Source organism: Dreissena polymorpha, chromosome 1, assembly GCF_020536995.1.
Source record: "Dreissena polymorpha isolate Duluth1 chromosome 1, UMN_Dpol_1.0, whole genome shotgun sequence".
In the NCBI taxonomy this organism is placed as follows: Eukaryota; Metazoa; Mollusca; class Bivalvia; order Myida; family Dreissenidae; genus Dreissena; species Dreissena polymorpha.
In genome coordinates this window covers 64,394,213-64,538,391 of record NC_068355.1, presented here as the reverse complement: position 1 = coordinate 64,538,391, position 144,179 = coordinate 64,394,213, and the positions used below count along the sequence as shown (strand labels likewise).

The 144,179-nt window shown below is 37.6% G+C and overlaps 4 protein-coding genes across 13 annotated transcripts in view; 3 read left to right on the top strand and 1 right to left on the bottom strand.

Annotated features, from left to right (window-relative positions):
* Positions 1-9,675, top strand: part of LOC127832509 (mucin-2-like) — a 12,626-nt gene extending 2,951 nt beyond the window's left edge. The window contains exons 2-9 of the mRNA XM_052358014.1: positions 2,363-2,476; positions 2,999-3,153; positions 4,118-4,221; positions 6,205-6,440; positions 6,972-7,205; positions 7,359-7,489; positions 7,762-7,974; positions 8,956-9,675. Coding sequence (XP_052213974.1) covers positions 2,363-2,476; positions 2,999-3,153; positions 4,118-4,221; positions 6,205-6,440; positions 6,972-7,205; positions 7,359-7,489; positions 7,762-7,974; positions 8,956-9,226 — 1,458 coding nt within the window. The 3' untranslated portion in view covers positions 9,227-9,675. The remainder of the gene's footprint in view (positions 1-2,362; positions 2,477-2,998; positions 3,154-4,117; positions 4,222-6,204; positions 6,441-6,971; positions 7,206-7,358; positions 7,490-7,761; positions 7,975-8,955) is intronic.
* A 7,952-nt stretch (positions 9,676-17,627) lies between these two features.
* On the top strand, positions 17,628-31,672 carry LOC127878063 (uncharacterized). The gene is made up of 6 exons (XM_052424505.1): positions 17,628-17,792; positions 24,475-24,601; positions 25,732-25,980; positions 26,271-26,421; positions 27,111-29,876; positions 30,071-31,672. The coding sequence occupies exons 1-6, from the start codon at positions 17,628-17,630 to the stop codon at positions 31,356-31,358; spliced, it is 4,746 nt and encodes a 1,581-aa protein (XP_052280465.1). The 3' UTR covers positions 31,359-31,672.
* Positions 31,673-48,006: 16,334 nt separating this feature from the next.
* Positions 48,007-138,681, bottom strand: LOC127832461 (WD repeat-containing protein 49-like). 10 transcript variants are annotated; one of them, XM_052357968.1, is made up of 32 exons: positions 138,663-138,681; positions 130,344-130,514; positions 128,481-128,546; positions 123,989-124,067; positions 121,702-121,719; positions 116,391-116,486; positions 115,080-115,234; positions 114,137-114,206; positions 113,133-113,289; positions 111,436-111,523; positions 110,271-110,404; positions 103,896-103,997; positions 101,757-101,868; positions 101,040-101,060; positions 95,264-95,358; positions 94,741-94,805; positions 94,301-94,460; positions 92,087-92,265; positions 90,018-90,182; positions 88,658-88,773; positions 87,348-87,600; positions 85,822-85,905; positions 84,193-84,231; positions 61,544-61,709; positions 58,026-58,160; positions 57,600-57,751; positions 55,266-55,331; positions 54,981-55,104; positions 54,254-54,372; positions 53,188-53,305; positions 52,929-53,032; positions 48,007-50,502 (listed from the first exon to the last, which is right to left on the bottom strand). In XM_052357968.1, the coding sequence occupies exons 2-32, from the start codon at positions 130,469-130,471 to the stop codon at positions 50,311-50,313; spliced, it is 3,558 nt and encodes a 1,185-aa protein (XP_052213928.1). In that variant the 5' UTR covers positions 130,472-130,514; positions 138,663-138,681; the 3' UTR covers positions 48,007-50,310. The 10 variants fall into 10 exon arrangements, with proteins under 10 accessions (XP_052213928.1, XP_052213908.1, XP_052213918.1 ...); XM_052357948.1 differs by lacking the exon at positions 138,663-138,681 and adding an exon at positions 138,520-138,611; XM_052357958.1 differs by lacking the exon at positions 138,663-138,681 and adding an exon at positions 138,530-138,570.
* LOC127877998 (uncharacterized protein K02A2.6-like) lies at positions 133,700-136,411 on the top strand. Its single transcript, XM_052424391.1, has one exon. The coding sequence runs from the start codon at positions 133,700-133,702 to the stop codon at positions 136,409-136,411; it is 2,712 nt and encodes a 903-aa protein (XP_052280351.1).
* Positions 138,682-144,179: the final 5,498 nt, after the last annotated feature.

The following is a 144,179-nucleotide window of genomic DNA, read 5'->3' as shown; positions in this document are numbered from 1 at the left end:
TCACCTAGTCTAATTGTTTGCAGCAGTATTTTGTGGTAATGTATTTTTTTATTTCAAAAGATAACATTAAAGGGTCACGAGCGTCAAACATCAGCCAGTCTCGAGCCAGTGTTTTTCATTCCTGAAATCTTTATACCGACTAGGATCTCCGTGATAGTACATTCTTATGCATATCATGTCTATTTGAAAATCCGTGTTCGATAAAAACTCTAAACAAGATAAAGCATCAATCATACCGAGCTCTCAATCTCAATGGATACGAACGTGTGGTCGTGGAACGTCTCATATTCTCCAGGTTAGAGAGACGCAGCTCAGCGCGCCGTGTGGGTGTTCGACAAGCTTTATCAATTAATTTGCAATCAAGAATCCCCTTCAACAAAACTAATAGTCTAAGTATACTCCAAATGATAAATAGGCTAGGCGGACATGTCTCGATATCAGGAAATTTAACAAATGAATCATTATTTAGTTTATCCTTGTTGAACTTCAACTGGTAATACCCAAACGATGATCAAATAACGTAACTATGCTATTGAAGGACCCAAACAGCCACTTTGTCAATCAAATACATGATACAATTGTCGATAGTATGGTATATGAAATACATGTGCGATTATTCGACGATCTTAAGCAAATATATGGAGCTCCTCATTATTTTTTGAAAACGCTAGTCATGCAAGTGTTCATTTCGTTCAACACGCGTTTAGAGTTTGTTGCCTTTAAAGACACTGGTTAATCTTTAAATTATTTAACACTTGATAAACCCACGCGTAGTTCGAATTTTACATATCACTTTTAACGTGTCAAACTTTTTTTATAGAAAAACAAGAGCCTTCACCATAGTATGACATATGCCCCCGAAACACGCTTTTTCGAAACCGAAACGCAGATTTCGAAACCTAAACGCAGACCCTAAGTTCAAGGTCAAGGTCAAACAAGTCAAAATTTGTGTGCGTATGGAAAGGCCTTGTCCATATACACATTCATACCAAATATGAAGGTTACATCTGAAGCGACATAGTAGTTATGAGCATTTTTCGAAACCTAATCGCATAGTGTGACGGACTTTCAGACAGACAGCCAGACGGACAGACAGACGGACGGACGGACAGACAGACATACGGACGGACGAAAATGCGATCAATATATGCCCATCTTCGGGGGCATAATAAAGATTTGGCGAACATGCAAGTCTATAAACACAATTCACCTTTTTCAGGGGCGACCACCGCGAGTACTTATGCAATACAGTTTGATAAACAGTTACTGGCCTCTATATTTGATTAAAGATAAATTGACAGAACAGAACAGAACAAATATTGTTATCACTAAAGCATATTACAGCTCATCGTGATTCATGTTATTAGACAATTCATCAACACGAGAATTAAAATGAATCGCTTTCATCTTAATTTGAAAATTACCTGTGTATAATATATATTTAAGTTAAAACTACATTTTTGTTAAAACTACTTTATCGTTTTGTCATTAAGTTTAGAACTTTAGGGAGATAAACTTGAAACAAGATGATAATTTTATGTATTAAAATATTTGGTTTAAACACTATTTAATTAGTTCAGTAGACAGTACATATAAGCAATACAATACAAACATACATATTATTTTCGAACAATACACAAGGCAGGAAGAAATTGCAGTATTGCTTAATATAAAGGCTGTAGGATACAATTTGACAGAATTGAGAAAAAAGCTCGAGGCTTATGCTATGTCTCTCTTCTGTCTGTTAGAAGCGCTGCTGATATGGTGTAAACAACCAAACGTGTAACAACAACTTATAAAAATGACAAAATTTTGAAACATATAGTTCAGTGATTGGTATTTGAATACCGTTTAGAAATGAACAAAATATATATGTTGTAATACAAATCATATATCAGGGTAGTATTGATATCAAAAAATGTAATAAGTTGAGAAGGAAATTGAAGAAAGTGTAAGAGTAGAGTTCGAGTAAGAGAAGTTGCGATAAGAAAAGAAGTTGTTGCGGGACGGGGCATCGTTAGCAGAAATAGTTTGTTCCTCAGATGGAGTAGGATTAGAATCTATGACTATCTCGGATAAAAAAAATAATATTTACCACTTTCATACTGGAACTCTTTTTAACCGAATTGTAAGTCGGGCTTTAAAATGTGTTCATTCTATCACAGTGTCGATTTTTGTATATATCGAGACAAAAAATATTGGTTTTGATCCTATAACACACTAGACATGTTTATGGCATAGTACAATGTAAAACATGGTCTTTAGGACAGCAACTCCGAATTAATGTAACTCCAGTTAAAATCATCGTTCTATGATCAATACAGAAAATCACGTGCGCTTAACTAACCGAAGTGTGTTGCAGATACCGGCGGACGGTCACGGGCGCTGCGGTGTGTGCGGGGACCCGTTGGGAATGCCGCAAGACAACGAGGCGGGGGGAAGGTTTGCCACGGGATTAATCGTCCGCCATTACAAGGTAAAGTGAAGGGTTTGCATTCACAATGCTTTTTAGGGAAACCCTAAATGATGTTGTAGGTTCGATACAATTTCAGATAATGTTGTTAAAAAACTCTTAGGTATAAAACATCCACTTTTACCTTCTTAAATGATAAAATTGTACTCATTTGTATTAATTTCCTTTTGTTTAAAAAATTTGTCTGTTAGAGGATATCAGAGCGAAAAAACAACAACAAACACAAAGACACAATGCAATTTTATGAATTTAAGGATTTTCCTTACAAAATCACTAAATAATAGGCGCCGTGTTGTTCAGTGTTGCTTCTTTTTACCGAGATATGTACAATTACTGCACTTTGCTGAGCACATAGAATAAGTCAATAATGAATGAGGAACACACTACAGTACCTATCCATTCGACGTAGAGCTTAAACGAAATCCTAATTTGCTTTCACGCAATGTGGGTCAGCCTAATCAGCGGATTGCCAATGCTGAACCGGTTTTAATATTACATTCAAATAAGAGTGATTGCTATTTACAGATGGGTCAAACAGTTACGATGAAGGCGATACTAACTGCCAACCATTGGGGTTGGTTCGAGTTCAGGATCTGTCCCAACAATGACGTCAGAAAGCCTGCCACCATCGAGTGCCTCGACAAACACGTTCTTCAACGCGCAGACGGTCTAGGCTCAAGGTAGAATGATGCAGACTCTTTAAAATTTGATTTTCCACGTTTCAATGTTTTGTTTTAAGTTTAATTTGCTTCTACCTGCTGGCTGTTTCGAATTGCTTAAAAGGGTTAGGGTAAGGGTAAGGGTTAGGGCTAGGGGTCGGGTTTGGGTTAGGGTTAGCCTTATTCCATACCTTAACCCTAATCCTAACCCTAACCTAACCATAACCCAGGGTTATCTCCCCTAAACCATGCGTCGCTCGTTGTAATTGTCCTCTTCCCGCTTAAAATAGTAATATTGCCGAGAAAATGAAAATAAATATAGTGATCTCGAGTGTGTTCTTCCTTTATTGTTTTTAGGGACTGATATTATTCTAGACTCACGCAAGAAACATGGCAATTCATGAAATATTTCAAGAGACCTTGAGAAATATAAGGTCGACAAATCACTTTTTCATCTAACGCTGTCGGTAGCATACGCTCAGACAGTTCCGATTTCGTGTTTAACAAGATTTATAGACAAGCGCGTTCTGCAAATAGCAAAGTTGGCACAACAAAACGTACTTTAAAATAACATTTGATAGAACCGGAATAATCAAATTATTGCAACTCCATCAGGAGAGAAATTGTTGTTGCCATCAGGTTTTTTAATGAACGTATAACACTATTTTATATTCAAATCCTGCGATTAAATAAATAACGGTTAAATAATAAGCAAATTATTTTTGCAGAATTGTTAACTGTTCTTCATACCATAGTATGTACTTATTACAGTCAATATTTTTGTTCATTCCTTTTCTTTTGTTCAAACACGTATTTTAACTTATTGGACTATTGCAAAAGTCGTAATTTGTATACAGCACTGTCATTTCAATAAGATACCCTTGGTTTCATTACTGAACATAAAAGTTGGCTAAAGTTCATTTATGTGTTAACGGTATCGGCTAATTATATATAAAAATAAGCATACTTATATTATTTTACGTAGGATTAATATCACCACCATGCAAACGGGGCAGTACACAGCCGACTACAAGCTTCCATTCGGAATGGTCTGTTCTCAGTGTGTCGTGCAGTGGCGCTACCACACAGGTAAGTCCACAACCCTGATGTATCAGTTTGTCATACAGTGAGTTTACCACACATGTTAGTCCACAACTCTGGTGTCTCAGTTTGTCATACAGTGAGTTTACCACACATGTTAGTCCACAACCCTGATGTCTCAGTTTGTCATACAGTGAGTTAACCACACATGTTAGTCCTCAACCCTGATGTCACAGTTAGTCATACAGTGAGTTAACTACACATGTTAGTCCTCAACCCTGATGTCACAGTGTGTCATACAGTGAGTTAACCACACATGTTAGTCCTCAACCCTGATGTCACAGTTAGTCATACAGTGAGTTTACCACACATGTTAGTCCTCAACCCTGCTATATCTGTGAGCCATGCAGTGAGTCTACCATATAGGCAATGCTTCATATAGTATTTATGTCACACATGTAAGGTATTTCTGTCACACATGTAAGATATTTCTGTCACACATGTGAGTCCTTCAACCTGCTATATTAGTACATGTACGTGATATAGTGGGTCTTACGCACAGGTAAGTCTTAAACGCTGGTGCATCAGTACGTCATACAGTGGGGCTACAACAAAGTTGGTCTTCCAACCTGATTTATTAGTAGTGCTGCACCGAATCCAAAATTTCACTCGGATCCGAATTCGAATCCAAAGGCTCGGATATCGAATATCGGTTCAAATACTACTTTGAAAGTAAAAATACGCAAAATAAATTATAATTTATATTGTTATAACCAAAATTATGTTTTGAAACATCAGAACGTATATATGTCTTATGAGAAAAGTAATTAACTTGTATTATTATTATTATTATAAACTGTACAGCTACTAATATTTATACTACTTTAGCAGCATTGGTAGATGCAGCTGCAGCCGCAACAGCAGTAGTGGAAGCAGAAATAACGACATCAAAAACAAAAACAAATACTAAGTAGATGACAAAAATGACTTACGTTGTTCGAAAATTATACCCGGGTCCAGATTCCGCAAATTTCTCAAAATCGCACATGCACGAAATAGTGTAAGCACTTTACGACAAACATAAATAATAATGTCGCATATTAAACACATCTTTGTCAGTCAGATATAATATGAATAACGCTGTATTTTAACAAGCAAAAAACGCATCACACGCAATCTGCAATAAGTATCAATAAAATACTTCGTAACGACCACTTATAGGCCAGAATAAGTATGCTGATAAACCCAAAATGCTTCCACACCGAGGATTGTAATTGTTTATGTGCATCGCGATTTTTCTTCTGCGCCATTTTGCACCATCGAAAACGAAAGTGGACTGTGTAAGTTCCATGTTTTTGTCGAAAAAGTAGCGATAATTGTGACAAACTACAAACCAGTCAGCCTTTTAAACAGAATGAAACAATTTAACGAAACGTATAAGGGCGAAAGAAACAATTAACGCAAACGAAAGGTTAAACTCAAATAAGATCCGGATTCGAAACCGATTTTACCAATCACGGTTAGATCCGCGAATCCTCGTTTGGATCCGCGAATCTCGGATATTTAAGATATTCGGTGCAGCCCTAGTTATTAGTGCCTGATACAGTTTGGTCTACCACTCATGTAAGTTCTTAACCCTTCTATATTAGAGAGTCGTTCAGATGCGCTACCACACATGTTAGCCCTATACACTGTTATGGGTGTGTCGTACAAATGCGCTACTGGGTTAGTTAAAATATCACGTAGTAGTAGAGTCTTATATTGACTTTGTCACGCAGATTATGAACCCAGTTAAACATAAAGGATAATTTAACCGAACGAACATGCTCTGTGGTTCGGATTTAACTTAAAAGTTCATTAACTTGTCTCCGACCTTGAAACTATTATGCATGCCTACAAAAAAGATCTCTAACGATAAGAGTTCAACGAATATTATTATGTAAGAGTAGCTCGATGAAAAAATATACAGTTGCTTTATCCGTAGTGGATAATAAGTACAACGATCGTAGTTGTGAGGTGTTTCTGCTTAAGGCAACAGCTGGGGTGTCGACCCGAACGGCAAAGCGTGTGTAGGATGCGGACAACAGGAGGAGTTTCGCGGCTGTGCAGACGTCAGCATCGATGGCGCTGGGCTTCCGGTGGTACCGACAGAGCCCTCCGTACCGACTCTTCCGCCACAGACCTACAAGCCCGTGCCACAAACCCTGCCGCCTGTGACGACGAGGACGACCCTAACCTCAAAGCCACCTGTCATCACACCAGGCCCAGTATGAAGCCATCCGGTTATTAACTCTTTGAGTGCTGGAACCGAATTTTGAAGGCCTTTGCAAACAGTTTGGATCCAGATGAGACCCCAAAGAGCGTGGCGTCTCATCGGGATCCAAACTGTTTGCTATTTTGAAAGTATTCTTTGAAATATCGAAGAAAATGCTAATTTTAGAAATTCTGCAGACAATATTTTAGCAGACGAAAAATTTCCCAGCATGCAAAGGGTTAAGTACACGCGAGCCGTAAGGCCTAAATAAAACTAGTCCTCCCTATTTTGTTTTTAGGCTTGAAACTCTAGTATGAGAATGGGGAATAATAATACCTTCTGTCTTAATCATAATGGAGGAAACTCCTAATTTATGTTATGATTGATCAAGTGTTTGATGTATATCAAAATTATTTTGATATAATTTATTATTAATATTATTACCAGTATTATACGTTTCATTTTCGATAGAATGCAAGCGAACGAGATTCATTTCTTGTTGTGTATAGGCTTGTAAACAAAACAAATTGATTTCGCCCATCAGACGTTGCCGCGCACGGGATGCCATGCAATAAACCTCTGGTCCGGTGATTCGGAAATGGACAAATGGTGTGTAGACAACTGTGCCATCGGCAAATGCCCTGCTTTCGGCTGTTCCTGTGGAAACTCCGTTTCCGCCGAAACACCACAGCCGACGACGACAAGTTCAACCACACCGACAACAACAACGACAACTACGATGACACCACGACCAACAACAACTTCTACAACGACTTTGGTAAAACTTTGTTTCTTCTACTTAGTGGTATTTTTATTAGTTTATGTCCTCATTTCCATTTCTTATAGTAACTGTCAATAGAAATATTTTAAGTATAACACGAATTTGTGAATAACGGTGATTTGGGTGAAATCTGAATACGTACGCTTTAAGCCCACCACTCAATCGACCACGCCCAGCACAATAGCGACTACGCCCCAGCCCAACCCTCCTCAGACCACGTATATCACCAAGGTCGTATGCAAGGCCATCAACTTGTGGGCTGGCAACGAATACCTGGACAGGTAAAAAAAACACATACGTTAATATTGTTTCATGCTATCAGAATGACAATGTTCTATTATGACAGCGGAAATATGTCGCTCACATGTTTTTGAATAACACATGTTCTCGAGGGGAAAAACACAAGACGATTATGGTACTAATAATTCCCTCGAACTAAAATACAATCTTGAAGTATATGTGTGAGCATACGTTTATAAAATTTGCGGTAGGTGATTTCCTTTTCAAATGACAATGAAACCACATTTAGATCTATTTGTACCATGATTGCCAGATGGTGCGCTGACTCATGCGCGCGTGGAAACTGTGCGCCAGATTCATGCAAGTGCTCTGAGGTGCAGCAGGTTATAACGCTCACCACGACCCAGATCTACACGCCCATGGCTACCGAGCCGCCAAGCGCCGGAACTTCCTCCCCGTCGGTGCAGTACACCAGAGTGTGCAAAGCTATTAGTTTGTGGAAGGATATTGTTGTTTTCGACATATGGTGCGTTCTACTTGTAAAAATCTCAAAGCAAAGCTGATTCGTATATTGACAATTTTATTTCAAAAATATTGTTATTTTAAAGACAGAATACCGGTAATTATAAAAGCTGTCGTAATTCGCCGTTATAACAAATCATTAAGAACTATTAGTTCAGTTGGATAGCCGTTTGTCTGTCGTGCGACGTGCGTCATCAATTTACTTTTTATTCAAATGGTATCTCCTCCGAAACCGATGGTAGATTATAACGAATTTTCACAGGGATTATACCTTGGTTACCCTCTTTCAAAGTTGCATATGAATGAAACCAGAGCTAAAAAAGTAAGTTTACCATTTAAAATCTCTGTCTTTGAAATCGGAAAGGTTTGGAGTTTAATATTTTCTAAATTACATTGTACGAGAAGGCCAATAAGTTCATATCATGCCTCTTGCCAAAACAAACAAATCACATGATTCGCCATGTAAATAACATCTACAATCTTTTCTGAAACCATAAGAGTCAAAGGTTTTAAATTGATGTTAAACATTGTATGAGGGTCCTCTTTGAATCATACCTCCGGCTAAAATCTTGCCATGCCTAAACCTAAGACATATAGACAACTTTACCCAATAGCTTCAGCAATCTTCTGTGGAACCGCAAGTGTCAGCGGTTCAATATTTGATGCCTAACATCGTATAGTCGCTCTGTTCCACGGATTGTTCAACCATACCGCTGGCTCGAAACTTTCCATGTCGCATTACACAAGCGAGCGATCTAAGACCGTCGTGCCATCTTACGATATGTATGAAGTTCAAGTATTTATTCGCATATGCATACGGAATAATGCTATGTTACTAAAAGCATATACAATATAAAATGAAAAGTTTATATCAAGTCGAGTTTTGATTTTCAGCTTTAAGGCATCGTCTGACCCTGTATTAGAGTTGCACTTACATTATTTTAATAACTGCCATTAAAGCATGCGTATATTTGTCATAACATAGGTGTAATGAAAATTGTAACAACAAGACAGCAATCTGCCCGACTGAAACATGCGACTGTTCGGACACACCGCTGTTCCCGATGACACGGTCGGCATCCACGCAGATGCCAACTACAAAGGCGACAACAACACCAATGCCGACGACACCGGCGACCGGATGTTGGGCTAACAGTGTGATGAGTGGCGAAGGTTCCTATTGGAACACGTGGTGCCAAGACACGTGCGACAGGGGCCACTGTTCCGTCGATGTCTGCATCTGCCACTTCAAGTGAAAAGTGACCTTCCGGCAGATGCTGGGAGATGGATTTGTCTACAACAACGAACTATCTATCTTTGTCTTAAGACTGTTTGAGTATGTAAATTTTTGTTGAATTATGATAATGATGTTCATTCGGTTATGTTGTCTTTTGCGTACTTGTTGTAGTTCTTGTATTTTAAGTAACATACACTTCTTTATACAACAGATGTGTACTGTGTTTATTATACCATGTGCCTTTAAAACTACAAAAAGATGTTTTATATACCTTGAACAATATTGTGTAGGGACATGATATACTATTTTATTTTTATCTTATGTTGCTATATATCCTTTTAAACATACAAATGTTCATCTGTTCAAACACAGCATCGATACCAACTAACCGCGTTTGTTAAAAAAATGACTATGACATGTATACATTTTATTTTGATTGCAATATTAAAATGTAAGAAGCAAAACTCATCCACATTGTTATATCTGATTTATATGCTTATATTGTCGCATTTATAATAATTGTAAATAAAAAATATCACAATCTTCTAAATGCACCTTTAATTTCCAGCTATTTTACTTTTCAAAATTTCACTTTATAGTTTTATTCAGGCAATACTTACCCAAGGATCTCTATGGGGATTGATTTTTGGGCCATCATTCTGACGTAAAACGCAACGAAATGCAGTCCGTAAATGCGAACCGGGAGCACACTTTATACTTTTATTAAGAACAAGTGTGTAAATTCAGTTACCTCTAAACGAACATCCAAAGTGGGATGATAAGTGTCGTCCCAGATTAGCCAGTGCGTACTGCACATGCTCTGAGACGATACTTGACACACCGTGTGCATGACGCTCGCTTTTTAAGACACCGACTCACAAACATGTCGCTTACTAACGTAACATTCTTAAAACTTGGAAACAGAAAATAACGTCATATTTAATGACGTCTCTTACTGTAAAATATATTTCGTGATTGTGATATTACAGAGTCCTAGATTTATTAAGATTTCGTTTATTTACTAAATGTGGATATATGTATATAACTTAAATGACGTTTGATTTATTGAAATAGAAAACAATGGTTTCATGCAAGCCCAGGTGTGAACAAATTCATCAACAGGGCGTGTGACACGTTTCATCAAATGAACATATGTATATATACAAACGAATTTAATTTGAAGAACCTTATATCACAGTGAGAGCATTTATTTTTTTCAACTTTAAGTAAGCGATTGTTTACGGAAGATTTAAAGGGGCATTTTCACGTTTTGGTAAATTGACAAAATTAAAAAAATGTTTCAAATTCGCAAATTTTCGTTTTAGTTATGATATTTGTGAGGAAACAGTAATACTGAACATTTGCCATGCTCTACAATACATTATATGCATTATTTGACGATTTAAAAACCTGAAAATTATAAAGCGCTGCAACGCGAAATGATTGAATAATTGGGAGAGTTCTGTTGTTGTCGATATATTTTGTGAAACTACGAGGATTGCTTATATAAAGTAATCATACATTCTAACATAGCATGAGAATGGATGTGGTGTAAGCGGAAGACTTTTACATCTAGAACCCCTGGGGTCAGTGGTTCGAGCCCACTTAAGTTTTACTTTTTTTCTTCTTTTTTTTTAAATTGCATTCTTGTATTTTACTGGAGATTTTGAGGTCTAATGTTTAAATTTATCAAAATAAAGCATTAAATGACAAACTTCAATACATGCCAAAATCTGTGAAAAGGCCCCTTCAATCACTATTGTTGACAAGATTTTGTCCGCCTCCAAATAGTGACGAATTACGTGTCGCGTTATATTGTCGTTCGCGCGTGAGTTAAAACATGGGTCAATTATTTTAACAATCCGTATTTCAAAGAATGTAAGATTTTTCACAAAACGGGTTAATTACACAAGATCGATACTTAAGTAAGGACTAATAAAACTGATAATGATTGATTAAGGTCTCGATTAAAACAGGTTTTTATTATATAACTATCAACACGTTAAACAGGATGTTCCATAATTGTGGAGTTCATAACAACATCAAACTTAAGCGTTTTTGATCCAATTTAGATTAGTATATCAGTTTTCATTTTTAGTTGGTCGCGTCAGCGGCCAGCTAAATTTACAGAGCATCGTTTGCAAATCAGTATGTGCTTAGAAGCCTTAAGTACGGTAAGAACCACAACTCACTCTGCAAGGGACGATTATTGCTGCCTGTCTGCAGCAGACGATAAATGATTCTGCTCTAGCAGTGAGTGTATATACCCTCTAGCAGTGAGTTTATATAACCAGCTTGTAAGTCGACATTGGCCAGTCTAGAGTTTATCATTGAAATCTGTACATGCTCTCATTGAAAACGGGGCTTAATGCACGTCAAATAAGATAAGCCTGTGCAATGCGCACAAGTTAATCAAGGACGACAACAGCGAACAACTGCAGTGCCTTCAGAGCTTTGATTATTTAAGGGTGTGGTATTCCTTATAATAATTAATAATTCCACTTGGTATTGGTATACCTCTTGGTTATTTATACATCATATTAAAGTTTAGATATGCCCTGGGCAAATTTAATTATGAACATTCACAATGCAATAACTGTGAAAACAATGAAGGCAGCTGTAACCGTTCTTATGCGCTGAATTTGTCCTAATTGAGATCTTTATATAAACAACGTTCAGAGTAGACACACGCATATAATTTTCAAGTTATGCTTCGTTCAACAATTAAGTATAAACGTATATAAAGGGAAATTACTCTTAACCCATTTATGCCTAGCGTCCAGAAAAAAGGCCTTTGTAAACAGCGTAGATCCAGATTAGACGCCGCATGATGCGGTGTCTCATCTGGGTCTGCGCTGTTTGCTTAAAGGAATTTCTGTAAAGGAATTTCTGTCTAAATATAGAAATAAATATAATAGACAACCCTAATTTTGAAAATAAATAGATCCAATTTAGAAGGATGGGAAAGTCCACTATGCATAAATGGGTTAAAATGCGGAAGCAAGAGCTATGCGCGTAATGAACTGAACATTAATGAGATCTACGTAACTAATACGTTTAACGGTTCCTGTGCACTGTACCTCCTGCCCTTAAGATTTATCTACCTATTAAGTTTCCAGTTGAGATCTCTTCAGTATCCGAGGTATACCCCATACAGAAACATAATGTTTGCTGCATTTTTGCGGCAAACTTTTTTGTTTGCGGGAAGGTTTGCTAGAACTTTGCAGGACTTTGCGGCTAACCGCAAAGTTACTGCAAAGTTTGCAAGAAGTTAGCAAAAAACTTTTTCAAAATATTGGTGTTGCAGGAACTTTGCAAGGAACTTTTATGAAAAATATTGACATTGCAGGAACTTTGCAAGAAACTTTGATATAATATTGATGTTCGAGGACCTTTGCCAGAAACAGGATTTTATGACAAAATGTTAATGCCCTACATGTCAATATTAAAATATGAACTGAGTTTGATCCTATCAATATTACTGTTGTAAAAGCTCTTAACATTGGCTTACTTTAGTAATAGTAGTTTTCTTAGTAAAAAATGTGCATACTTTCAACAAAATGCATCAGAGAGTTGCCTACTCTTGCCTGATTTAAATGTGAGGTCATGATTATAAACGACTGCGCAACATTACAAACAATAAAATATGTCAATGGACTAAATAATATTTCAAAGTAGCATTAACACAAGAATGCAGAAGCTCTGGTGATTAGTATGATAGCTCTCCTCATTCTTTGAATAGTACGTAAAGTTAAATAGGGAAATAATATAAAAACATTAATTGTATGGTCAAGTATGTTTATTTAAAAGTGCAATCATTTTAATTTCCATTGGTATGAAAATGTATTTACAAAAATTAATTCAGTAGAATGTCTTCCTTATTTTGGAGTTATTCTTCAGACGACAAAAGCGCTGACAAAGGATGCTGGACGTTAGACTTCAGGTGCTTGACGAATACTATTTTTTAAGTAAAAAACGGGAATAACTCTTACACATTCTTGACAGAGTTGTCGCCTCAAGTCAATAGAAGTACATAGGTTATCGAATTATAATGTGCATAAAGTTTCTAGTTGAAAGATTTGATAGTTTTTGAGAATCCATCTACGTTGAAAATGGCCATTATAGTTATGTACTAAGTCAAAACAAGGGTAGATAACTTTATGAATACAGGTCACAGGGTTACCAGCATTGCCACTATGGAGTGGACAGATATCCTGGGTCCACGTTTGAAGTGGATATCTAGAATAGTTTTTAATACAAAATTGACTTAAAGAAAAACTAAATTTATCTACATTTTGACCTCACACGTGCCACTGTATTTGTCAACTTGCAACAGTAAATAATATACTGGTATATAATACTACAATATTGTCTATCGTTATCCCAGATTAACATGTTTCCTCTTTAGCCAAGAATCTTAACAATTCACACTGACTCAGATGGTTGACATGATGACAAGAGCTGCACTTGTTTTTCTTGCAAACCTTCCCGTAAACAAAAAAAGTTTGCCGCAATGTTGCAGCAAAGTTGCCGCAAAGTTGCAGCAAACATTCTGTTTTTGTAAGGGATCTCTTCTGATTGGTTCATTGCAGATTGTGAGCCAAATTTGAATTTGTAAACATGCATAGATCCACGCAGGACCTGTTACCGGTTGAAATGTAGTTTAAAAGCAATGTTTGGACTTTTTAAAGTTAAAGTTTTAACAATATCCTGAAATACTGACTTTGGTGAACATTTTTAAACAATTAAGTATAATGTGGAAATCGACATGTGTGTCAACAAGTCTAAAGGAGGAATTCAGTGAGTTATGAAGTGGCCCTTTTGGAAATGCTTTGAACTATTAAACAGGTTTGTATTGTTTTTCTCATAATGTTGAGTTTAATTTAATGGTATTCTTTAACATTTTAAAATACATGTTTTGGTGGGCGATTTACATCTAAAATAAATGATGAAACAAATTATCTTTGCAATAGGTCAATTAAAGACATATTAAGTCAGTCAAAGGTATCTCTATCTTACAAAACCAACATAGTTGTAACAATCGATTGCTTAATCAGTGACCAAATGAAATGGCAATGTAACCAATACTTAGATTTATTTATGAATAACTACTCTGCCACGAAATGTTAAGCCTTTTTTCACTTACATTTATAAGAAAGCTATTGCTATCGCTTAAAAGGTTTAAAGCAAAAACTTAATATAATGTAGTTTGTTACTTAATCAAAATATACAATAGTCAATCAAGCATAAAACTTTTCTGTTGTAGTTTTATGTTTGGTGAAGCATTCATATGACATTTCTGACATTTACAAAAGAAAGCTATATATTTGTATGCTTCCAATTACATTTACAGAACATTCACCATGTGACAACTTTGCAAGAACTTTGCGTTAACTTTGCGGCAAAGTTACCGCAAAGTCCCGTATGCAAATGAAGTTTGCGATAACTTTGCAAGAACTTTGCAGCAACTCTGCAGCAACTCTGCAGCAACTTTGCAAGAACTTTGCAGCAAAGTTACCGCAAACTCCCATATGCAAATGAAGTTTGCAGGAACATGGCAAGAACTTTGCGGCAAATTTGCAGCAAACTTTTACCGTGTAAATTAAGTTTGCGGAAAAGTTGCTGCAAACCCATATGCAAATGAAGTTTGCAGCTAAGATGCCGCAAAGCTCATTTGCATTGTTAAAGTTTGCAAGAAAGCATGGTTGCGGCAGCTTTGCTGCAAATTAGTAAGAACAGTTTGTAGGAGGCCTGTTTTTTTCGGTAAGGGACTCCATAAAAAATAATAAATCAATTGTGTGGTGGAATACAATGTCTGATTTGCCAATAAAGGCGTAAATGTTCAAACTGCATACACGTTTTACGGAGTAGGAAAACATCTATGGACATGTTATTGTATAAGGCAAGACAGACGGAGAGTGATATATGCATACATACAGACGGACGGATGCCCATTTCGATTCCACTTCTTACAGGGAGATATAAAACAAACGTTTGCATGGTAAATACAAGTGTCTAATTTTCATAAGAATTATGTATTGAAATAGGTCGACGTGGTTACTAGTATTATTCCTTACTATAATAAGAGTAGCGCGTTATCCTGGTGAGATCATGTAGTGTCTACAGCTTTTGGACAGGTTTAGGAGTATCGAAGTTAACGTCCCAGTTAGTAGGGTCAAATCATTTATCACTAGCCTGTAGATCCTGATTATTCTTCTATGTTCAAGTCTGATGTATTATCTAGCTAGACATTTAGTACTTTCCTTCAACAAAAGTCTGTCCATTTCAGTACGCGCTATGCGCATGTATACTCAACAACGTTTTAAGATCGATTTTTCCGTCAAGAAATGAGTGTTAACATGGCAGACTTGAAGATGAATCATTTTTAGCAACAATGATGCTTCAAATGTATGATAATACTTCGGGACAGTGGAGCTCGATTGGCCATTGTCGGCTCGGTTACTACTTAAATGTAGCCCAGGTGCTCTTCAGTATACTTAAATGTACCCCGGGTACGGAAAATATACTAGCACATAACCCGACTAATTAAGACTGTACCCGAGTTTTATTCCAGCCCATAAACCGATGTCGTAAACGCGCTACGGAATACGAAACACAATTCTCTTTGACGAAAACCTGCCTGAACACGCTTTTTAGTAGGAGTTTCGATAATATACAAGCCATTTCACAGAATATTGACATAAATACGAACATAATTAATTTGATATAAAAAATAGCCGACAACGACTAATTTAGCGCTATAATTGCCTGGTACATTTAAGTTTATTTTCCGTACCCGGTGTACATTAAAGTATACATAGGAGTACCCGGAGTATATTTAAGTAGTTCACAAGCCGACAATGATCAATTGGGCGACAATGGAGTATGTCACATGCACCTTTGAAATTTGAAACGCCCCATCTCGATACATATGAAGTAATGATACACTGTATGCTTCTATGTAAAGACTAATATTACGTGCATAACCATTTACTGAATATAAGGCGAACCATATTAATCCAAGTATCTGCAGTGTACAATCGTTTGATATACCTTTTTCGATATGTCTATCTGTATATTTGCCTATCCCTTGTTTATTTACCGATGATTATTGAATGATAATTCGAACTTTACGCATACGGACGGGCACGACAAAGCAAATCATAATGAAATCACTTTGTCGACATCTCAACCGAGTAAATCCTATTAGCAGGCTCAACACAGACGCTAATTACGTTATAATCATCTAGCGTCGATAACGTTAACGTAACGTAGACAACGCTTATGAAGATTGATATGTGTCTTATAGCCGATCAAGCGTTCATTAACAGATGAAGTCATATACAAATACGCCTTTGTAATGTAATTGTGTTCAAATAAGATCGAATTGACTTTTAAGGTGTCACCCGTGGAATTTAGTGAACATTCTATACCGCTTGATATGTATGAACTCTCAATTGTTTATTTTGGAATAAGAATTAGAATAATTTCAAAAGAAGTTTTCGTAATCATGATGATGTTTATAAAGTTAATCATAATAATAATGATGATAATAATAAAACTAATAATACAAATACTACTAAAACAACAACAACAACTACTACTACTATTACTACTACTACTAGTAGTAGTAGTAGTAGTAGTAGTAGTAGTAGTAGTAGTAGTAGTAGTAGTAGTAGTAGTAGCAGCAGCAGTAGTAGCAGTAGTAGTAGTAGTAGTAGTAGTAGTAGTAGTAGTAGTAGTTGAAGCAGTAGTAGTAGCAGTAGTAGTAGGAGTAGTAGTAGGAGTAGTAGTAGTAGTAGTAGTAGTAGTAGTAGTAGTAGTAGTAGTAGTAGTAGTAGTACTAGTAGTAGTAGTAGTAGTAGTAGTAGTAGTAGTAGTAGTAGTAGTAGTAGTAGTAGTAGTAGTAGTAGTAGTAGTAGAAGTAGTAGTAATAGTTGTTGTAATAGTAGTAGTATCAATATAATTTTTATTATTATTAATTCTATTTTTAATATTAGTATTATATAAATTTTTTGTAATGGAATAACAATTATTATTATTATTATTATTATTATTATTATTATTATTATTATTATTATAATAATTATTATTATAACTACTACTACTATAATAATTATTATTATTATCATTTAAAATGTAATATTATTAATTCAACTAATTATTATTTTGATAATAGCTCATGAACACATGACGGTAAATACATTTTTAAAACAAAGCTTTATATACAATGTATCTCAATTTTTTTAATTATATTATTGGCATGCATGATTTGAATTATAAAATAACCATATGTAAAAAAAACTACTCCGTTATGTTAGTTATTTGAAATTGAAAAAGTTTGCGTTTTTTGCAGATTTAACAACGATAACACCACAACCCAATATGAATAGGATTTAAGTGAGATCACGCTGAAAAACATGGATTTAATGCGGAGCCTATTGATGCTATGCACGTGCTGTATCGGTCACGTGTTAAGCTCGGGATCATTGTATGATCCGCCAAACCGCGCCGTCATGTGGAAGTACGGATTCCCGACGAGTAAGAATTACAACTACATGCAACTGAATTGTGGTGGCGAAAAGGTAGATATGCTTTCTTTTATGATAGCTGGATTCTCGAGTATTATTGTCCCATTGATTGTAAAATGATGATACATTTTGGCCTTGCGCTGTGAAAGAGGGGTTTAATTCATGTGCGTAAAGTGTGGTCCAAAATAAGAATGTGCAGTCCGCACATGCTAACCAGAGACGACTCTTTTCGCTTTTATGGTATTTTTTGTTTAAAGATAATCTCTTCTTATCAAGTTTATGCGAAAAATGTCGTCCCTGATTAGCTTGTGCGGACTCCACAGGCCTATCTGGGACGACACTTTACGCACATGCATTAACCCCCCCCCCCCCCCCCCCTTCATAGAGCGCGGCTCATATATATAAACGATGACACAAACACAACTATGCTGATTAAGATGGTTTTAATAATGATCATTGTATTGGCGATGATGCTGTTTGTTGATAATGTTTTCGTTATTAATGATCATGAGAAAACTTAACAATTACCTCTTCCAGTATTGTTACATGCTAACAATATACATGTTACGTGACAAAAATCGACAAGCGAAAAGTCGTCAAAATGCGGTTAATGAAATGGTAACTTACAGATCCGTCATTGTTATTGTTATACGCCTAGCCCATGTGACTTCAAATAAACCAAATAGTTGACAATGATAATGACAGGCGGTGATTAGGTTGATCACAAATGTCAAGTGTATATGCATACCAACTTGTGGTCACTGCACGGTTAACTGGCTAAAATGCGTCATAATATATTGATTAGTTATTAAGGTAATCACCGTTTAACGTTGTGCATATAATAAACAACGGAGCTTACAGAAGTCAAACTGTCGAGCATTTATTATTTACATTTTTCTTCTTTCCCATAAACTGCATGATTGTCTTGCTATCTGACTGTTCTTCTGCTTAAAAAAAAACACATGAACCAAGCAATGAGGTCAGTTTACTTTCTTGCAGATTCACTGGTCCTTTAAACAGAGCATAACAAATTATTGTAATGTGTCAGGCACGGCTTAGAATTAAATAACGGCGTGGCTTGCATTTTTACATTTGAAATGTAAATAATGGCGCAATGAGCACATGCGCTTTATATTTGTAAAAAAATATTTGTTTCCTCTTTTTGTTGCTTTTTGCGTCGAAAATATATTACATCTTGGTATCAAATTCGTTGTCTTCTTGAATCTGATTTTATTTTATTTAAATTGCTGAGTTTATTCCGTGTAATATAATCTACCTCCAAACATGCAATGATATAAACGCTTCCTGTTTAACCGACACAAAAAATATATCACACAACGTTATATCAACAGATACATGTATCAATACAGCGGTAGGATACTTCCCTGATATCACCAAAATCATGCAAATAGCGAAATGGCATTGACTCACTCTATTTGTTAATTCCGCTTATAGTGTTTTTCACGAAGTTTACTACAAATGTATATATGTAAAGAGTCACCGTAGTCCCTATGACATGTTTGGAGCCAGTTAAGGGGTATTGCTGCAGTTTTGCTGATTTTTTCCATGTAATAGATTTTGTCCAAAATTTATATTTAAGATATATGTACTAATACTATATGAGAAATGAAATAAAAACATAGGGTCACCGACTCACCGGCCTTGTTTTGATTTTATTCCCCATTATATAACATGTACTTTTTCAATAAAACTGAAAAATCTTTAAATGCGTAAAAATAATTAATAACCTATAAAATTGGCAACATGTAGATATTATATAAGCTAAGATAAATCATAAGTAAACCGCACACTACCAAAAAAATGGAGTACACAAGTTAAATTTTAAGAAATTTATTTCTTATAATTTTTATGTCACCCAAAAAAACGTCATTTTTGACGATGCTGGAACAGCATCGTCTAAGGTTTGATAACCAGTAAAAAAAATTCACAATGGCGACCTATGTAAAAGACCGAGCCAGTCCGATTGAGATAACTCGATTTTTCAGTTACTTCCCTTGGCATTCGCCACTGCGTAGGAGATTGCTCGTTGATTTTCATTGATAACATTCTCCTAGCAGAGTTGTTGTTCGTGTTGATAAAGGTAAATATTAATAGAACAGCATATCCTGGGGAAACAGATTCAATAAGTGTATCAGAACGTTAATTTTAAATTAGTAATTTTACACCCATTTTATTTGTATGGACCAATGAAACAACTATATATTTTCTCTATTTTGTTTGATATTTGTTCTCGATTTAGTAAATAAATTGCGAATAAAAACATGTAAAATTAACTTTTTACGTGATCACAAAACTAAAGAATACGAACAATTTCGAACCTGCAAATGGTAAACGCTGCACTGCTATGATATATATAGATAAAATAACATCTCATTTAGAAATTGTCCGTTCCGCTAGCGCAGTGGTAAGGAAGTTCGCTTTATCACCTTTACGACACCGGTTCGATTCCCGCTCCCGGCGCAATGTTATATTTTGTCTGTTTTGTGGTCACCATTCCGGACAGGTGTTTTTTCCGGATAGTCTCATCCCCCCGCAGCATTTGACCATATAAAAAATTAAAAAGTATTTCAGTACAAAACAAATAGCTGGAAAATGCAGCTATCATTCAAAATTCGTCCCAACTGTCGTCAATCTAATCTTATTAGGTAGGAGTGCTGGACACACTCCGGGTCCCAACATAATGCAGCCCCAGCGCGGAGGTAACTCATTACCTTGGAAAAACACAAATACACACACTGGGTGCAGCCTAGGCGCGTATAGACTCAAACAAGGCAACAAACTCAAGTGCGGGCACAATCATTTAAAATTTACATATTGAATACGATATTCTAACAAAATTACACAACCACCTTAGTGTACATACCATGTTTGATATTTCGTTCGATTGTTAGATTTCAGCATATACATGTATAAGGTCATTTCGCTATTAGTTAACTTATCCATATGTTCGTGGGCGAACTCGGATAGTCCAGTGCTCATACGATTGAGCTCACAGTGGTCCGGCTATTTGCTCATACCTACTTTCGAGAATCATCATGAAGGTATTGCCATACTTAATGAACAAGAACGTGACCCGCCTCCCAGTTTCGCTCAATGGGTCAAGTTACCCACGGGTACTACTTCCTCGTACCCCTAAACTTTTTTTCGTACCAAAAATGTTTCGTACGCAATTTTTTTTCGTACCAAATTTTTTTTCGTACCCCAAATTTTCGTACCCAAATTTTTTATCGTACCCAAATGTTCGTATCAACATACACAATTGTGGTGATATAGATAAACTTAAATTGATGTTTTATATCCATCCTCTTCAAAAGCATCGTCACACCAGTACTGCCAGTACTTTGATTTTACTATTGTAACCACATAAATGGATTTTTTTCTGTCTAATAAAATTCTGCGAAACTGCTCAAGTATGTTCAGCTACGTATTGTCATCATAAAAAAAAACAAAAAAAAAGGGGTCACCGCACTTTTAACCGATATTTTTTTGTTTTACCTATCCCTACCGTCAACGTCAAATTTCATAAATACAACAATTAGGCAAAACCCAAGTAAACATATATTGTTAGAAATATGCATAAACATTAGAAATTGTTTACGATCTTAACTGGGATCAAAACAGCTAACCAAAAGACATTCATAAAAGTCAATATTAAATCACAAACATTATACCAAACAGTATCAAACTCGACCTTAATCATTAAAAACTTACATGTACCGATACTTGTTCACAGATTTCGGCATGTTTTGAAGTTTGTGATTAAATGCTTTCAATTGATAAATGTAAACAACAGGACTAAAGAGCTCCAGTATAACACATGAATGGAATTAAAGAAAGTAAAAAAAAAGTAATAAAAAAAGTTGACCCCGCCTGGGATCGAAAAACTGACCATTATATTATGTACCAAATCGGTCATTTCTGATGATTTTTATAACAAAAATATTGAGTTGTGATAATAGAATCATCGGTGTTGCTATAAATATATCATCGGATAAATAACCTGCCACAACACCCCTTAACTCTATTATAATATCTACAGTGGACAAAAAGTATAGAGGGTCATTATTCGGCTAAAAATCGTCAAATTCTAAGCAAGAATTACACAGTAGTTGAAAAGCAATGGTAAACACTACGTTTCGGGAGTATATACAAAATGTATATTCTGTAGTGGAAAAACAGGAAACAACAAAAAAAATGACAAAAATCGACGCTTATCTTTCATCTTATCTGTATGATCATCTACGCATTAAAGTCATTCAACAGTGACAGATTTAGATCTACCCAGTACTAAAATGGAAGTTGAAAACACAGGCGTCGGGACGGACGTATTTTCGGGAGTATGGAGTGATAGACGAATCGACAAGTGCTAAATGTCTCCCGGTCTGTGGGGCGTTAACGATAGTTTGTATAAAGGCATCAATGCCCCGTCCATAAATAATGATGACCCGAACGTTGAGTTTAAGAACATTTTAATTATAGTGAATGTATCAACCGATCAGTCATTTAAATATCACATAGTATTGCTCATGCGGCATGCTTACAGATATAATTAATATCACACTGGAATCACAAATTATGGGGAAAACCCTGTAAATGTAAATCTTAGTTTGTTTCAGGCCTGATTCTTTCAGGACACCACATTTTTTCAGCTTGAATTTTGCGAACTCATCATTTAATGTTTTCGACTGCAATCATTGCAAATAAAAAGTTGTAAACGCTCTGTCATGCGTATGTTTACACTTTTCATTTTTATTTTAACGTAATGTAAAAACTCAAGTACTTCAAAAAACAATAAAAGGTTTATAACAGCTTCAAACTGTAAAGTAATAAAATATTTCGATAATTGATTTTACTTGTTTTTTGTTTCTGTTTCTAGATCAGTAGAAAATGTTTCGATTTTAAATCTATTTAGTATGCATTCTTAGTTAAAATCTATTTAGATCTATTACGAAAATTTACACGTCCATTTGTCAACCTGTGAACAGGTATCTTTAACAACAGTTTTAAGCAATATACATCAATAATGTGCGTCACGTAGAATAGCACCTTTTTATAACACATTTTTATAGCGCCCTTTTCATACCGTATGTGCGTTCAAAGGCGCTTTACATTTTTCTTTGCGATGAAAGAAAACTGTCATGAACAAAATAAAAAAATGTTACGACCAGATAAACGAAAGAAAGATTACAAACACAATATTTACATTCATTACATACAATAAAATGACCACGAGAAAACGGTTAACATGGTTGTAAATACAGTAGGACTTAAACATTGTAAAAGCTAGTGGATATAATTCAACAGTGCATATATAATTCGTTAATTGATTTAAAAGAAATAATTATGTTTTGCTGAGTGTTGATTGTAGCTGCTGTTATATTTACTTCTTCTGCGTCAATAAACAGTAAATGCATCGGTTTAATTGAAAATAAAACCACAAGGTTGGCGGATTTAAATCAAATATTCAGACCGAAATGCAAGTTCATCATGTTGAATACGAATCCTAGAGGCGTGTTTGAACAATTCATCAAATCAATGTATCACTCTTGGTTGTGTGTTAAATATATTACAAAACGAGACTTCTTTGATAGGCAATTTATATTTGAAGCATTCCATTGAACGCTTGAAAGGTATTCATTACAATGCAGTAAATTTCACTTATATGTTCGTTGCCCCGGATTTTTCTTAACGTAAATGTTGGATTAGATAAACGATGTTGACCCTTAAGTTAGCCATACGAAATTAATATGACATGCTTCTTTAACCACTGACCAGCTATGTTTTGGGTGTAAATTAAGTTGCCATGCTCAACAGAAGGTCAGTGAAGACCAAACATTGGCTACGATAAGAACTATTTAGCGTGCAATGCCCATGTCATCACATCTTTAAAACAGCAGATAGTTCATTCACACTTGACATTAAAGCCAGCATTTTCAAAATTAAAACAAACACATAAAAAATGTCTTCTGTATGCACCGTGACCGGCGGAGCGTACTAGCACCACCACTTTCGTAAATTAAACATTACCACATCAAATATCGTCACCAACACCACCCACAACAAGCATTCACTGTCGGCTGTAGAAGCAGCTGTATCTACAGCACACACACCACCAACGGGGACTGCCATCCGTCATGCGATCATAAAGTTGACTCGTATTGCTCCCTTACCACAACCAAACAATACCGTCACCATCTACTTAAACAAAAGCTATCTCTCCTTCTATTTTGCAACCCGAAGGCCGACTCTCGCACACCTCATTTGAAAAGATAAGGGGACCACTACAGATCTCCACAAATACTTTCATAAACACAAACAACACCAATACAACGCACCACTACACATTATTCTACCACACTCCGATTGGTCCAGGTAAGCCCAGAACGGACCCTTTTATTTTATCGCTCCCTCCCTAACCATCATCATTAACAACATCATCATCACCACCACCAAAACTACCTACTAATACTACATAGCTCCATCTCCCGGGTAAGTCCCTGTTAAGGTTTACTATAGCGCTCTGTCCACAACGAACACCACTAACACCTCCAACACTACGTGCTACAACTAAATTACATCTCCCACTCCCATGCCAGCAATCAGACGTCACCCCCTCCCCTCGGGTTATGTTAACCATAGAGCTATTTCCACAACTAACCCCACCACGACCCACACTATATACTACAACTAATGCCAGCTCCCTCTCGAATTTCAGCAACCCCTGGACGGACCACCGGTGTGCGGCGTGTGCGGGGACCCTTACAACGCCCCTAAGGAGCACGAGAAAGGCGGTCAGTACGGCACAGGCATGATCGGCAGATACTATCCTGCGGGGATTAAAGGTAATGATACATGTTTAATATAATAACATCAGTATGTCTCTGACAAAAACAAACACAGACAAACATAAGCGTAATTAGTCGTCTCAAATTAGCCTATGCAGTTCGAACAGGAAATTACATGTGCAACTTTCCGTTTTTATGGATGTTTCTTGTAAAGGAAGTCACTTTTGAACGACGGTCTATGCGAACATCCCGCCGGACTGCGTTCTAGGCGAACATCCGCCGGACATCAAACGCTAGTCTGAGACGACACTTTGAGCACATGCGTTCAGTCTGAGACGACACTTTGAGCACAACGTTCAGTCTGCGACGACACTGTGAGCACAACGTTCAGTCTGCGACGACACTGTGAGAACATGCGTTCAGTCTGAGACGACCTTTTGAGCACACGCGTTCAGTCTGAGACGACACATTGAGCACATGCGTTCAGTCTGAGACGACACTTTGAACACATGCGTTCAGTCTGAGACGACACTTTGAACACATGCGTTCAGTCTGAGACGACACTTTGAACACATGCGTTCAGTCTGAGACGACACTTTGAACACATGCGTTCAGTCTGAGACGACCTTTTGAGCACACGCGTTCAGTCTGAGACGACACATTGAGCACATGCGTTCAGTCTGAGACGACACTATGAACACATGCGTTCAGTCTGAGACGACACTTTGAACACATGCGTTCAGTCTGAGACGACACTTTGAACACATGCGTTCAGTCTGAGACGACACTTTGAACACATGCGTTCAGTCTGAGACGACACTTTAATCACATGCGTTCAGTCTGAGACGACACTTTGAGCACAAACGTTATTCCAGAGCGCGGAGTGTATGTTTTTCATGAACTTTGTTTGGATTATATTAAAAATGATTGACCCTATGTTTCTATACATGTAGATTGTTGCTATAGATATATCAGAAATGCATATTTGAATTCTTTGTTTGGATGCAATTAAAACATGTCGCTGATATTCAAAGATTGACTTATGCAAACACAAACCGTATTATATGTTATGTAATCAACAGCAAAATCGAACATCTATTTTAAACAAATAAATCTTTTTCTGACAGTCTCACAAATGACTTTGATATGACGATTTAACTACGTGTTACTGTTGAATCTATTTTTAGAAATCAATGTTAAGGTAGAGCTTCTAGCCTTCGAAAAGGGCTTTTTTGAATTCCGGTTATGTCCGGTAAACAACGGAACCTTGACGCAGCAGTGCCTCGACGAGCATCTGCTTCCCATCAAGGAGGGCTACATGGCGGGAACGCCCATGAGGTTCTATCCGGACGCTGCAGGCGACTTCCGGTTGACCGTGGCGGTACCACCAGACATGACGTGCGACTTATGTGTGATCCAGTGGCGTTACCGCACAGGTATGGTCGCTTACGATAAATAGCAACTATTTAGGAGCTGGCTACAAAACAACGAACATTCATACGCACATTGTTCATCGTATCCATAATATTCGACCGTAATGCTAGAAGTCAAACTACAATACTCCAAGTGGTAACAATGAAACAAAGAATATGTGAAGCTAATTGACCAAACGATTGCATTAAATACAATCATACAAGTTAAAAATAGGACCGCCGATTTAGTTATTCGTCAAAAGCTGAACTCGTTCGGCGATTAATTAAATATATCGCGTCTACACAAATTGCAGCCAACAGCTGGGGCGAGGACCCTGAAAGCAAAAAGGAAGGTCTCGGGTTCGGTCCCCAGGAAGAGTTTTACAACTGTGCTGACATCCGAATAGGCGGCGAGATCCCTTCTAGTGTTCGGGCCAATCCCTTCTTTTCACCACAGGACGTCAGGTAGAATCGCATTTTATTATTTTACATACAGTGTCTTAATCTTTTGCACACAACGTATTTATTTTCACGTTGCCGATTGTTAAGACTGTGGTGAATATGATAACAACGATTATGTTGATGAAACAATTAATATTATTGTGGTCCTGTTAATGATGGCGGTAATGATTTTGATGATGATTGATGATGATGATACTGATGTTGGTACTGATAATACTAATAATACTGCTGCTGATGAAAATAATTATGATGATGATTGAATTGTTGGTGTTGTTGCTGTTTTTGTTGTTGCTGTTGTTGTTGTTGATGATGGTGATGATGATGATGATGATGATGGTGTTGGTGGTGGTGGTGGTGATGATGATGATGATGATGATGATGATGATTATGATGATGATGATGATGATGATGATGATGATGATGATGATGATGATGATGATGATGATGATGATGATGATGATGATGATGATGGTGATGATGATGGCCACGACGACAACGGTGATGATGATGATAAGGAGGAGGAGGATTCTGATGATTATAATGTTGAGGATACTAATGAGGATACTGATGATGATGATGAAAGAAGGAGGCAATTTATTTACAAAAGTAATATAAACATTAATTTAAACCGTTTACAATATTTGTTATGTATATAAATCGATCTATAATTGTCATTATGGTGACCTTTTTAGCATCGTCAAGGACGTGCAAGACGCAGTGGCCAACACGGTGGCGGTAGGTCCGCAGACGGTGGATCATCTGAGGCCAGGTGCGCGCGCCGTTTTGTTCGACGCATCCACTTACACAAACACAAGCGTAAGACAAGACGCAGATGCCAATATGCTCGTCTCTTCTTGGAGTGTAAACTCTGATTCATCAAGTGGCACAGGCGGAACTGGTCTTGTCGTTGGCTCCTCAACCGGTGCAGATACTACTATTTTGAATACCATGGATCAATTAGGAGGAAACTCCCATGCGAAAGTAGACACAAAAATGCAGCAACCAACAATCGGCATGGTTTTGACACAGACACAATCTGCCGGTAGTCAACTGAGTGGCCAGACAAGTAAAGTTGGAACTGAAGATGTCCTGTTGAAAGTATCACAGCAAGTGAGTGATACAGGTTCTCAAAAAACGATAACTGACCTAATTGGTGGTACCCAGACCGGTTCCGTGGTAGACCTCTCAATCGGAACTGTCGGTACTACTGTGGGAGATTTAAAACGCACAAGTTTGATAATAGACAGAGCAAATGTTCAAACACCGACAGTTGGACTCGTCGTAGGCACCAGTGGTCCAAAACGAGTTGGAATGGTGTTTGATAAAACAAGTCAAACACAGATATCGGGTGTTGCAATTAGTTCTGGAACACAAGAAGGTACATCACCAATAAGTGAATCAAACATAAAGCATAATGTTGGGGAGAAAACGGTTAGCATGGTCGTTAATACAGTTGGACTAAATGTTCCAAACGGCAATGCAGTTATAAGCAGTATGCAAAAACAAGGTGACGGTAAAACTGTCGGACTTGTTGTCAATTCTGGTGCGAAAAGAGTTGGATTGATAGTGGATGGTAACAAGAAAGAAAGCACAGTTAGCCCAGCCGGTGGCGTGATGATCGATATGGGAAGTTCACGGACTATTGATGTAGTACACAGTGGATCATCATCTGGTCGTGATGGTGGTAAGAGAGTCGGGTTTGCAGCTGGTTCTGGATTCATTCAGGACACACCTTTTAGTAAAACTACAGATATCAATGACGTTAAATCGAATATTTTTAAAACTGGGATTAATACTGACATTAATACGCGCTTTTCTGCAATGTCTGGTATTGGCCAAACAGGAACTGGCATTGTCATAACAACACAAAAAGACGCTGTTGTCGACGCGTCCAGCGGAACAATTATGAAGCAGGAAAATAAAATGCTCAAAGATGCAAGTCCGGAAAAGAAAACCATCAAAATAGGTATTATAAATGGTGAAAAAGCGCTAGAATTAAGAGAAAAGACCCCAGAAATTAGTGCTGCCGAAATAAGTGCTATGGTAGCTGCTAGAATTGCTGAAAACCTATCAAAAACACCAAATGTAGACTTAAGCAGAGAAAAGACAATAACAGAAACTGCCGCTGATGATATGAATCCAAAAGAAATTAGTAAAACTACTGTAAGGAATTCCGATGCAAAACATAAACAAGTATTAGAAGAGAAAACCCTTCTCACTGACAAATCAAAGACTAGAGATATTTCTGTCAAAACTTCCGTGAAAGAGGCCCCTAGTACCATACGTACTGATCAAAGTAACACAGAATTTAAAATTGTTGAAACGACTGCTGTTAATAACGGACAAGCACAAAAAGTATATTTATTGGAGAAACCTAAACCAAAGGAGACGATTATAACATCAGAAATTGTAATACAAGACACGAAAGCTGAGGATACCATAAAGGAACACACACAACAAGCTGTTGAGGCAACTATAAACATCAACGGGACTCAAGAAGTCAATGATAAAATAATAGCAAATACAGGAGAGGTTATATCAGTGGAAGGTATTGGCAAAAGTCATCAAGATGTTGCAACAGTGAATGATGGTACGGATTCCAAAGTAATCGGTTCTTCTTCAGGGTCAGTTATAAGGGAATCTGGAACAACACAACGTGAATTGAATGCTAACATTGGATTTATCAAGACACCGGGTATTACTGATAACAACTTGGTCGAGGTCCATTCTAGTGAAAACGTGGATAAAGCAAGCCACATTAAACAAATAGTGAATGATAAATTGGTCAAACCAGATATTGCAGCAGAAAATGTTGCATACGTCGTAAAAGCAGATCAAACTGTTGGTTTTTCAATTTCTGGTAAAAGTGTTATCAGTGACACAGACATTAAAACAACAACTGGCACTAAACCTATTTCACTTACTTTTCCAGCAGCAGCAGCAACGGCGGCAACAGATTCTTTAGCAAGGTCAGATTCGGTAGTGTATGAACCCGATACATCTAGAGCAACGGCAGGGGCACATACCCTAGCAGGATCTACTGTGGACTTTTCTACCGAAGCTAGGCCACGTTTAACGATTGAACGGGAATCACTAGGATCATCGGGCGTTAATGGGAACGTCCCATCATCAAATGGCCCATCGACAGCGTTTACACTTGATCTCCGCAATATACCTGAGCGGCGGGTTGAAGGTTCTAGACGACTTTTCAATCAAGTGATTGCAACCAACGCCGACTCACAACCGAGAACACGCACTGACTCAAGACAGGTAGACCAAGGTGTTGTGAATATCGAGCAACAATTAAACACTTTCGATATTGGTAGAGTACCAAATGGGCACACCGTCGAGGCTGGCGTACAAATGACAGCTGAAGGTACCATGACAACCGGATTCGGGCCTCGAATAGAAGTCGCAAGAACTCGAGGAAGAAGGTTGCCAGATGATTCGTTCACTGTGTACGTATTATTATATTAATTTATTAATGATACGTGTACATATTAATAAATTTATTTTTAATTAATACAAGTAAAAAATATACTAACCTATAGCAAATATACATTAGAACGACTGAACAAGCTTGCTCTTATTCAGATATGTTAGTCATCATTAATGTACAAACACTGCTTTCAACTGGAAATTATTTTTTTAGGGCAGGACCTGGAGGTGACTTGCCCTTGCCTGAAGGACTTATTCCCGGTGATCAATATAGAATAGTAACAGATCCAAGAACTGGTCGCCAAGAACGGATTCCAATCAGAAGCGATGTTGGGATTCGGCTGCGGGAAGCGGGATCCGAGCGCATGTTTGGAACAGGCAGCGATGCTTTTGTTGATTTCGGAGTTCGAGATGGTGGCCGTGTGGCAACAACTGGTTTCCAGCGCATTGGGGAGGCAGGAGTGGGCACAACTGGTTTTAGACGTAGCGGAGATTCGGGAGTGGACACGTCTAGTTTCAGGCGAAGCGGAGAGTCAGGAGTGGATACATCTGGTTTAAGGCGAAGCGGAGATTCGAGAGTTGACACGTCTGGTTTCAGTCGTAGCGGAGATTCGGGAGTGGAAACAGCTAGTTTCAGGCGTAGTGGGGAGTCTGGAGTTGACACATCTGGTTTAAGGCGTAGCGGAGATTCAGAAGTGGACACATCTGGGTTTAGGCGCATCGGAGATTCGGGAGTGGACAGAGCTGGTTTCAGAAGTAGTGGGGAGTCAGGAGTGGACACAACTATTTTTAGGCGTAGCGGAGATTCTGGAGTGGACACAGCTGGTTTCAGGCGTAGCGGGGAGTCAGGAGTTGACACATCTAGTTTTAGGCGCAATCAAGAATCGGGAGGCGACACAACTAGTTTTAGGCGTATTGACGTTGCTGGAAGGGATACGGGACAAACAAGAACGGAATCAGTTAGAGGCGGCACGATGGACGCAAGGTCAATAGACGGCGGTGCCAGAAATAGTGTTGGCAGTGGCGGAGCATCAATTGCAGGAAGTGGAAGCAGAGAGAGCGTTTCGTCTAGCTTTATTCGAACAACACATGGAGGAGACGCGAGTACATCCGGTGGTGGATCCGGTGGTGGTCGATTCGACGTCACGCGGGATATTCGAATGAGTAGCGACGGTTCATTCAGTGGCGACACCAGACGAAGTGAAAGAGGTAGAGGCGAGTTCGATTCCCGACCGGGAGCACTTCCTGGAACGCCACTATTCGGCGGAGGCGGTTTTGTACGAGGGCCGTCAGAGGGATTCATGCCAATGCCCCCTAGTATGATGCCTCCTTTTGGAATGCCGGGAGTGTCTCCGGGAATGCCCCCAATGGGTTTACATCCTTCAATGGGACCTGGGATGCCACCTATGGGTGGGCCTGTACCGTTCGGTGGCCCGATAGGCATGCCGCCGTCAATGTTTGGAGGCGGACCAGGAGGAATGGGCTTCCCTTTTAGACGATAACTTTTAAGTAAACAGAAAGCATTAATTCATGGAGCTGTTTAAAAAAATATATTGTGTTGGCATTTAACATATTTGAATAATTGGATGCATGTGTAGCGGTCTTGTATTCATATATTAGTAATAGACACTTATACGTCGTATGTTTTAATGTTCGTCGATCAGTTTTGAAGTATTTGTTGATTGGGTGACTTTTCTGTATACTGTAAAACGTTTAACCAGGTATTTTACTAAAATAATAGATGCTGCGCTTGTAAGTCTGTATGTGAAACATAAGTGACGTGTTTTTTGATTATATAAAGTATACATACATATTACACAGTGTCCTGGTTTTCAAAGATAGTGTTTATGGGTTATAATTAGGGTAGGCGTCACGTACAGCCTATTTAGTGTAATATACTTGATTGTCTTATAGAGTGGGAATGTACCTTTAAGGGCCCATTTCGGACAAACAATAGTTATCCCCCGGAAAGGAGATAGTGCACGCTGAACTCCCGTCGGCTGCCTGTCGGGCTGATCTAGTTTCGGCCCGGGGTATTAATTTGGGTCGGCGTCACGAACAGCCTATTTAGCGTATTATGCTCTATTGTCATATAGAGTGAGTATGCACCTTTAAGGGCCCATTTCGGACAAACAAGAGTAATCGACCGGAAGCGACCTAGTGCATGCTGAACTCACGTCGGCTACCTGTCGGGCTGATCTAGTTTCGGCCAGGGGCGCTCTATTGTCATATAGAGTGGGTATGCACCTTTGAGGGCCAATTTCGGACAAACAAGAGTTGTCCCCCGAAAGCGACCTAGTGCACGCTGAACTCCCGTCGGCTGCATGTCGGGCTGATCTAGTTTCGGCCCGGGGTTTTAATTTGGGTCGGCGTCACGTACAGCCTATTTAGCGTATTATGCTCTATTGTCAAATAGAGTGGGTATGCGCCTTTAAGGGCCCATTTCGGACAAACAAGAGTTATCCTTCGGAAACGATCTAGTGCGCGCTGAACTCCCGTCGGCTGCCTGTCGGGCTGAACTAGTTTCGGCCCGGGGTTTTAATAAGGGTAGGCGTCACGTACAGCCTATTTAACTTATTATGCTCTATTTTCATATAGAGTGGGTATGCACCTTTAAGGGCCCACTTCGGACAAACAATAGCTATCCCCCGGAAGCGACCTAGTGCACGCTGAACTCCCGTTGGCTGCCTGTCGTGCTGATCTAGTTTCGGCACGGGGTTTTTATTTTGGTCGGCGTCACGTACAGCCTATTTAGCGTATTATGCTCTATTGTCATATAGAGTGGGTATGCACAGTTAAGGGTCCATTTCGGACGAACAAGAGTTATCCCACGGAAACGACCTAGTGCACGCTGAACTCCCGTCGGCTGCCTGTCGGGCTGATCTAGTTTCGGCCCGGGGTTTTAATTTGGGTCGGCGTCACGTACAGACTTTTTAGCGTAGTATGCTCTATTGTCATATAAAATGGGTATGCACCTTTAAGGGCCCATTTCGGACAAACAAGAGTTATCCTCCGGAAGCGACCTAGTGCACGCTGAACTCCGGTCGGTTGCCTGTCGGGCTGATCTAGTTTCGGCCCGGGGTTTTTATTTGGGTCGGCGTTACGTACAGCCTATTTAGCGTATTATGCTCTATTGTCATAAAGAGTGGGTATGCACCTTTAAGGGCCTATTTTGGACAAACAAGAGTTGTCCTCCGGAAACGACCTAATGCATGCTGAATTCCCGTCGGCTGCTTGTCGGGCTGATCTAGTTTCGGCCGGGGGTTTTAATTTGGATCGGCGTCACGTACAGCTTATTTTAGCGTATGAATTATGCTCTATTTAGCGAATAAGGCTCTCTTTACATGGCGAGTGGGTATGCACCTTTAAGGGCCCCTATTGGACAATTTAGAGTTATCCCCGGGACCGACCTAGTGCACACTGAAATCCCGACGTCTTACTGTCGGGCTGATCTGGATTCGGCCCGGGTTTTTTATTAGGGTCGGCGTCACCTACAGCCTATTTAACGTATGTATTATTCTCTATTAAATGGCGAGTGGGAATGCATCTTTAAGGGCCCACTTCGGACAAACAATAGCTATCCCCCGGAAGCGACCTAGTGCACGCTGAACTCCCGTCGGCTGCATGTCGGGCTGATCTAGTTTCGGCCCGGGGTTTTAATTTGGGTCGGCGTCACGTACAGCCTATTTAGCGTATTATGCTCTATTGTCAAATAGAGTGGGTATGCGCCTTTAAGGGCCCATTTCGGACAAACAAGAGTTATCCTTCGGAAACGATCTAGTGCGCGCTGAACTCCCGTCGGCTGCCTGTCGGGCTGAACTAGTTTCGGCCCGGGGTTTTAATAAGGGTAGGCGTCACGTACAGCCTATTTAACTTATTATGCTCTATTTTCATATAGAGTGGGTATGCACCTTTAAGGGCCCACTTCGGACAAACAATAGCTATCCCCCGGAAGCGACCTAGTGCACGCTGAACTCCCGTTGGCTGCCTGTCGTGCTGATCTAGTTTCGGCACGGGGTTTTTATTTTGGTCGGCGTCACGTACAGCCTATTTAGCGTATTATGCTCTATTGTCATATAGAGTGGGTATGCACAGTTAAGGGTCCATTTCGGACGAACAAGAGTTATCCCACGGAAACGACCTAGTGCACGCTGAACTCCCGTCGGCTGCCTGTCGGGCTGATCTAGTTTCGGCCCGGGGTTTTAATTTGGGTCGGCGTCACGTACAGACTTTTTAGCGTAGTATGCTCTATTGTCATATAAAATGGGTATGCACCTTTAAGGGCCCATTTCGGACAAACAAGAGTTATCCTCCGGAAGCGACCTAGTGCACGCTGAACTCCGGTCGGTTGCCTGTCGGGCTGATCTAGTTTCGGCCCGGGGTTTTTATTTGGGTCGGCGTTACGTACAGCCTATTTAGCGTATTATGCTCTATTGTCATAAAGAGTGGGTATGCACCTTTAAGGGCCTATTTTGGACAAACAAGAGTTGTCCTCCGGAAACGACCTAATGCATGCTGAATTCCCGTCGGCTGCTTGTCGGGCTGATCTAGTTTCGGCCGGGGGTTTTAATTTGGATCGGCGTCACGTACAGCTTATTTTAGCGTATGAATTATGCTCTATTTAGCGAATAAGGCTCTCTTTACATGGCGAGTGGGTATGCACCTTTAAGGGCCCCTATTGGACAATTTAGAGTTATCCCCGGGACCGACCTAGTGCACACTGAAATCCCGACGTCTTACTGTCGGGCTGATCTGGATTCGGCCCGGGTTTTTTATTAGGGTCGGCGTCACCTACAGCCTATTTAACGTATGTATTATTCTCTATTAAATGGCGAGTGGGAATGCATCTTTAAGGGCCCACTTCGGACAAACAATAGCTATCCCCCGGAAGCGACCTAGTGCACGCTGAACTCCCGTTGGCTGCCTGTCGGGCTCATCTAGTTTCGGCCCGGGGTTTTAATAAGGGTCTGCGTAACCTACAGCCTATTTCGCGAATTAGGCTCTGTGTACATGGCGAGTGGGTATGCACTTTAAAGGGCCCTTTCGGACAAACAATAGTTATCCCCTGTAGCGGCCTAGTGCACGCTGAACTCCAGTCGGCTGCCTGTCGGGCTGATTTAGTTTCGGCCCGGGGTTTTCATTAGGGTCGGCGTCACATACAGCCTATTTACCGTATGTATTATGCTCTATTTACATGACGAGTGTGTATGCATCTTTAAGGGCCCCTTTCGTACAAAAAAGAGTAATCCCCGGAGGCGACCTAGTGCAAGCTAAACTCCAGTTGGCTGCCTGTCGGGCTCATCTAGTGTCGGCCCGGGATTTAAATTAGGGTCGTCGTCACCTACAGCCTTTTTAGCGAATAAGGCTCTATTTACATGGCGAGCGGGTATGCGCCTTTAAGGACCCTTTCGGACAACGAGTTTTCCCCCGAGAGTGAGCTAGTGCACGATGAACTCCCCTGGGCTGCCTTTCGGGCTGATCTAGTTTCGGCCCTGGGTTTTAATTAGGGTCGGCGTCACCTACAGCCTTTCAAGCGTATATATTCTTGTCAAAATGTTAATATGTTAACTAGTCCCGCACTCTGGATCAGCAGACGATTTATTGCTTAAATCTCACGGTGGATTCCGGAGATAGTTGATGCATCATGATTGCTAGTCCCTTTAGATAAAATTAAATCTTGTTAGTCCTAAAGCGGCCCTTAAAGGTGCATACCAACTCGCAATGTAAATAGCGCATTATACGCTAAATAGGCTGTAGGTGACGCGGACGATAATTAAAACCCCGCGCCGAAACTAGATCAGCCCGGAAGGCAGCCGTAGGGATTTCAGTGTGCACTAGGTCGCTTCCTCGGGATAACTCTTGTTTGTCCGAAAGCGCCCATTAAAAGCGCATACCCATCCGAGATGTAAATAGAGCATACTACGCGAAGTAGACTTATGTGAAGAAGAGACAACTTCAAACCCCGGACCGAAACCAGATCAACCCGACAGGCAGCCGACGGGAGTTCAGCGTGCACTATGTCGCTTCCGGATGATAACTCTTTTAAGTCCGAAAGCGGCCCTAAACCTCGTAATGTAAATAGCGACTATTACGCTAAATAGGCTGTATGTGACGCACACCATAATTAAAACCTCAGATCGAAACTAGGTCATCCCGACAGGCAGCCTACATTAGTTCAGCGTGCACTATGTCGCTTCCGGGGGATAACTTGTTTGTCCGAACACTGACCTTAAAGCTGTATACCCACTCGCAATGTAAATAGCGCTAAGTATGCTAAATAGGCTGTAGGTGACGCCGGACCTAATTAAACCCCCGGCCGCAACTACATTGGCCCAACATGCAGCCGCCGAGAGTTCAGCGTGCAATAGGTCGTTTCCGATGAATTACTCTTTTTTGTCCGAAAGCGGCCCTTAAAGGTTCATATTCGCTCGCCATCTCAATAGCTCCTTAAACGCTAAATAGGTTGTATGTGTCGCCGACCCTATTTAACCCCCCGGGTCAAAACTAGGTTAGCCCGACAGGCAGCCGACGCCAGTTCAGCGTGCACTATGTCGCTTTCCAGGGATAACTCTTGTTTGTCCGAAAGCGGCTCTTATACACACTCGCCATGTACATAGCGGCAAAATAGGCTGTTTGTATCGCCGATCTTAATTAAAACCCGGGCCGAAAATAGATCAGCCCGACAGGCAGCCGAAGTGAGTTCAGTGTGCACTAGGTAGCTTCCGGTGGGATAACTCTTGTTTGTCCGAAAGCACCCCTTAAAGGTGCATACCAACTCGCCTTGTAAATAGCGCCACATGCGCTAAATACGACGTTGTATACGTTGTAGGTTTTATACGACGGCAACCCTTATTAAAACCCCGGGCCGAAACTGGATCAGCCCGACAGGAAGCCGACGGGAGTTTAGCGGGCACTAGGTCCATGAGATTACTCTTGTTTGTCCGAAATGGGCCATTAAAGATGCATACCCACTCGCCATGTTAATTACGTCTTATAGGCTACAAAGCCTGTATTTGACGCCGACCCTTATAAAACCTAGGTTAAAAACTGGATCAGCCCGACAGGCAGACGGCGTGAGTTCAGCAGGCACTAGGTCACTTCCGGGGTATAACTCATATTTGTCAAAAAAAGGCCCTTAAAGGTTCATAACAACTCGTCATGAAAGTAGCGCATAATACGCTAAATATGCCGTTTGTGACGCCTACCCTATTAAGACCACGGGCCAAAACAAGGTGAGCTAAACAGGCAGCCGACCGAAGTTTAGCTTACATTAGGTTGCTTCAGGGGAATAAGTCTTTTTTGTTCGAAAGGGACCCTTAAAGGTGCATACCCACTCGCCATGTAAAAAAAGCATAACAAATACGCTAAAAGGCTGCAGATGAGACCGTCCCTAATTAAAATCCCGGGCCGAAACTAGATCAGCCCGACAGGCAGCCGACGGGAGTTTAGCGAGCACTAGGTCGCTTTCGGGGAATAACTCTTGTTTGTCCGAACGGGGCTATTATAGGTGCATACCCACTCACCATGTTAATAGCGCCTAATTCACTAAATAGGCTGAAGGTGACGCAAACCCTAACTAAAATTTCGGGCCGCACCTAGATCAGCCCCATAGACAGCCGACGGGAGTTCATCGTGCACAAGGTCGCTTCCGGGGGATAACTCTTGTTTGTCCAACAGGAACCATTACAGGTATATACCCACTTGCCAAGTAACTAGAGAATAATACATACGCTAAACTGGCCGCAGGTGACGCCTAATTTAAACCCCGGGCCGAAATTAGATCAGCCCGACAGAAAGCCAACGGGACTTCAGCGTGCACTAGGTCGCTTCCGGTTAATAAATCTTATTTGAACGAAAGGGGCCCTTAAAGTTGCATACACGCTAACCATGTAAATAGAGCATAATACATACGCTTAATAGGCTGGAGATGGCGCCGACCCTAATTAAAACCCCGGGCCAAAACAAGATCAGCCCGACAGAAAACCGGCAGGAGTTCATCGTGCAATAGGTCGCTTCCGGGGAATAACTTATTTTTCCGAAAGGGGCCCTTAAAAATGCACACACACTCGCCATGTAAATAGTGCATAATACGCTAAATAGGCTGTAGGTGGCGCCGACCGTAATTAAAACCCCGGGCCGAAGCTAGATCAGTCCGACAGGTAGTCGTCGGGAGTTCAATGTGCACTATGTCGCTTCCGGGGGAAAACTCTTGTTGTCCGAAAGGGGCCCTTAAAGGTGCATACCCACTCGCCATGTAAATAATGCATAATACGCAATATAGGCTGTATTTGACGCCGACCCTAATTAAAATCAAGGGCCGAAACTAGAGACAGCCCGACATGCAGCCGACGGGAGTTCAGCTTGCACTAGGTCGCTTGCGGGTGATAACTCTTATTTGTTCGATTGCGACCCTTAAAGGTCCATACCCACTCGCCATGTAAATAGTTCATAATGCGCTATTTTGGCTTAAGGTGACTTCAACCCTAATTAAAACACAGGGCCGAAACTAGATCAGCCCGACAGGCAGCTAACGGGAGTTCAGTGTGTACAAGGTAGCTTCCGGGGGATAAATCCTGTTTGTCCGAAAGGGGCCCTTAAATGTGCATACCCACTCGCCATGTAAATAGAGAATAACACGATATATAGGCTGAAAAGGGTACTAAATATGCTAAATAGGATGCCTGTGTCAAACTATGTACTAGTTTTGTTTTAAAGGCTAAATAGGCAGAAAATGGTGCTAAATATGCTAAACAGTCTAAATAGGATGCATGTTTTAAACCCATGTAATAGACTTGTAAAAGGGCTAAATAGGAAGAAAAGGCTGCTAAATATGCTAAAAAGCATAAATAGGATGCATTTGTAAATCTATGTACTAAACTTTTTAAATAGGCTTTATAGGGTGCTAAATACGCTAGATAGGCTTAATAGGATGCATGTGTCAACCTATGTACTAAACTTGCTAAATATGCTAAATAGGCAGAAAAGGGTGCTAAATAGGCTAAATAGTATGCATGTGTCATCCTATGTACTTAACTTGTTAAATAGGCTAAATATGCTGAAAAGGGTGTTAAATAGGCTATGTAGGCTAAATAGAATGCATGGTTCAATGTTCTATGTTCAATGTTCTAAGCTTGCTACCGTAAATAGGCTAAATAGGCTGGAGAGGGTGTTAAATGGGACAAATAGGCTAAATATGATGCATGTGTCAACCCATTTACTTAACCTGTTAAATAGGCTATATATGCTGAAAAAGGTGTTTACTAAACTAAATAGGCTAAATAGAATGTATGTTTTAACCTTTGTACTAAACTTGCTAAATAGGCTTAATTGGCTAAAGAGGGTGCTAAATAGGCTAAATATGCTAAATACCGTAATTACTCTATGTTTTCGGACACTCTAAGTTTTCGGACACCCCCTTTTTTTGGCAAAAATAAATATTGTTCGTGACTCTTAATTTTCGGACACACGAGTTTCGTCCATAATTAATGTCTCTAAGTTTTTGGACAGTATATTTTACAGCGCTATTTTACAAAATTTCGGTCCTGTTTTTTGATATCTAATGACACTTTGATCATAGGGTTTTACAACAAAATTTACATCATAAAACATGGCAGGTGTATGCCTGAGGGCAACGCACCATTACATTTGCGTTATTGGGTAAATAACCTTGTAAACCAGTATTGAACAATGGTTTCACCTGATAGCATAAGCGTTTTGACAATTATCAGGGGTAGTGCCAATTAACAGTTCAATTTTCTACCGCAATGGAACTACCCATCATCAATAAAATAACTGTAATAAATACTAAACGCTTCAAAGTGTGAAGCACCCTATTGCAAGTTTTACGAACAATTGAAGGTGTTAAACAACAGCTATCGGAAATTAAATGATCGGTACATCAAATGCTCATCTTTGAACTCGTTGTTCAAAGTACAACCATGTAGTAACTTTCTGTCAAATGAATTAAGCATTTTATATTATTTAAAATAAGCGCGTGCTATTACCGGTAGTCGTTGATACAATTGACGCTATTTTCGGACACTTCAATTTTCGACTCTAAGTTTTCGGACACCTGTATTTTGTGAATATTTTTCGTATCTAATTTTTCGGACACGAACAAAAATAATTATTTTTAAGTGTCCGAAAACATAGAGCAATTACGGTAGGATGCATGTGTCAACCTATGTACTTTACTTGTTAAATAAGCTAAAAAGGCTGTATAGGGTACTAATTGGGCTAAATAGGCTTAATATGATGTATGTTATAACATATGTACTAACCTTGCTCAATAGGGTGCATGTGACAACGTATGTACTTAACTTGTAAATTAGTCCAAATAGGCTGAAAAGGGTGTTAAATAGGTTAAATAGGCTAAAAAGGATAAAAGTTTTAACCTATGAACTAAACTTGATAAATAGGCTAAATAGGCTTACTTCACACACGTTTCAGCCCGATAGGCAGTCGACGGCTGGTCAGCGTGCACTAGGTCGCTTCCGGGGGATAACTCTTGTTCGTCCGAAGGGAGCCCTTAAAGAGGCATGCCAACTCACAGGCAAAATGTCGCGTAATACGCTAAATAGGCTGCACCTGACTCCGATCCTAATTAAAAGTCCCGGTCGAAACTAGTTCAGCCCGATAAGCAGTCGGCGGCTGGTCAGCGTGCACTAGGTCGCTTCCGGGGGATAACTCTTGTTCGTCCGAAGGGGGCCCTTAAAGGGGCATGCCAACTCACAGGCAAAATGTCGCGTAATACGCTAAATAGGCTGAACCTGACTCCGATCCTAATTAAAAGTCCCGGCCGAAACTAGTTCAGCCCGATAGGCAGTCGACGGCTGGTCAGCGGGCACTAGGTCGCTTCCGGGTGATAACTCTTGTTCGTCCGAAATGGGCCCTTAAGGGGGCATGCCCATTCACTGGGAAATGACGCATACGAGAAACAACTATTTTTTTAGTTAATCGTAAGGAAGAAAAATATGTGTCGTGTTCTGAGAAAACTGGGCATAATGCATGTGCGTAAAGTGTCGTCCCAGGTAAACCTGTGCAGTCCGCACAGGCTAATCATGGACGACACTTTCCGCCTTAATTGGATTTTTGCTAAGAAGAGACTTCATTTAAACAACAAATGTCATAAAAGCGGAAAGTGTCGTCCCTGATTAGCCTGTGCGGCTAATCTGGGACGACACTTTACGCACAAGTTATGACCAGTTTTCTCAGAACACGACTCATATTTAAAGACTTCATTTCCATCGCCAGTCAAGCTTGTAAAATTCGTGACAATTGACAATTGCAAGGAAATGCTTTAAACGCATTTATATCATAATTATGATCAATAGTTTTAAGTATTTGTACGATGGGGTATCACCTTCTCCCCCAACAACAGTTTACATCACTCAACGATGAACACCAAGCAGTAGTAGTCTCCCCACCCAAAAGTTGATAAAACATTATCAACAACGTATAACGAATGTGCATCTGAACTCTGGTATCACGGCAAGAGATTTATCACCGCGGACGAAGGCTGTTTGTTCGGATCTTTATAATGAAATACGTCTTTGATCTTTCAGACGACAAATGGTAGCTTGAGATTAATTACCAAATGTTGTCGTCTGCGCGACGTTTGACTTTGTTTTTTACTCAGAGGCTCGTCATTAAAAAGAGATTAACACGCCAAACCACAAACACATCGAATGTCGTTAATGTTTATGCATTAAAGTTGGTTAATTATTTGAAATTTACGTTTAAATATGGTTATCAAACTAATAGAAATAATGTTGAGTATAAGTATTTAATAGATATGAATTGCGCGAACGGTAAAACGTCGCTATACTCCTATTGGTTGCACACTGGACATATCAGCATGTATTGCTATAATATTTCCATATTTTTTTTAATTGCAATAAATAAGCCCGCTCCCAATCAGGTTAATAAAATTTCGCTGTTTATGAGACCATGCATACATATCAAGGGATGCATACTTTTGGCTTAATTATAGTTATACTGCTTATAACCAGTCCGGACCAATTCCGCCATTGGGTGGAGACAGTTGGGATTAATGTGAAATAATTGGTATGAGGATGGAAACATTTGGAATAAAGCTGAAATTATTGGTATTAGGGTGTAAACAGTCGTGAACGATGTTGACATATGCATATGTTTAATTGACGCCTATGCAACATAGCACACGCTTCCATAACCTACACAAATAACCTTCTAATGTATGGGGACACACATCAAGACAAACTGAAAGAAGAAGAGGTATACATATCCATGTGTAATTACTAATTGAACGCGAGATTGCCTTCTAACGACTTTAAATAGCGATTACGAATATAATTGGCGGTCAATTAGATGATCATTAACGTGTCATTGTACAGTCATTGTTTGGAGATCAAAGAACGTGACAGAAATTATTGTATTTCATGCGAAATGTATTTTTTGCGAAATGACCATTAAAACATATAAGTGATAAACGGAAGTGAGCCAGCTGAAGTGTCGGAACGGAAGCTGAGGGATCATATGAAGTCAGCCCTGAATCTCTCCAAGGATATGGTGGACGGAATACGGTTTGAGCGAGTACATAGATCACCTAGCCATCCTATTCCCGGTAAAACGAGGAACATTGTGGCAAAGTTCACATATTTTCAGGACCGCGAACGTGTGAGAAAGGAGTGGAAGCAACTGAAGGGCACAAACTACTCCATGTTTGAGCAATTCCCGAAGGCGGTCTCTGACAAGCGCCGGAAACTGGTCAAAAATATAAAGGAAGCCAGGGATCAGGGCAAACGTGCTTGGTTGGTGTATGACACCCTGTACGTGGACGGTCAACCGGTCAGAAACTAGGGGGACGATGTGGGTGAGCTTTCCATTCTTTCGTGGAACGTGCATGGACTCTCGAAGGAGAAACCGCAATCTGCTCATTTTGTTAATATTATTGCTAATTCTGATATTTGCTTTTTATATGAATCGTGGACTAATTATAATAGTAATATTTCTTTAAATGGGTACACATCACATAACTTTTATAGGAAATTTAAAAACCGTAAAGCTAAGAGAAATAGTGGAGGTGTTATCTTGTTATATAAAGATCATTTGAAGGATGGCATTAAAATAGTTAAAAACCATCATGACACCATTATTTGGATTAAATTGGATAACATATTTTTCAATATTGTAGAAGACGTATATCTGTGTGGTGCGTATATTTGGGGTGAAGAATCCCCTGCCAATAATTTTGTTAATATTGATTTGTTTGATACTATTGAACAAGATATTTCTGATTTTAATTCTGTTGAATGTGTAGTTCTATGTGGTGATTTTAGCAGTAGAGTTGGTAATAAATGCGATTTTATCCCTTATGATTGTATAAATAACGCATTTGATGACCCTGACTATGACCCTGATTGTACCCACGTACGGGCCTCTGTCGATAATGTTCAGAATAGCCACGGTACTAAATTAATAGATCTTTGTAAATCTACCTCTCTACGTATTGCGAATGGGCGTATATTTAATACTAGTAACTACACGTTTTGTTCGAATAAGGGTTGTTCTGTTATTGATTATCGTTTAATGAATGAACGTCATTTTTCACTAGTCAATGATTTTACTATTGAACCATTTAATGAATGGAGTGACCACGCACCATTAGAGGCACTTACATCTTTTGTTTTCATACTGTTGTTCATGGGGTTGAACTGTAAATACTACAAAAACACAAATAATGTTTTTTTCGAAAACGCGGGCACTATTAGCAAATGAAAAATGGACCTATAATAGCCAACCAATCGAAACAGTTGATGATTTTAACTATTTATGTACTGTTTTTAACTACACTGGGAACTTTTGTAAAAACATTGAACATCATAATGGAAAGGCCTTGAAATCCTTAAATGTTCTATTTTCTAAATGCAACGACTTTGGTCTTTCGCCAAAAACATTGTGTCAACTATTAGATTCATTCGTATCGCAAATTCTTAATTATTCATGTGAAGTTTGGGGTTGTACCAAATCCAAAGAATTAGAAAGAATACACCTTAAATTTTGTAAAAGATTTTTAAGCGTAAGAAGTAATGCGTTTTCTGCTGCAGTGTACGGCGAACAGGGCAGATACCCACTGTATATTCACAGATACATAAGAATAATCAAATATTGGTAAAAAAATCAAAGACAGTGATAACATTATATTGAGAGTTGTGTATAACGAGGCCCTTGAAGATTGTATTAGTGGAAAGAAAAATTGGGTCACGAGTGTAAAAACTCTCCTAAACGAATATGGATTTGCGTACATTTTTGAAAATTACCAGTACCTTAATAATAATGCTTTTCTCTCTGAGTTTAAATGCATAGACTGTTTTTAATAACATTGGTTTCACACACTTGAAAGTCCAGTAATATTTTTGTACAAAGAATTTAAAATATCATTTGAATATGAAAAATATTTAGATATCTTACCCAAAAGGCTCAGATTTTACTTCTGTAGATTAAGAATGTCATGTCATACATTAAGAATTCAAACGGGTAGGTTTAGTAATAACCGCATAGCTAGGAAAAAAAGATATTGTATTTGTTGTAAGTCACGTGATATTGAAGATGAATATCATTTTATTTTAATCCGCCTATGTTATACATACATAAAATCTTATTATCTCAAACGGCCATCAGTATTTAAATTCTTAAGCCTTATGAGCACATGTGATAAAGATGTTCTCATTAAGTTGTCTTTTTTGTGAAAGAAGCTCTGATAATTAGGAAAGCCATATTGAATGTTGTTTAAATATCAGCTGAAATGTTATGTTCCGCGGGTTCGGTTGTGTGTTTGTTTATCTGATTTCTTGTTTGTTGTATGTATATAATCCTCATAATGCAGTACCAGTACCTGCAACAACATGAGGCGAAATAGACATGCGTGCTTGTGTTTCCGCATTTAATGCTTATATATTATGTGTTTTTTATAATTATAATGATCCGTATCGTCTCTACTTTATTATTTATCTTTCACATTTCTCTAGACGAGTAAAGAAATAATAAATATCTACTCGTATACAGATGTGAAATATACGTGCCTTATTGTTTAATTTGTTGCCATAGTTTAATTTGTGTAATTTTGGAATTGTTGTTGAAGACATTAACAAAAATGTGCACTGTCTATCAATATTATTAGCATATTCATCCACATGATATGCGTAAGATAATCCACTTTCAATTTGGTTTATTTTACATAAATATAAACAGCATGATAATCGATTGCCACCTGTCACAATATGTTTTAACATTGCGTTTGCTTCCAACCACTGTCATGTATTATGTAATACGTTATTTACACTCATTATTATTGTACACCCACTTTCTTTTCCACGTGACCTTTTGAAATGTATAATATAACATGGCTAAGACAGACGATGTACTATGTACAAGTCGAAATAAAGTTCTGTTCTGTTCTGTTCTGATAAAAATAACGAGTGTATAATGTTCAAGCAAGAACAAGTACACTCCTGCGTGAGGAAAATGATATCTATACGTATACCGCTATTATCAATTGAAACTGGTAAAATTCTACAGCGCATTTATCAATTTTTATCATCGATAATTTTGAAAATATGTGTATAACGTACATAGCGTTTAAAATAAGCTGTTCTATATCACTGTATGGGTGGTTTATTGAAAGCGCGTTAGCTTTTTGTCCTTTGATTCCCAGCATTGAATCCCGGCAAAGGCAACCGTTGTTTCGTCCCATTATGATTATTTGATTTAAATATAAGTTAGTGAGACATTAAATAATATTTGTTTATAATGGATGAAAATCATTAAGAAGCGTCAAAAAATTGTGCAAAAAAAGCCAGTGCGTTGTTTATGTTTTTGAACTAATAGTTTTTAAAGCGTCTTTTGCGTAAAACAACACCACAAAACAGCTACACTATTTTGTTTAATAGAATATAACAAAGAACTAGGACTTGTTCTATGTTTTCAATATTCCTTAGCTATAAAGCGAAAACAGATTTGTATATAAAAAATTTCTGAAGAAACAAGCATGCTACGTTTAAATATCTCATAAAACATTTTATTTACCACAATTCGAACTAAAATTGAATCACAAATACAGATAGTGACAGTTTTACAAACGAATCGTTTATTAAAAAAATTCTCGGTTGATCGAATGTAGTTTTCATTCATAAAATCGGATATATCATAACATATATTCTACATTCAGGAAATGTAGGCGACTGTATTTTCAAGTAAGTATTATTAATTTTTAGTTGGTTTCACTACAATGTTTAACAACTTGTATCGTACGTATCAACTTTCAAGTCATGAAAAAAATGCACCAAATGAAGAGACCCACGGGGAGTTTACCATTTCTTAGTTGAAAATGTGTTTACTTGACAATCCATTATTTAACAAATAAACAAGAATTTCGATAACATCTTCGGAAACCATTTCTATAACAGCAAACTTGTCCTGCTTAAAACATGCTCAGCTTATAAAGTTTCAATAGCTAATTTAATTCGATGTATGTGCGACACTTATTTGCCACAAGGCAGTGCTTTTCAATCAATCATGAAATGTTTGAACTAATTAAAACAGACACAAACATATCCCATGCAGTTCCTACATGTTGTCACTATGTAAACGAGGTTTGATAGGGCCCATAAGCCGAATACATAGTAAATAAAAAGGTTCTCGATGTAAGCGCGGATACGCAGCAGATAAATTCATGTCACAAACATTGTGAACTTAACTTTCGACCTGTTGCACAAAGTTGACCTTAAATTTTTATATCTGAGGTAACTCCGTTGGTCAAATCGTTTTCAGGCCCGTACGCAGGGAGGGGCCCATAGGGCTCTACTGCAATTTTTCTCTCATGAAAGGGCCAACAGTACACTTTTCCTCAATAAAAAAATAGATTTATTGTCCCTGATAAACAAGGGGATTCGCACTATTCTCGCCAGTTGAGATAAGCCCCTAGGCAATGTCCTAGATATCGTGTAAAAATAAATTTCACAATAATCTCGAAATCGTCGTACTTGACCGCAATGACAGCATTATGTGATCGTTGGTACACGCGTTCTCTGGATATCGTGCAGAGATTAATTGAGTCGCGTTCTGAGAAAACTGGGCATAATGCTTGTGCGTAAAGTGTCATCCCAGATCAACGTTGTCTTACGTACCGCCCTATATTTTCGACTTATATTAAAAGCTGAACGTGTATCATTGTATTTATATTATGAAAACGTTTCTCCACAAACATGAAGACACAGTCTCATTTGCACATATACCTATGGGTGATGACACCCGGGTTTTTATGTCCCCCACTATAGTAGTGGGGGACATATTGTTTTTGCCCTGTCTGTTGGTTGGTTGGTTTGCGCCAACTTTAACATTTGCAATATTGAAGATAGGAACTTGATATTTGGCATGCATATGTATCTCATGGAGCTGCACATTTTGAGTGGTGAAAGGTCAAGGTCATCCTTCAAGGTCAAAAATATGGGTCAAAATCGCTCATTTAATGTACACTTTTGCAGTATTTCAATATTCAAGATAGCAACTTGATATTTGGGATGCATGTGTATCTCATGGAGCTGCACAATTTGAGTGGTGAAAGGTTACGGTCATCCTTCAAGGTCAGATGTCAAATATATGTGGCCAAAATCGCTCATTTTATGAGTACTTTTGTAATATTGAAGATAGCAACTTGATATTTGGCATGCATGTGTATCTCATGGAGCTGTACATTTTGAGTGGTGAAAGGTCAAGGTCATCCTTCAAGGTCAGAGGTCAAATATATGTGGCCCAAATCACTAATTTTATGAATACTTTTGCAATATTGAAGATAGCAACTTGATATTTGGCATACATGTGTATCTCATGGAGCTGCACAATTTTAGTGGTGAAAGGTCAAGGTCATCCTTCAAGGTCAACTATATGGGTCAAAATTGCTCATGTAATGTCACTTCTGCAATATTGAAGCTAGCAATTTTATATTTGAAATGCATGTGTATCTCATGGAGCTGCACATTTTGAGTGGTAAAGGGTCAAGGTCATCCTACAAGGTCAAACATCATATAGGGGGACATTGTGTTTCACAAACACATCTTAATAATTATAATACGATATATATGTGTTGAACACAAAAATACTAAAGCTCCAAAATAAGCTGGTTTCTTTTATTTATTTATTTTTGCATCACAATTTAAATTAAACTTATGAAAAACATTTACGACATATAAACACATGTACCAGAAACTCCTTTACCAAAACATTCTTAAATCAAAACAATGGAAAACAGGTAAAAAAAATGACTTCAATTAAAACAAGAAACCGTCGGAGATGGGCGCTGCTCCCCAAAGGTTTTTTTTGTCACAATATTGCACTTTATATTCAGATAAAAGAAAACGTCTAGTAGTTGGGGGGACAAGAATTGCACTATATATTCAGATAAAAGGAAATGTCTTGAGGGCACAGTAGTTGGGGGGACAAGAATTTTTTTTATAGAAAATTTCAAAGGGCCATAACTCTGTGAAAAATCATCCGACCAGAACCCGCTGATAATATGCACATCTTTTCTTGGTAGTGAAGCTTCCCATAAAGTTTCATTGAATTCCGGTCATTAGTTGCTGAGAAATAGCCCTGACAAGAATTGCACTATATGTACAGTTAATGGAAAATTTCAAAGGGCCATAACTCTGTGGAAAAACATCCGACCATAACCCACTGATATTATGCAAATCTCCTTTTGGTAGTGAAGCTTCCCATAAAGTTTCATTGAATTCCGGTCATTAGTTGCTGAGAAATAGCCCGGACAAGAATTGCACTATATGTACAGTTAATGGAATATTTTAAAGGGCCATAACTCTGTAAAAAATCATCCGACCAGAACCTGCTGATAATATGCACATCTCCTCTTGGTAGTGAAGCTTCCCATAAAGTTTCATTGAATTCCGGTAATTAGTTGCTGAGAAATAGCCCGGACAAAAATTGTGCACGGATGGACACACGGAAGGACACACGGACGGACGGAAGGACAGACAGACGAAGCGGCGACTACATGCTCCCCCCAAATTTTTTTGGAGGAGCATAATAAAAGTACAAACTGTAAAACATGATGCACACTAATCTCCAGGGGGCAGTTTTTTTTATTCAAGTTTTGTTTTAAAGACATTATGTAAAGCAAATTATCACAGTATAAGCATTTACAAGAAATATATAATTAACTTAAAAGACATTTGAAAAGTAACGGACAGTTTATAAATACCAGCGAACAAAGGCATTTGACACACACAAATAATTACATATAATGCCTGCAAGTCATATCATACCCCAAAAATAAATAAGTATCAGAGAGTTGTTCCTCTCAAATGAATAAAAAAAGTACAACGATATCCCTAGCTATGGTAAAGCGAACAAATATTAGTAAACACAATTATTCACAGATCTTTAGTTAAAGGGGATTATCAAAAGAAAATTGCATATTACAGATACTTCGTTTCAAAACAAGGTTTCCTTCCATATGATTTTTTCAAAACATGTTTAAGAGTTTCTCATTTTCCCCCAATCATTACACATGATATAAATTAAATTTTTAATGTTGCTCAAAAATTCAAATTGATTTTACAAATATGAAAATAAATCATATAAAAATCAATGCTAAAAAGACATATCATCAATATGTTTTAAAATTGAGTAACAAACAACATTTTTTTTCAAGCTAGCTTTGTACAATATTTTCAAACCAACAAAAGTCCTTAAAATACTGGTGCAGTCATGATTGAAAATGTGTGTAGGTATTAAGACTACAGTTATGTTTTGCCTGAAATTACAGCCTCTCACAGGCTGTTTCCCAATGGTAAAAAGTAACATTTTTCTCCCCCCAATCTGACCGATTCCCCACCCCCTCTCAAATGCAGAACTTGTTCAATAACCTTAATGATTAGTTTATTGAGTTTATTACACAGGGATATAATTCTGTAACACTTTATAACATCAACTTTAAAATGCAGTTAAACATTCACTTATAAATAATTGGATTATTGTTACATATAATCATAATCAGCTAGTTTTACCAATCCAAAAGGCACAGGCTGTAAGATATAGGAAACACAAATCACTGGACTATACATACGAAGTCACTTACAATGCCAATCAATCAAGCTGAAAATGTACTGCCTATTCATCAGTGACAGAGACCAACATTTTATCATTATCAGTTAATGTTGTGTGGTTACGTTAACTCAAAAACATTATAGTTGTTACTTAAGAGTCTTTCTAGTAACTTAAAAATACAGCAACTGGCACACCAAAAAAATATTTAATGATATTGAATAAGAATTGCAAGTAAACAGACAGGCAAGTCCAGAAAAAGTCATTATAATGACAGAAAGTTAAAAATCTATATTTTTGGACTGTTTTGTTTATTTATGTACCAAATCAATCCATCCAAACATGCCAGGACACCAACTATGACTCTGTGGTAACAGAGCTTCTCCTAGAAGCCACACTCCCTCCGATGGGTTTGAGCCTCAGTCCAGGCAGACCTTTTTGTTTGAGGGTCAGTGCCTTGGTCCCCTTGTTCATCTGAGTGCCGAGCTGGGTGCCAATACTCTGCAGACTCGGCCTTGTCATCTTGCCCAGGCTGATACTCTGCTTTGGCTGCAACAATATGTGGATTGGTATATATGAAGGGGAAATAACTGTGGTACAGGGGGTATTCACATGGGGAGATCAAAGTGACACAGGGCATGTATGCATGCAGAGATAACTGTGGTACAGGGGGTATTCACATGGGGAGATCAAAGAGACACAGGGCATGTATGCATGCTGAGATAACTGTGGTACAGGGGGTATTCACATGGGGAGATCAAAGTGACACAGGGCATGTATGCATGCAGAGATAACTGTGGTACAGGGGGTATTCACATGGGGAGATCAAAGAGACACAGGGCATGTATGCATGCTGAGATAACTGTGGTACAGGGGGTATTCACATGGGCAGATCAAAGTGACACAGGGCATGCATGCAAGTGGAGATAACTGTGGTACAGGGGGTATTCACATGGGCAGATCAAAGTGACACAGGGCATGTATGCATGCTGAGATAACTGTGGTACAGGGGGTATTCACATGGGGAGATCAAAGTGACACAGGGCATGTATGCATGCTGAGATAACTGTGGTACAGGGGATATTCACATGGACAGATCAAAGTGACACAGGGCATGTATGCATGCTGAGATAACTGTGGTACAGGGGGTATTCACATGGGCAGATCAAAGTGACACAGGGCATGAATGCATGCTGAGATAACTGTGGTACAGGGGGTATTCACATGGGCAGATCAAAGTGACACAGGGCATGTATGCATGCTGAGATAACTGTGGTACAGGGGATATTCACATGGGCAGATCAAAGTGACACAGGGCGTGTATGCAAGTGGAGATAACTGTGGTACAGGGGATATTCACATGGGCAGATCAAAGTGACACAGGGCATGTATGCATGCTGAGATAACTGTGGTACAGGGGGTATTCACATGGGGAGATCAAAGTGACACAGGGCATGTATGCATGCTGAGATAACTGTGGTACAGGGGGTATTCACATGGGCAGATCAAAGTGACACAGGGCATGTATGCAAGTGGAGATAACTGTGGTACAGGGGTATTCACATGGGGAGATCAAAGTGACACAGGGCATGTATGCATGCTGAGATAACTGTGGTACAGGGGGTATTCACATGGGGAGATCAAAGTGACACAGGGCATGTATGCATGCTGAGATAACTGTGGTACAGGGGATATTCACATGGGCAGATCAAAGTGACACAGGGCATGTATGCATGCAGAGATAACTGTGGTACAGGGGGTATTCACATGGGGAGATCAAAGTGACACAGGGCATGTATGCATGCTGAGATAACTGTGGTACAGGGGATATTCACATGGGCAGATCAAAGTGACACAGGGCATGTATGCATGCTGAGATAACTGTGGTACAGGGGGTATTCACATGGGGAGATCAAAGTGACACAGGGCATGTATGCATGCAGAGATAACTGTGGTACAGGGGATATTCACATGGGGAGATCAAAGTGACACAGGGCATGTATGCATGCTGAGATAACTGTGGTACAAGGGATATTCACATGGGCAGATCAAAGTGACACATGGCATGTATGCATGCTGAGATAACTGTGGTACAGGGGATATTCACATGGGCAGATCAAAGTGACACAGGGCATGTATGCAAGTGGAGATAACTGTGGTACAGGGGATATTCACATGGGGAGATCAAAGTGACACAGGGCATGTATGCATGCTGAGATAACTGTGGTACAGGGGATATTCACATGGGCAGATCAAAATGACACAGGGCATGTATGCATGCTGAGATAACTGTGGTACAGGGGATATTCACATGGGCAGATCAAAGTGACACAGGGCATGTATGCAAGTGGAGATAACTGTGGTACAGGGGATATTCACATGGGAATATCAAAGAGACACAGGGCATGTATGCATGCTGAGATAACTGTGGTACAGGGGGTATTCACTTGGGCAGATCAAAGTGACACAGGGCATGTATGCATGCGGAGATAACTGTGGTACAAGGTAATTATTCACAAAGCTTATTACTGAACACTTAATGAAATACATAAATTCACTAAATTCCTTTATATCCCTATCTAGTCATGTTAATGTTAAGTTGTTTAATGTTAAGTTGTTTAATTAAAACAAAAGATATTTCTAAAGAGATCTGCATAAGGCATATGACCCATTTTGCACCAGGCAGCTTGTTTACAAGAATCCATCTGGGTAAACATGGTCTTATGCATGTGCGTAAAGTGTTGTCTCAGGTAAGTCTAAGCAGTCTGCAACTGCTAATCAGGGACGAAACTTTTTGCTTGAGATATTGTCTAAAAAGAAACTGCATTTAAACACAAACTTTCATACAAGAGAAAAGTGTCGTCCTTGATTATCCTGTGCAAACTGCATAGGCAAATCTGAGATGACACTTTCTGCACTTGCATTAGGCCCAGTTTTCCCAGAGCCCGAATCATACATCACCTCTATTAACTCACCTGTACCTGAGCAAGAGCCTGCTGATGATACTGCTTCATCTTCAGCTCAAACTCTCTAATGTACGTCGGAAATAACGATTTCTCATCGTAAGCCGTCTTCAGGGCTGTGAACATACCAGACCAAAATTTTATTATTCATTATGATAGAAAACCTTCATACCATTACATATACCTCATTCTTAAATTATTTTTTTCGTCCATTGATTGCAATTCACACAGTTTGTTAAGATAACAATTTAGCTAATGTCAAATTACTGACTGTCAGCAAGGGCAGGCAACTTTGTCCTCTTGTCACTGGACGATCTTGGCAGGAAATATTTTTCAGGGTCCGGCTTGGAGGGCACATATAAGTCATTCAAAGACTTCGTTTCTAGGGCCTGGTACAGAAAAATACAAATTTTGGAACTAAATTTACAATTACTGTTCAAGTTCAGAAAATAAAAAATAATTGTCAATAAATTATAAGATTCACGATCCTCAACACTATTCAGCAGGATATGCTATATACAAATTATCTGTTTTCAATATAAAAGTAAAAATTCATCACTTAAGAAAATTAAGATATGCAAGTGCTTACTTTATTTTTAAAGTGACACAATGAACTTTCATATTAAGTTACTGGAAAGACACTTTAGTTACTAATTTACATGTATGCTTTAAAGGAACTGTCAACTGCGATTGACGAAAAAAGAAAAGTTCTAAAATACTGTATTTGGTTACAATAATTAGTTTATATTGATTAAAATATCAAGACTGGCATATTACATTACTTGAAAAAGGTTGTTAAGTTTTCATATTTTCAGTATATTTGGAAATAAATTTTACTGAGTACGTCTACCAGGTAACTACCAGTTAACTATAAATAACGCAAGTAGATTGATCATCATCATGTGGTAAACCCAGGAATGCAAATTGTGCATGCGTAGTGAATTGTATATATTTTATATATAAAATGATTAATCTACTTGCGTTATTTATAGTGTGTATATCTTTATGTCACCTATTTTCATGATGTACTTTCGATTTCACATCGCAATATTTTATTACCAAATATACTGAAAATATGAACTGTTTCAAGTAATGTAATATACCAGTCGTGATATTTTAATCAATATCAACTAATAATTGTAAAAAAACAGTATTTTAAAACTTTTCTTTTTTCGTCAATCGCGGTTGACAGTCCCTTTAAAAGTATTGCAGTACCGCTTTGTTGGATTTTGTCTCAATAAATGAAAACTGATTGAACTATGTGAGGCATACACAATTAAAAATCATTCAAGCCCTTCTACAGAAAAAAATTTAAACAGGTAGCACAAACTGCTCACAGAGTAAGGCCCTGCAGGGGCCTGGCCTGTCCTCTCCCAGTGCAGATAGGCCAAGTCTGGGATGGTACCCGGCTGACGTCTCTGACGCTTCTCCTCATTCTTCTCCTTGTAGGATTTACCTGCAGGAAACCAGACATCATGTTTGTACAAAGTTCTGACAGTTTAAACATTTACTACACAAATAAGTATTTTGATGCATACATTTAAGGCCTCTCTTATTAGATTCAAGTTTTAAAGGCTTCATTTCAAACCCTAAGATACTGATGAGCAGCAAACAGCATAAAATCTGAACAACAGTTACTATCAGGCTGCTCTGGTTTTATGCTGGTTGCATATAGCTTGTTTACTATGATTCTGGGAGGAAAATAGTTTAACATTTGAATATTAATATACTGACAGGTAAAGATGTAAAGCTCAAAATTCAAATCAATTTATAAGTGAGGAAGCATTTACTTACATATCAAATTCAATTTGCAAGTTTACAAAACACTTGGATGCTTTGTTTGCTTAAATTATTCAGAAGAAAATGTTCAATTGATGAATACGTAAAATCTTTAGTTCTGAAAAACATGTCTAACATCAGCCTGCCAGACCGTGCACTGTTATCCTATAACATCAGCCTGCCAGACCGTGCACTGTTATCCTATAACATCAGCCTCCCAGACCCTGCACTGTTATCCTATAACATCAGCCTCCCAGCCCCTGCACTGTTATCCTATCAATGTACCAAGGCATGTAGACTCCCAGGTCTGGAAGCGGTACTCCCTGGGGTGGTCTACAGCACGGGGGTCTGGCGCCCACTCAGACTCCTGGTCACTGTCCTCTGCCACCTCCAGCTCTTCCTCTTCATCCTTAACACATGCACAGTATCACAGTACAGACAGGCACTGATTCAATAGTGTGGAATTTTATGCCCCATTTAAAATTATAGTCATGTAACAGTGGTGAAATTTACGTAACCATTTGAATGCCCTGTCCTCAAGATACAGGTAAAGTTGCCATGGTAACATACCTCCTCCACTTCTTCCTCCTCCAGCTCCTCTATATAGTTGTAAGGCTCAATCTTCCAATGTTCCTCCTATAAAATGCACAACAATCGTGTGAGCAGGTATTCATTTCAAATGACATATGTCACAAATAAATGGATTCCTTAAGTGCAAGTCTGACTAAACATGTGACAACACCAAAATACACAGTAAATTGACCAAATGCAAAGCATTACAATACTCGTTCAGGTATGTTTGAAGTTTGAAACTTTGTACGCAGGTATTTGACACATTAGTATGAATTTCTTAAGAAAACAAAACAGAAAACATAAGAAACAGATGCGCGCACATTCCCATTTTGTTTTCAATGTTGCCTTGAACCTCAAAATTTGAACTACCCGGTATACATTTAAGGTTTTATTACATACAACACATTTCTTATGATTTTCATATTGCACCTTATTATTTGAAAATTCATCAAAATATCACAGAGTTTTATGTATCATTTCTCAAATGTTACACACTACACATGTCTTTTGGTGTTTTACATTTGTGACAAGTTATTTTTTAAATCCATCAATATATGGCAAAATGCTGAGACAGAATGTTCAAGCAGTTTCAAAGCCAAATTTGAGCTTAAACATATAAGCATCACCTTGATGTTTCTTGTAGGAAGGAAGAATTTAAAGGCAGAACATGTTATGATGGATTACATGTATGCCTTGTTATATAAAAAAAAAAATGAAATATGTATATCAAAGTTATGGGTAAGACTGGATTTTTAAAGCTATTATAAAACTTTGATCTTTGACCACTAAGTGTGACCTTGCTTTTTGAGGTAAGGAGACTTGTGTAAAATGGGACATGTCCTCTTATTACAATTATCCAAAATAATTGTTGAATCAATCAATATATGGCAAAGCTATTCCTTAGACATGATTTGTTTTACATACATCTGTACAGCTGGACAAATGTACAGACAGCAATTTGCTCTACAAGGATGGAGAGATTAGAAGTCAAGAGTGTTACTCATATCAATCTACTAGTAACCTGGTAGATCAAAAAGGGGTTATTCTATACTGAAGTTTAAATTCACATGAAACAGCGAATTTGTAAGTTATGAAATCATACTAATGAATTTCTTCAAACAAATTCTTAAAAAAAGCTCCGTGATTAGAGACAGATAGATGCCCTATCCCCCCCCCCCCCCCCAACAGGGCCTTGACAACTAACACTAACTGATGACATATTGAACGGAAACCAATTTTACACTTAAAGTCACAGTTATCTTGACCTTTGAACTAGTGACCCCAATTTCAATCAAGGTCATCTACTGTCCAAGGCCGATGCATATGGGAAGTATCAAGCTAATCAGTCAATTGGTTGATGAGTTATTGATTATAAACAATTTTCACACTTATAATGACAGTGACCTTTGACGTAGTGACCCTAAATTCAATAGGAGACATCTACTGTCCAAGGCCGATGCACATCTTAAGTATCAGGTTGATGAGTTATTAAATGGAAACGATTTTCACACTTATTGTAACAGTGACCTTGTCTTAGTGACCCCATGGGGCATCTACTGTCCAAGGCCAAATCACATGTGAAGTATAACACCTATTGGTAAATTTATTGACCAGTTATTGTTCGAAAATGCACTAGTCTACTGACAGACAGATAGACAGAACCACCGACCGACATCCAGCAAAACAATATAGCCTCTCTTCTTTGAAGGAAAGGCATAATAATATGCTTGATAACAATGAAAAAATAGACAAGGGACAAAATTGTCACAAAACCAGGTTTTCATTGTGAAAAAAAAATCTGATAAAGGGAGAAAACTCAAACTGAACTTTTGAAATGAACAAACAAAATTAACCCCCTTTGTAAGTTTGTTTTTTAAAAAAATCTATTTTTAGTCGTGGCGACCTTGACATTGGAGATATTGACGTGATTCTTTCGTGTGACACACCGTCCCATGATGGTGAACAAATGTGCCAAATGATTTTAAAATCTCACAATGAATGACATAGTTATGGCCAGGACAAGCTCATTTATGGCCATTTTTGACCTTTGAACTCAAAGTGTGACCTTGACCTTGGAGATATCGACGTAATTATTTCGCGCGACACACGGTCCAATGATGGTGAACAAATGTGCCAAATGATTTTAAAATCTGACAATGAACGACATAGTTATGGCCCGGACAAGCTTGTTCCGCCCGCCCGCCAGCCCGCCAGCCAGCCAGCCAGCCAGCCAGCCAGCCAGCCCGCCCGCATTCGCCAATCTAATTACCAGTTTTTTCCTTCGGAAAACCTGGTTAAAAACATGTATCTCACCAAGAATGTTCACCATACCTGTCCAAAGGTGCCGATTCGGTTGCCATGTACGTCCCAGATGGAGACACTGCAGTCGGAGGAGGCTGAGATGACAATGAGGCGCTCATTACGCTCACACAGCTCCAGGGTGTTGATCATGTCTTGGTGGGGCTGGAACTGGGTCTGCAGGGCTGCAAAACCACAGAGGGAAACACTGTTATGTAGTGGAATGTAACCTCAACCCAAAAAGAACCATTAGTGCTTTTTTTCTTTTTTTCAAGTACAGTGTATATGATAACCATATATCTCAGAAAATTGGGGATGCACATTTAATAGGGCTAGTGAGTAACCTGTAAACACGTAGTCCCCACTTGTTATACCAATAGGTGACTATTACAGCAAAAAAACAACCTGATAAAGTACACAAACTGACAAACCATTCTCCCAAACAATAATGTTACTCACCTGGTGGTGTGGTGATGATGTTCTCGGTAGCGTGTGCAGCATACCCCAAGATGTCCCATACCTTGAGCCACCCGTCCACGTCCCCCGTCACCAGGTACTGGTTCTTCTTGTCTGTTGCCATAATTATGCTCCCCGCTGTGGAACACACACATCAAGTGTACTGAGACATTTAATTTGTAAAGTAATGGATAGAGAGGATATTTATGAACCAAGGCTTAGGAACAAATTAAGAAAGACAACTTTACATGAGCTAAATATGAAGACAGGTGAATATGAAGACAGGTGAATATGAGGACAGGTGAATATGAGGACAAGTGGGTATGAGGGCAGGTTAGTATGAGGACAGGTGAGTATTAAGAAACGTGAGAATAACGAAAGTTGAATATGAGGAAAGTTGAATACAATGATAGCTGAGTATGAGGGCATATGAGTATGAGGAAGGAAATATCAATCCTGATTTTATGTGATCATGTATGGTAGATATAGACCAAAAGAAAAATCGTGCAAACATTTAATCAGTATAACAGTTAAAACCATGAGCTTTTGCTGCAAACTAAAAAGGCTCTAGATTGGATATAAAAGTGAAAATGTTTTGGTATTAAACAAGAGCTGTCAGAGGACAGCGCGCTCGACTATTCGAGTGCTTGACAGTATAACGTAAGCCATCATGGGGAAATTGTTCATATTCAATAATTTATTTGAAGATCTTTCAAAAAAAAAAAAAAAAAAAAAAAAAAAATTTGGGGGGGGGGGGGTAGGAGGGGTTAAGAGGGTGGTATAATGTGGGGTGTGGTCATTTATAAGATGATTTTTAAAAATAAAAAAAGGAAAAAAAAAGTGTGGGGGGGGGGTAGAGGGGGGGCAGGGATTCTGGGTTGGGGCGTGGGGTATTGTTTGGGTGAAATCCATTGTAGTATTCAGGTAAGTGTTGTTTTGTCAAAGTATTAATAAAATCTGATCATAAATAAAGAAGTTATGGCAATGTAACTAAAGTAATATGCATATTATAATGGAAAAAGGGCCATAATTCTTACACAAGGGCTGTTTGTAAAACATGCATGCCCCCCCCCATATGGGCTGTCAGTTGTAGTGGGAGCCATTGTTTGAATATGTTTTTTGTCACTGTGACCTTGACCTTTGACCTAGTGACCTGAAAATCAATAGAGGTCATCTGCCAGTCATGATCAATGTACCTATGAAGTTTCATGATCCTAGGCCTAATTATTCTTGAGTTATCATCAGGAAACCATTTTACTGTTTCGAGTCACTGTGACCTTGACCTTTGACCTAGTGACCTGAAAATTATTAGGGGTCATCTGCCAATCATGATCAATGAACCTATGAAATTTCATGATCCTAGGTGTAAGCATTCTTGAGTTATCATCCAGAAACCATTTTACTATTTTGAGTCACTGTTACCTTGACCTTTGACCAAGTGACCTGAAAATCAATAGGGGTCATCTGCCATTCATGATCAATCATCCTATGAAGTTTCATGATCCTAGGCCTAAGCATTCTTGAGTTATCATCCAGAAACCATCAGCAGGGTTGCCACCAACCTGATAAAATAAAATTCCCTGACTTTTCACTGACTTTTCCCCGACCAAATCTTGGTTTTCACTGACTAATTTCGCGACATATTCGGCCTCCTCCGCCCCATACAGCTGACAAAATCCACCCATTTAATGTTTATTTTATTCTTTAATATAAATTATTTAACAAATAACAAAGCAGTACTACTTGTACACTAAACTATGCATGATGCAAGGCTATATAGTAAATACCACATAACCAAAGATAAACAAACAATGTGTTTGTGAAACACTATGTCCCCATATATTAGACTTTGACCTTAAAGGATGACCTTGACCTTTTCCGCACTCAAAATATGCAGCTCCATGAGATACACATGCATGCTAAATATCAAGTTGCTATCTTCAATATTGCAAAAGTGTACATTAAATGAGCAATTTTGACCCATATATTTGACCTTTGACCTTGAAGGATGACCTTGACTTTTCACCATTCAAAATGTGCAGCTCCATGCGATACACATGCATGCCAAATATGAAGTTGCTATCTTCAATATTGCGAAAGTTATGGCAAATGTTAAAGTTGGAGCAAACAAACACACAAACCAACCAACAGACAAGGCAAAAACAATATGTCCCCCACTACTGCGGTGGGGGACATAAAAAGTTATGCACGTACAACCACCACATAATATGATTATGTCTCAAAATCTATGCATAGAACATACTTCTATAGGTAGTACAATGTACATGGGATGTTAGTTATCGCAATACAGTATATAAGTAGCACAACACCTAGGACACAAAAAACTGTCCATACACAATATCCATTACATACTATGATCATACTTGCACTTAGACACAAGCATAGGTGAATACATATGAGTATGGGTAATGGGAAATCTTAATAAAAATAAATCTATTTATAAATGTACATAACTGTTAGAACTAAGTACTAATGATTATTTCAACTAGCAATGGTCTTTGGCAAACATTATTATGCAACCAAAAATAGATAAATTTACATTTTTGAACATGCTTTACACATGTTAATGTTCTATGTACATAGAAAGAGTCAAAACATTTCAAATAAAAAATATACGGTTGAATCTACTCAAACAAATGATACCTGAAGACTGCCAAAGCCACTAAATTACTTAAGCATCGACCTAATTTTTTTATTTTTCCCTGACTTTTCACTGACTTTTCTGAAATTGCATTTTTCACTGACCATTTTTTTAAATTCCCTGACTTTTCACTGACCTTGAAAAAAATTCAAATTTCCCTGACTTTTCAAGTAAAGTGGCAACCCTGATCTGGTGGACGGACCAATGGACCGAGGGACCGACAGACCGACGGACCGACATGAGCAAAACAATATACCCCCACTTCTTCGAAGGGGAGCATAAAAATGCTTGATACAGTTGTCTGCTCTTGTTTACATTGAAAATATTTGAGGTGGTATGCAAACTTTAACATAGATTTATCAATAATATGCATATTCTAAGTGAAAAAAGGGCCATAATTCTTAGAAAATGCTTAATACAGTTGTCTGCTCTTGTTTATAGGTTGGGGTCATGTTGGTAAAGAAGTATGCAAAATATTAAAGCAATATTTCAAGGGACATTGGAAATATTTGGGGTGGTATGAAAACTTTAACATTTGCACGCTAACACTAACGCCGACGCCGGGTGAGTAGGATAGCTCCACTATATATATTTCATATATATTAGTCGAGCTAAAAATGTTTATTATAGGATCTTTCTAACTTAAAGTTGTTTCAATACATAAACATTTGCTTCAAACCTTAAATCCAAAGCATCAGTGTTTCCAAAATGTGTTTAAGAGTTTAACTTTATACATGCAGAACCTTAATTATTGTTGTTCCACATATACTTCATGACTTTTCAAGGACTTGATGTACAAAAGGCATGAGAATCTTTTTAGTCAGTCTAAGTCTCTGTTTCACATAACTGTATGACTCACCATGAGCGTGAGCGGTGAACTCTGCCAGCAGTTTTGTGTGGGCCGTGTTCCAGAACCTAACCATCCCGTTACCGCCACATGACACCAGGTTTGCCCCTCCCCCAGCAGAGTTACCCTTCCTGGCCTCAAGGAAAATCAGCGTTGATATTGAACTGTTGTACTCATTCTGAATGTTGAAATGATACTCTATGTCAAATACTTTAGTGTTATTCTAAGAAATCTGGGCTAAATGCATGTGCATAGCATCCTCTCAGATTTACCTCCACCAGTCTGCACAGGCTACACAGGAATGACACTTTCTGACTCAACTAGATTTTCATTATGAGGAGTCATCATTGAAAAAAAAATACAATAAAAGCGACAAGTTCTGTCCCTGAATAGCTTGTGCAAACTGAACAGGCTTATCTGGGACGCACATGCATTAAGCCCAGTTTTCCAAAATCATTGCTCATTTATAGAATATCTTTAAGAAATGAGGGGTTGAAGAATCTTAAATTACTTTTATAATAGGCCCATTACAGACATTTGTCTTGGAAGTAATTAAATTTGAAAAGCTTGCAAGATTTCACTTCTCAATTCTGCTCTAAGATCAGCTGAGAGTGAGACACATGGCCATTGCCACTGCAATTAACAATTTATTGAGCCTTCCTATGGGTAAAAGCATGTGCATCATGTCACTAGCCTGTGCATCATGTGCATTGTGTCACTAGCCTGTGCATCATGTGCATCATGTCACTAGCCTGTGCATCATGTGCATCATGTCACTAGCCTGTGCATCATGTGCATCATGTCACTAGCCTGCACAGCATGTGCATCATGTCACTAGCCTGTGCATCACGTGCATCATGTCACTAGCCTGCGCATCATGTGCATCATGTCACTAGCCTGTGCATCACGTGCATCATGTCACTAGCCTGCACAGCATGTGCATCATGTCACTAGCCTGTGCATCATGTGCATCATGTCACTAGCCTGCGCAGCATGTGCATCATGTCACTAGCCTGTGCAGCATGTGCATCGTGTCACAAGCCTGTGCAGCATGTGCATCGTGTCACATGCCTGCGCATCATGTGCATCATGTCACTAGCCTGTGCATCATGTGCATCGTGTCACTAGCCTGCGCAGCATGTGCATCGTGTCACTAGCCTGTGCAGCATGTGCATCATGTCACTAGCCTGTGCAGCATGTGCATCGTGTCACAAGCCTGTGCAGCATGTGCATCGTGTCACACACCTGCGCAGCATGTGCATCATGTCACTAGCCTGTGCATCATGAGCATCATGTCACTAGCCTGTGCATCATGTGCATCGTGTCACTAGCCTGCGCAGCATGTGCATCATGTCACTAGCCTGTGCAGCATGTGCATCATGTCACTAGCCTGTGCAGCATGTGCATCATGTCACTAGCCTGTGCAGCATGTGCATCATTTCACTAGCCTGTGCAGCATGTGCATCGTGTAACTAGCCTGTGCAGCATGTGCATCGTGTCACTAGCCTGTGCAGCATGTGCATCATGTCACTAGCCTGCGCAGCATGTGCATCATGTCACTAGCCTGTGCAGCATGTGCATTGTGTCACTAGCCTGTGCAGCATGTGCATCGTGTCACTAGTCTGTGCAGCATGTGCATCGTGTCACTAGCCTGTGCAGTATGCTTTCAGACATTTTCTGCTTGTATTGAAGCTTTCTTTTTGATGCAGTCTCTTCTAAATAACAATCCAGTCTAGGCTGAGAGCATTATCCCTGATAAGCCAAAGCGGAGTTTATAAGCATGCCACAGCTACATGTAGTCTGAGACGATACTTTAGGCACATGTAGTCTGAGACAATACTTTAGGCACATGTAGTCTGAGACAATACTTTAGGCACATGTAGTCTGAGACGATACTTTAGGCACATGTAGTCTGAGATGATACTTTAGGCACATGTAGTCTGAGACAATACTTTAGGCACATGTAGTCTGAGACGATACTTTAGGCACAAGTAGTCTGAGACAATACTTTAGGCACATGTAGTCTGAGACGATACTTTAGGCACAAGTAGTCTGAGATGATACTTTAGGCACATGAAGTCTGAGACGATACTTTAGGCACATGTAGTCAGAGATGATACTTTAGGCACATGTAGTCTGAGACAATACTTTAGGCACAAGTAGTCTGAGACGATACTTTAGGCACAAGTAGTCTGAGACAATACTTTAGGCACAAGTAGTCTGAGACAATACTTTAGGCACAAGTAGTCTGAGACAATACTTTAGGCACATGTAGTCTGAGACAATACTTTAGGCACAAGTAGTCTGAGACAATACTTTAGGCACATGTAGTCTGAGACAATACTTTAGGCACATGTAGTCTGAGACAATACTTTAGGCACAAGTAGTCTGAGACAATACTTTAGGCACAAGTAGTCTGAGACAATACTTTAGGCACAAGTAGTCTGAGACAATACTTTAGGCACATGTAGTCTGAGATGATACTTTAGGCACATGTAGTCTGAGACGATACTTTAGGCACAAGTAGTCTGAGATGATACTTTAGGCACATGAAGTCTGAGACAATACTTTAGGCACAAGTAGTCTGAGACAATACTTTAGGCACAAGTAGTCTGAGACAATACTTTAGGCACAAGTAGTCTGAGACAATACTTTAGGCACATGTAGTCTGAGACGATACTTTAGGCACATGTAGTCTGAGATGATACTTTAGGCACATGTAGTCTGAGACAATACTTTAGGCACATGTAGTCTGAGACAATACTTTAGGCACAAGTAGTCTGAGATGATACTTTAGGCACATGTAGTCAGAGACGATACTTTAGGCACATGTAGTCTGAGATGATACTTTAGGCACATGTAGTCTGAGACAATACTTTAGGCACAAGTAGTCTGAGATGATACTTTAGGCACATGTAGTCAGAGATGATACTTTAGGCACAAGTAGTCTGAGACGATACTTTAGGCACATGTAGTCAGAGATGATACTTTAGGCACATGTAGTCTGAGACGATACTTTAGGCACATGTAGTCTGAGACGATACTTTAGGCACATGTAGTCTGAGATGATACTTTAGGCACATGTAGTCTGAGACGATACTTTAGGCACATGTAGTCTGAGATGATACTTTAGGCACATGTAGTCTGAGACGATACTTTAGGCACATGTAGTCTGAGACGATACTTTAGGCACATGTAGTCAGAGATGATACTTTAGGCACATGTAGTCTGAGACGATACTTTAGGCACATGTAGTCAGAGATGATACTTTAGGCACATGTAGTCTGAGACGATACTTTAGGCACATGTAGTCTGAGACGATACTTTAGGCACATGTAGTCTGAGACGATACTTTAGGCACATGTAGTCTGAGATGATACTTTAGGCACATGTAGTCTGAGACGATACTTTAGGCACATGTAGTCAGAGACGATACTTTAGGCACATGTAGTCTGAGACGATACTTTAGGCACATGTAGTCAGAGATGATACTTTAGGCACATGTAGTCTGAGACGATACTTTAGGCACATGTAGTCTGAGATGATACTTTAGGCACATGTAGTCTGAGACAATACTTTAGGCACAAGTAGTCTGAGACGATACTTTAGGCACATGTAGTCTGAGACAATACTTTAGGCACAAGTAGTCTGAGACGATACTTTAGGCACATGTAGTCTGAGACGATACTTTAGGCACAAGTAGTCTGAGACAATACTTTAGGCACATGTAGTCTGAGACGATACTTTAGGCACATGTAGTCAGAGACGATACTTTAGGCACAAGTAGTCTGAGATGATACTTTAGGCACATGTAGTCTGAGACAATACTTTAGGCACAAGTAGTCTGAGACAATACTTTAGGCACATGTAGTCTGAGACAATACTTTAGGCACAAGTAGTCTGAGACGATACTTTAGGCACATGTAGTCTGAGATGATACTTTAGGCACATGTAGTCTGAGACGATACTTTAGGCACATGTAGTCTGAGACGATACTTTAGGCACAAGTAGTCTGAGACGATACTTTAGGCACATGTAGTCTGAGACGATACTTTAGGCACATGTAGTCTGAGACAATACTTTAGGCACATGTAGTCTGAGACGATACTTTAGGCACAAGTAGTCTGAGACAATACTTTAGGCACATGTAGTCTGAGACGATACTTTAGGCACATGTAGTCTGAGATGATACTTTAGGCACAAGTAGTCAGAGATGATACTTTAGGCACAAGTAGTCAGAGATGATACTTTAGGCACATGTAGTCTGAGACGATACTTTAGGCACAAGTAGTCTGAGACGATACTTTAGGCACAAGTAGTCTGAGACAATACTTTAGGCACATGTAGTCTGAGACGATACTTTAGGCACAAGTAGTCAGAGATGATACTTTAGGCACATGTAGTCTGAGACGATACTTTAGGCACAAGTAGTCTGAGACGATACTTTAGGCACATGTAGTCAGAGATGATACTTTAGGCACATGTAGTCTGAGATGATACTTTAGGCACATGTAGTCAGAGATGATACTTTAGGCACAAGTAGTCAGAGATGATACTTTAGGCACATGTAGTCTGAGACGATACTTTAGGCACAAGTAGTCTGAGACAATACTTTAGGCACAAGTAGTCTGAGACAATACTTTAGGCACATGTAGTCTGAGATGATACTTTAGGCACATGTAGTCTGAGATGATACTTTAGGCACATGTAGTCAGAGATGATACTTTAGGCACATGTAGTCTGAGACGATACTTTAGGCACAAGTAGTCAGAGATGATACTTTAGGCACAAGTAGTCTGAGATGATACTTTAGGCACATGTAGTCTGAGACGATACTTTAGGCACATGTAGTCTGAGACGATACTTTAGGCACATGTAGTCTGAGACGATACTTTAGGCACATGTAGTCTGAGATGATACTTTAGGCACAAGTAGTCTGAGATGATACTTTAGGCACATGTAGTCTGAGACGATACTTTAGGCACATGTAGTCTGAGACAATACTTTAGGCACAAGTAGTCTGAGACGATACTTTAGGCACATGTAGTCTGAGACGATACTTTAGGCACAAGTAGTCTGAGACGATACTTTAGGCACATGTAGTCAGAGATGATACTTTAGGCACAAGTAGTCTGAGATGATACTTTAGGCACATGTAGTCTGAGATGATACTTTAGGCACATGTAGTCTGAGATGATACTTTAGGCACAAGTAGTCTGAGACGATACTTTAGGCACATGTAGTCTGAGATGATACTTTAGGCACATGTAGTCTGAGACGATACTTTAGGCACATGTAGTCTGAGATGATACTTTAGGCACAAGTAGTCTGAGACGATACTTTAGGCACATGTAGTCTGAGACGATACTTTAGGCACATGTAGTCTGAGATGATACTTTAGGCACATGTAGTCTGAGACGATACTTTAGGCACATGTAGTCTGAGATGATACTTTAGGCACAAGTAGTCTGAGATGATACTTTAGGCACAAGTAGTCAGAGATGATACTTTAGGCACATGTAGTCAGAGACGATACTTTAGGCACAAGTAGTCAGAGATGATACTTTAGGCACAAGTAGTCTGAGATGATACTTTAGGCACAAGTAGTCAGAGATGATACTTTAGGCACATGTAGTCAGAGACGATACTTTAGGCACAAGTAGTCTGAGACGATACTTTAGGCACAAGTAGTCTGAGACGATACTTTAGGCACAAGTAGTCAGAGACGATACTTTAGGCACATGTAGTCAGAGATGATACTTTAGGCACAAGTAGTCTGAGACGATACTTTAGGCACAAGTAGTCTGAGACGATACTTTAGGCACATGTAGTCTGAGATGATACTTTAGGCACATGTAGTCTGAGACGATACTTTAGGCACATGTAGTCTGAGATGATACTTTAGGCACAAGTAGTCTGAGACGATACTTTAGGCACATGTAGTCTGAGATGATACTTTAGGCACAAGTAGTCTGAGATGATACTTTAGGCACATGAAGTCTGAGACGATACTTTAGGCACATGTAGTCTGAGACGATACTTTAGGCACATGTAGTCTGAGACGATACTTTAGGCACATGTAGTCTGAGATGATACTTTAGGCACATGTAGTCAGAGACAATACTTTAGGCACATGTAGTCTGAGACAATACTTTAGGCACATGTAGTCTGAGACGATACTTTAGGCACAAGTAGTCTGAGACGATACTTTAGGCACATGTAGTCTGAGACGATACTTTAGGCACATGTAGTCAGAGACGATACTTTAGGCACATGTAGTCTGAGACGATACATTAGGCACAAGTAGTCAGAGATGATACTTTAGGCACAAGTAGTCAGAGATGATACTTTAGGCACATGTAGTCTGAGACAATACTTTAGGCACATGTAGTCTGAGATGATACTTTAGGCACATGTAGTCTGAGACGATACTTTAGGCACATGTAGTCTGAGATGATACTTTAGGCACAAGTAGTCTGAGATGATACTTTAGGCACAAGTAGTCAGAGATGATACTTTAGGCACAAGTAGTCAGAGATGATACTTTAGGCACATGTAGTCTGAGACAATACTTTAGGCACATGTAGTCTGAGACAATACTTTAGGCACAAGTAGTCTGAGACGATACTTTAGGCACATGTAGTCAGAGATGATACTTTAGGCACAAGTAGTCTGAGATGATACTTTAGGCACATGTAGTCTGAGACGATACTTTAGGCACATGTAGTCTGAGACGATACTTTAGGCACATGTAGTCTGAGACGATACTTTAGGCACATGTAGTCTGAGACGATACTTTAGGCACATGTAGTCTGAGACGATACTTTAGGCACATGTAGTCTGAGACGATACTTTAGGCACATGTAGTCTGAGACGATACTTTAGGCACAAGTAGTCTGAGACGATACTTTAGGCACATGTAGTCTGAGACGATACTTTAGGCACAAGTAGTCTGAGACAATACTTTAGGCACATGTAGTCTGAGACGATACTTTAGGCACATGTAGTCAGAGACGATACTTTAGGCACATGTAGTCAGAGACGATACTTTAGGCACAAGTAGTCTGAGATGATACTTTAGGCACAAGTAGTCTGAGATGATACTTTAGGCACATGTAGTCTGAGATGATACTTTAGGCACATGTAGTCAGAGATGATACTTTAGGCACATGTAGTCTGAGATGATACTTTAGGCACATGTAGTCAGAGATGATACTTTAGGCACATGTAGTCTGAGACGATACTTTAGGCACATGTAGTCAGAGATGATACTTTAGGCACATGTAGTCTGAGATGATACTTTAGGCACATGTAGTCAGAGATGATACTTTAGGCACATGTAGTCTGAGATGATACTTTAGGCACAAGTAGTCTGAGATGATACTTTAGGCACATGTAGTCTGAGACAATACTTTAGGCACAAGTAGTCTGAGACGATACTTTAGGCACATGTAGTCTGAGACGATACTTTAGGCACAAGTAGTCTGAGACAATACTTTAGGCACATGTAGTCTGAGACGATACTTTAGGCACATGTAGTCTGAGACAATACTTTAGGCACATGTAGTCTGAGACGATACTTTAGGCACAAGTAGTCTGAGACGATACTTTAGGCACATGTAGTCTGAGACGATACTTTAGGCACAAGTAGTCTGAGATGATACTTTAGGCACATGTAGTCTGAGACAATACTTTAGGCACAAGTAGTCTGAGATGATACTTTAGGCACAAGTAGTCTGAGACGATACTTTAGGCACATGTAGTCTGAGACGATACTTTAGGCACATGTAGTCTGAGACGATACTTTAGGCACAAGTAGTCAGAGATGATACTTTAGGCACATGTAGTCTGAGACAATACTTTAGGCACAAGTAGTCTGAGACAATACTTTAGGCACATGTAGTCTGAGACAATACTTTAGGCACAAGTAGTCTGAGATGATACTTTAGGCACATGTAGTCTGAGACGATACTTTAGGCACAAGTAGTCAGAGATGATACTTTAGGCACAAGTAGTCTGAGACGATACTTTAGGCACATGTAGTCAGAGATGATACTTTAGGCACATGTAGTCAGAGATGATACTTTAGGCACATGTAGTCTGAGACAATACTTTAGGCACATGTAGTCTGAGACGATACTTTAGGCACATGTAGTCTGAGACGATACTTTAGGCACATGTAGTCTGAGACAATACTTTAGGCACAAGTAGTCTGAGATGATACTTTAGGCACAAGTAGTCTGAGATGATACTTTAGGCACATGTAGTCTGAGATGATACTTTAGGCACAAGTAGTCTGAGATGATACTTTAGGCACAAGTAGTCTGAGATGATACTTTAGGCACAAGTAGTCTGAGATGATACTTTAGGCACATGTAGTCTGAGATGATACTTTAGGCACATGTAGTCAGAGATGATACTTTAGGCACATGTAGTCTGAGACAATACTTTAGGCACATGTAGTCTGAGACGATACTTTAGGCACATGTAGTCTGAGACGATACTTTAGGCACATGTAGTCTGAGACGATACTTTAGGCACATGTAGTCTGAGACAATACTTTAGGCACATGTAGTCTGAGACGATACTTTAGGCACATGTAGTCTGAGACAATACTTTAGGCACATGTAGTCTGAGACGATACTTTAGGCACATGTAGTCTGAGACAATACTTTAGGCACATGTAGTCTGAGACAATACTTTAGGCACATGTAGTCTGAGACGATACTTTAGGCACATGTAGTCTGAGATGATACTTTAGGCACATGTAGTCTGAGACGATACTTTAGGCACATGTAGTCTGAGACGATACTTTAGGCACAAGTAGTCTGAGATGATACTTTAGGCACATGTAGTCTGAGACGATACTTTAGGCACATGTAGTCAGAGATGATACTTTAGGCACATGTAGTCAGAGATGATACTTTAGGCACATGTAGTCAGAGATGATACTTTAGGCACATGTAGTCTGAGACAATACTTTAGGCACATGTAGTCTGAGACGATACTTTAGGCACATGTAGTCTGAGACGATACTTTAGGCACATGTAGTCTGAGACAATACTTTAGGCACATGTAGTCTGAGACGATACTTTAGGCACATGTAGTCTGAGACGATACTTTAGGCACAAGTAGTCTGAGATGATACTTTAGGCACATGTAGTCTGAGACGATACTTTAGGCACATGTAGTCTGAGACGATACTTTAGGCACATGTAGTCTGAGACGATACTTTAGGCACATGTAGTCTGAGACGATACTTTAGGCACATGTAGTCTGAGACAATACTTTAGGCACATGTAGTCTGAGACGATACTTTAGGCACAAGTAGTCTGAGACGATACTTTAGGCACATGTAGTCAGAGATGATACTTTAGGCACATGTAGTCTGAGACAATACTTTAGGCACATGTAGTCTGAGACAATACTTTAGGCACATGTAGTCTGAGACAATACTTTAGGCACATGTAGTCTGAGACGATACTTTAGGCACAAGTAGTCTGAGACGATACTTTAGGCACAAGTAGTCTGAGACAATACTTTAGGCACATGTAGTCAGAGATGATACTTTAGGCACAAGTAGTCTGAGACGATACTTTAGGCACATGTAGTCTGAGACAATACTTTAGGCACATGTAGTCAGAGATGATACTTTAGGCACAAGTAGTCTGAGACGATACTTTAGGCACAAGTAGTCTGAGACGATACTTTAGGCACAAGTAGTCAGAGATGATACTTTAGGCACATGTAGTCTGAGATGATACTTTAGGCACATGTAGTCTGAGACGATACTTTAGGCACATGTAGTCTGAGACAATACTTTAGGCACATGTAGTCTGAGACGATACTTTAGGCACATGTAGTCTGAGACGATACTTTAGGCACAAGTAGTCTGAGACGATACTTTAGGCACATGTAATCTGAGATGATACTTTAGGCACATGTAGTCTGAGACAATACTTTAGGCACATGTAGTCTGAGATGATACTTTAGGCACAAGTAGTCTGAGATGATACTTTAGGCACATGAAGTCTGAGACGATACTTTAGGCACAAGTAGTCTGAGACGATACTTTAGGCACATGTAGTCTGAGACGATACTTTAGGCACATGTAGTCTGAGATGATACTTTAGGCACAAGTAGTCTGAGACAATACTTTAGGCACATGTAGTCAGAGACAATACTTTAGGCACAAGTAGTCTGAGACGATACTTTAGGCACATGTAGTCTGAGATGATACTTTAGGCACATGTAGTCTGAGATGATACTTTAGGCACATGTAGTCTGAGATGATACTTTAGGCACATGTAGTCTGAGACGATACTTTAGGCACATGAAGTCTGAGACGATACTTTAGGCACAAGTAGTCTGAGACGATACTTTAGGCACAAGTAGTCTGAGATGATACTTTAGGCACAAGTAGTCTGAGATGATACTTTAGGCACAAGTAGTCAGAGATGATACTTTAGGCACATGTAGTCTGAGATGATACTTTAGGCACAAGTAGTCTGAGACGATACTTTAGGCACATGTAGTCAGAGATGATACTTTAGGCACAAGTAGTCTGAGATGATACTTTAGGCACAAGTAGTCAGAGATGATACTTTAGGCACAAGTAGTCTGAGATGATACTTTAGGCACAAGTAGTCAGAGATGATACTTTAGGCACATGTAGTCTGAGACGATACTTTAGGCACATGTAGTCTGAGATGATACTTTAGGCACATGTAGTCTGAGACGATACTTTAGGCACATGTAGTCTGAGATGATACTTTAGGCACAAGTAGTCTGAGATGATACTTTAGGCACATGTAGTCTGAGACGATACTTTAGGCACATGTAGTCTGAGATGATACTTTAGGCACATGTAGTCTGAGATGATACTTTAGGCACATGTAGTCTGAGACGATACTTTAGGCACAAGTAGTCTGAGATGATACTTTAGGCACAAGTAGTCTGAGATGATACTTTAGGCACATGTAGTCTGAGACGATACTTTAGGCACATGTAGTCTGAGATGATACTTTAGGCACAAGTAGTCTGAGATGATACTTTAGGCACATGTAGTCTGAGATGATACTTTAGGCACATGTAGTCTGAGATGATACTTTAGGCACAAGTAGTCTGAGACGATACTTTAGGCACATGTAGTCTGAGATGATACTTTAGGCACATGTAGTCTGAGACGATACTTTAGGCACATGAAGTCTGAGACGATACTTTAGGCACATGTAGTCTGAGACGATACTTTAGGCACATGTAGTCTGAGATGATACTTTAGGCACATGTAGTCTGAGACAATACTTTAGGCACATGTAGTCTGAGACGATACTTTAGGCACATGTAGTCTGAGACGATACTTTAGGCACATGTAGTCTGAGACAATACTTTAGGCACATGTAGTCTGAGACGATACTTTAGGCACATGTAGTCAGAGATGATACTTTAGGCACATGTAGTCTGAGACAATACTTTAGGCACATGTAGTCTGAGACGATACTTTAGGCACAAGTAGTCTGAGACGATACTTTAGGCACATGTAGTCTGAGACGATACTTTAGGCACATGTAGTCTGAGATGATACTTTAGGCACAAGTAATCTGAGATGATACTTTAGGCACATGTAGTCTGAGACGATACTTTAGGCACATGTAGTCTGAGATGATACTTTAGGCACATGTAGTCTGAGACGATACTTTAGGCACATGTAGTCTGAGACGATACTTTAGGCACAAGTAGTCTGAGATGATACTTTAGGCACAAGTAGTCTGAGATGATACTTTAGGCACATGTAGTCTGAGACGATACTTTAGGCACATGTAGTCTGAGATGATACTTTAGGCACATGTAGTCTGAGACGATACTTTAGGCACATGTAGTCAGAGATGATACTTTAGGCACAAGTAGTCAGAGATGATACTTTAGGCACATGTAGTCTGAGACGATACTTTAGGCACATGTAGTCAGAGATGATACTTTAGGCACATGTAGTCTGAGACGATACTTAAGGCACATGTAGTCTGAGACGATACTTTAGGCACATGTAGTCTGAGACGATACTTTAGGCACAAGTAGTCTGAGACGATACTTTAGGCACATGTAGTCTGAGACGATACTTTAGGCACATGTAGTCTGAGACGATACTTTAGGCACATGTAGTCTGAGACAATACTTTAGGCACATGTAGTCAGAGATGATACTTTAGGCACATGTAGTCTGAGATGATACTTTAGGCACATGTAGTCTGAGACAATACTTTAGGCACAAGTAGTCTGAGACGATACTTTAGGCACATGTAGTCTGAGATGATACTTTAGGCACAAGTAGTCTGAGACGATACTTTAGGCACATGTAGTCTGAGACGATACTTTAGGCACATGTAGTCTGAGACGATACTTTAGGCACATGTAGTCTGAGATGATACTTTAGGCACATGTAGTCTGAGACGATACTTTAGGCACATGTAGTCTGAGACGATACTTTAGGCACATGTAGTCTGAGACGATACTTTAGGCACAAGTAGTCTGAGATGATACTTTAGGCACATGTAGTCTGAGACGATACTTTAGGCACATGTAGTCTGAGACGATACTTTAGGCACATGTAGTCAGAGATGATACTTTAGGCACATGTAGTCTGAGACGATACTTTAGGCACATGTAGTCTGAGACGATACTTTAGGCACATGTAGTCTGAGACGATACTTTAGGCACATGTAGTCAGAGATGATACTTTAGGCACATGTAGTCTGAGACGATACTTTAGGCACATGTAGTCTGAGATGATACTTTAGGCACATGTAGTCTGAGATGATACTTTAGGCACATGTAGTCTGAGACGATACTTTAGGCACATGTAGTCTGAGACGATACTTTAGGCACATGTAGTCTGAGACGATACTTTAGGCACATGTAGTCTGAGACGATACTTTAGGCACATGTAGTCTGAGACGATACTTTAGGCACAAGTAGTCTGAGATGATACTTTAGGCACAAGTAGTCTGAGATGATACTTTAGGCACATGTAGTCTGAGACGATACTTTAGGCACAAGTAGTCTGAGACGATACTTTAGGCACATGTAGTCTGAGACGATACTTTAGGCACAAGTAGTCTGAGATGATACTTTAGGCACAAGTAGTCTGAGATGATACTTTAGGCACATGTAGTCTGAGACGATACTTTAGGCACAAGTAGTCTGAGACGATACTTTAGGCACATGTAGTCAGAGATGATACTTTAGGCACATGTAGTCTGAGACGATACTTTAGGCACATGTAGTCTGAGACGATACTTTAGGCACAAGTAGTCTGAGACGATACTTTAGGCACAAGTAGTCAGAGATGATACTTTAGGCACATGTAGTCTGAGATGATACTTTAGGCACATGTAGTCAGAGACGATACTTTAGGCACATGTAGTCTGAGACGATACTTTAGGCACATGTAGTCTGAGATGATACTTTAGGCACATGTAGTCTGAGATGATACTTTAGGCACATGTAGTCTGAGATGATACTTTAGGCACATGTAGTCTGAGACAATACTTTAGGCACATGTAGTCTGAGACAATACTTTAGGCACATGTAGTCTGAGACGATACTTTAGGCACATGTAGTCTGAGATGATACTTTAGGCACATGTAGTCTGAGATGATACTTTAGGCACATGTAGTCTGAGACAATACTTTAGGCACATGTAGTCAGAGATGATACTTTAGGCACATGTAGTCTGAGATGATACTTTAGGCACATGTAGTCTGAGACAATACTTTAGGCACAAGTAGTCTGAGACAATACTTTAGGCACAAGTAGTCTGAGATGATACTTTAGGCACATGTAGTCTGAGACGATACTTTAGGCACAAGTAGTCTGAGACGATACTTTAGGCACAAGTAGTCTGAGACAATACTTTAGGCACATGTAGTCAGAGATGATACTTTAGGCACAAGTAGTCTGAGACGATACTTTAGGCACATGTAGTCTGAGACAATACTTTAGGCACATGTAGTCTGAGATGATACTTTAGGCACATGTAGTCTGAGATGATACTTTAGGCACATGTAGTCTGAGATGATACTTTAGGCACATGTAGTCAGAGACGATACTTTAGGCACATGTAGTCTGAGACAATACTTTAGGCACATGTAGTCTGAGACGATACTTTAGGCACATGTAGTCTGAGACGATACTTTAGGCACATGTAGTCTGAGATGATACTTTAGGCACATGTAGTCTGAGATGATACTTTAGGCACATGTAGTCTGAGACAATACTTTAGGCACATGTAGTCTGAGACGATACTTTAGGCACAAGTAGTCTTAGACGATACTTTAGGCACATGTAGTCTGAGATGATACTTTAGGCACATGTAGTCTGAGACAATACTTTAGGCACATGTAGTCAGAGATGATACTTTAGGCACATGTAGTCAGAGATGATACTTTAGGCACATGTAGTCTGAGACGATACTTTAGGCACAAGTAGTCTGAGACGATACTTTAGGCACATGTAGTCTGAGATGATACTTTAGGCACATGTAGTCTGAGACAATACTTTAGGCACATGTAGTCTGAGATGATACTTTAGGCACAAGTAGTCTGAGATGATACTTTAGGCACATGTAGTCTGAGACGATACTTTAGGCACATGTAGTCTGAGACAATACTTTAGGCACATGTAGTCAGAGATGATACTTTAGGCACAAGTAGTCTGAGACGATACTTTAGGCACATGTAGTCTGAGACGATACTTTAGGCACAAGTAGTCTGAGATGATACTTTAGGCACAAGTAGTCTGAGACGATACTTTAGGCACATGTAGTCTGAGACGATACTTTAGGCACATGTAGTCTGAGACGATACTTTAGGCACAAGTAGTCTGAGACGATACTTTAGGCAAAAGTAGTCTGAGACAATACTTTAGGCACAAGTAGTCTGAGACGATACTTTAGGCACAAGTAGTCTGAGACGATACTTTAGGCACATGTAGTCTGAGACGATACTTTAGGCACATGTAGTCAGAGACGATACTTTAGGCACATGTAGTCTGAGACAATACTTTAGGCACATGTAGTCAGAGACAATACTTTAGGCACATGTAGTCTGAGACAATACTTTAGGCACATGTAGTCTGAGACGATACTTTAGGCACATGTAGTCTGAGACGATACTTTAGGCACATGTAGTCTGAGACAATACTTTAGGCACATGTAGTCTGAGACAATACTTTAGGCACATGTAGTCTGAGACAATACTTTAGGCACATGTAGTCTGAGACAATACTTTAGGCACATGTAGTCTGAGATGATACTTTAGGCACAAGTAGTCTGAGACAATACTTTAGGCACATGTAGTCTGAGACGATACTTTAGGCACATGTAGTCTGAGACGATACTTTAGGCACATGTAGTCTGAGACAATACTTTAGGCACATGTAGTCTGAGACAATACTTTAGGCACAAGTAGTCTGAGATGATACTTTAGGCACATGTAGTCTGAGACAATACTTTAGACACATGTAGTCTGAGACGATACTTTAGGCACATGTAGTCAGAGACGATACTTTAGGCACAAGTAGTCTGAGACGATACTTTAGGCACAAGTAGTCTGAGACAATACTTTAGGCACATGTAGTCTGAGACGATACTTTAGGCACATGTAGTCAGAGATGATACTTTAGGCACATGTAGTCTGAGACGATACTTTAGGCACATGTAGTCTGAGACAATACTTTAGGCACATGTAGTCTGAGACAATACTTTAGGCACATGTAGTCTGAGACGATACTTTAGGCACATGTAGTCTGAGACAATACTTTAGGCACATGTAGTCAGAGATGATACTTTAGGCACATGTAGTCTGAGATGATACTTTAGGCACATGTAGTCTGAGACGATACTTTAGGCACAAGTAGTCTGAGACGATACTTTAGGCACAAGTAGTCTGAGACGATACTTTAGGCACATGTAGTCTGAGATGATACTTTAGGCACAAGTAGTCTGAGACGATACTTTAGGCACATGTAGTCTGAGATGATACTTTAGGCACATGTAGTCTGAGACAATACTTTAGGCATATGTAGTCAGAGATGATACTTTAGGCACATGTAGTCTGAGATGATACTTTAGGCACATGTAGTCTGAGACAATACTTTAGGCACAAGTAGTCTGAGACAATACTTTAGGCACAAGTAGTCTGAGATGATACTTTAGGCACATGTAGTCTGAGACGATACTTTAGGCACATGTAGTCTGAGACGATACTTTAGGCACATGTAGTCTGAGACAATACTTTAGGCACATGTAGTCAGAGATGATACTTTAGGCACATGAAGTCTGAGACAATACTTTAGGCACAAGTAGTCTGAGACGATACTTTAGGCACAAGTAGTCAGAGACAATACTTTAGGCACATGTAGTCTGAGACAATACTTTAGGCACAAGTAGTCTGAGACGATACTTTAGGCACAAGTAGTCTGAGATGATACTTTAGGCACAAGTAGTCTGAGACAATACTTTAGGCACATGTAGTCTGAGACAATACTTTAGGCACAAGTAGTCTGAGACAATACTTTAGGCACATGTAGTCTGAGACGATACTTTAGGCACATGTAGTCTGAGATGATACTTTAGGCACAAGTAGTCTGAGACGATACTTTAGGCACATGTAGTCAGAGATGATACTTTAGGCACATGTAGTCTGAGACGATACTTTAGGCACATGTAGTCTGAGACAATACTTTAGGCACATGTAGTCAGAGACAATACTTTAGGCACATGTAGTCTGAGACAATACTTTAGGCACAAGTAGTCAGAGACGATACTTTAGGCACATGTAGTCTGAGACGATACTTTAGGCACATGTAGTCTGAGATGATACTTTAGGCACATGTAGTCTGAGACGATACTTTAGGCACATGTAGTCTGAGACGATACTTTAGGCACATGTAGTCTGAGACAATACTTTAGGCACAAGTAGTCTGAGACGATACTTTAGGCACAAGTAGTCAGAGACGATACTTTAGGCACATGTAGTCAGAGACGATACTTTAGGCACATGTAGTCTGAGATGATACTTTAGGCACATGTAGTCTGAGACGATACTTTAGGCACATGTAGTCTGAGACGATACTTTAGGCACATGTAGTCTGAGACAATACTTTAGGCACAAGTAGTCAGAGACGATACTTTAGGCACAAGTAGTCTGAGACGATACTTTAGGCACATGTAGTCAGAGACGATACTTTAGGCACATGTAGTCTGAGATGATACTTTAGGCACATGTAGTCTGAGACGATACTTTAGGCACAAGTAGTCTGAGACAATACTTTAGGCACATGTAGTCTGAGACAATACTTTAGGCACATGTAGTCTGAGACGATACTTTAGGCACAAGTAGTCTGAGACGATACTTTAGGCACATGTAGTCTGAGACGATACTTTAGGCACATGTAGTCTGAGATGATACTTTAGGCACAAGTAGTCTGAGATGATACTTTAGGCACAAGTAGTCTGAGACAATACTTTAGGCACATGTAGTCTGAGACGATACTTTAGGCACATGTAGTCTGAGATGATACTTTAGGCACATGTAGTCTGAGACGATACTTTAGGCACATGTAGTCTGAGACGATACTTTAGGCACATGTAGTCTGAGACGATACTTTAGGCACATGTAGTCTGAGACGATACTTTAGGCACAAGTAGTCTGAGATGATACTTTAGGCACATGTAGTCTGAGACAATACTTTAGGCACATGTAGTCTGAGACGATACTTTAGGCACATGAAGTCTGAGATGATACTTTAGGCACAAGTAGTCTGAGACGATACTTTAGGCACATGTAGTCAGAGACGATACTTTAGGCACATGTAGTCTGAGATGATACTTTAGGCACATGTAGTCTGAGACGATACTTTAGGCACAAGTAGTCTGAGACGATACTTTAGGCACATGTAGTCTGAGACAATACTTTAGGCACATGTAGTCTGAGATGATACTTTAGGCACATGTAGTCTGAGACGATACTTTAGGCACATGTAGTCTGAGACGATACTTTAGGCACATGTAGTCTGAGACGATACTTTAGGCACATGTAGTCTGAGATGATACTTTAGGCACATGTAGTCTGAGACGATACTTTAGGCACATGTAGTCTGAGATGATACTTTAGGCACATGTAGTCTGAGACAATACTTTAGGCACATGTAGTCAGAGACGATACTTTAGGCACATGTAGTCTGAGACGATACTTTAGGCACATGTAGTCTGAGACGATACTTTAGGCACATGTAGTCTGAGACAATACTTTAGGCACATGTAGTCTGAGACGATACTTTAGGCACATGTAGTCTGAGACGATACTTTAGGCACATGTAGTCTGAGACAATACTTTAGGCACAAGTAGTCTGAGACAATACTTTAGGCACAAGTAGTCTGAGACAATACTTTAGGCACATGTAGTCTGAGATGATACTTTAGGCACATGTAGTCTGAGACGATACTTTAGGCACATGTAGTCTGAGACGATACTTTAGGCACATGTAGTCTGAGACGATACTTTAGGCACATGTAGTCTGAGACGATACTTTAGGCACATGTAGTCTGAGACGATACTTTAGGCACATGTAGTCTGAGATGATACTTTAGGCACATGTAGTCTGAGACGATACTTTAGGCACATGTAGTCTGAGACGATACTTTAGGCACATGTAGTCTGAGACGATACTTTAGGCACATGTAGTCAGAGACGATACTTTAGGCACAAGTAGTCTGAGACGATACTTTAGGCACAAGTAGTCTGAGACGATACTTTAGGCACATGTAGTCTGAGACGATACTTTAGGCACATGCAGTCTGAGACGATACTTTAGGCACATGTAGTCTGAGATGATACTTTAGGCACATGTAGTCTGAGACGATACTTTAGGCACAAGTAGTCTGAGATGATACTTTAGGCACAAGTAGTCTGAGACGATACTTTAGGCACATGTAGTCAGAGACGATACTTTAGGCACATGTAGTCTGAGATGATACTTTAGGCACATGTAGTCTGAGACGATACTTTAGGCACATGTAGTCAGAGATGATACTTTAGGCACATGTAGTCTGAGACGATACTTTAGGCACATGTAGTCTGAGACGATACTTTAGGCACATGTAGTCTGAGACGATACTTTAGGCACATGTAGTCTGAGACGATACTTTAGGCACATGTAGTCTGAGACGATACTTTAGGCACATGCATTAAGTCCTGCTTACTCAGAGCAGACTATATTAACCATTTACCACTTAGATACATATTTCGATGTGTTTGTAGTCCCTTAGAAAGGTTAAATTTAATTCAAGACCTTTCTTAATAGATTCAAGTTTTAAAGGCTTCATTTCCAACCCTTAGGTACTAATGAGCAGCAAACAGCATGAAACCTCAACAAACTGCGAGTTGCTCCCAGGCTGTTCTGGTTTTATGCTGTTTGCACACAGCCATTTTCACTTTTCCTCTGAGTGGGAAAGGGTTAAATTATTTACAGTATGCTAAATACCAGTACTTAAAAGTAAATAGACAGGATATTTTTGTTGCATGTTTTTAAAACTGCAACACATATTTCAACATAATAAATTAATTGTACATAACCAATGATTTATTTTGCAAGAATCGTTTCAATAGAATATTTTTTAAAGCAATGTTCAATATTTCTATAACAAACACCTTTTATTTTTATTAATAAGGTTATGTATATATGACTTTTGCCATAAATGCATCAATTTACATTGTGTTCTAACTCAGTTTTCTATTAGAAAAAAGTAATCGAAGCCCTTGCTCTGCAACAACTAGCATTTGAGAGTTCAATCAGAGACTTTATTTCACATGTGTCTCACTCGGGGAAAATGGGGCTTAATGCATGTGCATAATGTGTTATCCCAGATTAGCCTATGCAGTCCACACAGACTAATCAGGGACGTGGCACTTCTGCTATTTGGTGCTTTTCCTATACAAGGAATTTTCTTCTTAGCAAAAATACTGTTTGGACAGAAAGTGTTGTCCCTGGTTAGCCTGTACACTTAACATACATGCATTAATCCCTGTTTTCTGAGAGTGAGTATATATGAGCCTTGTTCTGAGAAAACTGGGCTTAATGCATGTGCGTAAAGTTTCATCCCAGATTAGCATTTGCAGTCCGCACAGGCTAATCAGGGATGACACTTTCCACCTAAACTTTATTTTCGGTAAAAAGGGACTTCCTTGAAACTAAAAATACCATAAAAGCAGAAATGTTGTCACTGATTAGCCTGTGCAGACAGCACAGGCTAATCTGGGACAACACTTTACGCACATGCATTAAGCTCAGTTTTCTCAGAACACGGCTCATTTATTCATTTGATATATACACATCTCAATATATTCAACTGATATATACAAATCTCAATATATTCACCTGATATATACAAATCTCAAAAGTAACAATTGTTTTAATTGGACAATATTTTGAGTTGAGACTAATTGCAAGACTACTAGGGTTTGCAAGTGCGTTCCCAAAGTATAATGCCAGTCCACCAATATGATATAAACTACACTATTTAAAGACTGATTTTTTAAATATTGAATGACCATCACCATTATTAAGAAAACAAATTACATGGCAGTGCCATAGTGTAAAGAATGGGGATACTAATGAATTAAATATTCATTGACAGTTGATGGTTTTACCAGATAAATGTGGTAGTTGTGTCATTTGTTATATGTTAAACTTATCTGACTAATCGAAAGATACTGGTTGATCTTAAATAAATCTTGTAATTGGTCAACTAACAATAATTTTAATTGTTTATAACAGCTGCATTTCATCCATCATTTTAACTTTTTTTAATGCAGATTACAAAAACAAATTCTGAATAATTTCAAATAACAACTGCATCCATAATATCAAACATCATGAAATATCCACACATAAATGTCATGCAAAGCAGTAACATGATCTGTTTATTAACAATTAGATATTTACAGATTTAAAGTTATTACCAAGTACTATAGTTATAACATAAATGAAGCATTAAAAGATATTGTTCATTGCAGCCAACTAAATTTTAAATCATAAAAATCATGGTTAAAAGCTGTATACAAATTGTATTTCTAAAAAAAAAACAAGATGTGTTTGTGAAACACCATGTCCCCCTATATGATGTTTGACATTGTAGGATGACCTTGACCTTGTGAAGGATGACCTTGACCTTTCACCACTCAAAATGTGCAGCTCCATGAGATACACATGCATGCCAAATATCAAGTTGCTATCTTCAATATTGCAAAAGCATTCATAAAATAAGCGATTTGGGCCACATATATTTGACCTCTGACCTTGAAACATGACCTTGACCTTGACCTTTCACCTCTCAAAATGAGCAGCTCCATGAGATGCACATGCATGCCAAATATCAAGTTGCTATCTTCAACATTGCAAAAGTATTCATAAAATGAGCGATTTTGGCCTCATATAATTGACCTCTGACCTTGAAGGATGACCTTGACCTTGACCTTTCACCACTCAAAATGTGCAGCTCCATGAGATACACATGCATGCCAAATATCAAGTTGCTATCTTCAATATTGCAAAAGTATTCATAAAATGAGCGATTTTGGCCACATATATTTGACCTCTGACCTTGAAGGATGACCTTGACCTTTCACCACTCAAAATGTGCAGCTTCATGAGATACACATGCATGCCAAATATGAAGTTGCTATCTTCAATATAGCAAAAGTTATTGCAAAATGTTAAAGTTGGCGCAAACAGACAGACAGACCAACAGACAGACAGGGCAAAAACAATATGTCCCCCACTACTATAGTGGGGGACATAAAAAGAGTTTTAAATGTTAAAATAAATGTAATGTTACAAGGCTGATGAAATGTGGAAACTAGGTTATTCCAATAAACAACCTGTGAGCTTTCAAATTGTTCATAATACAGCAGTTGGACAAAATGGTTCACAAGATGTCAATGAGGGTACTATGCCGCTCACCTGAGTTTATGATGTAAGGAAAGTGTATAAAGTAACAATGTTATTTTAGTAAATTATTTCCCACACATAAACTTATTTTGGCAAATTTAATATTTAGACAAAAGTTCTATGTTTCATAACCATTAGGCAATACATTTGACATCTGAAGTGTACAACTTTGTTTTGAATTTTTTCAATGTGACCAATTTATCGCTTTTTTTTACCTAGTTTGAAACTCAGCCTATAAATAATTTTAACACAAATTCTTATATAGTTTTTTACAATCGGCTTAAAAAGTTATCACTTTTTATTGACAAAGCAGGGTGAAACAAACTTTAATAATTATTCAATGTCTTGGAATGTGTAAATTGTTTGTATTGTATGGTCCATGTCGCTTGCCCTAAATAAAAGTTCAGCCGACAAGCATTTCACTTCTGACAATGTTTCTGGAGTTTCATTACTCCTATATACCTCTAAAATGTCCATAAAGTAAACGCTCATCCCACTCAACAGAGAGACAACTGACAAAAGTTTATCACAATAGCCCACTATAAGTGCTTGTGCTCTGGAGCACTTTAAATTAGTTGTACTACTGTCAGGGTAAGATATTCTACCAAGTATCACTATATTGCTAGTGTTGTTGCTATCAGTGATTCAATACACTACCTCCTCTATGTCCGATACTTCTGCTAAACTTTCCCTCCGCTACATAACAGCATGAGATAACAATTAATTTTGAATTCATTGTATGCAACACTGATACCGATATACAGTTCAATACAATGTACTCATTGGATCTTTCCTGATTAATTTATTTCGAAGTGAAACAAGCTAACTTTTTTCTTCAAATTGATTATTTGGAATATATTGTTAGGTTTTTGAAAACCAAATACAGGCAACGCAAATAATGTATAATATAAGCATTTTATCAGCGTTTGATTATGATGACTATATTTTCAAGCATTATAGAAGGAGCAAGATTCGTTTTGACTGATTAGTCTGTCCTTAATAAAAAACACATGGAAACAGAATACAATGAACTGAAACACTGATAGTTTACATCTTGAACATGTGTAACTTGTTCTTTGACATCTTAAATGTACAAAACAATAAAGAGTTACATGCCTAACATACAAACTGATTATTGAAATGTCTCAATTATAGTTGCTTATTTAAAAAGAAAGTTTAAATGTTATAAATTAAACATCAGGCATTTAAATGACATAACATTTGCATACATCCCAGTAAATGTTTCTGAGGGAGCGCTAGATGGTATAAAGAATAGAACATAATAATATATGTTAACAAAGCTTCAATTAATATTTTTTAATTGTATAAATAAGAGTTCGACTAAATTATTTAAAATAAAAAGTACTTCTAGCATTTTAACACACACAATCTGAACAATAGATGGTTTAATTGGTAATTTCTATCAAAATATATCTTTAAAGTAAATTCTTATGTTTCTTTTGTACTTGCACTTTCAGTTTCTATTCAAACATCTTATTAAAAAGTCTTTAAAAAAGCAAGTCATACGACAGAACTGAAGCTTGAAAAAATAGATTGTTAACAATTTCAAAAAGGCACACAATAAACAAACTTCAGTGACTATCACAATGTCCGCCATCTTGCTTTGACAGCTTTGCATGTAATAATTCTAGTTCTAATATCAATTATTGTACCCAGGGACCTATACCAACAATGTATAAGTCCCTGTTGTACTGCATGTGAAAAACATTAGACCCATAATTAAATAGTCTACCGCTATGCAATTAATCAATCAATTTATGTGCATATGTTGATGTTGGAAGTCAACTCTACGCACGCATATTTAAGTCAAACATATTTTCTGAGCATTAAAACCCATAGTCCAAAATATTTAATAAGTATTTGGGTGGTTTAATAATGCTATACATCAAAACAGTACCACAATACAAAATACCATTTGAATGCACCACATTATACCCATACCTTGTTATATCATTCAGTGTACACCTAGTATAAATACAGCCTGTGCTCCTATGAGTCTGTCCCTGGGAAAATAGGGCTACATGCAGGTGCATAGTTTTACCCCAGATTAGCCTGTGCAGTACGCACAGGGAGGACATTATCCACATTTTTGGTATTTTTTTATTAGAAAAAAGTCATTTTATAGCAAAAATCCAGTTGAGGCAGATAGTGTTTTCCCTGTTAAGTTGTTTGGACTGCACAGGCTAATCTGGGACTAAGCTTTACGCACGTTCATTAAACCCCATTTTCCCAGAGCGAGGCTTATTTTAACCCAATATTTCTCACCTCACCACCGCTCTGTTTACTCTGCGCAGAAACACGCGACATTGCCCGAGACCTCGGTTGTGAGGAGACTGAGACACTTGTGTTCTAAAGGCAAGAGAAAGAGACCATGAAACTGTCATGAAGAACTCTTAGATTAGTACTAGAGCTTTGTCACAGACGTGACGCATACCCCCACGTGCCGCATTGACACAGACTATTTTGCATGCTGTTTTCACAAAACAATAGAATCTAATTTATGGTGTATTTTTAAGAATTATTCTGCCATTATCATTTATGGCCATTTTTGACCTTTGAACTCAAAGTGTGACCTTGACCTTGGAGAAATCAACATAATTCTTTCATGCGACACACTGTCCAATGATAATGAACAAATGATTTTAAAATCTCACAATGAAGGACATAGTTATGGCCGGGACAAGCTCATTTATGGCCATATGTGACCTTTGAACTCATTGTGACCCTGACCTTGAATATATTGACGTAATTCTTTCGCGCGACACACTGTCAAATGATGATGAACAAATGTGCCAAATGATTTGAAAATCTCACAATGAACGACATAGTTATGGCCCAGACATGCTTATATATGGTCATTTTTGACCTTTGAACTCAAAGTGTGACCTTGACCATGGAGAAATCAACGTAATTTTTTCGCGCTACACACTTTTCAGTGATGGTGAACAAATGTGCCCAATGATTTCAAAATCTCACCATGAATGACATGGTTATGGCCCAGACAAGCTCATTTATGGCTATTTTTTACCTTTGAACTCAAAGTGTGACCTTGACCTTGGAGATATCGACATAATTCTTTCGCATGACACACCGTCCAATGATGGTGAACACATGTGCCAAATGATTTTAAAATCTCACAATAAATGACATAGTTATTGCCCAGACAAGCTCATGTATGGCCATTTTTGACCTTTAAACTCAAAGTGTGACCTTGACCTTTGAGATATCGACGTAATTGTTTTGCGCGACACACCGTCCAATGATGGTGAAAAAATGTGCCACATGATTTTAAAATCTCACAAAAAAGAACATAGGTATTGCCCGGACAAGCTTTCGGGACAGACCGACAGACAGACCGACAAAGTGACTCTTATATAGCCCCCATTACCAATGGTATTGGGGGTGTAATAACTTGAAATGCAGAGTTTCAAGAAATAATTAAAAGAAAAACATATCTGAATGCACAAAGTATACCTATAAAAAAAAAAACGCTTTTTTGAAAGTTGAAGGTAATGTAACAGTTGTTCTTTTATTTCAGAACAATATTTTCCATTGATTTCAAATATCAAAACCATTGAAGTACAATATACCAGGAAATGATCCTTTCAGTATCCTATAATTGAATTTTGAAAAGCAGACTCAGCAATTACACTTTTTACTTAAGTGATGTAGAATAAACACAGCTTGAAAATAAATCCAAGACTAATACATGTACATATATAAGAGAATAAATGACAACACCTAACCCTGAGTACCCCGGGTTACTAAAAGATAACTTTTACTTTTATTACCTCCCTTGTTTTCACATAAGTGCTGTTACGTGACTTGGTCGGCTTTTTCATCCTCTGGGTGAGGTGTTTGGAGGAGTGCTCAGAGTTTGTGTTCCAGATTACAATCTCTCCATCGTACGAGCCTGTGGCCAGGCAGCTGGGCGGCTGGAAGGCTGCACAAAGGATATCCTCTGAGTGCTCCTGACCCCCTTTCCAGTCGGCTGGTTGAACGTGGTGCTGGCGGAAACTTGTGTCTCGGAAAACTGCTATGTATCTGAAGAGTACAATGAAAATATAGAGATTATGAAATCAACACAAAAACAGAGCTAGTGAGATTCTAAAAATAAAACTAAAGAAAGTACTGGATAGAATCTGTAATCAAGCCGAAGAAAGTAGATGTACTTGAAACATTCTGAAATCAACCCAAGAAAAGTACTTGAGTGATTCTGAAATCAACCCAAGTAAAGTACTGGAGAGATTCTGAAATCAACCCAAGAAAATTACTGGAGAGATTCTGAAATCAACCCAAGGAAATTTCTGGAGATTCTGAAATCAACCCAAGAAAAGTAGAGGAGAGATTCTTAAATCAACCCGAGGAAAGTACTGGAGAGATTCTGAAATCAACCCAAGGAAATTACTGGAGAGATTCTGAAATCAACCCAAGGAAATTACTGGAGAGATTCTGAAATCAACCCAAGGAAAGTAGAGGAGAGATTCTGAAATCAACCCAAGGAAAGTACTGGAGAGATTCTGAAATCAACCCAAGGAAAGTACTGGAGAAATTCTGAAATCAACCAAAGGAAATAACTGGAGAGATTCTGAAATCAACCCAAGGAAAGTAGAGGAGAGATTCTGAAATCAACCCAAGGAAAGTACTGGAGAGATTCTGAAATCAACCCAATGAAAGTACTTGAGAGATTCTGAAATCAACCCAATGAAAGTACTTGAGAGATTCTGAAATCAACCCAAGGAAATTACACCTGAGAGATTCTGAAATCAACCAAAATAAAGTACTACATATAAATAAACTCAAACTACTATTAGTAACTGATAATCAAACCGTCATTTTCTGATGGCCTTTCTTCTGTTAAATTTTTAAGTAAATTGTGATTTGTCATAAGACATTATAACATATTTTAAACAATAAATATTAAATTCTTGGAGAACTTTTAAGTGTTTATTAAATGAAAATTTTTATATTTGTTTTAAATAAGGGAATAAAGTACATGTTTAAGGCTAAAAAGCACCCTTCAACAACACTGGTGGCACCCAATATTTGTAACAGTTCAAACTTATAGTACCACTCCAGTACATGTAGTTGCTTCCCTTACTTGGCCCAGCCGACCACTACAGTGCTTCTCTTGAGGTTCACAATCTGACCCACGTCAGCGGGCTGACCACCGGAGCACTCCAGCTCATGGTAGCAGTGACCATTGAAGTCCCAGATCTAAACACAGAAACACACACTTCACTTCTAAGTGATAATATAGGATGCTTGGCTTTAAAGTAAATGAAAGAAATTGTAGAATTGTAAGGCATTAATGGTGCATTAAATATATGAATTGCAAGGCATTAATGGTGCATTAAATATGTGGATTGCAGGCATTAATGGTGCATTTAACATATGAATTGCAAGGCATTAATGGTGCATTAAATATATGAATTGCAAGGCATTTATGGTGCATTAAATATATGAATTGCAAGGCATTAATGGTGCATTAAATATATGAATTGTAAGGCATTAATGGTGCACTAAATATATGAATTGCAAGGCATTAATGGTGCATTAAATATATGAACTGCAAGGCATTAATGGTGCATTAAATATATGAATTGCAAGGCATTAATGGTGCATTAAATATATGAATTGCAAGGCATTAATGGAGCATTAAAAATATGAAACGAATCCTCAAATTTTAAAGTGTATTCATCCATATCATACTGATTTTTCTATTCTATTCCATCAAGTTGCATTTCATCACTGATGAAATCAAGCAATGTAAGCCTACACTTGAGCCTTTCTCTGGCAAAACAGACTGTAATGCACATGCTTAACCATTACCACTTAGATACGTATTTTGACGCATTTGTATTCCCTCAGATAATTAAATTTAATTAAAGAACTTTCTTACTAGATTCAAGTTGTTTAGGCTTCATTTTCAACCCTTAGATACTGATGAGCAGCAAACAGCATAAAACTTGAACAGACTGCGAGTTACTCGCAGGCTGTTCTAGTTTTATCCTGTTTGCATATAGCCATTTTCACTTTGCTTCTGAGTGGGAAAGGGTTAAATTACCATCCCAGATTAGCCTGTGACGTTTGCACAGGGAAATCAGAGACAACACTTTATGCCTAAACTGGATTTTCGCTAAGACAAGAATATTTTTATACGAAAAATACCATACAAGCAGAAAGTACTGTCTCTGATAAGGCAATGTGAACTGCACAGGCCAATGTTGCAACAACACTTTACACAGATGTATTAAACCCCATTTAAACAGAGCAAGCCTTATTAAATTGAGATAATGAGTTTTCATAATAACATCTTTATTATCAATTCCTTGTTCCATTGAATTTGTTGCTTTGAGTATTTGACTCAAAACAACAATGTTAGAATATTTGACTTTCATGCATGTAAAAGAAAAAAAAATCAACACACTTTTGCATTATTTTTTAGAATTTTTACCAACCTTGACACTTCCATCCGTGCTCCCTGTCATAAGCTTGGTTTCCGTGGCATCCTGTGTGAGGCAGGTGACCTCTGCGCTACCATGGCAGTTGTTGAACTGCTTGACCTTCTGACCTGTGTCAATCATCCACATCACCATGGTGCCCCCCTGGCACACACTGACCACCTGCAGGCAGATAGACCTCAAACAGCTGATACCATGTCAATGCAATTTTTTTTAAATTTTATTTGAGACTATCTGGTTAAACGTGGTTTATTGCATGTGTGTAAAATGTTTTGTGAGATTAGTCTTTACAGTCCGCCCATGCTAATCAGAGATGACTCTTTCCCCTGTTATGGTATTGTTGTGTTAAAATTAAAGACTCTTTTTAGTAAAATACCAGTTTAGGCAGACTGTGTCATCCCTGATTAGCCTGTGAATGCTGCCCTGGCTTACATGGGACAACACTTTATGCTCAACCATAACGACCTGTTTATTCAGAGCAAGGCACATTTTATTTTCGTCAAACCTACTCGCACTTTTCCTTGGTAAGCTGGTTTTACCAGTGCAAAAAGCACATATGTATGCCAGTAACTGACAACTACCTTACTGGAATCAGTGGTAGGAGGAAAAAGGGCCATGTTAATGGAAAAATAATTTTAAAAAACAAGAGCTGCGTTTGTTAAACACAGTTCAGTTTAGATCAGTTCAATGCCTGTATCTCCATGATGGCCCTGTATCGCTCCACTGCTGAAAAAAAGGCTGAAACAAATATTCTTGGCATGTGCAAATACTTAACTATAGGCCCTATTTAAGCACATGTACACATTTGTGACACCCTGGACTGGGTCAAATTTAACCCCAGGGCATAATTTGAGCAAACATTGTAAAGGACTACTATTTCTAACTACATACAAAATGTGGTAGCCCTAGGTCCTAGAGCTAAGGACAAGAATATTTTTTAAGTTTTCACAAAATAAGCAAGATATAAGCGTATATAATGTTCAGGTCAGGGTCAAATTTGACCCAAAAGGCAGAGGTAGAGGACTATAAGATGTTACTGCATACCAAATTTGGTAGCCATAGTCTGAATGGTTTTTGACAAGAAGATTTTTAAAGATTTCACAAAATAGGCGCTTTATAAGCGTTTATTCAATTTTGTGACCCCCAGGAGAAGGGTCAAAGTTGACCCCAGAGGCATTATTTGAACAAATTTGGTAGAGGTTTATTAGATGTCACTACATACCAAATTTGGTAGCCCTAGGCCCAATGGTTATGGACAGAAAGATTTTTAAAGTTTTCACAAAATAGGCCCCATATAAGCGTATGTTCAGTTTTGTGACCCCCCGGGCAGGGTCAAATTTTACCCAAGGGGCATAATTTGAACAAACTTGGTAGAGAACTATTAGATGTCACTACATACCAAATTTGGTAGCCCTATACCTTATGGTTTAGGACAGAAAGATTTTTAAAGTTTTCACAAAATAGGCATTATATAAGCATATGTTCAATTTTGTGACCCCCGGGGCAGGGTCAAATTTGACCCCAGGGATAAAATTTGAACAAATTTGGTACAGGACTATTAGATGTCACTACATACCAAATTTGATAGCCCTAGGCCGGATGGTTATGGACAAGAAGTTTTTTAAGTTTTTCACAAAATAGGCCTTATATATGCATATGTTCAATTTTGTGACCCCCCCCCCAGGGCAGGGTCAAATTTATATATATATATAATGGTGAAATAATTTTCCTATAACCGTTATGTAATTGTAAGAAGTTACAATATAATAATGCAATAATGCCTTTCACTACCAACAGCCACTGGAAAATTATAACAAATATTCATAAACCAGAGGTTCAACCACATAACTGTCGTGTATTTGTTTACACATTACATTTTTTATATATCATACACTACTAGACCTATTACTCTTGTGTGTTTTTTAATTCCTACAAATCAGAGCTCCTAATAAGCATTTATTTCCTTAAAATCATTGATAAATAAAACACATTTGTACTATTGAACTCTACAAATGACAAGCAAACTTCACATTTTTATTATGCATGCTGACACACATGTAAAGTACCTGATTGTAGACAGAGTTATACAGTGCTGCTACCACGGGTTTGTCATGTGACATGATCCTGTCCTTGATCTCTGCCTTCATCTCCATGAGTGTGAGCTGGTAGTTGAACGATATGAACAGCCTGTTTCTCTCTACCCCCTGCCTGTCCTTGCCCTCATCAAAGAACAGGCAACTCTGAACTGGAAAGCAAAGAACAGGCATATCTGAACTGAAATGAAAACAGCAGGCAACTCTGAACTGAAATGCAAAGAACAGGCAACTCTGTACTGAAATGCAAAGAACAGGCAACTCTGTACTGAAATGCAAAGAACAGGCAACTCTGAACTGAAATGCAAAGAACAGGCAACTCTGAACTGATATGTTAATAACAGGCAACTCTGTACTGATATGAAAAGAACAGGCTACTCTGAAATAAAATGAACAAGAGCTGTCACCATAGGATAACTTATGCCTCCTATAAACGCTTGATAGAAGTTATGAGCATTTTTCGAAACCTAAACACAGATTTCGAAACCTACCGTAATTACTCTATGTTTTTTTTTGCACTCTAAGTTTTCGGACACCCCCTTTTTTGGCAAAAATAATTATTTTTGGTGACTCTTAATTTTCGGACACACGAATTTCGTCCATAATTAATGTCTCTAATATTTCGGACAGTATATTTTACAGCGCTATTTAACAAAATTTCGGACCTGTTTTTGATATCTAATGACACTTCGATCATAGGGTTTTACAACAAGATTAACATCATAATCAACGCACCATTACATTTGCGTTATTGGGTAAATAACGTTGCAAAACCGGTATTGAACAATGGTTTCATCTGATAGCATAAGCGTTATGACAATTATCAGGGGTAGTGCCAATTAACAGTTCAATTATCTACCGCAATGGAACTACCCATTATCAATAAAATAATTGTGACAAATACTAAATGCTTCAAAGTGTGATGCACCCTATTGCAAGTTTTACAAACAATGGAAGGTGTTAAACAACAGCTATCGGAAATGAAATGATCGGTACATCAAATGCTCATCTTTGAACTCGTTGGTCAAAGTACAATCTTGTAGTAACTTTCTGTCAAATGAATTAAGCATTTAAAATTATTTAAAATAAGCGCGTGCTATTACCGGTAGTCGTTGATACAATTGACGCTATTTTCGGACACTTCAATTTTCGACTCTAAGTTTTCGGACACCTGTATTTTGTGAATATTTTTCTTATCTAAGTTTTCGGACACAAACAAAAATAATTATTTTTAAGTGTCCGAAAACATAAAGCAATTACGGTAAACACGGACCCTAAGTTCAAGGTCAAGATCACAGGGGTAAAAAAATGTGTGCATATGGAAAGGCTCGCCATATACACATGCATACCAAATATGAAGGTTATATCTCAAGGGACATATAAGTTATGAGCATTTTTCAAAACCAAAACGCAGATTTCGAAACCTTAACGCGGACCTTAAGTTCAAGGTCAAGGTCACAGGGGTCAAAATTTTTGTGCGTATGGAAAGGCCTTGTCTATATACACATGCATACCAAATATGAAGGTTATATCTTAAGGGACATAGAAGTTATGAGCATTTTTCAAAACCTAAACGCAGATTTCGAAACCTAAATGCGGACCCTAAGTTCAAGGTCAAGGTCACAGGTGTAAACATTTTTTTCGCATATGGAAAGGCCTTGTCGATATACACATGCATACCAAATATGAAGGTTATATCTCAAGGAACATAGAAGTCATGAGCATTTTTCGATACCTAAACGCAGATTACGAAACCTTAACGCGGACCCTAAGTTCAAGGTCAAGGTCACAGGAGTAAATATTTTTGTGCGTATGGAAAGGCCTTGTCCATATACACATGCATACCAAATATGAAGGTTATATCTTAAGGGACATAGAAGTTATGAGCATTTTTCAAAACCTAAAAGCAAAGTGTGATGGAAAGACGGACAGACAGACAGACGGACAGTCCGATCACTATATGCCCCCTTTTCTTCAAAAGGGGGCATACAAATATTGGAAATTCTGAGAAACTCTAGAGAAAGATCATTACTGCCTACAGATAAAGGTATATGTTATATTTGAGAAACAACCTCTAAACTTGGGGTACAAGCTATAAGCTGACCCATTCAAATATCCTTTCAAATTCCTATACACTATTGATAATAATTGTTTGAATGAAAGATCTATGGTACAAAAAGACCATACCTTCAGGTCCTTTGGGGAACATGCCAGCGAGTCTCTGTATGCAGACTTGTAGCTGCACGTCCCAGATGCGGAGGACCTTGTCCTTAGAGAAGCTGATAAGCTGACCACGTGACTTGATGAACTGCACCTGCACCACGCTAGCCATGTGACCACGCAGGATCTGGCGGGGAAGAGGAGGCATTGTAGAATGGAGCAGTTATGCAAACCCATACATAAAGGATTTAAATGAACACATCAACCCAGAATGTGCTAGATTTCAGAGAAAACACACACTAATAAGTAGGAACAAACAAGATGTATTAAAATCCTGCAAAAACAGTCATCATTATAATTATATAAGCAGCAGCGAAGAAAGTTTTGAAATGTTCAATCTACATTTGTGAGTATGTCCATACCAAAGTTGATTAGAAATAAGAACAAATGTCATGAAATAAACTGACCCCGTTTGGTTTGGAGACGACGTAAGGGTTCCACAGACAGACCTGGTGATTGACACCTGCTGTGGCTGAAACAAATAATAGGGCAGAGTGCTAGACATAGAGCGATATGAGAACAATATCAGTGCTTACCACAATGCTTCAAGAAAAACATAGTTACTAGACATTTAACAATGTCAAAAAATGATTTAAGATACACATTAAGACATAATAAAATTATACAGTTGCGATAACCAAAATAACACTATTGTTCTGTTATTGCTTAAAGTTAACTGGGCCAATTGCTCTGTGAAAAGGGGGTTTAATGCATGTGCGCAAAGTGTTGTCCCAGATTTGCCAACGAAGTATGCACAGGCTAATCAGAGACGACACTTTCCTCTTTAATGATATTTTTTATTAAAATAAAGTCTCTACTTAGCAAAAATCAAGTAAAGGCGGAAAGTGTTGCCCCTGATTAGCCTGTGCAGACTTTATGCACATGCACTAAACCGCTTTTTCACAGAACACAGCTCAACTATGAACGCACCAATAAGATTAAGCTGATCACTGAAGTCAAAGCCATTGACCCCCTGAGGGATGGTGAACAGGGATGTACGCTGAATCTCCTTCTTGCCAGTGGCACTATGGTAAAACACAACAATCTGAGCTGTGCAGTGAGAGAACCAGGCTTGATGTGTGCAGAGTATTGCCACAGATTAGCTTATGCATTCCACACAGAGTTGTCATGGACAACACTTTCCTCTTTTGAAGGAAGTCTTTTCTAGACAAAATCCATAGTAGGCAGAAAAGTGTTGACCCTGATAAGCTTATGCTGACTGCACATTTTATCTGGAATGACGCTTTATGCACATGCACAAGCCCAATTGTTCAAAAACAAAACTCATTTTATATGGTCATATTGGAATCAGTACATTATGACATGAATTTTAAAAGCATCGATTTGTATGAGAATAGTTTAATTAGTCATGGGGCCATGAACAAACAAAATTTATTCCATTTTTTTAACATCAATATTTGCCAGATTTATATACATTTTTATCAGCTTAATAGAGATGTACTTACACAAGTATATTACTTGTAGATATTTAATGTTAAAATAATCTTTAACATTGCTGATTACAAGGATGTCAACAACATTCTAAGCCATTCAGAAAGTGTATGACATAATGCTCTGATGGAAAGGTACAAAAAACACTCATATACCATGAAAGAGTTTGGTTGGAGAAAGACCTTAGAAAATGTTGCAATAAACCACATAGTGTGCTGTTGTATTTTGTCCTTTATACTGGAAAGCGGAAGGAAAATGCATGTGATATGTGATGATAAAGTTATTGGTAGTAAGGAGCTTATTATTCCAACATTATAAAGATAAAAATGGCTACATAAACTTTAACATCTAAACATAATCATGTTGCCAAATGATTGTTCTTAAAGTTGCAATTAAAGGTTAAAATGATTTTTCTCTTATTATTTAAAAAAAAAATCTAACAATTTCAATAAAATTGAACAATTTTTTTTATAGTTCCAAATCATGAACACAGCACATAGAAATAGTTAAACCACAGTAAATAAAAAGTTTCAAAATTAATTACAACATAGTAACATACTTATCAGTACATTTGAGTATCAGAACTACAATAATGAATGTGTTTGAAGTTACATCGAAACAAAACAAGCAAATTCGTAGAATTGATATCCCTCGCCAATATGCTTCTTGACACAAAAGTATTATATTTGACACGCCAAAAAGCATTTTTTCAAGATACAAAGGGCCATAACTCCGTTATTAACAGATGGTCTACAATGCCATTTTGCGTGCATCATCCTCTTATCCATATACATATTCATACCAAGTTTCAATGTAAATCCGCAAAGCACTTCCAAGATATGGCTCCAGACAGACGGATGGCCGGAAAGACGTTAGGACATCGCCAAAACAATATCCCTCCGCATATGGCGGGGGATAATTACAACCTGATAATGCCCTAAATACTATTGGGCCATGCTATGGGAAAACTGTACTTGAAGCCCATAAACCCTAAAATCAACAAATATTTTGTACAGTATTTTGAAACAAGGGCTGTTTGTAAAACATGCATGCCCCCCATATGGGCTGTCAGTTGTAGTGGCAGCCATTGTGTGAATACCTTTTTTGTCACTGTGACCTTGACCTTTGACCCAATGTAAGTTATCATCCGGAAACCATTGTACTATTTCGAGTCACTGTGACCTTGACCTTTGACCTTGTGACCTGAAAATCAATAGGGGTCATCGGCCAGTCATGATCAAGGGGGGAGTGAGAGGGGGGTATAATGTGGGGTGGGGTAATTTATAAGTTAAAATTTTTTAAAAAAAAATTTGGGGTGGGGGTCAGGGGTGGGGGGGGTGAGAGGGGGAGTGGGGGGGGTGGGGGTGGTAGGGGGGGAAAGAGGGGGTATAATGTGGGGTGTGGTAATAAGATGTTTAAAAAAAAAAATGGTGGGGGGGTGGGGGTGTAGGGGGTGGGTGTGAGAGGGGGTAATAATGTGGGGTGGGGTAATTTATTAGATGTTTAAAAAAAATTGGGGTGGGGTCGAGGGGTGGAGGGGTAGGGGGGTGGGGTGTGAGAGGGGGGTAATAATGTGGGGTGGGGTTAGTTATTAGATGTTTAAAAAAAAATGGGGGGTGGGGGGGGTAGGGGGGTGGGGGGGTGAGAGGGGGGTGAGAGGGGGGTATAATGTGGGTGTGGAGAGTTATAAGATGTTTAAAAAAAATAATTTAGGGAGAGGTGGGGGGTGGGGGTGGGGTAGGGGGGTGGGGGGTAGGGGGGTGAGAGGGGGGTATAATGTGGGGTGTGGTAATTTATAAGATGTTAAAAAAAATGGGGGGTGGGGGGTAGGGGGGTGGGGGGTAGGGGGGTGGGTGGTAAGAGGGAGTAATAATGTGTTGGTGTGGTAATTTATAAGATGTTTAAAAAAATGTGTTTTTTTCAATTTTTGGGTGGATGGGGGGGTGGGGGTAGGGGATGGGGGGTGAAAGGGGGTATAATGTGGGGTGTGGTAATTTATAGATGTTTAAAAAAAATTGGGGGATGGGGGGTGGGAGGTGGGGGGGGGGGGTAGGGGGGGTTGGGGTGAGAGGGGGGTAATCATGTGGGGTGAGGTAATTTATAAGATTTTTTAAAACATGGGGGGAGGGTGGGCGTTGGGGGGTAGGGGGGGAGCTGAGAGGGGGGTATAATGTGGGGTGTGGTAATTTATTAGATGTTAAAAAATGGGGGTGGGTGGGGGGGTAGGGGGGGAGTGAGAGGGGGTATAAGGTGGGGTTATTTATTTGATGTTTAAACAAAATGGGGGGTGAGGGTAGGGGGGTTGGGGAGTAGGGGGGGTGGGGGGGGTAGGGGGGGGTGGGGGTAGGAGGGTGGGGGGTGAGAGGGGGGTGGGGTGAGAAGGGGGTTTAATGTGCGGTGTGGTAATTTATTACATGATGTTTAAAAAAAAATGGGGGGGTGATATCCTCTATTCATTAAACATGAAATTTAAACTTATTGCATTTGTTTCCCCTGTATATAAGAAAGATATAATAGTGTATTACCTCCCCTGTCCTGCTTATATTTATATTAATCAACAAAATTAAACATTAACACAATATTTAATATACAAAATATACAAAAAATCTCATATTCTGGTAATATTTTTACTGATCCACTGTATTTTACTCAAAGGATAATGTTTCATTGGACTGATAATTATAGATTTAGGATTACAGACCAGTTGCTTCAGTAATATTGTTCAGAGTTTGCCCTGTTGGCCGCGTATGCATTCTTGAGTTATCATTCAAAAAACCATATTACTATTTCGGGTCACCGTGACCTTGACCTTTGACCTAGTGACCTCAAAATCAATAGGGGTCATCTGCGAGCCATGATCAATGTACCTATGAAGTTTCATGATCCAAGGCCCAAGAGTTCTTGAGTTATCATCTGACAACCACCTGGTGGACGGACCAACAGACCGACAGACCGACTGACAGACCGACATGAGCAAAGCAATATACCCCCTCTTCTTGGAAGGGGGGCATAAAAATAAAGTAAACACATAAAAAAACATTGCTCCTTATAGCAATAGCCAGATTTCAACACTAAATGACTTTGGTTGTCTGGTAAAAATGATTTATGAAAATAAAAAATGCTCTCTTTTGTTTTTTGCGACACTATAATGTTAAAAACATGTTCATGTACCAAGTTAGTGTTTGTGCGTTGTTGAAAAGATATCATTGAGGGAAATGAAAATGGAATAAAGTGCTCCACACAAAAATAAAAACCAGCATTTTGTATTTCTTTAAAGCTATTGGCTATTGCTATAAGGAACATTGATTTTTATGTGTTAACTTTATTTTTGTAAAGATTATAAAAAATATTTGTTGATTTTGAGAATTTAAGTTACTTAAGTTCAATGGGTCATTGTAGACCTGAAATGGACCACTAGTCACCCAGCTCAATGGGTCATTGTAGACCTGAAATGAGCCACTAGTCACCCAGGCGTGACTAGAAGCCTATTCATGTCACCCTGGGGTGACTTCAAGCCAATTCTTGTCACTCGCAGGTTACTAGAAGCCGATTCATGTCACCCTGAGGTGACTTCAAGCCGATTCTAGTCACCCGGGGGTGGCTAGCGTCAGCTTGAAGTCACCCCAGGGTGACATGAATCCGCTTCAAGTCAACCCCAGGTGACTTCAAGCTGATTCAGGTCGACAATGACCCAATGAGCGTTACTTAAATACATGTGCACAAAATGGTGTACCAGATAAGCCTCCAGGATGACACCTTCGGTACATGTATTAAGCCCTGTTATCCCACAGCTAGGCTCAAGTTTACTATTTGTCAGGAATAACTACTATGAACATCATATACTGCAGTGGAAATGTGCATATGTACAAAGCTTATACTGGTTAAAGTACTGATTCTTGATAAAAAATATTGCTCTCTCTAAATGAATTATAAACTGTATGTGTCCATTTTTTTTTTTTTTTCCAAAACAAAACCTTATTTTTCTAAAATTGTTAAGTGTCACAAAATTGGTAAAACATGAGAATCATGATAAATTTTTCACAAAGGAAAACAGTGAAATTAGACACTTGAAATGCGCTATATCACTTTTTTGGCTATACTTAATTACTGGTCATTCTCACTATATATAATCAACTCCATTTAAATCGCAAATAATTCTTGTTATTTCTCTTAAAATGATAAGAATCAATGCAAGCTTCTATATTGACACATAAATTCAAGACAACTGAAACTAGAGCTTGTCACAGACGTGACGAATACCCCCATATGTGGCATTGACACAGAATATTTTACATGTTGTCTTCACATAAAAACAGCGGACACCATGCTCAATGGTTAATACACACTAATAGACCCCGTGACCTAGTTTTTGACCTGGCATAACCCATGTTGGAACTTGACCTACGCATCATCTAGATACAACTTCTGACCAAGTGTGGTGAAGATAGGATGAAAACTACTTGAGTTAGAGAGTGGACACCATGCTGAATGTGTAAAACGTACTAAATGACCCCATAACCTAGTTTTTGATCTGGCATGGCCCATGTTCTAACTTGGCCTTAAGATCATCTAGATAAAACTTCTGACCAAGTTTGGTGAAGATAGGATGAAAACTACTTGAATTAGAGAGTGGACACCAAGCTGAATGTTAACAAACGCACTAAATGACTCACTACCTAGTTTTGGGCCCAGCATGGCCCATGTTCAATCTTAGCGTAGAGATCATCTAGATAAAACTTCTGATCAAGCATGGTTAAGATATTGGATGAAAACTACTTGAATCAGAAAGAGAACAACATGCTGAATGTTTAAAACGCACTAAGTGACCCTGTGACTAGCGTTGGACCCCGCATGACCCATATTCAAACTTGACCTAGACATCATCTAAATACAACTTCTGACCAATTTTGGTGAAGATCGAATGAGAACTACTTGAATTAGAGAGCAGACACCATGCTCAATGTTTTAAACGCGCTAAATGACCCCCTTGACCTAGTTTTTTGACCCAGCATGACCCATATTTGAACTTGACCTAGACATCATCTAGATACAACATCTGACCAAGTTTGGTGAAGATCAGATGAAAACAACTTGAATGAGAGAGCGGACACTTAATATGGACCAACAGACCGACCTACAGATCAACCGACACACAAGTTCACTCCTATATACCCCCCTAAATTTCATTTGTGGGGTTATAACAAATCGCCAACATAAAAATAGACTGTGGTGTGGTGTGCTGGTCTATAATTACCTGGGCATATATCTCCAGTTGCTTGAAAATGAGTTAACATGTACATGAGAAATGAGCTTATGAGACACATGCTTATTGTATAACCATGATTGATTTTATACTTGTCATCATTGACATCAATGTTACAGAAAAATAGATTTCAAATACATTTTAATACGTATACAGGAGCCTGTGAGTTGTATCAGGAATGCAGAATGTTTTCAATTTTGAATAAGTTTATTTCAAAAACTTTTGAAGATTTCATATCTGAAGACAAATCATTGAAACATACAGTATCTTGCTCCAGTTATTACAATCCATCTAACAAATGCCTATTGTTCTATAAGGCATCAACCAAGAGATTTGGCACAATATGAAGATCTGTGAAACCAAATAACAGAATGAACTTTTACTGAGATGTATCAAACTATAATTGTCAGACCTTTAACAAACAATATTGAAAAATGAAAGTGAGACCTTTAACAAAGGATATCAAATACTTAATGTCAACCCTTATAAACAACATATTACTCACCCTTAATGTTGGAGGTTATAAAATCATATGTTACTAATGTAACTAACCCTCATTTTTGGATCTTAAAAATGACAAATAACTATGCTTAATATAGGTCCTTACAAACACTAGGTATCTTAACACAAGTATTGGACCTTAAAGACGTCAACAATTAAAAAGTAATACCTAGATTTGCCAAACATGTCAGGATGAGTAAGACTTACTGTCTGTTAGGTTGGTTGACGGAACTGTGTTTCTCCATCCAACCAATGGCGAGAGAGCGCTGAGTGCTAGAGGCGCAGCTGATGAAGCACTCAAGGTAATGAGAGTAGCGCACTGAAACACACAAATACCAGGATTGGTGAATATATACACGCTTTGTTCTCCATAAACATTTGAGAAGGCAGTTAAATTTTGAAAGTATAGTCAGCAACTTAGAACTAAACAGACCTTTCATGCGCTGTTTTAAATTGATATTTTGGAGTAATGTATACGGAGTCAAGATTATTATCAACTGCCAGCTGCCGGTGCTGCAAGAGGACACTGTAGACGTATATTAAAATGTGCTAGATTTTGGAGTAAAAACACAAAGCTATGCATAAAAGGAAAGCTGACCTTTTCAAAATTCTTTTAAAATCATAACCATATAATAAGGAGCCTACAGTACAACTTGTTCACATTTTAACTACCCTTATGATCTACGTTCTTGCTAGCCCATTTATTTACCTCAATAAAATTATTTAAAAAATTAGAAAAAAAACTCAATATAATTACTGCTTCTTTGTTACTTACCGCCCTTATTTGACAACTACTGTGCTTTTTTTAAGCCTGGCACAATGTGTAAAATGTTTAGCTTAATCTGTAAAAGGTATATTTACCAATATTATATTATTATATTTAGCATGTGGTCAATCAAGCAATGAGTTGAACAAAAAGGATTCATCTTTCAGTGGTATTTCCAATTACATGTTGGCAGAATCAATATAATTTTAATCTAGGACAACAAACTTGAACAAACAAACATGACGAGTAATCTATTTTTATTTACCGGTCTATCTTGGTCTTATAATAATTGCTACTCCGTCTGCAAAAACTGAGCTAAATGCAGTCTGAACAGGCTAATCAGAACCAAATTGTTTGACATTAACAAGATTTTTGCTTAGAAAAGATTTCCTTTAAAAGAAAAATACCAATAAAGTGAAAAGTGTTGTCCCTGATAAGCCCAGGCTAATCTGGAACGATACCATACACACATGCATTAAGCCCTGGTTTTCTAGAGCAAAGTTCATATTACCGTAAAAGTATAAAAATATCACTGAAAAAGTTTCACTGCCTGAAAGCAATCTTTAAAAAGAAAAGGTCCACACCGCTAAATGACATTCATGCGTAAATGTATTATGCCATGATTTTAATTGAATTGTAAATGCCTGTACCTTGTATGAGTTTGTATAATGTAAATTGTAAACAAGGGACAAAATTGTCACAAAACCAGATTTTCAATAAAAAAGGATGATAAAAGGAAACAACTACAACTCGAAATGTGCATTGCTACTGATTGTTCATCACAGTTTTCCCCTTGTTTCAAAATCAATCTATTTTTAGGCGTGGCAACCTTGACCTTGGAGATATCTACATAATTCTTTTGAGCGACACACCGTCAAATGATGGTGAACAAATGTGCCAAATGATTTTTAAATCTGACAATGAATGACATAGTTATGGCCTGGACAAGCTCATTTATGGCCATTTTTGACCTTTGAACTCAAAGTGTGACCTTGACCTTGGAGATATTGACGTAATTCTTTTGCGTGACACACCGTCAAATGATAGTGGACACATGTGCCAAATGATTTTAAAATCTGACAATAAATGACATAGAAATGGCCCGGACAAGCTCATTTATGGCCATTATTGACCTTTTAACTCAAAGTGTGACCTTGACCTTGGAGATATCGACGTAATTCTTTCGCGCACCACCCGGCCAATGATAGTGAACAAATGTGCCAAATGATTTTAAAATCTGACAATGAACGACATGGTTATGGCCCGGACAAGCTTGTTCCTCCTGCCTGCCAGCATTCGCCAATCTAATAACCAGTTTTTTACTTCGGAAAACCTGGTTAATGAGCCTCACTCAGGAAAAAGGGGGCTTAATGCATGTGCGCACCGGCTAATTGAGGATGACAATTTCTGCCTAAAAAGGATTTACCCTAAGAAGAGACTTTCTTTAAACAAAAAAGACAATAAACACGGAAAGTGTTGTCCCTGCTTAGCCTGTGAAGACTGCATAATGCATGTATTCAGCCTTGATTTTCCTGAACGAGGCAAATATGCATGTTATCACATGTAGTAACTACACCTACCTTGGCGTGTCCAATCTTTCTTGTGGGCGTGGTACTTTGTGTAAGTAACGTTCTTAAATTTCCCGCTTGCCACCTGGTTGAGGTCCACATTTAGACACGTCTCTAAAATCAGGAAAAAGGTCACTCTCATATCATTGGTGTGTGCAGGAAATAAATGCCATTTTGATGAATAGTGAATACCGTTAGGTCATGGAATTAACAAAGCTCGTTAAAGCTTATTATGGAATTAACAAAAGCTTGTTAAAGCTCAACAACACAAACCAAATGGATGTAAGTAGATGGTTCTAACTGTATTTTGTCGTTTTTTGCTAAAAGTTCTTTTTATGAGGCATTTGGTTTCCTAACAAAAAGTAAAAAGATGATGACATTAAATTTTGAAAATGTATTATTAGGCTGAAAATGAACATACTGTACAATTACTTTTGACAGAAATAAGCATCTCAGTTTGAGATTTATGAAAGCACAAATGAAGATATGACAGTACTTTTAAGTGAAGGTAAATAGTTAGACATACGGAAATCTTTGAATTTAAGACAAAGCAGTAAAACAGACGGCTACATCCCACATTTATATTTTTTCAACCTAAAAGTGATTGTCATTGATTTTGAGCCAGCATGACTAACACATGCCTACTGCTCATCATCCTGATGACATCAACATTCATACCAAGTGTGATGAAAGGCCTTTAAAGAGCAAAGGAGATATTGACCAGACATGAAACAGGCCTGACAGGCCCAAAGTCGCTCACCTGAGATACAAAAGAATTGAGCTGTTTTATGTGCAGCCCAAGATATCATTAGAACAAACGTACTGACAAAGATTCTTGAAGATTGAACTATTCATGTGAATTTTAGAGGGTTAACAAGGTTTTACTGTAGCCATATAAAGAAAAATGCTCTGCACCCTGGCGGCTTTGCTGTTCAACAGACCAAATCAATTTTCAAACTAATTTGAGAGTATTAACAAGGTTTTACTATAGCCATATAAGGCAATATGCCACACTCAATAGTGACCATGTTTTTCATCAAACCAGATGCATTTGCAAACTCAACAAAGATATCATTAAAACAAATATTCTGATAAAGTTTCATAAAGATTGGACTATTAATGTGATTTCAAGAGTGTTACTATAGCCATATAAGGAAAAATGCCACACATCCTGGCGACAATGTTTTTTTTAACCAATTAGAACGATTTAAGAACTCATTCAAGATATTATTGAGGCAGTTATTCTAGGTTTCATGTTTATAATCAACCGGAACCATTTTTGAACTGATCCAAGATGAGGGCAAATGTTCTAACCAAGTTTCAGAAAGATTGGACGATAAATTTGGGCTCTAGAGTGTTAACAAGGTTTACAAAAGCTTACAAAAGAAAGCTATTAAAGGAAAAATGCTTCGCCCCAGGTGGCCATATTTTTCAACAAACTGGAACCATTTTTGAAGTTGTCCAAGATATCATGAGGACAAATCTTCTTTCCAAGTTTCATGAAGATGGGACACTAAATATGGCCTCCACTATTAAGGCTAATGTTGACCCTGCATGCTGCAGGATGGAGAAAATGATATCACAAAAGCTCACCATGATCACATTGTGCTCATGAGGTGAGCTTTAAAGGCTGAACAAAGTTATCTTAAAGTATGACCTTGACAAGGTGTGACTGACCCATGCTTTCTACAGATTTTCTAAATGACCTCAACATTTTAGACACTTACGTTTCAGACCAGTCCTGTAGAGAATAGAGGACATATATTAAGCAGACACAAATTGTCGCTCAACCCTTTGACCTTTAACTATGAAGGTGACCTTGGGTTGTCATGACTGACTCACATTATTGTACATTGTGTCAGTGCCCTTCAGAATTCAGGCAAGTTTCATTAAAGGGTAAAAGAGATATGGATCAGAAATTAAAGAGTTACATAAGATGACTGATAAATGAAAGAGGGACTAAAGGCATTTATATAAATCCACCTTTGGCTGTACAGAGGAGGATTAAATGAATAAATACTAATCAAGACTGTTAATAACGAGAGAGATATCAATTAAAAGTAATTATTAGTTGTCTAAGTAAAATGCATAAAAACTAATTATTATTTGCCATTTTCAAAAGTTGCATACTAAAAAATGGTATGCACATCTATAATTATTAATTATGTTGATTACTTTTTAACAAACTTTAAAAGATATTTTTATTTTATTTTAAACATGCTGTTTTATTTCTGAACTTTTAAATTGAATTAAATATCAGAAGTCGACATCTGTTGTTTTTTTATTTGGTCTTATTAACATTAAAATACAAGTTTTGAAGATATAATTGAAATAGACAAACTGGCAAGCAATATTTTCTTGACAAAATACATACTATGCATATAAATGTGTGTTCACAGTTAATTTAGTTTAATTATATTTTAATAATACTGGTATTATTTAATAAAATATGCTTTAACAGTTAAAAGTCTCTACACTTAACAGTAATACACTTGTATTTTACAATCCAATATGCAACAGTACATACCTTGCCAAACTGGTGAAGGTCAAAGGTGAAAAGGTCAAGGGCTCACACACACAAAGGCACAAAGGTGAGTATCAAAAGGTGAAGGTCAGGGTTAAAGCGGAAATGGATAAACACAAAAAACATGCAACACAGTGAAAACAAACACAAATGCAAACAACTAACAAAATTGTGCATATTTGGCAAATGAAATGATATTACTAACTGTACAAAGTGTTCACCATTTTCATCAGTTTTCACAATGAACAAAAAGGATTGTAACAGGAAATTTATTGCATAATCAGTTTGTGCAAAAAGGCATAGCTCCAATTTGAAGGACACTGACACACAAAGTAATGTTAACTACATGATAAATTCTTCTTTTTATGAAATTTACCTAACAAAGTGACAACCAAAACATTTGCCAATTTGCAAATCAATTAGGATTAATCAATTTATAACTATTAAAATTAGTAGCACTGACAAAGTAGTGTATGTGAAAATAAATATATTAATTGAATATAAAAAACACAACCAAGATATAGTAAAGTCATATGATATCATGTGTTCCATGTCTACTCTTTGTAAAATGAAAATTATAGCATTGTATTAAAAAGGAAGTTTGAGTAACTTTTAAAATAAATGTACTTCAAATTAGAGTCCTTAATAAAGTTAATTTCAAATTAAGATAATGGCCAGTATACTAAATAAATAAATAACAAGACTATTGCCAAGCAATAAAAGTCCCCTACCGGCTCCACCATTGTCAGAAATTCCACCATTGTTAGAATATTGTTTTTATTTGTTGCCAAAGAAACCAGAATTTTAGACGTAGGATCAAAATAAAATAACGTGCATAATGTCCATATTGCCATCTATCCATGTTCCAAGTTTCATGAAAAAATATTAAGAACTTTTAAAGTTATCGCAGGATCCAGAAAACCACCATTTTCAGCAGTATTTCTAGTCTATTTGTTGCCATAGCAACCAGAATTTTAGACGTAAGAACAAAATGAAATGACATGCATAATGTCCATATTGCCAACTATCCATGTTCCAAGTTTCATGAAAAAGTATTAAGAACTTTTAAAGTTATCACAAGATCCAGAAAAGTGTGACAGACTGATGGACACACAGAGCGCAAACCATAAGTCCCCTCTGGTGAAACCGGTAGGGGACTAAAAAGATGTTAAGCTTTATACAAAACATTTGATGATTATAGTTCTATACTAGCAAAAGCAAGCAATGGATCTTATTTTATGTAATATTAAAGGGAATGTAATTTATTCTTGAGAATTAAATTGAATGTTTATCTAAATTAATGTGACACTTTATACAAGTGTTTAGGAAAATAGCTTATAAACTAATTCAGCCAGTCTATGCTTAACCCATTACCACTCAGACACTTATATTGACGCATTTGTAGTCTCTTTGAACTTTAAATTTAATTAAAGACCTTTCTTACTAGATTCAAGTTATTAAGGCTTCATTTTCAATCCTTAGATACTGATGAGCAGCAAAGAGTATAAAACCTGAACAGACTGCCAGTTACTTGCAGGCTGATTTGGTTTAATGCTGTTTGCACATAGACTATTTCACTTTGCTTTTGAGAGGGAAATGGTTCAAGAGTACCCGGATAAAAAAAGAGCCTCTGTCTGCAAAAACAGGGCTTAATGCATGTGCAAAATGTATCGTCCCAAATTAGCCTGTGCAGCCAGCACAGGCTAATCAGGGAAGATTCTTTCCTCTTATGGAATCTTTTGCTTGAAAGGAAGCCTCTCAACAAAAAACCCATTTAGGCAGAAATTGTAGTCCCTGATTAGCCTGTGTGGATTGCACAGCTAATATGGAACAACATTTTATGAACATACATTAAACCAAGTTTTCTCAAAACATGGCTAAATTAGTAACCAATATCTACCCTCCACTTCTACTGAATTGACAGATCAACATTTTTGATATTTTATGGACATTGGCATTATCAGTCTTGCATTACTTGTGTTACAAATAACCATGTTTGTCCACAAAAATGATGATGTATTATTTCAAGATTTTGTTAAAAATTGAAAGAAAGGAACTAACTTATGAATATGAAACTAACCACAGTTGAAAATTACAAAAAACAAGATTTCATAAAGCATTCTTTAAACCAATTTAAAATGCGTGGACTCTAACTAAGACATAAATTGAAAATTAGTATGTATGCATTCATACATAACAACAATTCAAGTTATACTGTATCTTATATTATGGTGTGTATAGAATGCATTTATGAAATCTTACCTTAACATTACATGATTGATGATTGATGTATACATGTTCTTGAAATATTTTGAAAACATGTTTAGTGAATTTCAAAAAATAAGAAAATGCCAATGTATTAATGTTTCCAAAACATATGTTATATAAACTTGGATATTATCAGAGATGAAAACATAACATGTGTTATCTAATAAGATCTGTAAATTGTGCACTAGTCTAGATGAATTTCTCCACACATACAGAACAAGATCGTGTAAAAACATCACAAATAGGTGTAATATAAAGGATGCTTATCACAACAGAAAGGTGGGAAATGTGAAAACATATGAAACTACCTTGGAAAGCAACTAAAATGATAAACACCAAAAAGAAATGCATGAACATTGACTATGATAAGCAGTACATGAAAAACAGGTTTCTTGGATGTAATAGCTACATATTTCTGCCCTAAAAGAAACAGTAATTAAAGCTAAGTAAAACTTGTTTTAGTGTATGAATAAACTCAAAGGAAATAATGACTTCCACTACGTGGTATGTAAACAAAAGCTGTTAAAAGAAAGAGGCTTGACTTTTCTTGTCATCTCAGAATTTCTGGCATGTTTTAAAAAACAAAATGATTGGTCTGTTGCAGGAGATGATTATCATTTAACTATTTCTATCATATAAATGATGCAATGTAGTTGCATATTGAAGTACACAGATGACTAAAAAAACTAAAACTATTTGCTTTCATCACACAGAATAACAGCTGGCCATTTATTTAAAAAGACATGCACAAAACTATTCAAAGCATTCCCCAATTAAGCAACAATTAGTTTTACCTGGCAAAAGAGCATGATTTCTATAGCTGACAAGCAACTTAAAAGGTTTGCAAGCAATTAGGAATAAAGGTCTATAATGATGCAATAGAAAATTTAGAACCAAAAAAAAACGTCCTAACCACTTATTTTGATGATCCTATAATATGCACTGTAAAATATATTTATAAAATAAATAAAATTCTATATTCACAAATTAATCCAAAATCCACACAGCAAATGAATATTCCTAGCCATGTTTTTGTTTGATATTAAAAACTGATAGTGCTTAAAACATCAGTAGCAGTTCAAAAGTGATGCATAAAGCCTCTTTTGAAATCTAATAAGCCAAGCATTTTAAATCATTTTTGCCTCGCTTTGGGAATACTAGGCTTAATGAATATGCGTGAGGTATCATCAAAGATTAGCTTAAGTTGTTGGAACAGGCTAATCAGGGACAACATTTTCAGCTTTTATGGCATCTTTTCGTTTAACCCTTTCAGTGCGGGAACCGAATTTTAAAGGCCTTTGCAAACAGTTTGGATCCAGATGAGACGCCACAAAATGTGGCGTCTCATCTGGATCCAAACTGTTTGCTATTCTGATAGTATTCTTTGAAAAAAAAATGAAGAAAATGCTTATTTTACAAATTCAGCAGACAACATTTTAGCAGACGACAAATTTCCCAGCATGCAAAGGGTTAAAGCCTCTCCTTTGAGAAAATCCAGTCTAGGCGGAAAGTGCAATCCCATGTTAGCCTGTGAGGCTCCAACAGGCATTATGCCAATGTTTCCCAAGGCAAGACTCATTTCCTTGCAGTTTTACCTTGCTTCTCTCCAGCAGGTGCAGGCGGACGCTCAAACAGCGCAATCTGGGCGGTGTTGAAGAACAGGGCATTGACAAACCCGCCTACATCTCCAAACACTAGTACAGCATCATTAGGATTCATAGGATTGGACCTATGAAATAAATGGCAATAATATTTACAGTAGGTGTTTAATAATAAATCAGAGAAACTTTGAAAAAAAAGACATTTGAAATCACATGTTAAATATACCATTTTATCCCATCATCAGACGTGCATTGTCGAAATAAACCACTGTGGAATAAATTTTCCTTTATTTCAGCAGTGCTGAAATATAGCTGTCACGCGCGGCGAAGAATGTTCATATTACTCGGAATCAACTATAAAGTAATCATTTTTAGTAAAATCGAATCAGATTCAACAAAACAAACAATTTGATACCAAGATGTAATATAGTTTTATCACATAATGCAACTCAAAAAGCAAATAAACATTATTTACAAATATTAAGTGCGCGTACTCGTGACGTCATTATTAACACGTCATACGACACAATGCATGTAGTTTCACGCTAAAGATGCAATTGTTTAGTGTCTCTTTTTTTCATTATTTCTTAAAAATCGGGGACGTAGAGGTATGATAAACGAAAAAACAGGTTGGTTACTGATCTTTTTGTAATGTATTAGGCTCGACACGATTAAAATAATGAAACAATGTTTGCTTAAAATATCTTTGGAATTTTCCGTCTAGTTCGATTTTCCTATTCTATGTTTAAAGAAATAATTTACGACTAAGAAAATTGATGGGATAAATCGAATACTAGGTCGGTGCCGAATAAAGCAAAGTTTATCTTGCTCGGCACGAAAATTTGAACCACTCGCCAAGGCTCGTGGTTGAGATTTTCTAAGCCTCGCAAAATAAACTTTGCTTTATTCGGCACCGACCTAGTATTCTCTATATTCCAAAGTTCAAGATCATTAATACTTTTATGAAGATTTAAGATTGTGATTTATACATGAATTTTAAGCGGAAAAAGTTTCCTGATTAAGTTAATATGATTTCTTATAAGCTTATTTTTTAAGTCAGTTGAATGTTCTTTATTCAATACAAATGTATTTTTTGGGTTGGCATAAAACCAATAACAAGCTTACCACCCTACTGTCAATAAAACTCAAAACATTGTACCAGTAGTCGAGGCATAGAGGGGTAGATTTCAGGTTCTGCACCTTGTACTGACACAGGAACTCTACCTTGGAACTCAGGTCGTAGATCGCTATGAAACACATATATTCTTGTTCTGGGAAAATTGAGCTTGCAAGTGTGTTAAGTGTCATCCCAGATTAGCCTGTGCAGTCTGCACAGGCTAATCAGGCACAAAACTTTCTGCTGAAAATGTTTTTTTTGTTTGAGGAGACCTACAAACAAAAGATTTCATACCAGCAGAAGATCTTGTTCCAGATCAGCCTGTGCGGACTGCACAGCCTAATCTTCACCAAACTTAAGGCACATGAACTAAGCCCAGTATTTGCAGACCTTGGCTCAATACACGTAACACAGGGTCTGTACACATGCACATAGGCACACAAATACACACAGGTAAGATTGCAGAGTTTAATAAATTTCATACTTAGACAGCATACCTTTTTTTATCAATGCAAGCATGTGTCTATAAAATACATATTGAAGGGACTTTTTCATTGATTTTGGCATGTGTTGAAGTTTGTCATCAAATGCTTTATATTGATAAATATTAAGCTAGATTATATGATTTTGTCAAATATTTATGAATTAGTATACAATGTGTAACAAACTTATTATATATATATTTCAATATAAATTAAGATAAAAGTAAAAAAGATCATGTGTCAAAAAATAAGCCAGATATTTAATTCTGAAATCAAACATGTCTGTACAGTTGAATTCGCCAGCATGTAGATAATGCAAGTACAATGTGAATCTCAATTTAGTTTAACGGTTCATTTTAAATTTCTGCAACGATATATATTCATACGACACACGAACACTAACTCTGATGCTAATAAAAAGACGAATGCTTTGGTTATTGTAGGAAAATATGTATGAAATATCTTTTTCACAATCGACTCCAGGCGCTAATTTGTCTTTGCTGCATTTTATGAAATTCGTCTTCAGTGTATAATTTTTCTTGCCTATTTTGTGTTATTGTAAAATATTTTATCAATATACAACAATTTAACACACATAAAAAATAGCATAATCTCGCTTTAAACATAGTATCATAAAAGCTCCAGTAAAAAACAAGAATAAAATTAATGGAAGACACTTTCAGGTTTTTTAATCGTCAAAAGATGCATATAATGGATATTCTAGATCATTGTAAATTTCCAGTATTAATGTTTCCACACAAATATTACACAAAACTACAACAAAAATTTGCAAATCTAAAGATATCTTTTTCAATTTTGTCAATTTTCCAAAACGTGAAAAGGTCCCTTTAATATGACAACAAAATTGATTGCATTTCACCCACTAAGAATGTCCATCTAAAATGTACCGGTACTCAGAGGGGCTCTAGAAACATGTGTATTATTTGACAGGGTAAAGACTTTAGGAAACTCTCCTGATTCAACCCTTATGCACATTTAAGAAATGTATCAGCATGATCCAGCAAAATGAACAATAAAGTGTATACAAACTTGAAAATAATATTATTGGCTGAAAACTAGACAGTCAATAAGGACATTGATGCCCCCACTCAAATAACAGCAGTTTATGCATTGATGAATATTTAAACATATGTCTTTAACAGACAAGGTTAAATCTATATACCAACCTAACCACCCCTGATTAGAAGGGGGAATATTAACAATAAGTAGTAACCACAACAATCCTAATCCCAGTACCTATCTCCTTGCTAGTGAACGACAGAGCAATTTTGTTGACATTTTGCAGAATCACAAAGTTGGTCACCCAGAGGTCCCTGGCCTTGCATGAGTCAGTGCCAGTCTTGAGGGCTCGCTGAAGCTTCATGTCCAGGCCCCAGTTTGATATGGACCCTTCCTGAAATCCATGGCAACACAGTTGGAACATAAGGGTGCTACACGTGCCATTGACCCCCTAGCCTCTATATGATTAAATAAGTAAGAAGAATTTCTAAAACTTACTTATCCTTTAAGCCTAGTTAATATGATATGGATTTAAAATATTTTGGTCAAGATTCAAGAGATGCTTCATATTTGAGCCATTATGGTAAAACCATGCTTAATGCATGTGCATTTCGTGACAGCCCACATTAGCGTGTGCAGTCCACACAGGCTAATCAGAGACAAGACTTTGTGCTTTTATGGAATTTTTTGTTTAAAGGATGTCTCTTCTAAACCAAAATCCAGTGTAAATGGTAAGAGTTGCCCCTGAATAGCCTGCGCAGAAACACATGCATGAACCCCAGTTTTCCAAGAACAGACTTTATATTTTTTCCATATTACAAAGTGAGGATATATTTCTCACATAGAATACTGTGAACAAAATAGTACAGTATTCATCAGACACTAAATACTGTAGACTTGTGTGGAGTTACGAAAAGATACGAAACCAAATGATCAACACATTTTTAAAGCAAAAGTCTTACATCAGACATAAACAATTCAACCACTGATTTAACCCAACAATAGGAATCCACAATGTTTAATACCAGTTCAATTAAATGAATCCACGGACAGTATGATATTTGGAAAATTCTGAAATCTTAAGATTTGACAAAATTAATTTATAAAACCAAAAACGGAGTACAATATAAGTTGGAACAATATTAATCTATGGATAATTGAAGTTTAAGGTTGAGATTCGAATAGAGCTATTTCATAATGCAATAAAAGGCGATTGTAAAAAAAATAATAATTTACCTTACCTTACTAATGGCTATGTATTTGTTAGCATTCTTTAAAAATGCAACTCTCTGGATGGAGTCCTTGTGAGGGCTGAAGAAAAATTATTACAATATGACTACAGACACAGCTTGCTGTCTCAATAGTGAAGAAAAACACCCTTAACCTATCCTGACATCCTGTAATATGTAGATAGTTGATACAAAAAAATTGGCTGCATTAAACAGGTTTCATGCTTGTGGGTAAAGTGTTTTTCCAGATAAAGCCTGTGCAGTCTGCATAGGGTGATAATGGATGACACTTTCAGCTTGTATTTTTGTTTAAAGGAATTCTCTTTTTAGCCACAATACAGTTTAGGCATTAAGTGTCAACCCAGTTCTAATCTGGAGCATCACTTTAAGCACATGCATTAAGCCCTATTTTTCAAAGCATTTTGTCAAATAAAAAAATCTTAACATTGTAGAGGACCACTATACAATGTTATAAACATCAAGAGTTCTATGAAGTTCTTGAGAAAAAATATAATTATGTGTATAAGTCTTAATAAATCCTGTGAGCCCGGAGATGTGACCTGATTTGAACAAATTGCAAAGAGAACAACAATACAAGGTTAAATAATGAGTACTCAACCTTTGGGCCTTGTGGTTTCAGACAGATTGTTATTGTATGTAGTGTGTGTATAATCTTGAGACCCCAAGGTGTGGACAGTGTTAACTATCTGGTTTATAGTTATTTAGCTGATTATTCTTACTAACTATCCTAAAATCATAGAATGTCTTGGTTGAAAACAGGGCATAACTTTTGTATTTGTTTTAAATTGCACATACATTACTGTTCTGAGAGATTGGCCTAATTTGTACTGTGGGATCAGTGTTGTTTTTACTGCGGGGTAAGTCAGTTTCTTTGAGTCTAATGTTATCCAAGAGGAATCTATTGTTGTCTACAGAAGGGATCTTTCCTGCAGACCTGTTAAGATGTTTCAGATCCTTCCACTGTGGGACCTGGGTGGACTTGACGCGGTCATCTTTCTCATAGAACTCTAGCAGCATGTGAGAGGCAAACTTGTCCCAGTCCACGGTGCCTTCACGGGTAACATCGATCTTGTCAAACAACTCTAGGTACTGAAAGGGACAGGTTTTTAAGGTGAGATACTGGAGTGATGTCTGGAAGCCATGCTCCACTGATTGAGCGTAACTTTCTTTAAGTACTGTCTAAAAGCTTTACTATCATTGAGTGATACTAACGCTATTTCACAAGATATTGTACTTATTGAGATTGCCTTCAAAGCAATGATACATACAATGTCATGTTAATAAGTACATAAATCCAGTTCCAACAAATGACATGGCGGTTTCATGCAAAAGTGGAATGACTTGGAATGCAGGGCTTTAGAATTTTGTAAAGAAACAAACACTTTTCATACGATGCAATAAGCTTGCATGGAAAATATGCCAGTAGTTGAAATATCATCACAATTGCCTTTATGTGTGTATATATTTAAATACCATTATGGTGAATATATTGTTTTGTAATCTATTGTTTTTAAACATAGAAAAAAACAAAACCAATCATAGATACAGGATACATAACAAACATTTAACTCTTACTTATAGACAAAATAAGTATAATGTTTGCAAGCCAAATATGATGCAAATATTGTAAAATACAGGGTAATTTCAAATGACTTACAAATGAGCCACACTATGAAAACAAGAGCACCGCATAACACGTGCCAACGCTCTGCTGCCGGTGCAGTTTTGAATAAAAGAAAGATTGTCAGAAATTTTATTTTTTTATTTTTTTAGAGGTCACAGTGACCTTGATCTTTGACCTAGTGACCCCAAAAATGGGTGTGGCGTGTAGAACTCATCAAGGTGCACCTCCAAATGAAGTTTCAAAGTTGTAGGTGGAAGCACTATGATTTTAGAGATAAATGTCAAGGTTTTAGCACGACGTGGACGGCGGATGGCAGACGGCGGACGACGAGCAGGCTATGACAATACCTCGGGTTTTCTCCGAAAACAGCCAAGCTAAAAATGGGGCTCTAAGTATATGCCTTAAGTGTTGCAGGCTAATCAGAAATTTAAACACTTCAAGCTTTATGGAATTTTTCGTTTAAAGGAAGTCTTTTTGTAAATATAAATACTGTCCAGACAGAAAGAGTCGTTCCTGATAAGCCTGTGCTGACTGCACATGCTAATCTCAGACTACAATTTACACAGATTTATAACATCAATTTTCCAAGAGTGCAGCTTATATTGTACATGCTGTACTCACCTCTTCCTTGGATCCCTTGTTGAGGAGAATGGTCAGGGCCTCGCAGAACTGGTCCCGATTCAGGCTCAGCTTGTTGTCATAGCCGTCACCTTCATTCTACCAACACAAAAACATCTATGATACAGATCAGGTACCTTGCAGTACATTGCAGGCATGTAGTGTGAAAACATTGCTATTTTTTAAATAAAATGTAAATACATACACACTGAATAACTGACATAAAATAACATTTGACCCATATATATTTGCTTTAATTTTTATAAAAGCATTAACAACTTATTCCACAACGGACATTGTTTTCATACACATACAATATAAAAATATAGGAGTTACAAACAAATATTTATTATTAAAAATAAAATCCTGGAAGAAATGGTAACTGGCAAGTCATTAAAAGGCTTGTGTAATTTAAACAATAGGAAATACATAATTTCTACCACATAAACATGTATATTCCAAACAATATACCTTACATGTAGTAATTGCAAACAAATTATATTCACAAAAATATACGCAACTTACAGTAACTGTGGCTCACTGGGTCATTGTCGACCTGAAATGGCCAACAAGTCACCCGGGGGTGACTAGAAGCCGATTCTTGTCACACCAGGGTGACTTCAAGCCGATTCATGTCAACCCCGGGTGACTTCAAGCCGACCGGGTGACTAGAATCGGCTTGAAGTCACCCCAGGGTGACATGAATCGGCTTGTAGTCATTCCCGGGTGACTTGTTGGCCATTTCAGGTCGACAATGACCCAAAGAGCGTAACTGTGAGACAAATGTGAATTTGTCAAGTAAATGGATTTTTTTTAAGGGAACTTTGACTAATTAATTAGTATAGAGATAGGTTCAATAAAGTTTGTCTAATTAATTAAGTGGTTAAATGAAAAGTTTGTTAGTAACACATTATATAGAATGACTATAGATAGAAAAGAATTGTACAGTAAAAAAAATCAATTGTCCAAGTCCAGTTAGATTACTATAATCACAAATTATCAGAAAATATGGGAAATTCTACATCAGTAAAACTTACGAATTATCAATGAAAGACAATACATTGGTCTTGACACCATCAACAGATTAAAAATGGAAAACATGTGCCATAGGAAAATAAATATCTTTATATTATTTATTAATGAAAGTACAAATATATTTAATTGAATAATTTAATAGTAACTTCTTTCTTTACATTAACAAATAAAACATTCATCAATTAAACATAAACAAAAAGAATTAGTATTCTATACAATTTGTAGACTTATTGTGTAATTTATTACTGTTGTTTAACTCACTTGCAAAAAATATGGCTGATACATGGTACCTGTATATAAGCCATAATGTAATAATTTAAAGATAGAAAAAAAATATTATTACATTTTTCACAGGTACAGAATTAGGTTATAATTTAAAGCCCATTAATTTTCTACTATAAATTTATAGTTCAGCACAGAAAAATCACAAAATTGTCTCATATAATTGCATAAATACTAGTTATTGATCTGTTTTGCACAACCATAGCACTTAGATAAAGCATTTTACAGAAAAGTTTTTACAAAAGAAGGATTGTATATTCTAAACCAGACATCTTACCCAATACACTAATTCATGTTTCAAATCAGGTGTTTTTGTCTAAAAAATAACAGATTCCAGATTTTAAAAACGTGTTAATAACATGGTGTTACTTAAAGCTTGCATGACATTTCGCGAAAAGCGACAAGTAATGGAATAAAAAATGGCATAATAAGATATCACTGGACATAGTAACAAATAATTAACATTCTGATTTACTGGAAAGACAATCCTGCTGCATTCCATTAACCCATTTATGCCTAGCGTCTAGAAAAAAGGCCTTGGCAAACAGCGTAGACCCAGATGAGACGCCGCATGATGCGGCGTCTCATCAGGGTTTGCGCTGTTTGCTTAAAGGAATTTCTGTATGAAATATTCTAAATATAGAAAAAATATACCAGACATCCCTAATTTTGGAAATAAATTGATTCAATTTAGAATGATGGGAGAGTCCACTAGGCATAAATGGGTTAATGCTGATGGTGGCGATGTCAGTACTGATTCATTGGCTCATTGAAATATTTAAATTTAGACCAAAAGTGAGTAAATGTCACTTAATTTGCTCAGGAGATGTGAATGTGTTGAGGGTTACATGGAAGTATTTTTTAGAAGCTTTTTTATTATTAATATTGAAGGTCAATTTGGGTTAACAGAGCATTTAGACCTTCTGATTTTAGTCCAATAGCCCAATTTCATGGTCAAATGAGGTCAAGTTGAGAGTATCATAGATGAAAATGCATGCAAGTATTATATCTTTGTAGCAAGCAGTAGGGATGTAAAATAAAACATCAGTTTGGGTTCACCAATAATTTTGACTGTCTGACATAGTCTTAGTCCAAGTATAAAAGTGTCAAGGTCAAAATGAGGTATGGGTGATAATCGTGTGTTCATAGTATTCAATGAACATATTCATGCTAGTATCAAAGGTTTGTACGAAGCAATATTGATGATATAGGAAACATGTAATTTTGAGCTAACCTCATATGAACAAACAAATGGACATACAAGCCATTCACAATTAATGCCTCCACAAGCAGTAGATACTTAAACATCCAAAGCCATGTGTATATTATGAGGACTGTTGTAACAATCAGCAACTTACCTCTCATGAAATATTGTCAATACCCCTCAATCTTTTACAGCAAGAATATAAGGATGATGTCCCTACTTAATACCATCTCATGTGAAAAATTCCCCCATAAGGAAGCAATTCATCCAAAAATCAAAATAATCATGTTATATTTGAAGTAAACGTTTTTGAGAGAATGAAAGTCACTGTTTTTCCATACCACTAATATATTAGGAATAAAATTGATTTAATATTTTTTCAAAAGCACATTTATTATTATGAATTGAAAAGTATATGTAACTATCTTAATCCGAATCCAAAACTTCCCAGAACAGAGTGAGCGCCTAAGTGTATGTTTGTATTATACAATTAACTGGAGCAACTCAATAATTATCTAAATTATAAGCTCTTACTTCATAAAATCATAAAAGTTCACAATGCTATACATTGCAATTCACATGCATAATGTCGCATATGAGCTTTTTAACACTACGTTGTGTTCATACCATCTAGCTAACATTTAGGTATTAAATTGTGTACAGAATTTGTCTGCATCAAATATTAGTCTATCATGCATAACGCCTTGTTATGTACCCTTTTATCTCTTATCTGTGAAAAAAAAACATGCACATATATTTTAAATTCAGCAAATAAAAACAAAAAAAATGCTTAAATATACAGGGTGATAATACTTATAAATATATAATAAATTTTATAACAAAATTGAATTTATCTTCTTTTGTTTGTGCAGTCTGCACAGGCTAATCAAGGACAACACTTCCCTGCATTTTTTTATATTATGTTTCATTTAAAGGAAGTCACTGTTAAATGAAAATACAGTTAGGGCAGAAAGTGTCATCCCTGATAATCCTGTCTTCACTGCACAGACTAATCTCTGATGACCCTTTACACACATGTATTAAGCCCAGTTTCCTCTAATCTCTGATGACCCTTTACACACATGTATTAAGCCCAGTTTCTTCTAATCTCTGATGACCCTTTACACACATGTATTAAGCCCAGTTTTCTCTAATCTCTGATGACCCTTTACACACATGTATTAAGCCCAGTTTTCTCTAATCTCTGATGACCCTTTACACACATGTATTAAGCCCAGTTTCCTCTAATCTCTGATGACCCTTTACACACATGTATTAAGCCCAGTTTCCTCTAATCTCTGATGACCCTTTACACACATGTATTAAGCCCAGTTTTCTCTAATCTCTGATGACCCTTTACACACATGTATTAAGCCCAGTTTTCTCTAATCTCTGATGACCCTTTACACACATGTATTAAGCCCAGTTTTCTCTAATCTCTGATGACCCTTTACACACATGTATTAAGCCCAGTTTTCTCTAATCTCTGATGACCCTTTACACACATGTATTAAGCCCAGTTTTCTCTAATCTCTGATGACCCTTTACACACATGTATTAAGCCCAGTTTTCTCTAATCTCTGATGACCCTTTACACACATGTATTAAGCCCAGTTTTCTTTAATCTCTGATGACCCTTTACACACATGTATTAAGCCCAGTTTTCTCTAATCTCTAATGACCCTTTACACACATGTATTAAGCCCAGTTTCCTCTAATCTCTGATGACCCTTTACACACATGTATTAAGCCCAGTTTTCTCTAATCTCTGATGACCCTTTACACACATGTATTAAGCCCAGTTTTCTCTAATCTCTGATGACCCTTTACACACATGTATTAAGCCCAGTTTCCTCTAATCTCTGATGACCCTTTACACACATGTATTAAGCCCAGTTTCCTCTAATCTCTGATGACCCTTTACTCACATGTATTAAGCCCAGTTTCCTCTTATCTCTGATGACCCTTTACACACATGTATTAAGCCCAGTTTTCTCTAATCTCTGATGACCCTTTACACACATGTATTAAGCCCAGTTTCTTCTAATCTCTGATGACCCTTTACACACATGTATTAAGCCCAGTTTTCTCTAATCTCTGATGACCCTTTACACACATGTATTAAGCCCAGTTTCCTCTAATCTCTGCTGACCCTTTACACACATGTATTAAGCCCAGTTTCCTCTAATCTCTGATGACCCTTTACACACATGTATTAAGCCCAGTTTCCTCTAATCTCTGATGACCCTTTACACACATGTATTAAGCCCAGTTTCCTCTAATCTCTGATGACCCTTTACACACATGTATTAAGCCCAGTTTTCTCTAATCTCTGATGACCCTTTACACACATGTATTAAGCCCAGTTTTCTCTAATCTCTGATGACCCTTTACACACATGTATTAAGCCCAGTTTTCTTTAATCTCTGATGACCCTTTACACACATGTATTAAGCCCAGTTTTCTCTAATCTCTGATGACCCTTTACACACATGTATTAAGCCCAGTTTTCTCTAATCTCTGATGACCCTTTACACACATGTATTAAGCCCAGTTTTCTCTTATCTCTGATGACCCTTTACACACATGTATTAAGCCCAGTTTTCTCTAATCTCTGATGACCCTTTACACACATGTATTAAGCCCAGTTTTCCCAGAATGAAGCTGAATGGAAACATGATGAGAGCTGTTTAAACAAAGCAGCTGATATTGTTTTAGGCTTAAATTTTACGTTTTCAGGCCTTGCTCAAATGCTCAAAGAACATTTACATTAAGCAACATACATGTACTTACAGACCAAGTATTGGATAGCTGTTTGTAAGACATTAAATATTAATATCTGCAATGAGTTAAAGTTTTTGAAATTCAACTGATGGTAACTAAGTAGGTATGATTATTGTATTGATACAAAGTAAACATTTTATTACCTAATTACTCTTAACACAGATATACTGGTAAACAACAAATTATTCATACATTGTTAATGTTTTAAGCTGTTCTCCTGTAGACCAATTTGAGAATTTTATACCAATCTTTCTTTCTAAATATTGCATTTCTTCAGAATTATGGGTCAAATTGTTGTCACAGGCTGTTCTTGTTTTATGCTGTTTGCGCATCGCCATTTTCACTTTGCTTCTGAGTGGAAAAGGGTTAACTAGTTTGCTAAGCATTGCTCTTTTAATAAGTGTGCTTTAACACTAATGAGTATTTTACCAAAGTTAACATTTGTTGGGGGAATTAATCAGTGTATTGCAGCCTACATTCTCAGCATGTACATTAAAATGACACAGGCATAGTGTCACATTATAACACCATGAAATTATTAAGTGCAAACAATTGTTATATCATATCCAGATAAATACGTTGCATACTTTTATTTAGAATGTTCACGTTACGAAACTGATCAGTGGTGCCATATTAAGATAAATTACAACTGCATTGAACTAAATGCCAGCCAAAACACGCAGAATAACCCAACAAATTGTTAAAAAAGAGACACTGAAATAGCCCTGGTTACTGTCTTCTACATTATCCTTTAGCTATATATGTTTCCTAGAATTGTTCTATCTACATGTATGCTAGATTGCTTTTACCGGTACATGCCAATCACAGTCACCACCTTGCAGTATATTATATGCGAAAATATTATATTATATTTAATCATAATTTCATAATTGTACTGTTTTGAAATCATTGACTACTAAGCGAAGAAGCATTACATGATATTCCCATACAGTGTCTTTTCAAGAATCAAAAAGTAGGGGTGAGGGGGGAAAATTTGCCCCTAATTTTGAAAAATAGGGGGGATTTTTCCAGAAACAGGAGGCCAATTATCAAATACCATTTAAATGCATTTCAGTTTTAATGTTTAATTTATTAACCTTAAACATCATTATAGTATAGTCAGTAAAATTCTATGGTTACTGCTATTAAATAAACAGCACTTCCCATAGCTATTACACTGACTTGAATAAAAAAAACGGAAAATATGTTTTCACATGATATTTCTGTATCATTTTAAATTATAAAATTAAACATTTGCTGATTTGCACGTCTGTCATGACATCCAGGGCTCAGCACTTCAAAGTTTTGATACAACACGTAATCATTAAATATTGGAAGCGTGTTTTGGAATAAACATTTAATTATGCTGATTTGAGAATTCAACAAAACGTTAACAGTTGATTGTAATTAATTCAACGATAATAGGTTAAAACAATTAACCAGTTGATTTAATGTTTTCGCAATATTATGAACGAAATTACAATTTCCACAAGGATTAAATCCGGTTGCCACAATTTCAAAATACTGTAGGGTTTGATAAGTATGGTAAGCCAACAAAACCACGCGCTAATGACAATTACGTCACATGTCGTCTGCATGATTTAACTGCAGGAAATGACTGCCTACGGGTGCTGTCGCTCATTAAAAGCAAGCTCTCGTTTGCCATTATTGATTTTCCAACACAACGCCGCTCTGCCTTTAAGCTGTCTTACGTTGGGTAGTTGAGATACATGTAGCTTCGCCTTTAAGCTGTCTTACGTTGGGTGGTTAAGATACATGTAGTTGACAGACAATTGTAAATCTGCTCTAAAAAAAATTTGTTGAAGACCATATTGCTTTGATTTTGAGAAATACTCCTGGATATTGAAAGCGCAAATTTTCTTGCACACATTCTGAAAATGTGCGAGATCTTTGGAAAAATAGCGCGAATCGCGTGGTCTAGAATGGACACTGCCCATAATTTCTATTGTGTTTTACATGTGACTATACCACGTTTCTATTATATGTGTCTTGTTCTGATAAAACTGGGCTTAATGCATGTGCGTAAAGTGTCGTCCCAGATTAGCCTGAGCAGTCAGCACAGGCTAATCAGGGACGACACTTTCCGCTTTTATGGTATTTTTAGTTTCAAGGAAGTACCGAAAATCAAGTTTAGGCGGAAAGTGTCGTCCCTGATTAGCCTGTGCGGACTGAACAGGCTAATCTGGGACGACACTTTACGCACATGCATCATGCCCAGTTTTATCAGAACAAGACACATATGATGTTATAACCACATGTTTCAGCAATAACCTACCATGAATGCATCCTGCAGCCTGTCTAGGTCCTTCATGTTCAGTCTGTTCTCAAGCTTTGTGTCCAAATTAACAACTTTCCTGAAAATCATGAAAGAATGTGATTTAACGCAAGTCATACGTTATATTTTCATTATGTGCAAATTTAACAATAATTATAAATTAATTATTTAATTATGCAAAATTTAATGTGTTATTGTAGTTAGCATTAAAATACAACTTCAAATAATATGACTATTGGTGGAATTTTACATATCATAAGCTAATAAAAGTCAATGGTACAAATCAGTTTTTATGTCACTTCGAATGCCATAATAAAGCAGAAGCCATCTGAAATTGTTCCAATTACTTTGTCAATTTCAGCAATTAGATACAAGAACTTGATGATGAAATACATCAAATATACAACTTAAGTTTAAATTTAAAAATTATAGCAGTAAAAAAGGAGAATTATTCTCCACAATTTTACTTATAACGGACCTGTTAAAATTGGATAATTGACAACTGATAGATATATTTAAAACAAAGCACTCAAGCGGAATGTTCTCTACATGTAAAAGACAGACAAAATAGTACAATGTATTCTGAATTCAAACTCGGTTGAAGCAGTGAGTATCATTGTGCAAAACAATTACACTATGCAAGGTAAGAGAAGGGGTATGCAAAAATGGGTCTTATGCAATATGCAGCTAGCCATCTGTCTCTTTTAGAGCTACACTGCCCCCTTATTCCCCGTTCTCACAGAGCTGCGACTTAACGACGATCATCCCGATTAAGCCACGATATGAAAAAGGTTTGATTGGGGCAGATCGAGGTCGATCAGAGTCTAAGTCGAGCAATTTAGAAAATTATGGTCTTCATTTCGACCGTTCTATGATGACCCTATATACTCCGAATATTGTTGGCCACAATCCTGCTATGTTTGTTTTGAGCATGTTCAAAATAAGCGTGGCGAGAGAGAAGAGCTCTCCGATCATGAAGACCCTACCGCGATCATACTGCGCTTATGAAGACTTCACTACGTTTCTCTTGCGATTTGTCACAATCGGCCACGTTTCGGCCATGCTTTGATCGTAGTAGAAGTGGAGTCTATGTGTGAATGGGGGATAAGAGACTCAAAACCTTGTATATAGCAGACAGGTTAGCTTCTTACACTGTACAAGTATGTGTGATTGTATATAGCAGACAGGTTAGCTTCTTACACTGTAAAAGCATGTGTGATTCTGCAGGCTGGTTTGGAGCTACACTGGCCACATATGGCATAAGACCCAATTTTGTATGGAGCTGCTCTTAGGTCATTAACCCTTATAGTGCTGGAACCAAATTTTGAAGGCCTTTGCAAACAATTTGGATCCAGATGAGACGCCACAGAACATGGCGTCTCATCAGGATTCAAACTGTTTGCTATTCTGATAGTATTCTTTGAAAAAAATCAAAGAAAATGCTAATATTAAAATTTCAGCAGACGACATTTTAGCAGACAACAAATTTCCCAGCATGCAAAGGGTTAAGTAAGAAACCTGACAAATGATACTATAAATACAATAAAACTTGGGAAATATGTAATATGAAAGGCTTAATGACAATTATCTGGTCACAGTTTACAATTACTAAAATCACAATAAGATGAAGTGATACCTTTCCAGTGCAGATGGAATTGTAGACTCTGGTGGATAAATTATATCCTTAAATACATACTCCTGATCTAGCCTTTGTGTCATTGTTTATGTTTATTAGAATTTACTGTTAAACAAGAAAATAATTACACACAATCCTATGAGAGAAATATATTTATGACCACTGTCCTACAACTTTAAAAAAAGTATTATATTGGAAATTGATATAGCACATGCTAATTGCTTTAGACAACTAAGCCTTATAAAACTAAATTAAATTGTTCAATTTATTTTAATTATTATTCAATTCATGGCAAATACAGATACAAGGAAAATAATCTGTATCAATTTTCAAGTTATCCAATTCAAAACAAAAATTAATAACCGTTTTAAGACAGACTTAGACATGAAATACTTCACCAGATATTTTTAATTTACTTGCTTTGACATGAAATGTATTATCTTAAACCAGAAAATAATCCTTGGGTAATGAATAGTAGCAGACCATTAATTAATAAAATTTAAGGAGATGCTATTATATTGAATCTAATACTTTGAAATCTAAACAAAAATTATTATTATTTTTGTTAATGTTGCAAATATTGAGAGCTTTATAGTACATCAAAATCTGTGATTAAGACAGTACCATGACACAGTACCTTCTCATGAGATTAAACTTCTGTGAATACTTGTATTCTAGTGTGACAGGATTAAGAAGGAAAAGTATTGGGAGATACAATAAACTTAAAACTATAAAATTTTACTTCATTTAAACTTAACCAGTACCTAAAAATAGGGGAAAGTTATAAATATTTATGAAATAAACTGGAGTTTGTTTTTAACTTTATATCTAATTTATCAATTGGGATAATACTTTGTTTGATGCACTGAAAAAATGTCTTTTTTGCACTTGAATTTTTTAAAATAACATTGGAAATATCATATTTTAATGTTGTAAAATGGAATATACTTTAAGTTAACAAAGTATTACTTTGGTAATTTATTTGAATTTGAATGCTGTATGCAGTTTAGAACAAGTTGCTGTGCAATTTAAAAATTGAAAGGTATTTCAATACATATTTTAAAATCAAAGATATAATGACATTAAAGGTCACAGGTCAGAAGTTATAAAGGTTTAAGAGATGATTACAATAAAGGTCTAACATACTAATATTAAAGATTAGAAAAAGAGGCAATAACAATAAATAAAGGCAAAATATGAATTTAGTAAAATATCATAAATGGCAAACTAATCAAGTATACAATATCATTATTAATTGTGGGTCATCAATTTTTCTTGAATTAGAGTATTGGCTATACAATGAATTGAAGATCACAACAAATAGAGGTGCCTAGTGTTTAAATTGTTTACTTATAATACTGTAGACCGAACAGGCATTATGTCCTGCATTTGTTACTAGATCATGATAAAGAAAGAAACTTCACAAATAGAAAATTGCACAATAAACTTCCCTGACACTTGACATTTTCTTAAAAGCCCAGATGCAGTCAAGCTGTATCGATACAATTAACTAGCTTAAGTAGAAAAGTAGGGATAAGCGCTCACTCATTTGTTATCAAAAGTAAGGATAAGCGCTCACTCATTTGTTATCAAAAGTAGGGATAAGCGCTCACTCATTTGTTATCAACCTTTATGCCTAGTGTGTACAGTATCTGTTTCAGGGATGTTGTTTTTTAACAACCCAAGACACAACAGAAGAAAGAAATAAATGTACTTAACAGAGGACGATGTGTGACTAACACCTGAATTAAAAGTAACTTCACTTTTATTTCAAATAAATAACAAGAGCACCGTATAACGGGTGCCACGCCCGGCTGCGGGTGCAGTTTTGAATAAATGAAAGCTTGACAGATTTGTTTTTTTTTATTTAGAGGTCACTGTGACCTTGACCTTTGACCTAGTGACCCAAAATTGGGTTTGGCATGTAGAACTTATCAAAGTGCAGCTACATATGAAGTTTCAAATTGTAGGTTGAAGCACTTTGATTTTAGAGCCAATGTTCAAAACCTTGACAAAATGTTAAGGTTTTAGCACGACATGGACGGCGGACACAACACGACAAGCTGGCTATGACATTACCTCGGGTTTTCTCTGAAAACAGCCGAGCTAAAAACACATTCATTTGTTTTTGTAGGTTGTTTGCATTTAACTAGATTGACTAGTATTTATATTGAATTGCATTTATTAAAATTTGTTACATTCATTAACAAATATTTTCATTTATACTTTTAACTTGCCAAATACATGTAGTTTTTAAGGCAAACATTAACCAAAGAAAATTTACTAACATAAATAATAACCACTAATATTTGCGTCTCCTCAAATAAATGCCAATTGATACAAGTAAGATTGTTGTAAACATGCATGGCCATGATTGAGATTTAATAAGACTGATTGGAAATTGGCTTAAAACACGAATAAACAGTCATCCAGTCCTGCTTTTCTGTTTTCTATTACTTCTTAGCAATGGACTTGTCTATTGACATCAATAAAAATGGCCAGTTACTATTATTTCATAACAATTTCATGTATTGGGTATAAGATAAACAGGGAGCACCTCCTGCAAGTGACACCCCCTCCCAACTGCAATTTGTTGTGGACAGGAATAACAAAAACTGAGCAAAAATAAAGATACAAATTACTAAGTGATCAACCAAATAATCACTTTTTGAGAAAAGAAGAAAGTTTCAAGCTAACAATGATTCTACAGTTATAGACAATTTCTAATACAAAAATACAATAATCAATCGCATAGTGCTAAATAAAAATAACACAAGAGAACCCTGTCACCATAAAACATGGCAAGCCACATGAAGTGTACTGTGGGAACTAGCGACAGAGGTGTGGAAGTCTTACCCTCTGAACAGAGAATGTTTGGATGGATGTAAACTTGATGTGGAGTAGTTTGAAGTGCTTTTCCTCCTTGATAAAATGGATTAACAAAATAGTTGTACCAGCAAAAAGGCAGGTAAAGCATTCTACAGTAGCGTGTAATTACAAGAAATTATACCATTTACCCCTCAATCCATATTTGTGATGCTAATCAATGTCTCAAATGAATACAATAAAAGAATTCAAAAGCAGGAATAATTGGTATTTAGATTTTTAAGTCAATCCCTTAGCATTCTGTTAATAGGAATCAGCATTTCCTTTGAAACACAATATTTCTTTGACATAAAAATGTTTTGGTAATAACAATTAAGAAAAGCAAGAGGCAAACATTTTATACATGTATACATAATGTTTGAATTTTGTAGAAAATGGTCGAATGGCAAATTTATCTTATATCTAATAGAAAAATATAAATGCCAAAACAAAAATAATCAATGGTTATATTGAACATAAACTATAAGATTAAGACTAGTGCATTGTTGTTATTGTGATAACTTCTAAACTGCAATACAAACATATTAAAAACTACCAAGTAAGACAAATGCACCCAATACAGCATAACATAACAGTTATGTAGCATACATTTGGCTTTTGCATATCATTAGGAACCATATTTGTATTTAACATAAATAAGGTTGGTCGCAAACGTACATCAGACAAACAAAATGGATGCGTAAAGTAAAGGACAAATATCTCAAGCATTCTAACATTTCTGTCCATAATCGTCAGTAAAGTCAGTCAGCAAGGCTCTGGGAAAACAGGGCTTAATGCATACACATAAAGTAAAATCCCAAATAAGCCTGTGCAGTTCAGACAACACTTTCATCTGTAATGGACTTTTTGTTAAAAGCCTAAAGGAAGTCTCTTCTCAATGAAAATCCAGTTCAGAATTAAAAACTTTTTATATACTTTACACACAAGCTCTAAGTTAGGTGTTCACAGAGCGTGCCTTTCAATGGCTAACTATTCACAAAGTTTCAGCTAACGTACCATCAAACTTTCCTTTATCTGAGATTTCTTATTTTGTCAACCATTGAAAATTAATGATAAAAAATAAAATTGTAGATTTTCTGAACAAGTTTCATTTTGATGATATTGTTTAAAACTATGATTATAATAGCAAAAGCTGAACATGTTTTGTCTGATAATTGTGTAGAAAAGTATGCCTTGTGAGCTTTTTTCAAGATTTTTTTTTTTAAATACATGTAGCACATAACATGATTGTTTAGTATGTTGTCAGTTTTGTTCTCTATATGATGATGAATGTTATTTATGCCTGAAAGGTTTGGTCCTTAACCAAGCGTTTGTTCAGCAATTTTGTATCCAAGATATATCTTTGAGACCATGTGATACCCCTAAGTACCAAATGTCAGACATTCAAAATTGTACTTGTATTAAATTAAACAATTATGTGTCAACCAACAAATAGACATTCATGGAAAATTTAGTTCACTTTCCTCCTCTTCTTCATTGCAAAAGTATAATTAATATGTTAAGTGTTATATAAACCCTTGAGTAAAGTATTGATTAATAGATAAAGCTAAAACGGCTTTAACCCTTTCCCATTCAGAAGCAAAGTAAAAAAGGCTATGGTCAAACAACATAAAACCAGAAAAGCCTTTGAGTAACTCGCAGTATATTCAGGTTTTATGCTGTTTGCTGCTCATCAGTATCTAGGGGTTGGAAATAAAGCCTTTAAAACTTGAATCTGGGAAGAAAGGTCTTTATTAAATTTAACTTTATAAGGGACTACAAACACATTAAAATACGTATCTAGGTGGTAAAGTGTTAAAACAATACGAATGCACACACAAACACTGTGCATACTTCTCATGCTTTTCCTGGCGGTCTGGAGTGCGACCAGAGTGAATCTCCAGCTTGGAGGCGGTCCCGTCTGGATTTTCCAGCTTGGAGGACCTGGTAGGGCTACCACCAGCCACAGGTAGAGTAGACATGGTAAACACTTGGCCTTAAAATGCTTTTGTTTGGTTTCCCATCCTGAAAGTGGTTTTAAGAAAATCATTTCTTAAATAAGGCTCAAATTAATATCTATGTGGGAGCAAATATGTCCAAATAAGCGCTATCTGACCTTCCCATGACCGAAAAGAAAAAAATATTGCTCTAAAGTGTCAGTACAAAATTCGAGGACCAATATTTTGCAGAAAGCAGGAAGATGCCCTTGTTGTTAAGCTTTTAATAAATCAATTATTGTGTTTTTGAATAAATCTTAACCATTTGGATCAGGTATATGCCCGTTAAATCATTTATTTTTATTTATTTCCAACGCCACTTTACCTCTCCAAAGGGAGGTAATTTGATCAGAAGAGTTACACGCATTTTGGTGCCGACGATATTTTGATAAGTTTTTACAGATCATTTAGATATACACAATATTTGTTTGGCGAAAAGAGATAGCGTCTCATCTGGTATCAATGCAGGTATGCACTCACTTAATTCAATTTAATTATTTATGCCAAAGAAAGTCTGTACCAGATCATACCCGCCCCAGGTCGTACTGGATTTGTCTTCTTTTGTAAAAATGTAAAATGTATCATGGACGAACCATCTTTCGAATCTCTTAATTTTTGACACGTCATATATAGCGACGTGTTTTATCCAGGCTGTTTTAGCTTTGCATGGCGCCATGCCCCTTTTTTGTAGCGCCACGCTGCCCCCTTTCAAAACCATTGAGCGCAACCCTGCCCTTTCCAAAGGCCACAGCCCTGCCCTTATTGATAAAATCTTAATTACCACTTGACCAAACTTCTAAGCCGACTAGTTTTAGAGTATGGCCCCAAGCTGCAAAGATTCGCGCGGGTTGTGTATTAGTCATGCGTGAATACCCCATGTCAACATCAATCGATAATTTCACTGACTTATTACTTACACACTAATCGGTCCATAATGTGTACTCGCCCACGATAAAATCCTTGACAGTTACTTCGGAGATGAAAACCTCGATGTTATCCTCGTGGAAATTGTGCATTTCATGCATGATACAGTACTATCTAAACATTTATTTCTACGCGTAATTAAATTAAAAAAACACAAACAAGTTGTATCATTATTGTTATGGTCGTTTAGATTATTAATTATTGAAAAAATTACTGAACCGTTTACTAATTAAATTAAATGCGAATCGCGTTTTAGATGGACATATTATACGATTTTACGTCGAAATGCGCACCTGTCGCTTACATCATTTTAACAAGATGGCGGACAATGCAGAAAATAAATTGTAACTCTCAGAAAAAATGGCAAATAACAATCAAATAAACGATGGAGATCATATATTTAGATGGGATTACTGAAATGCAAATTTATGCATGTGATAACGAACAATGCATAAAACGTTTTAGATACCAACAACATATTTTTTAGTAATGTACTCAGTGGATATATGTAACGGAAACGAGTGTTTGCAAATTGTTTACATTCAGTTTATTCGCAAATTAAAAACATCTGACAATATTTTAATATCGTTAGAAAATGGGATAAGACAAACATGGTTTCATTTATATGTTAGTGGGTCTGTTTAAAATCAGATTCATATGCATATATTGCTTTATTATGTTTGTCATGCTGTACAGCTAACTGAAACAGCATGGAACTCTATTGGAAGACATAGCATTAGCAAGGTAAATATATTAATATTAAATAAAGTTAGTTACCAGTAAATACATCAATTACCATTAAATGTGTTTGTTTATAGTTTTATATTTTCCCACAATTGCCTCTGATGAGATTAAATGTTTCTCTCAAAACCAGGTATCCACAGAACATTTTTGCCTTTTTTGCATAAACTGCGCGTTAATATGCCCTTTTTGAAAGAAATGCGCCATGCCCCTTTGCCCTCCTGGGAAAAACACTATTGTGTCATGTATTGTAATGTAAGGGACACAACTCGTATTGTCTTGTTAAAGCATGCAGTCATGAGTTACTTGTATTGAGATTTATATATATATGTGAATCTATGAATAAAGCCAGTTGTGAGTTACCCACCGACGAGTTCAGAGTTATTACATGGTGTCAGAAATCTATTAAAAATCGGCGCAATCAGGCGATTGCATGACAATCGTACGTTGCAAATCTGTTGTTAAAGGTTCATTTTATACAACAGCGAAATGGCTTCGAAGGGAATCAGGCCATTACCGGAATTTAACCCGTCAGAAAGTGCATCAAGTTGGGAAGACTACAAACGGGACTTCATAATTCATTTGGACGCGCTAGGTCTGGACGACAAGCCTGGAAAAAGAAAGGTTGGTGTCCTACTTGCCAACATGGGGAGAGAGTGCGTAAAAATTTACGATTCGTTCGCGTGGGCGCCGGAAGTTGTTGCCAATCAGGATGCTGGAATCGCGGCAGTGCCAGCCAAGGATAAATACCATCTAGAAACAGTTTTCACAAAATTTGACAGACATTTCGGAGTGCATAATTACCGTAACATTAAAAGACAAGAGTTCCTCAACACAAAGCGTGGTAACCTGTCAATAATGGATTACATTTCGGAATTAAAAAGAAAGGCCGAACACTGTCAATATGGGGAACAAAAAGAAGGGTTAATATGTGACATGATCATTAATGGCGTGAATGACACAAAGTGTAGTGAAAAGCTAATGGAGATACCGGTTACACAACTTACCATCGAACGTGTCGTGCAGGTTTGTAGGCAAATAGAATTGACCGCGTCTCACATCAAATCACTGGGCGAAAGCCCTCACGTAAACATTGCTAGAACGCATCAAAACCCCCATAAGCAACAAAAATACTGTGCCAAGTGTTGCAGAAAACATGAAGTAAGGAAATGTCCCGCCTATCAAAAACAGTGTGACAATTGCGGTGAGTTTGGCCATTTCAAGGCATCCAAATTATGTCCTGCAGTCGGTGGGACATCGCATCAACAAAAGGAGATATCACACAGAGGGGCACGTGGCTATGGACGTAGACTGCGTCATCGCGGAAGTGATCGGGGAATCCACCGTGGATATCGGGGCCGTGGAGGTCAACGACGTGTCAACTACACCGAAGCCCAGGAAGACCAGGTCGAGGAAATGTTTAACCAGTTTGAACATGCGGATGTGAACGACGTATTTATCGCAACATCGAGTGAAGATAATCATGAATGGTCCGCTAACTTGAAAATAGGGTGTAAAACAATAAAATTTGAAATCGACAGTGGCGCAATGTGCAGTGTCATGTCATATGGAACAGCGAAGCTATTTGAAAAGGTTGCACCAATCACAAGGAGTGATGTTATTATTAGCGGTGTCAATGGGCCAGCAGTGAAGGCGCTAGGAATGATTACATTGCTGTGCGAGCATAAAAATATCAAGCGTTCGGTTAATTTCCAGATTATGAACACTCCAAGAGGCATAAACTTGCTTGGAAGGAATGATTCAGTTGATTTTGGGCTGATCATGAGAATACACACCGCAAGACTTGAAACAGAATCTATCATTGAGAAATATAGTGACGTCCTTGGGGAAGAGATTGGGTGTATACCGGGCGAGTACGAGATTAAAATCGATAAGTCAATAGAACCAGTAGTTCATGCACCAAGACCGGTTCCAGTCGCGATTCGTGAACAATTGCAAGCTGAACTAAAACACTTAGAGAAATGCAACATTATTGCTAAAGTAACAGAACCTACGCAATGGGTCAGTAGTTTGGTGTGCGTAAGGAAGAAAAACGGAAGAGTGCGAATATGCATTTACCCCACAGATTTAAACCGCGCAATCCGAAGAGAACATTACCCAATGAACAGTTTTGATGATGTTGCCACAAGATTGAATGGGAGTAAATACTTTACAACGCTAGACGCGAATATGGGTTATTACCAAATAAAATTAACTGAAGAGAGCTCGAAGCTCACAGCGTTTAATACTCCGTTCGGCAGGTACCGATACCTGCGGATGCCGATGGGCGTGAAGTGTTCGAGTGAAGTGTTCCAACGGTCCATGGAACAGAACTTTGGTAACATTGACGGGGTAGAAATAATTGTTGACGACATTTTGATTCATGGTAGAACACTGGAAGAACATAACAGGCGCTTGGAAACGGTGCTTCAAAAGGCACGTTCAATTAATCTGAAGATGAATAAGAAAAAGTGTTTGTTTGCCAAGCCGGAGGTGGACTATGTAGGTCACAAACTGACTGGAGACGGAATTAAACCGACAGATCAAAGAGTGAAGGCGATAGCAGACATGAGAGAGCCAGAAAGCTTCAGTGAGCTGGAAACCGTGTTAGGCATGTTATCGTATGTGTCTAAGTTCATCCCAAATCTCAGTGAGTTGAATGCACCACTGCGCGATATGAAAAGGCTAGAAACGTGGAGCTGGGGTGACGAAGCGAAGCGCGCGTTCAATAAAATAAAAGAAGCTCTTGTTTCAACAAAAGTACTTCAGTACTACGACTTGAAAAAACCTGTCACACTCACAGTAGACGCATCAATGAGAGGCCTGGGAGCCGCGATAATCCAACAGGACCGTGTTGTGGCATATGCGTCACGTGCGCTCACACCGACAGAGCAACGGTACGCTCAGATCGAAAAAGAAATGCTAGCCGTTGTATATGGCTGTGAAAAATTCCACAAACTGCTATATGGCCGAGATACTTTCCTAGTGGAATCTGATCACAAACCGTTGGAGTCGATTCTAAAGAAAGAAATACATAAAGCTCCGCTAAGGATTCAACGAATGATTTTGAAGCTTCAACCGTATGACTTCAACCTCGTGCACAAAAGCGGCAAGGACATGGGTCTAGCAGACTGCCTCAGCAGATTACCGTTAGAAAATCAAGATGAGAAAACTATCGATGAAGAGTTGATGGTTTTGAAGCTCGACACGTTGTCGTGTTCAAACCATGACAAAATTGCACGCGCAACGCAAGCGGATGAACAATTCCAAGTACTGGCAAAGGTTATCATTCGAGGATGGCCAGAAACGAAGTGCGAAGTTCCAGTTGAAGCCGTTCCATTTTGGGATTACCGCGATGAAATATCAATTTACAATGGAGTTCTGTACCGAGGGGAACGCGTGTGTATCCCGAAAGAAATGAGAACAGAAACGTTGAAAGCGATACATAAGTCGCATTTAGGGGTAGTAAACTGTAAAAAGAGGGCGAGAGAGTTAGTATTTTGGCCCGGCATGAACAAACAAATTGAAGATCTTATTGGCAAGTGTAGTGCGTGTTTAATGCATCGCAAGATGAGCCAAAAGGAGCCAATGATCATCCAACCAGTACCTGAGCTACCCTGGAGCAAAGTTGGAATGGACTTATGCGAACTAGAGGGTAACAATTACCTAATCATTGTAGACTACTTCTCCAACTTCATTGAAGTAGCACCATTGCAAAGAGACACTCTAACGAGCACCGTCTTAAAACACATCAAGCAAAACGTGGCTCGTTATGGAATCATGGACTCAATCATCTCGGACAACGGTCCACAGTTCACCAGTGCTGAATTCCGAGAATTCATCGAAAAATATGGCATCACCCATATTACGTCGTCGCCTTTGCACCAACAAACAAACGGCCTTGCTGAAAAGGCTGTACAAACCGTTAAAAATCTAATTAAAAAGTGTAGAGAAACAGGGGACGACATCTACTTAGCCCTGTTAGAACTAAGAAACACACCACGCGATAACATCGGATCACCGATGCAACGTTTGATGGGTCGACGCGCAAAAACACTAATACCTATGAAACAAACATTGCGACAACCAGAAAAAACCAGTGAAAATGTCGCACCAAAGTTGTTGGAATTTCGTGAAAAGCAAAAATTCTACTACGACCAACACGCAAAGAGCAAGGACAATCTTCAGCCAGGGGACGCAGTAAGAATTAAAACCCCATCTGGTTGGAAACCGGCAGAGTATGTGAAACCGTCCGAATAGCCACGATCACATATCGTTAAGGCAGGCGAATCGGGGCGCGAATATCGCCGAAACACGGACATGCTAATGAAAACAAAGGAAAGACCACACATTATCACCACAAACAATGACGTGTACATACCGGCACCCACAGCGCCAACAGAGACGGTAGCAGAACAACCATCAACAACTCCAAATCACGAAAACAGTGCTAGTGCGAGATCGAGCGAAACTCGAGACAAACCGGGGAAAGAGAGTGTACAAGACACTGTTAGAAAGAAAACGAGGTCAGGAAGAGAAGTTCACAAACCGATACGGTTAAATGACTATGTGTAAGATGTGAAGTGCAAAACATGTGTCATATGACTGCCTTATTGTAGTGCAAAATAAACTTATTAATAAACTGTTTAATAACTATCATTCGGTAATATTGGTATTTGTATAAGTAAGATGTATTGTGGTGGTAAATGCATAATGTTCTTGAAACTGTACTATCATAACGAGTAAGGAACAGTTTGTACATATTTATTTTTATCATATCAAACTCTTGGTTAAGGTTTAAAGATTCAGTGCCTTCAGCGCTTTGATTTTTCTTCTAACAACAAAATGTTCATGAAATTTTCTTCTCACAAAAATCCAATATTAATTATTTTTGGGTGTATCTACTTTCTAGCTTGTTTTCGGTGTTATAACAGTCTGTTATCATTTCCTAGCTGAAACCCGACATTTACTGTATCTGGCATTTGTCATTTTGTCCTGAACAAGCTTGAATCCGAGATAACAGAGACAATTTTTTGGAAAGTTAGCAAACATGTATTTTAGTGAATAATTTTGTCTTACATGTTGTTTTATTGTTAATTTGATTTTATGAAGTTCAATTGCATATTTAATTTATAAGAAGTTCTTCATTACTTAGAGTGCATTTTATTCATATAGAATATTCTATTTTCAATAACAATTTAACACTCAGAGGTTTAAAAGAAATTCCCACTATGGTTTTATAAAAAGAACAGTTTATAATGTGTTACTACAGGTTATGTTATTTGCTTTCTTTCATAAACCTCTTCGCATATGTAACGATAGAGTAGTTGGTGTATCATGTGTTTATAATTTTTTTTAAAGAAAGAAAAGGGGATGTCATGTATTGTAATGTAAGGGACACAACTCGTATTGTCTTGTTAAAGCATGCAGTCATGAGTTACTTGTATTGAGATTTATATATATATGTGAATCTATGAATAAAGCCAGTTGTGAGTTACCCACCGACGAGTTCAGAGTTATTACAATTGAAAATAGTAAAACATATTAATAGGAACTCGTTTTGATAAATAACTTGTTTCTACCTGGCTAGCAACTTTGATTGTTATGTTAATCCTCTTTTGATAACAGTTTTTTTGCAAGTTTCTAGCACCACCATATCATGTAAAACTTTCAATGCCTGCCAAACAACGAGTTCCTGCTTTCGAACCCTTCATTTGATTTGTGTAAATTGTCAAGCAAAGTTGAGAACGAAAATAAGACCATGTTTTATAAGTTTTTTTAATAAAAATCATTACATATGTAAAAAACATAAGGGAATACTATGATTTTTACATGTTTCATGATTAATCTACTTTTTCCAGGTTTTTGACGCATTCGCATTGATTTGCCACAACGTGCCAGCGGGCATTAACAAATTACTTATACACAAAAAAATGGCGATGAAGTGTAAACAAATGAAAGGTTTGAAAAGGCGTGAGGTTCCAGAGGAGGTACTTAAACAATACAGTAATTCATTACGTAACTTCTGTAATTTAATTGCAGTCCATGTACAAGAAAAAATATAAAATATCTTGAAAAATTTAATAACATGAAAAGGTCTTACAAAAAAGCTCAAAATCAAATAAGAATGATGAATGAACCAGAATGTCGAGATATAACTTAATGAGCAATCCAATCAGCCAATTCTCAAAACTTTGGTTGAAAGTTTGTAAATTTTAACGTGCATCAAATAGAACTGAGACGCTTACGTGCATACTTACAAAACATGAATGTTTTTATTTCATATGTATGTAAAAGCATTCATTCATTGTTGATGAATCCATTTACGCGAAAATGATGCAAAACAAAATCAAACTACATCAACGCACTTCAACATACTCAACGACAGCTTGTTTTGGTCGCCATTTTGAAGCTAGGGTTGCCATGGAAAAGTATAATTTAAACGAATGAAAGATTCTAAATCTCGATACAGGCCGCTTAATTTAATATAAATCATTAAATAAATTTTTACCTCTAATTAAAACATCATTGCTTTACGTTGTTTTATTACCGTTATTAAAATCATTACATTTAATTGAATATTAATTTCGTTGAAGGTGCGTGTTCGTCTATTATGCGGATACAAAAAAGCGCGTACCGAAATTTCTCTTATTTTTCGGACACCCTCTTTTAGCAAAATAATCTTTCTTTTTACTTTAAATTTTCTGACATACGGGTTTTCGTCAATGAATAATGTCTCTTTAATTTCGGAAAGTATATTTCACCGCGCTATTCTACAGACTTCGGCCCTGTTTTCGCTTATCTCTTTTCACTTCGAACACGGATTTTTAGTCCATTTGCAACGCAAATAGGCTTTTGTAATACCGCATTTCAAAATAACAAGGGAAACGGTTGCCCTTTTCCAAGCCTTCCCTGATTTGGGGCAAACGAAATAGATATTTAATATAGTATTTCGTAATTCTTCCAATTATTCATTTAGAAACTTTTTTCTAACATTTTCGTCCAAGAACATTGCTTACACCATTTTAAGTGAATTTTTCGAATACCGTTTGACGTGAAAAAAAACAACGTTCTTAGAAACTAAAACAATTTCGTTCGTAAAACAGTATTGTTATTGGCAAAGCGAGTTATAAAAAAAAATTACCGTCCACCAGGCAAACTTAAAATAATTACGTCCCTTGAAAACAAAGGGACACAACAATATTACTGCTTCATGCGAGGTAGGGGACTTTTATTGCTTGGCAATAGTCTTAATTGTTCGTCATAGACAAACTTTTTGATAGCCTTTTACATTTTCATTCAGGACACTAATCCTCTAACATTTACTGCAACAGACCCTTCCCTGTATCTTGCGAATAGACTTTCAACGCAATCAGCGCTCTCGTTACAAACGATTTATGCCATAAAACATGGCAGATGCTTGCCACAGGGCAACGTCCATTACATTCGCGCAATTAGGTAAACGGCAATTTATAGCGGTAGAAAATAATGGATTCACACAACACCATGGTATACAGGGATCGCATGATTAAGGAAGCATAATATGTTTTCAGTGTTTTCTTTTTTCAATATCCACGCCCATGTCGAGGCAGGTATTTTTCGCCGTGTTTTACCCTTTATTACTTGTCCTAAATGTTAAATCCCGCTTACTTTTCAGCCATATCAGCAAGAAAATAACTAGCTTTAATTTCGTATTGATATTCGCTCTTGATCTGGACTTAACTCTCTTTGAAATGTCTTACAGCTCAACTCACTCTCTAACACTGCGGTCCATTACATTCACCTCTGTCGTGGGCTCACGGACTACTTTCCACCGCACGTGACTTTTAGTCACATAATCATAGTCGCATATTCAAAATGGCCGCTTCCATCGGCTTTGCTTTAACTGCTTGTATTTGAAGTTTTCAACTGGTCGCGTGCTATTAAATTTCATTTCATGCACATATTCAATTAAATGAACATATTGCAATATTATCAATGAAACAAAGCTGTATATCTATATTAGAAAATAATACAAAATTATCAAGAAGCAGCAATAATTAGTTGCTGTTTTGACAAGATTTTGAGTGAATGAGAAATGTTGAATATAAATATTGAACAAAGAAAACAGTCTGTTTATGTTTCACCAATGCAATGCCAGTTTGGTACACATAGACCCAGAAGATGTTAACTCAATTAGACTAATTCTATGGTAAAATACAAATCTTAACATAAATTCCAGGTCAACACAAGTACAGTTGTTTTGTTATTGTTGTTTTAACAAAATACATTTAATTGTCTCTTGCTTTTCCTAAAAGGGGACAACTGGAAGCATCTATCATACAATTACAAGTTCATTCAGCAATATGTATAATGCAAAAATTATATAACAGAAATATGACAATCTGTCAGCAAAGTGCAGAATAAAAACTGCCCAAAACCAAGCTGCTGTAACATTTATTAATTTTTTTACATGATGTTTTAAATAAATAATAAATCACAATACTTGTAATACTCATGCCTTTCCCCCATCTCTTTAAGCACCCATGTGCCTAAATCTTTAATTTATTACTTTTTCTCACCAATTTGTGTTGCTGTAATTCTTCAATATCATGAAAGACATAAAATTAAACAGATTCATCAGTTTTTTAAAGGCTGATTAGTTTTAATATATATTTGTTCAATTATTGCACTTTCTTAAGTACAGTAACATTTGATTAAGTGCCTAAAATTAAGCAAATTCAAAGGGGTAACCCAGTACCCAGTGAATCACACATATTTTGCCCTGTGCATTAGCAAATTTCTGGAGAAAGACCTGAATAAAGTGGGAAAAAGCTACAAAACTATGTCGACATTCCATGTTATTTCACAGAAAGTCGATATAAATTAATCCGGCATGACCATATTATTGGGGTGTACCGTATACGCTTCCGTAGTTTTCCATCTTTATTTTACTCGCCATAACGGCATTAATTTAAAGTCTCGACGTAAATGTTTCCGAAAAAATATTTGGTCGACATAATCTAAGTCGACACATCAACATAATTTTCGGCGTCATGCTCTTGTGAAAATGACCTTGCCATCATAATTTTAGTCGACACGATGAGTTCTTTTTTTACGCCATGACACCACCTTTTTCATATCATGCCGTCATAGAATATGGTACACCCGAATAATATGGTCATGCCACATTAGTTTATATAATATATGATAGTAAGTCATTATATATATATATATATATATATATATATATATATATATATATATATATATATATATATATATATATATATATATATATATATATATATGGTTATATGGTTATGTGCTTGAAAGCTGAGATTCTTCATATACTCCACAGTTTGCATGGGTCAGAACGTCCGTGCGTTGTCTTCTAAGCATCGAATCTATATTAATATTTTTAAATATATCGAAATATATCCGAATTACACATACATTATTTAAATTGTACCTGAAACTAACTATAAGTGTAATCACAATAAAAATGACTAGCCCTTAGTAAATGGCTCGTGTGACGGATTGAATTACAAACATTGTGTCGGTTCATTTCATTGTAATAAGTGGTTTATAAGTCCGTTTCAAATTTCAATTTTTACAGAGGCATACGCGAATATGTGAAGCAGTGCAATACCTTTTGTTAAACAATAGTACTTCATATTTTAATCTTTCAGGAATCTTTGTATCACCGAATTCGCGTTCTTTCTCTATAAATGTTCCAATTTAAACTAAATGTAATGGACAGTAGCTACAGATTAACTGTGTTTTGGGCGTTGCTTGGTATGTATTTTGTTATTAATATTTTGTTAAGAGGGAACTGAAAATTAAATCGCGCCACTAGATTATTTATTTTTATATGTGTGTTAAGCGGTATGGACAGGTGGAATCACTGAAAAACGTTTCATCCTTGCCTCCTTTAAGTGTAGAGACGTTTTATCATTGCTTCCACTAAGAATAGAGACGTTTCATCAGTGCCTCCTCTAAGTGAAGCGACGTTTCATCCTTGCCTCCTTTAAGTGTAGTGACGTTTTATAATTGCCTCCTCTAAGAATAACGACGTTTTATCATTGCCTCCTTTGAGTGTAGAGACGTTTCCGCCTTGCCTCCTTTGGGTGTAGGGACTTTTTATCCTCGCCTCCTCTAAAAATAGCGACGTTTTATCCTTGACTCCTTTGAGCGTCGCAACGTTTCATAATTGCCCCCTTTGGGTGCAGCGACGTTTCATTATTGCTTCCTTTTGGTGTAGCGACGTTTCATCATTGCCTCCTCTAAGTTAAGCGACATTTCATCATTGCCTCCTTTAAGTGTAGCGACGTTTCATCCGTTCCTCCTTTAAGAATAGCGACGTTTCATCCTTGCCTCCTCTAAGAAAAGCAACGTTTCTTCCTTGCCTCCTCTAAGAAGAGCGACGTTCCATCCATACTGCCTTTAAATGTAGGGACGTTTCATCATTGCCTCCTCTACTCCTCTAAGTTTAGCGACGTACCAACATTGCCTCCTCTAAGTGAAGAGACGTTTCATCCTTGTCTTCTCAAAGTGTAACGACGTTTCATCCTTGTCTCCTCTAAGTGAAGCGACATTTCACCCTTGCCTCCTTTGAGTGTAGAGACGTTTCATTCTTGACACCTTTAAAAATAGCGACGTTTCATCATAGCCTCCTTTGAGTGTAGCGACGTTTCATTATTATCTCCTTTAAATGTAGCGACGTTTCATTATTGCCTCCTTTGAGTGTAGCGACGTTTCATCATTGCCTCCTTTAAGTGTAGCGACGTTTCATCCTTGTCTCCTCTAAATGTATCGACGTGTCATCCTTGCCCTCTTTGAGTGTAGAAACGTTTCATCCTTGCCACCTTTTAAAAAAGCGCGTTTCATCATTGCCTCCTTTGAGTGTAGCGATATTTTTGTCATTGCCTCCTTTAAATCTAGCGACGTTTCCTCATTGCCTCCGTTGATTGTAGCGACGTTTCATCACTGTCTTCTTTAAGTGTAGCGACGTTTCATTATTGCCTCCTCTTAGTGTAGAGACGTTTCATCATTGTCTCCTCTAAGTGTAACGACGTATCATCCGTGTCTCCTCTGAGTATAGCGACGTCCATCCTTGCATCCTTTGAGTGTAGAGACGTTTCATCCTTGCCTCCTTTAAATGTAGCGACGGTTCATCATTGCATCCTTTAAATATAGCAACGTTTCATTATTGCCTCCTTTGAGTGTAGCGACGTTTCATCATTGCCTCTTTTTAGTGTAGCGACGTTTCATCATTGCGAACTTTAAGTGTAGCGACGTTTCTTCGTTGCCTACTCTAAGAATAGCGACGTTTCATCTTTGTCTCCTATAAGAATAGCGACGTTTTATCCATACTGCTTTAAATGTAGCGACGTTTCATCATTGCCTCCTCTACTCCTCTACGTTTAGCGACGTACCAACTTTGCCTCCTCTAATTGTAGAGACGTTTCATCCTTGTCTTCTCAAAGTGTAACGACGTTTCATCCTTGTCTCCTCTAAGTGAAGCGACATTTTATCATTGCCTTCTTTGAGTGCAGAGACGCTTCATTTTTGGCACCTTTAAGAATAGCGACTTTTCATCATTGCCTCCTTTGAGTGTAGCGACGTTTCATTATTGCCTCCTTTAAATGTAGCGACGTGTCATCATTACCTCCTTTAAGTCTAGTGACGTTTCATCCTTGTCTCCTCTAAATGTATCGACGTGTCTACCTTGCCCTCTTTGAGTGTAGAAACGTTTCATCCTTGCCACCTTTAAAATAAGCGCGTTTCATCATTGCCTCCTTTGAGTGTAGCGACATTTTTGTCATTGCCTCCTTTAAATCTAGCGACGTTTCCTCGTTGTCTCCTTTGAGTGTAGCGACGTTTCATCATTGTCTCCTATAAGTGTAGAGACGTTTAATTATTGCTTCCTCTTAGTGTGGAGACGTTTTATCATTGTCTCCTCTAAGTGTAACGACGTATCATCCGGGTCTCCTCTAAGTATAGCGACGTCCATCCTAGCATCCTTTGAGTGTAGAGACGTTTCATC

Bases quoted from the DNA above. Each gene is read 5' to 3' on its own strand.
- LOC127878063 (XM_052424505.1), top strand. From the start codon at position 17,628: ATGGATTTAATGCGGAGCCTATTGATGCTATGCACGTGCTGTATCGGT. The intron at 26,422-27,110 runs GTAGAATCGCAT...TGACCTTTTTAG, and splicing joins TTTTCACCACAGGACGTCAG to CATCGTCAAGGACGTGCAAG. The intron at 29,877-30,070 runs GTACGTATTATT...TTATTTTTTTAG, and splicing joins CCAGATGATTCGTTCACTGT to GGCAGGACCTGGAGGTGACT.
- LOC127832461 (XM_052357968.1), bottom strand. From the start codon at position 130,471: ATGTCTACTCTACCTGTGGCTGGTGGTAGCCCTACCAGGTCCTCCAAG. The intron at 111,524-113,132 runs GTACTGGGATTA...TGTGTTTCATAG, and splicing joins GTTCACTAGCAAGGAGATAG to CGATCTACGACCTGAGTTCC. The intron at 95,359-101,039 runs GTAATTATAGAC...GTTTTACCATAG, and splicing joins AACTGGAGATATATGCCCAG to TGCCACTGGCAAGAAGGAGA.
- LOC127877998 (XM_052424391.1), top strand. From the start codon at position 133,700: ATGTGCAGTGTCATGTCATATGGAACAGCGAAGCTATTTGAAAAGGTT.